The sequence below is a fragment of the Chenopodium album genome, chromosome 4 (genome assembly GCF_948465745.1).
Source record: "Chenopodium album chromosome 4, dcCheAlbu1.1, whole genome shotgun sequence".
NCBI lineage: Eukaryota > Viridiplantae > Streptophyta > Magnoliopsida > Caryophyllales > Amaranthaceae > Chenopodium > Chenopodium album.
In genome coordinates, this window is record NC_137837.1 from 61,380,976 (window position 1) to 61,525,154 (window position 144,179).

At 38.5% G+C, this 144,179-nt stretch overlaps 1 protein-coding gene across 1 annotated transcript; it reads left to right on the forward strand.

Moving 5' to 3' along the window:
- The first annotated feature begins 112,348 nt into the window (after nucleotides 1-112,348).
- On the forward strand, nucleotides 112,349-113,920 carry LOC145627982 (uncharacterized). The gene has a single exon (XM_081680320.1). It carries the CDS (start codon nucleotides 112,349-112,351, stop codon nucleotides 113,918-113,920), a length of 1,572 nt encoding a protein of 523 aa, XP_081536446.1.
- The last annotated feature ends 30,259 nt before the right edge of the window (nucleotides 113,921-144,179 follow it).

Genomic DNA, 144,179 nt, shown 5'->3' on the forward strand with positions numbered 1-144,179 from the left:
GTATGACCGCGTCCTCGATGGTACTTGCAATAGGAGTTTGGATTCCATCTCGAAGATCGATTTTCTGGTGTTGGATCCTTGGTAGGGCCAATAGGTTTGATTAATCCTCGATCGTAGAGACGTCGAAAGCAGCATCGTAGGTCATTCCAATGGGTGTGAACTCTCGCCTGGGTTTCCTTTTAGATCCTTGATTGTCCATGGCTAAGACATCATTATGGTCAAAGGTACTAACATTATTACTAGAGTGGGCATTTTCGGAAGAAGAAAGATTGTTGTTCTTCTTTCCTTTCCAGCCACCGTGGTTGCTATTGTTAGTAGCTTTTTGCTTTGCGAGGTCGTCTTCGATCTCGATACCTATGTCATAAACGGCTTTGAAAGTATTCAAGTTGTGTTGATATTTTAAATGCTTCGAATACTTTTCTTGGAGATTCTTGATAAACATCCTCAGAGACTCCTTTTCGGTGGGGACCTCAATCATCTTGGCGGAAGTTTCCCTCCATTTAATAAAGAAAGAAGTAAAGCCTTCATTATCTTTTTGTCTTAGCATCTCAAGTTGTCTATGGTCGGTTTCAACTTGGATATTGCACTTGTACCTATCAATGAAAGCGTTTACTATCGATTCCCAGGTAGAGGTTTTCTCCTTGTCAAGGGAGAAGTACCATTGTTGGCAAACGGTTTCAAGAGATAGTGAGAACAGAGAGGGAAAAACCTTCTTATCGATACCCTTAATACTCATTATGGTTTCAAAAGCTCTTATATGAAAGTAAGGATTATCTGTTGCCTTGAATTTTGGGATGTCAGTGGCGTTGAACTTATGTGAAAGAAGTTCCTTATCCAGCGAGACCCCTTGCGAACTCATGCCATGAAATTTATAGTCACTAGATATCTTGCTTAGACTCTCTTGCATGAGGTTCATTTGTTGTTGCTTCACGGGATCATCGATCTTGACTGCGAGAAGTTTCAGTGTTTCAGTCACGTTAGTCAATTGACTCCTAATTTCATTAACTTCCTCTTGAGTTGCCATTATCTTTTTAGCCTTCCTCTTTTGACGAATTGGTTTATAAAAAAGTGAGACTTGAATAAAGAGGTTGTCCTTGATTAATCGCCCTTCTCTCCTTGACCAAGTGCTGTGGAAAAGGAATTTGGGGATACTTATTGTTAATTATTTGACTCGAACTTTATTCAACATCCAATGGATGGAGGAAGTGAAGAAAGATTGGAATAGAATATGAAGAAAAGTGATATAGATGGAGGGATATGAAGAATTAGGAATAGAATGTACCCCCCAACTCAAATGACGGAAAGACTGACTCATGCATGGACCTAAAACATGGTCATGGTGAGGTATACTCAAAGTGTGTGCTATCACTAGTGAGTGTATGTGACATGTTAAGACTCGTGTCATGACCATGTGGCTAGACTACGTGACTAAGAATCGATTAATGACTCGACAAGGTGTTATTGACAGTGAAAATTAACCGAATTAATTAACAAACTTGTTAATTAGACCCTAGGTGATGACTCGACCAATAATCCGAACTGTCAGCCAAGCGACAGGACTGGCGTCACACTGTGGAGCTTGGCGTCAGACATCATAGCTGTCGTCAGGCGTTACACACCATAGTGTGGCACTACAACTCAGACCTTGGCGCCAATAGTGGAGCTTCGGTCTGGGACTGTTTTCGGTATTATTAGTCAACCGGGGTATGCCTAAAGTCGTACTAGGTCAATTCCGATTGAAAAAAATTAGACCTTATTGACTCAAATTAAATAATTAATTAATTAATTAATTAATTAGGCAAAGCTCTTTAAGTCATTAATTTATTTAATCTCAACACAAGTCAACAAACGGTTAAGAGAAACATAGAATATATATGCACAACAAATAATGCACAATTAGTCAAGTAGGCACGATATGATGCAATGCGTTCGCAACCTAACCATGGCTCTAGTTCTCTAAAGTTCGGGATATGGTTTAGTCAAAGAGGGTCCATGGTTAATTGTCCGGATGCACTGCGCGGAAGCCTAACCGTGAAGGGTTGGCGCGAGTGGATGGGACACCGCAAGCTTTAGAAAAAAAAACTCGCTTCCATGCTTTGGTGAATTCAACATCTCAGATGTACCCTTTGTAGCACGGAGCGTTCAATCGGGTAGATGGAGCATGAATTCCCAGAGGGTTATGTCCATATGTAGAACACATATGGGTTTCAGAAAAGTGAGAAAAAATTCAATCAGGAAGTAGGATCGAGCAAACAATACGAAAAACCAGTCGAAATTAGAACGCATATTTCTGGCTCGGTATTGGGAGAAATTGGCGCCAGCAAACAGAGACTGGCGCCATATTTTAACTGTAGCGCCTGGAACCAATGCTGGCGTCTGGCGCTACGGCTAAAAGTCTGGCGCCAAGCTCTGGCCCCTGACGCTACTTCCCACATGCCTCAGCAGCTTTCTGTGCTCAATAAAATCTTCCAGTTTTGCGCGGTGTTATTTCAGTCCTAGTTGTGAAAGACATTCCTCAAATTTCCTACGTGTAAAATCCTATGTTTTTGACTTATTACGGATGGTCTTTCCAATGAGATCCTTTTTATGCATATGACAATAATGTTGATCAAAATTACGCACATGAAATACTTAGAACTTTTCGAGTCTCATCCACTCATTCTAAATCATTGCTTAAACAAATTCAGGAACTAAAATAGAAATCCTCCCCTGTGGAGTCACCAAAAAACTATAGGGAATAATTTCAAGCCTTTAAATCCCACTAGCTTAAACCCCACTGTGATCATACACTAATGTACGGTGGCGTCCAAAAGGGAAGAAGATAGAGCAAAAGAGTCGCCAACAAGTTTTTAAGGAACTTGTAAACCGTTCACGAGGTGAAGGTTACACCCCTTAGCGATCCAAGAGATCGTCAACTCCATAAGGTCATGAACCAAATAAGGGTTTGGGGATGAAGGTACAAATCCAACCTAAAAGAGATTGAATCTGCCCTAATAATAGGCCTCTACTTTATTCTGATCGTATTCATGTGCGCTTTCTGATTAACATACCATCAATAGGATTAACCCTAAACCTGTTTAATCTATGTTGGTTGAATATTAATGCACAAATAAACTATTATTGGCGATCACTTGAATTATAATCACAATTAACCTAACAAGATTATTAATTATCTTATTAAGCGTGATTACAAGTACCAATTCCCTTTAAACATGCATAAAGGTGTGATCAAGCAATAAATATAAATAATCAAGCAACATAATAAATAATAAAATATAATAATTATAATAATCATAATAATAACTATATCATCATAAATAAAATAATCATCATCAAAATAATAATAATAATAATAATAATAATAATAATAATAATAATAATAATAATAATAATAATAATAATAATAATAATAATAATAATAATAATAATAATAATAATAATAATAATAATAATAATAATAATAATAATAATAATAATAATAATAATAATAATAATAATAATAATAATAATAATAATAATAATAATATTCATAATATTCATAATTTTCATAAATTATAACAATTATAATCATAATCATGTTCATGTTAATATTAATGTATAACAATAATAGCAAGATCCTAGGCATGACACTAACAAGATTAATAACAAACCCTAGCATGTCACTAAGCAATAAAAATCAAATCTTTAACCCTAACATGATACTAACAATCATAAATATTAGGAAGAACATAGGAAGCATCACAAAAATCATATTTAATATTATAAATAACCTTGACATGATACTAGGAATAATAATAACAATATAAACATGATTTCTACATCATAAATCAAGAAATCAATTAAAGCACTTACTTTGATGCCTCGTACCTCTTTCTAATAACAAAATACACACGTTAGTAACTTCAAGGAAAATAATAATCAAAACAATTAAATTAAATAATTGAAAGAGAGATTTGGGACCAAACCCTCAGAAATTAAACCTTTCACGACTAGGGCGAAGGGAACTTCGAATATGGCTAGGTGTTTCTAGATCTTGTGAATGCGGAATTTTGTATGAGAACACAAAGTTTAGAAGAAGAAAGAAAGAGATGAAAGATTAAAGAATTAACAAAACAGAGTCTGACGCTCAAGAAACAGAGCTGGCGCCAACCCTGGCTAGCTGGCGTCAGGCACCAGCACTAGCGCCAGGCGCCAATGGCTAGCGCCAGGCGCCAAGGCCTGGGGTTGGACACCAAGTTTGATTTCGACGCGTTTTCGAAAATCTGATAAATTTACCGTACTGGAGGATAAAATAATATAATTTCTTCGAAAATGCTATTTGATTTTAATTAAAACTCTGAAAAGTCAACAAAGTCAACTTATCAATGCTAATTGAATTAGGAACGAAAAGAACCTTCTAGAAGAATCTAGAAGACTAAAACCATTCCTAATTGCATTAGGAATGATAAATCATATTAGGCCCTCCCCTAGATCATTGGGCCGCGTATAAAGCTCATAATGGGCCCAGTTTGGTAAATTGGCCATAACTTCCTCAATATTCATCGGAATTGGGCTTATAATATATCATTGGAAAGGTATTTGCAAGCCCCATCCAACCACACCATTAATGGATCCATATCATGGACCGACCAAACTAGATTGGCTGTTTTCTTAAAATAAAGTTTTCAAAAACAGGGAGAAGAGAAAAGAAAATAAAAACTTTCCGCAACACTAGACTTTCCACACTTTCGCTTCATTCGATTATGATTCGACGCGAAAGGTACTCATCACTGGGTTTGGTTTTGGGGAGACACAAATGTTTGTCTACACTCACCTAAAGGAAAGAAGTAATTGATAAACAGCCATGAAGACAAAGCATGATTGAAGCTTGTCACCAAGATTTCATGTTTTCTTCTTCTTTTGTTTCAAACCCTTTCCCTTATATAGTCTAGCATAGGTTCTCCTTATCCATGTGTCTATGAGTCACATTTCTTACCTTCTTCATAAATTAGCATCTCTTTCTTACATTCAATCATGTGATTAGCCAAAAAAAAAAAAAAAAATCAATTGTCGAACCGAACACAAGGTATAACAATGATTTGAGGTACCTTGCAACCTTGTCATTCCCTATTAACCACTCAATCATATATCCATTTCTTTATCAACCAGTTTGAGCCTCATCTAACGATTGGCCTTATTTATTCAACCCACATTCACTTAAACCTGGGATAGGAAGGTGTGTAATTTGTATAACATTCAAAAGCAAGTAAAAAAAAGTAGCAAAGCAACAACAAAACTACGTCTAAGAGCAAGTGTTCCAATTTCTTTGATATGAACACGTCTCAAATTGCGTCTCTCATCGAGTGCTTGGTACCGTGCCTAAGAAACATGAATTCTAAGTGAGTGTTGGACCGCATGATCTGAGCCTTGTACCCTTTTCTTCTTGGGGATTCTCTTGGGTCTTGAGCCTTGTACCCTTTTATTCTTTAAACCATCAACTTAACCATATTGTGAACCTTGAAAGACCTCTTTGAGGTGTACATACACTTGTGCAAAGTTCGGCTAGAGCTACGTTGGCCTGATTCCTAACGGATCCATGCTTGATCGAGTTAAAAAAAGACGTAAGAGCTGGAACCCACATCAGTTAGCCTACCCAGCTTAAAGAGTCAACATCTTTGACTCTTCTCACATATATTATAATCACCACAACCCTTATAGCCAGCCTTAGTATCACATTCACACACTTCACTCACAGATCCATATCCATATCGTTCATCCTTCCCTTTAAGAACCCTTGATCGTCAAATCTTTTTTCAACACTGTGCATGTTTTATCATCTTTCAAGACAACATTCATTAGAAGAAACATTGTGTACTTGGTTAGCTTCTTGACATGAGCAATGTTCATTGTTTCATGCATCGGATAATGTGATGAGCAACTTTTATATATCAATGATTTTTAGTCATACAAAGCATATCGTTCTTAGCTCCTTGACCTAAGAAACGTTCATTATGCAATAATCACTTCATCTATATACGTGCTTAGCTTCCAGACCTAGGTGACGTTCAAGATCTCTTCTTTACACCATATATGATGCTTAGCTTCATGACCTAAGTTCATTCAACTATCGTGTAACATGATGTAAATGTCCTTAGCCTCCTTGCCTAAGAACATGCATCATGCATACAATATTTTTAAGACAAACAATTCAATCCATACTTCAATTTTCTCGTCTTTCTTTTTCGGGAGAAAGTCGGTACCTTCCACTCGTCTCATGACAATTATGACGGAAAATTTTTGGTTTTTCATTTTCTGTTGCTTGTGTTTGCACACATACACACAATATACACAAACAACCACAAGTTATACACATGTCATGTCATCTCAAGTCAAACTTAGTCAAGTTAGTTGGTAAAGTCAATCATAGTCTATACGAGTCCCTTGGCAAATTTTATTTTGCAGGTTTCAATTACAGCTCACGTCTTGGAACAAGCGGACCATCTAAAGCCCATGTCCGGGGACAAGCGGACCACTTACAGCCCACGTTCGGGGACAAGCGGATCATCTACATCCCAAGTTTGGGAAATCGAGCCATCTACAACCCACATTCGGGGACAAGCGAACCATTTATAGCCCACGTTAGGGGACAAGCAAACCATCATCATTTTTGTGATCATCTCCCAAGCGAAGACGATTCACGGCACAAGGTTCTCGATACACAGAGAATTGCGATCTAATTAGACAAGTTTTTCCTCAAGCATGGAAAATTGTCGGTCGTTGTCATCTCTCAAAGCGAAGAAGTTTGCGATTACATCATATGTCGATGTTCCTCAAGCATGGAAATTCTCTCAATCGGTGGGTTTCTTCAAGCACATAAATTTACCAAAATCATTTATCGACTTTCCTCAAGCATGGAAAATATTATCGGTGGGTTTCTTCAAGCATAGAAAACCGCAAAATTCATATGTTGACTTTCCTCAATCATGGAAAGTATAATTCGATAATTTCTTCAAGCATAGAAAGCTACCAAACTTATCTGTTGGCTTTCCTCAAGCAAGAAAGCATTTCAACAAACGTAATCCGGTGGATTCCTTCAAGCATAGAAAGATGCCAAATTCATTTGTCACCGTTACACTGGTGTCAGATAAGAATTCTATCCCTTTACTCTTTTATCTGTAGAACTAACATTTTTCTACAGGTATCGTCGTATACATAGTAATTTAGGATTGCGGAACATCTTAACCGGAGTTCTTGAAAGAGTTACGTGTCGTGCCACCTATATATGGATCTGTAGCCCTGTAGACACCCATTTGTGTCTCCCCTAAACCAAACCCTGTGATGAGTACCTTTCATTTCGAATCATAATCGAATGAAGTGAAAGTGTGGAAAGTCTAGTGTTGCGGATAGTTTTAATTTCTTTTCTTTTCTCTTTGTTTTTGAAAACCTATTTTAAGAAAACAGCCAATCCAGTTTGGTTGGTCCATAGTATGGGTCCAATATTAGTGTATATGGATAGGTCTTGAAAAGAGCTTTCCAACGATATATTATAATCCCAAATGCGATGAAAAATGAGGAAGTTATGGCCAAATTACTAAACTGGTCCCGGTTTGAGCCTTATATGCGGCCCAATGATCTAGAGGAGGGCCTAATATGGATTTATCATTCCTAATGCAATTAGGAATGGTTTTAGTCTTCTAGATTCTTCTAGAAGGTTCTTTTCATTCCTAATTCAATTAGCATTGATAAATTGACTTTTGTTGACTTTTTAGAGTTTTAATCAGAATAAAAGGATGTTTTTGAGGAAAATGCGATTTTATCCTCCTGTACGGTCAATTTCTATATGATTTAAGAAAACGCGTCAATAATTAAGTTAGCGCCAAACACCAGCATTAGCGCCTGACGCTAACCTTGTTTTTGCGCGTCAAAATTCTGTTTCGATTTTCTATCTTTTTGGTTAATTTTCTCTATAAATAGCCTTCTAAAAACTCCGTTTTCATTCACCAACTCTCTCTTTTCCCCAACTTTCATCAATAAATTCTTGATTATTCTCTCTCTCTTTTCTAAACTAGCCTTTTCTCCAATACAAAATTCTGTATTCACAAGACCTAGATACACCTAGCTAAGTTCGAAGTTGCCTTCGCCCTAGATGTGAAAGGTTTTTAATTTATGAGGGTTTGGTCCCAAATCTCTCTTTCAATTATTATTTAATTTAATTTTTGTTTATTAATTTCCTTGAAGTTACTAACGTGTGTACTTTGTTATTAGAATGAGGTACGAGGCATCTAAGTAAGTACTTTAATGGTTTTTATTGTTTTTATTATGTAGAAATCATGCTTAGGTTGTTATTATGCTTCCTAATGTTATGTTAGGGAGTTTTGATCTTCCTAGTATCATGTCTAGGGTAACTTTAATATCAAGTATGATTAAAAGTATGATGCCTTTTATATTCTTCCTAGTATTTATGATTGTTAGTATCATGTAAGGGTTAAAGCTTTGATCTTTATTGCTTAGTGACATGCTAGGGTTTGTTATTAATCTTGTTAGTATCATGCCTAGGATCTTGCTATTATAATGCTTTTAACATGAACATGTTTATTATTATGATTATTATAATTATTATTATTATGTTGCTTGATGATATTTATTGTTATTGCTTGATCACGCCTTTTATTGCATGTTTAAAGGGAATTTGTAATTGTAATCACGCTTAATAAGATAATTAATAATATTCTTGTTTAGAGTTAATTACGATTATAATTCAAGTGACCGCCAATAATAGTTTATTTGTGCATTAATATTCAACCAACATAGATAAACATGTTTAGGGTTAATCCTATTGATTGCATGTTAGTCAGAAAGCGCACATGAATACGATCATAATAAAGTAGATGCCTATTATTAGGGTAGGTTCAATCTCTTTTAGGTTCGATTTGTACCTTCATCCCCGAACTACCAGTCCTGGTTCAAGACCTATTGGAGTTGACGATCTCTTGGATCGTTAAGGGGTATAACCTTCACCTCGTGAACGGTTTACAAGTTCCTAAAACTTGTTGGCGACTCTTTTGCTCTATATTCTTTCCCTTTGGACGCCACCATAATTAAGTGTATGATCACAGTGGGGTTCAAGCTAGGGCTAGCTCTTGAAATATTCCCTACAGTTTTTGGTGACTCCACTGGGGAGGATTTCTATTTTAATTCCTGAAATTTATTTCAGCAATGATTTAGAATGAGTGGATGAGACTCGAAAAGTTCTACGTATTTCATGTGCGTAATTTTGATTAAGATTATTGTCATATGCATAAAAAAGATCTCATTGGAAAGACCATCCGTAATGAGTTAAAACGTAGGATTTTTACACGTAGGAAATTTGAGAAATATCTTTCACAACTAGGATCGAAATAACACTGCGCGAAACTGGAAATTTATATCGAGCACAGAAAGTTGTTGAGGCATGTAGGAACTAGCGTCAGCAAACAAAGATTAGCGCCATTATTTTGACCTTAGCGCCAGACGACAGCCTCTGTCGCCAGGCGCTAAAGCAAAAGGCTGGCGCCAGCCTCTTTTTGCTAGAGCCAAGTTCTTCCAATGCCGAGCCAGAAATATGCGTTCTAATTTCGACTAATTTTTAGCATTGTTTGCTCGATCCTACTTCCTGATTGAGTTTTTCTCACTTTTCTGAAACCCATATGTATTCTACATATGGACATAACCCTCTGGGAATTCATGCTCCATCTACCTGATTGAACGCTCTAAGCAACAAACGGTACATCTGAGCATGTTGAATTCACCAAACCATGGAAGCAAGTTTTTCTAAACTCGCGGTGTCCCATCCACTCGCGCCAACCTTTCACGGTTAGGCTTCCACGCGGTGCATCCGGAAAATTAACCATGGACCCTCTTTGACTAACCCATATCGCGAACTTTAGAGAACTAGAGCTATGGTTAGGTTGCAAACTCATTGCATCATACTGTGCCTACTTGACTAATTGTGCATTGTTTGTTGTGCATATGGTATGTGTTTTTCCTAACCGTTTGTTTGACTTGTGCTAAGATTAAATAAATTAATGACTAAAAGAACTTTACCTAATTAATTAATTAATTAATTAATTAATTTGAGTAAATAAAGTCTAATATTTTAACAAGAGTTGACTTAGTACGACTTTAGGCATACCCCTGTTGATCAATAATACCGATAACAGTTTCAGATTGACGCCCCAGTAATGGCGCCGAAGTTTAAATTGTAGCGCCACTCTGTGGAGTGTGGCTCCTAGCGACAGTTCTATCGTCTGGCGCTACACTGCAAAGAGAGGCGCCAGTCCTGTCGTTTTGACGACAGTTCGGTTTATTGCTCGAGTCATCACTTTGTGTCCAATTAACCAGTTTGCTAATCAATTCGGTTAAATTTTACTATTAATAATGCCTTGTTAAGTCATTAATTGAGTCTAGGCACCAAGTCCCATGGTCTTACACAAAAGTCCAAGCATGTTACTTACACTCACCACGTAACGCACACACTAATACACACTTTTGACCATGTCTAAGAAAGTCTTGTATGCACGTTTTTTCCGTCATTTTTTTTAGGGGGGTAATTCGGATATTAATCCTCTAATTTAAATACCATACTTGATTCCTAAAAATATATACCTTATTTTTGCCAAAAATATGCACCTATTTTTTTTTTATTTTTCCTCTTTAAAACCGTAAAGTCAAGGTCGATTTGAGTCAAATAATTAAAACGGTTTAAATTATAGTGCATGGTTAAGAAAGAAAGGGCGGTTAATCAAAGACAATCTTTTTGTACAAGTCCAACTTTTCGACAAACCCATCGCTCGTAAGAGGAAAGCTAGGACAGCAATGGCAACACAAGAAGAAGTCAATGAGCTTAGGAACCAACTGGTTACCGTGACTGAGGCACTAAAGATTCTAACCCTGAAGATCGATGACCCCGTGAAACAACAACAGATGGACCTCATGCAAGAGAGTTTGAGCAAGCTATCAAGCGACTACAAGTTTCAAGGGATTAGCTCACAAGGGGTCTCGGTGAACAAGGATCTTCTTCCGCAGAAGTTCAATGCCAACGACATCCCGAAATTCAAAGCAACTGATCACCCTTATTATCATTTAAGAGCCTTCAAAACAATAATGAGTATTAAGGGTATCGATAAGAAGGTGTTCCCCTATCTGTTCTCACTATCTCTCAAAACCGTTTGCCAGCAATGGTTCTTTTCTCTCGAGAAAGAAAAAACCTCCACCTGGGAGTCCATAGCAAACACTTTCGTTGATAGATACAAATGCAACATTCAAGTTGAGACTGACCATAGAGAACTTGAAATCCTCAAGCAGAAGGAGAATGAAGGCTTCACCTCCTTCTTTAAAAAATGGAGAGAAACCTCAGCTAAGATGATTGAGGTGCCCAATGAAAAAGAGTCTGTAAGGCTATTCATCAAAAACCTTCAAGAAAAATACTTCAAGTATCTCAAATATCATAATAATCTCCATACCTTCAAGGCCGTCTACGACATTGAAATTAATATTGAAGACGACCTGGCTAAGTTGAAAGCTGCCAACAATAACTCCAATAGTGGCTGGAAAGGCAAGAAGAACGACAATCCTTCTTCTTCCAAAACCACCCACTCAAACAATTTTAGCACTTTTAACCTAGGTGAAGTCCTTGCTATGAATAATCAAGGACAAAATAAACCATTTAGGGGAAACTTTACTCCTATTAACATGAATTATGACACCGCATTTGACTGATTAAATGCAAAAGGTCTTATAACTCCTATTGGACCATTTGGGGACCCACCAGTGGAAAAGAGAACGGCTAAATGGAACCCTAACGCACATTGCAAGTATCACCAAGGTAGGGGCCATATTACCGAGAACTGTTGGAAGCTTAAAGAAGCTATCCAAGACTTAATCGACAACAACAAGCTGCCATTGCCCGCTGCCAGTAAGAATCCAAGTATTGACAATGCGCCTCTCGCTCATTCCTTGGCCATCTCTGATGAGGAAAACAAAGTTGATCCTTCATCTCTCATCAAACCTGTTAAAGAAATCCATGCCATCGAAGAAGAGGAGGAGATCTTTTTCGACGCCATGGATAACATCCTTGAATTAGCAAGTAAAGAGGACTTACAATTGCTTACACTGACTATGATGGAAGGATCACACTTGCTACGTGAAGCCCTCAAGGTTGTAAAAGAACTTCAGAAGAAATATGACGAGGTTCCACTCCCGAAAAATGAACCTAAAAGAGAATTCACACCCATAGGAATGACCTTTGATGCTACTTTTGATTATCTCTATGATCAAGGACTAATCAAACCTATTGGTCCTACTGAGGATCCAACACCAGAAAAGCGATCTTCAAGGTGGGATCCCAAGTCCTACTGCAAGTACCATCGAGGGAACGGTCATACCACAAATGAATGCTATAGGTTTCAAAACCTCATTCAAGATCTTGTAGAAGCCAATAAGATCTCATTACCTCTAGCTAGCAAGGGAACGAGGAAACACTTTTCTTTGCAAGTCACTGATAAACCCAAGAAGAGTAATTGACTATACACTCCAATTGGGATCCCATACAAACAAATTTTCAAAATGCTCTCCGAGAGTGGCGAGATCAAACCTCTCGAACCAAGACCATTTTAATCATTAAAAAGGACAGATAGATATTATTGTCAATATCATCAATCAGGGGGTCATACTATCAAAAAACTGTTTTAAATTCAAGGATTTAATTTAGAAAATGATTGATGATAAGAAGCTAGTCCAAGTTCCACAAGAAGAGGATGCAAATAGTAATGGAGTTTGGAACAGCGACGAGAAGACGTCTATTTGAAAGACATGGTAGGACCTCCACCTTCGGTCTCATATGCCATGGATGGCTTTTGGGTTGAAGAAGATTCATCAACACAACCCATGCCAACCACACAGCAAGCTCCCATACCTAACATTGAAGATAATGACATCGTCAAACAGTACAAGAAAACCAAAGTCGAAATGAACGTATCGAAGCTTCTGGCAATGTCTCGAGAACATAGGTTGGCTGTTGTAGACACCCATTTGTGTCTCCCCAAAACCAAACCCAGTGATGAGTACCTTTCACGTCGAATCATAATCGAATGAAGCGAAAGTGTGGAAAGTCTAGTGTTGCGGAAAATTTTCTTTTCTTTTCTCTCTGATTTTGAAAACTTGTTTTAAGAAATAGCCAATCCAGTTTGGTTTGTCCATGATATGGGTCCAATAATAGTGTAGTTAGATGGGGCTTGACAAGAGCTTTCCAACGATATATTATAAGCCCAATTCCGATGAATATTGAGGAAGTTATGGCCAAATTACTAAACAAGGCCCGTTTTGAGCCTTATATGCAGCCCAATGATCTTGGGGAGGGCCTAATATGATTTATCATTCCTAATGCAATTAGGAATGGTTTTAGTCTTCTAGAATCTTCTAGAAGGTTCTTTTCATTCCTAATTCAATTAACATTGATAAATTGACTTTTTGACTTTTCAGAGTTTTAATTAAAATAAAATAGCATTTTTGAGGAAATTATATGATTTTATCCTCTAGTACGGAAAATTTATATGATTTTCGAAAACGCATTAAAGTCAGGCTTGGCACCTGACCCCAGGCCTTAGCGCTTGGAACCAGGCCTGCCGCCTGGCGCTAGCCATTAGCGCCTGGCGCTAGTGTTGGTGCCTGGCGCTGGCTAGCCAGGGGTGGCGCCTGCTCTGTTTTTTGTGCGTCAAACTCTGTTTTGTTTATTTTATCTTTTTGGCTGATTTTCTCTATAAATATCGTATTAAAAACTCCGTTTTGATTCACCTATTCTCACGATCATTCATCTCCAATCAGTTTTAATTAGCATTCTTTAATCTTTCAATTCTTTTTCTTTTTCCTCTAAACTTTGTTTTCATATACAAAATTCTGCATTCACAAGATCTAGAAACACCTAGTGTAGACACCCATTTGTGTATCCCCAAAACCAAACCCAGTGATGAGTGCCTTTCACGTCGAATCATAATCGAATAAACGAAAGTGTGGAAAGGTCTAGTTAGATGGGGCTTGCAAAGACCTTTCCAACGATATATTATAAGCCCAATTCCGATGAATATTGCGGAAGTTATGGCCAATTTACTAAACTGGGCCCGGTTTGAGCTTTATGTACGGCCCAATGGTCTAGGGGAGGGCCTAATATGATTTATCATTCCTAATGCAATTAGGAATGGTTTTGGTCTTCTAGAATATTCTAGAAGGTTCTTTTCATTCCTAATTCAATTAGCATTGATAAGTTGACTTAGTTGACTTTTCAGAGTTTTAATCAAGATCAAATAGCATTTTCGAAGAAATTATATTATTTTATCTTCCAGTACGGTAAATTTATCAGATTTTCGAAAACGCGTTGAAATCCAGTTTGGCGTCCAACCCCAGGCCTTGGCGCCTGGAACCAGGCTTGGCGCTAGAAGCTAGCCATTGGCGCCTGGCGCTAGCCACTGGTGCCTGGCGCTAGCTAGCCGGGGTTGGCGCCAGTCCTGTTTTGCGATCTTCAGACTCTCTTTTGTTAAATTATCTTTTTTGGCTGATTTTCTCTATAAATATCGTATCAAAAACTCCGTTTTGATTCACGAATTCTCATCAACAATTAGTTTTAATTAGCTTTCCTCTACAATTCATTTATCATCTACATCTTTCATTCATCAATTCTCAATAAAAATTAATTCTTTAGCATTCAATTCTTTCTTGCTTTTTCATACAAAATTCCGCATTCACAAGATCTAGAAACACCTAGCCATATTCGAAGTTGCCTTCGCCCTAGGCGTGAAAGGTTTTAATTTCTGAGGGTTTGGTCCCAAATCTCTCTTTCAATTATTTAATTTAATTGTTTTGTTTATTATTTTCTTTGAAGTTACTAACGTGTGTATTTTGTTATTAGAAAGAGGTACGAAGCATCCAAGTAATATAAGTACTTTAATTGATTAATTTGTATTATGATGTAGATATCATGTTTATATTGTTATTATGATATTCCTAGTATCATGTCTAGGGTATTTTTAATATTAAATATGATTGCTATAATGCCTTTTATTCTCTTCCTAATATTTATTCATGTTAGTATCATGTTAGGGTTAAAGACTTGATTTTTAATGCTTAGTGACATGCTAGGGTTTGTTATTAATCTGGTTAGTATCATGCCTAGGATCTTACTTTTATTATGCTTTTACATGAATATTGTTATTATTATGATTATTAATATTTATGATTTCTATGATTATGATATTCATTATTGTCATGATTTTTTTATAATTATTATTTTTATGGTGATTATTTATTATTATGTTGTTTGATACATATTATTTTTATTTTTATTGCTTGATCACCTTTTATTGCATGTTAAAGGGAATTGGTACTTGTAATCGCGCTTAATAAGATAATTAATAATCTTGTTAGGGTTAATTATGAATATAATTCAAGTGATCGCCAATAATAGATTTATTTGTGCATTAAATTCAACCAACATAGATTAAATAGGTTTAGGGTAATCCTATTGATTGTATGTTAGTCAGAAAGCGCACATGAATACGAGCAGAATAAAGTAGAGGCCTATTATTAGAGCAGGTTCAATCTCTTTTAGGTTGGATTTGTACCATCATCCCCGAACCCTTATTTGGTTCATGACCTTATGGAGTTGACGATCTCTTGGATCGTTAAGGGGTGTAACCTTCACCTCGTGAATGGTTTACAAGTTCCTAAAAAAACTTGTTGGCGACTCTTTTGCTCTATCTTCTTCCCTTTTGGACGCCACCGTACTTTAGTGTATGATCACAGTGGGGTTCAGGCTAGTGGGATTTTTAAAGGCTTGAAATTATTCCCTACAGTTTTTGGCGACACCACTGGGGAGGATTTCTATTTTAATTCCTGAATTTGTTTCGGCAATTATTTAGAATGAGTGGATGAGACTCGAAAAGTTCTAAGTATTTCATGTGCGTAATTTTGATTAACATTATTGTCATATGCATAAAAAGGTTCTCATTGGAAAGACCATCCGTAATGAGTAAAAAACATAGGATTTTACACGTAGGAAATTTAAGAAATGTCTTTCACAACTAGGACTGAAATAACACCGCGCGAAACTGGAAGATTTTATCGAGCACAGAAAGCTGCTGAGGCATGTGGGAAGTAGCGTCAGGGGCCAGAGCTTGGCGCCACACTTTTAGCCGTAGCGCAAGACGCCAGTATTGGCGCCCGGCGCTACAGTTAAAAGTTGGCGCCAGTCTCTGTTTGCTGGTGCCAATTTCCCCCAATACCGAGCCAGAAATATGCGTTCTAATTTCGACCGGTTTTTCGTATTGTTTTCTCGATCCTACTTCCTGATTAAATTTTTTCTCACTTTTCTAAAACCCATATGTGTTCTAAATATGGACATAACCCTCTGGGAATTCATGCTCCATCTACCCGATTGAACGCTCCTGGCAACAAAGGGTACATCCGAGATGTTGAATTCACCAAACCATGGAAGCGAGTTTTTTCTAAAACTCGCGGTGTCCCATCCACTCGCGCCAACCCTTCACGGTTAGGCTTCAGCGCGCTGCATCCGGACAATTAACCATGGACCCTATTTGACTAAACCATATCCCGAACTTTAGAGAACTAGAGCCATGGTTAGGTTGCAAACTCATTGCATCATATTGTGCCTACTTGACTAATTGTGAATTATTTGTTGTGCATATATATTCCATGTTTCTCTTAACCGTTTGTTGATTTGTGTTGAGACTAAAATTAATGACTTAAAGAACTTTGCCTAATTAATTAATTAATTAATTAATTTGAGTCAATAAAGTTTTCTTTTTTTCTTTTTATTTTTTTTATTTTTTTAATCGAAATTGACCTAGTACGACTTTAGGCATACCCCAGTTGACTAATAATACCGAAAACAGTCCCAGACCAAGCCTCCAATATTGGCGCCAAAGTCTGAGCTGTAGCGCAACATTGTAGTGTGTAGCGCCAGACATTTACTTAATTGTCTGGCGCCAATCACCATAATGCGACGCCAGTCCTCTCGCTTGGCCGACAGTTCGGATTATTTGTCGAGTCATCACCTAATGTCTAATTAATCAGTTTTCTGTTTAATTCGGTTAATTTTGCTGACAATTATGCTTAATTGAATCAATGTTCGAGTTTAGGCACTAAGTTCCATGGTCTTACACAAGAGTCCAAACATGTCACTTACACTCAATGCACACACCAATACACATGTTTTGACCATGATTAAGAGAGTCTCGTGTGCGCGTTTTTTTTTTTTCGTCATTTTTTTTAAGGGGGGTAAGTCGGATATTAATCCTCCAATAAATAATAATACTTAGTTCCCTAAAAAAATATATACATTTTTCAAAAAAAAATAAAAACCATAAAGTCAAGTTGATTCGAGTCAAGTAATTAAAACGCAAATTGGCTTAATTTACAGCGCGTGGTCAAGAAAGGAAGGACGATTAATCAAAGATAACCTCTTCGTACAAGTCCAACTTTTCGACAAACCTGTAGCCCGCAAGAGGAAAGCGAGAGTTATAATGGCAACTCAAGAAGAAGTCAATGACCTCAAGAACCAACTGGCTACTGTAACTGAGACACTGAAGCTTCTCGCACTTAAGATCGATGATCCCGTGAAACAACAACAAATAGACCTCATGCAAGAGAGCCTAAGCAAGTTTTCCAGCGACTACAAGTTTCAAGAACTCACATCCCAAGGGGTCTCGGTGGATAAAGATCTTCTTCCCCAAAAGTTCAGCGCCAACGACATCCCAAAATTCAGGGCAATTGACAACCCTTACTTCCATTTAAGAGCATTTGAAACAATAATGAGTATCAAGGGTATCGATAAGAAGGTCTTCCTTTCTCTGTTCTCACTATCTCTCGAGACCGTTTGCCAACAATGGTTATTTTCTCTCGAAAAATAAAAGACCTCTACTTGGGAATCCATAGCAAACGCTTTCGTTGATAGGTACAAATGCAACATTCAAGTCGAAACTGACCATAGAGAACTTGAAATCCTCAAACAGAAAGAGAATGAAGGCTTCACTGCTTTCTTTAACAAGTGGAGAGAAACCTCAGCTAAAATGATCGAGGTACCAAGTGAAAAATAGTCCGTGAGACTATTCATTAAAAATCTTCAAGAAAAATATTCCAAACATCTTAAATATCAAAATAACCTTCATACTTTTAAGGTCGTTTATGATATTGGGATAAATATTGAAGATGACTTGGTTAAATCTAAAGCTGCCAACAATAGTTCCAACAGTGGCTGGAAAGGAAAGAAGAACGACAATCCTTCTTCTTCCAAAACCGCCCACTCAAATAATGTTAGCACCTTTAATCTAGGAGAAGTCCTCGCCATGAACAATCAAGGACAAAAGAAACTATTTAGGAGGAATTTCACTCCTATTGGCATGAGTTATGACACCGCATTTGATCGATTAAATGCAAAAGGTCTTATAACTCCCATTGGACCATTCGGGGATCCGCCAGTTGAGAAGAGATCGCCTAACTAGAACCCCAATGCACATTGCAAATATCACCAAGGTAGGGGCCATTCTACTGAAAGTTGTTGGAAGCTCAAGGAAGCTATCTAAGACCTAATTGACAATAACAAGCTGTCGTTGCCCCCTGCCAGTAAGAAGCCAAGTATTGACAATGCACCTCTAGCTCATACTTTGGCTATCTCCGATGAAGAAAGCGAAGTTGACCCCTCATCTCTCATTAAGCCTGTCAAAGCGACCATGTCGAAGAAGGAAAAGAAGATATCTTTTTCGATGTCGGAGATAACCTTCCAGAACCAGCAAACAAGGAAGACATACAATTGCTCACACTGTTTATGAGGGAGACATCGCAACTATTACGCGAAACTCTCAAAATTGTAAACGAACTTCACAAATACGATGAACTTCCATGTCCAAAGGAAGAACCTAAAAGAGAATTCACACCAGTGAAAACGACTTATGAGGCAAAGTATTTTCCCTTACAAGTCACCGAAAAACCCAAGAAGAGCAATAGAGTCTACACTCCAATTCGGATCCCATATGCACAAATGTTCGAAATGCTCTCCGAGAGTGGCAAGGTCAAACCTCTCGAACCGAGACCATTTGAATCATTAAAAAGGATAGATAGATATTACTATCAGTACCATCAATCAGGGGGGCACACCATAGAAAACTGCTTCAAATTCAAGGATTTGGTGCAGAAAATGATTGATGAAAAGGAGTTAATCCAAGTTCAACAAGAAGAGGACATAACTGTTAATGGAGTATGGGACAGTGATGAAGAAGATGTCTACCTAAAGGACATAATGGGACCTTCACCTCCTGTATCATACACCACAGACGACATTTGGGTTGAAGAAGACTCATCAATAGGCGTCCTCACAAGATCCGAGAGAATGCAACCTCCCGTTTCAACACAACCTATGCCTACTGTACAACAAGTTCCCATACCTATCATCGAAGACAACGACATCGTTAAACAGTTTAAGAAGACAAAAGTTGAGATGAATGTATGGAAGCTCCTGGCAACATCTCGAGAACATAGGTTGGCTGTAATGAATGCCTTGGATAAAATCGGGATAGATTCTGACACCACTCCTGAGGGACTAGCTAACTTCCTCACAAGTGACCTCCCTAGTCCGATTAATCTAATCACCTTCTCTGATAAAGATTTACCCCCAGAAGGTGACAAACACTACAAGGCGTTAAACCTCACGGTAGTCTGCAAAAGGATGAATGTTCCCATGACTCTTGTAGACAATGGATCAGCTATGAATGTCTGTCCACTTAGGACTGCGAGGATGCTCGGCATAAGGGATGAGGATTTAAATCCGTCCATATAAGGAATAAGAGCTTACGATAATACTCGTCGTCAAGCTCTTGGCAAAATAACCCTAAATGTGATGGCAGGAGCAATAGAACATGCTTCTACTTTTCAAGTGGTAGACATCAAGGCCTCATTCAATCTGTTGTTAGGACGCCCTTGGCTCCATGATCTAAAGGCCGTCCCTTCATCTCTCCACCAACAAGTGAAAGCCATAGTTGGAGGAATTCCAATCACTATTGACGCTTCGCCGATGAGAATCAAATCAATAGAAAATCCAATCATCAATGTGGAGCACGACGAAGATGACGAAGACCTGTGGGGCTTTAACGAAGAAGTCTCCTTAATCCAAGAGGATGAAAGGACATCTCTTTGCCACGACCCCCATTCCAACATGATTATCAACACCATGCTGAAGAAACAAGGACACTTCCTTGGGATGACCTTAGGAAAGAAGAAGGGGATAGCAAAATCGGTGGAGTCACCTGGCCTCCCTAAATTAAATACTTTCAGACTTGGTTTCGAACCGACTCGGAAAGATCTCAAGCGAGCCCAAGACAAGTTGAAAGCACGTAGGGACGCTCGCATTAAAAAGAAGGCAATTCCAATGGATCAGTACCCTCTTACGCTTAATGGTCAGTTTATAAAAGAAGGAGAAGACTATCCATGCTATGAATTTCCCGAACCATTTGTTGTAAATGGCGTACGACAACCGGGATTTGAGATTTTCTTGGATTGCTACTTCACTGACGAAATCCCAACTCCCGTCCATAAGGAGAAAGCACCCCCATGCTTTGACTTTAACGTCATGGGATTACTATTTGGGCGAAAAAAGAATGAGCCAGCTTATGAGGAAGATAATTCCTCACTCATTCAAACGGTCCTACAAAGCGAAAACTTCGACCCCTCGAAGCTAATTACTCCAGCCGAAGAATCACTGCAAGGGTGGCGCAAGACTATCAAAGTGATTACTCCGAGTGGAAGGAAGATATCGATCACGACAGGGCAAGGGCCGATGTTCGAAGAGTCGTCAGCGTCAGTGTCCGAGTCAGAATCTTTCCCTTTAAAATCTTCTAGGTCTTTAGCAATAATGCCTCCCCTTCCTATTTCTTCTCCTAGGATAGTTAGTGATCTAGTCCCTGAGGACATATCACTCTTTGATGTAATGATTTCAGAGTATAATAATACTTCTCATTCTCCTTACTTCTCGTGTTCTTCTTTAACCCAAGATGACGAGCATTGCTTAACTAACAATGAAAATGACAAAGAAATTATTAAAACAATGGAAACACTCGAAAAGAAAACACCAGTAATTGAAGAGACTAAAACAGTTGATATCTCGAATGATTCAACTCATAAAAGAGAAGTTAAAATCGGATTAACATTGAATAAACAAGAAAGAACCGATTTAATTAACTTACTTAAAGAATTTATCGATGTATTTGCTTGGTCATATGAAGATATGCCAGGCATTAATAAAGAAATACCTCAACACACTATACCACTAATTCCAGGAATGAAACCTGTAAAACAAAAGTTGCGTCGAATGAAACCAGACGTAGCACTTAAAATAAAAGAAGAAATTCAAAAACAAATAACTGCAGGTTTCATCAAGGTATCTAAATACCCCGAATGGGTCGTGTTCGTCGTCCCAGTTCCAAAGAAAGACAGAAGGGTAAGGATGTGTGTCGACTATCGAGATCTAAATAAGGCAAGTCCAAAGACGACTTCCCTTTGCCACACATCGATATTCTGGTAGACAACACAGCAAATCACGCGCTTCTCTCATTCATGGACGGATATGCAGGGTACAATCAGATTCTCATGGCAGAAGAAGACATGGAGAAAACGACCTTTATCACACCATGGGGCACTTACTGTTACACGGTAATGTCATTTGGGTTGAAAAACGCAGGTGCTACTTACCAACGTGCAGCAACTGCCTTACTCCATGACATGATGCACAAAGAAGTTGAAGTATATGTCGACGACATGATTGTGAAATCAAAGGATCGTCCAGGTCATCAAGTAGCCTTAAGGAAATTTTTCGAAAGGCTAAGAAAATATAATATGAGGTTGAATCCATCAAAATGTGCTTTCGGAGTCACCTTAGGCAAACTCTTGGGATATGTCATAAGCTCTAGAGGGATAGAGATAGATCCAACCAAGATTAAAGCAATCATGTCGATGCCACAGCCCAAGACCGAGAAACAAATTCGAGGATTTATTGGCCGGTTGCAATACATAAGTAGGTTCATATCAAAACTGACAACGATATGCGAACCAATCTTCAAAAAGCTCAAGAAGAATGTACCAGTGATATGGGATGATGAGTGTTAAAAAGCCTTTGACAGGATCAAAGCCTACCTCACAAATCCTCCCGTATTAGCGCCAGCACTTCCCGGAATACCTCTTAGGTTATACTTGACGGTTACCAAAGAAACAATGGGAGCCATGCTAGCACAAGAAGTTGAAAACAAAGAGAATGCAATCTATTACCTAAGTAAGAAGATGCTCGAATACGAAACGCGCTATACACCACTCGAGAAACTGTGCCTCGCTTTGGTGTGGGCCACAACTAAGTTAAGATATTACATGTTGGTACATACCGTTTTCGTAGTATCCCGATTGGATCCACTCAAATATTTGTTCGAGAAATTAACACTCAATGGACGTATTTCAAGATGGATAGTTAACTTAGCCTAGTTTGACGTGCGGTTTATGACACAAAAAGATATTAAAGGATCTGTGGTGTCAGACTTTCTGGCAGACTTTCCAATAGAAGACTCGACACCAATACAGGACAACGAATTTCCAGATGAAGATTTGATGGTCACCGAAGATGATACTTGGACCTTGTATTTCGACGGAGCCTCAAACCAAAAGGGATGTGGCGTCGGAGTGCTACTAGTGTCACCTAAAGAAGAACACGTCCCAATCTCAATAAAGCTTGATTTCAACGTTACCAACAATGCTGCTGAATATGAAGCATGCGTGGTAGGCCTTAAAACAGCCCTGGCATTGGGAGTAAAGAAGTTAAGGATTTTCGGAGATTCCTCTTTGATTATCAATCAAATATCTAAAAGGTGGAAAGTAAGGAGCGAAAGCTTAGCCCCTTACCAAATCTATCTGGAAACTCTTACCGATCAGTTAGAGAAGGTAGAATACACATATCTACCTAGAGAAGAAAACCAATTTGCTGATGCCTTGGCAAGATTAGCCTCAATGGTTAGGATTCCCACGGAAATCGAGCAAATGCCTCTAACTATCGAAAAAAGGCATAAACCAGCGTATATACAGGCTATAGAAGATGACGACTCGGTCCAAGACGAAGAAGAAGAACAAGAGGAAGAACCATGGTACACAGACATACTCAACTATGTCACCAATGGAGAATATCCTCCTCATGCTGACAAAAGAGCAAAACGAGCATTGAGACTTTTGGCTTCTCAATATGTACTCATAGACAACGAGCTACATAAAAGGGTACCTAAAGGTCGAGCTCTCATATGCGTAGGAAAGGTGGATGCACAAAGAATAATGAGAATGGTTCACGAAGGAATTTGTGGAACCCATGTAAATGGAAAAATGTTAGTCCAGAAAACAATGCGAGATGGGTATTATTGGACTACCATGAATAAGGACTGCCATCAATACGTGAAAAGATGCCCTAAGTGTCAAATTTACGCCAATTTACAACATGTTCCTCCATCTTTGCTCTACACCTACACATTGTTGAGTCACTTAAGGTTTTGAGTGATGACAAACAGCTGACTAGCTGGTTCTTGTTGGTTTTATATTATATCAACTGACATTTTGAACAGGAACAGCTATCCCAAGTACTTGAGGCAATATGAAGTCCTTTTGAATCAAAGCATTCAAGAAATCTGTATCAGAATGTTCTATCAAGGAAGGCCGTCAAGACTTGAAGATTATGAAGTCTCTTAGATTAGGATAGTTGATCTTTGTAGTCTTTATAATGTTAAGTGTGCATGGATGTTTGTACATGAGCTATTTGTATCCCTTACTTAGAGTATTTAGTGTTGTAGAGATCAGGAAAAGTTGACCTGATCCCTAGGACATTAACAGGTCAGGAAACAGCTGCTTCGTAGCTTGTTTCATGAACCTGGACATTAGTTCAGTAAATATTTTCTGGAATATATATTTCCTATCCTTAGAGAATATTTACTAAACTAATTGATTCAGTTTATGCAAAGTTGGAGATGAATTATTTCGCATATAACTTAGAATATATTATTCTACCCATTTATGGAAAGTAGAATAATATCTTAGAATGTCTCTTATTTACAAAATAAAAGATATTCTATTTACCTAAGTTATGATCTGAAAAGATCACGAAAGATTTTATCTCCCAACCTTATAAAAGCATAAAACTCGATCAGAATTTCGAGTGAGCTTTTCTGGAAAAAATTCTCTATCTTTGAAAGCTCGAAATACACTCTAAGGGAAATAGTTAGTTCATCTCTTACAAACTATTTATGCACACAGTAAGAATTGTTTTGTAATTATCTCTTGTAAGCTTTGAGTGGAAGCATTTAGAGGGAAACAAAGGGTTTGTATTGAATCACTAAGAGGTTAGTGATTGGGTAGCATTTACGAGTGTGAGTGCAAGTGCTTGTGAGTTCAAGTGCGAAGTGACACCTAGAGTTAGGTGTGGGGATCACGAGTGTGATCATTTGTAATTGCTTTTGTTTTTCAGAGTTGATTAATAAAAGTAATTAGGGTAGTGGAGGACGTAGGCTCAGAGTTGAGCTGAACCTCGTTAAATCTTTGTGTTGATTATTTATTGTATTTTCTGTTTCCGCTGCAGGACCAGTTCATCATCTGGTCCCCCTACATAAATAGAAGAAAATCCAATAATTTCTAACATTGCCCTGTACTCAATTCAACCCCCCCCCTTCTTGAGTACCAGCTGCACTTTCAATTGGTATCAGAGCCTCGGCTTCTTGTAAGGGTAACACCTAGAGAAGTAGATCATGAGTACTCAGGAAATGAATGCTATGGGATATGACAACAAGACACCAAAGTTCAATGGGAAGAACTATGCATGGTGGAAGAACAGAATCAAGAACATCATCATTGGCATTGATTATGAATGCTGGTTGGTTGTTAAGAATGGTCCCTTGACCATTGAGAAGTCTGATCCAGAAGGGAAGCTAGTCCCAAAGACTGAAGATGAATACATCTCCACTGATTACAAAAAGCTGGAGAAAAATGCTAAGGCTATGTCAATAATGCAACAGGCTATTGCTGAGAATGAGACAAACAAGATCTCATCATGCACCACTGCCAAGGAGATCTGGGATACCCTTGAACTTGCCTTTGAGGGTACCAGTGAGGTAAAGAGGTCTAAAATTGATTTACTTATGTCAAAATATGAATCTTTTAATATGTTTAAGGATGAAGATATTAATACTTGTTTTGGTAGATTCATGACTATTGTAAATGATTTAAAATCTCTTGGTAAAAGCTTTACTGATGAAGATCTTGTTAGAAAGATTTTGAGAAGTTTGACAGGTGAATGGACTCCCAAGGTTACAACCATTTATGAAGAAAAGGATCTTTCAATTCTATCAGTTGAACAGTTGATAGGTTCCCTCATGACCCATGAAATGCTGGTTGGATCTAAGTCAGAGAAGGTACCAGCAAAAGGAATTGCACTAAAGGGAACAGTCGAAGATGAGGATGATGAGATAGGAATGATGGCTAGAAGGTTTGAAAGAAGTTTCAGAAACCAGAAGGGAAAATTCATCAAGGGTAAGTTTAATAATGCATCAAATAAAAAATCTAACAACTTCTCTGCAACAGGATGCTTTAAGTGTGGTGAGAAGGGACACCTTGTGAAGAATTGTCCTTAATGGAAGGACAACCAGTCCAAGGAAGCAGACAAGATGGCCTACAAAAAGGCCATGGTTGCTGCTGTCTGGGGAGATACAGACAGTGATGAAGAGGGAGATGATTCAAGTCAGTCAGATGTATGTATGACAGCAATACTGAATCAAAGTTCAGAAGAAGGTACCAGGAACAGCTGAGGAACCAGCTCAGATGTCCACTGCCTCATGGCAAAGAAGCACCCCTTGGATCAACATCAGGTAAACATTGATCAGATCAAAAAGGATATGCTTTTTTATGATAGAGAAAACTTGATGGAATGTGCTAGTAGTGCTTTAGATCAATGTTTAGAACTTGGAATTGCTTATCATGATTTTAAGAGAAAGTTTAAAGAAAAGTCTAAAGAATATGATATTGCTAATTCAAGTTGTGATCTGTTGGAAAGTGTCTGTGCTAACTTGAAGCAGGAAGTAGCTGAACTAGAGATTGCTTTAGATCAAAGCAAACATGAAATTTAGAGAATAAAATCTGATATGGGTTTGTGTGATGACAGTGATGATGAATGTGAGAAACAGTTCACAAGTTGTGTCATTAATGTGCTTGATTATAGTGGTGATGACTTGTATGACTTTGATAGTATAAAATCTAGGGCAAGTGCTCTAAATAGGTCTAAACTGTTAGAAGGATTCAACTTGTTAGTTGATGATGTAGAGGAACTATATAAAGCATATGTCCTAGTTAAGAACAACAAAAGTACTGGTTCTGAAACTGTTTCTAGTAATATGCATGATGAATGTGAAGCTAAAATTTGTAGCTTGCAGGTTGAGTTAGCCCAGCTTAGAAAGACTAATTCATGTGATTCTGTAGTTTTGCATGATTCAAATATTTCAAAATTGCAAGCTGAGCTTGAAAGAGCTAAGCTTGATTTTGAGATAGTTGTTGACCAGAATTTATCCCTGCATGAGAAAATGAACTTAAAGGACAGAGAGTTCATAGAATTTAAGAAGAGAATGGATAAAGTCCTCCAATCCCAGAACTCATTGAACCAGTTAACTTTAACTGCTAGAAACAATGGTAGAAGGGGACTTGGTTATACAGGTAAGGGGAACAGGAGGAACTGGTCTCCCAGAGATACTACATGATTACAGGAATATAAGAAAGGTAAGTATGTCTTAGCAAAAGACATGCATGTATGCTATCATTGTGGCAAGAATGGCCATAAGAAATATGAGTGTAAAGACAGGAAAAGTAGATTGGATAAAAATAAGAAAAATGTTAAGCAGATTTGGGTTAGAAAAGACTTGCTTGAATCTGTTGTTGGAAAGGGACCCAAAAAGATTTGGGTTCCTAAAGCTAATGTTTGAATTTCCTGTGCAGGCTGAAGTGAGAGACAATACCTACTGGTATTTGGACAGTGGCTGCTCAAGACACATGTCAGGGGATAGGAAACAGTTTCTCTCACTTACAGCTCATGAAGGGGGAAAGGTGACTTTTGGTGATAACAGCAAAGGTACCATTCTTGGAATTGGTAAGGTTGGTAAGTCACTTTCCCATGCTATTAGTGATGTATATTATGTTGATGGTTTACAACATAATCTCTTGAGTATTTCACAATTATGTGATAAAGGTAATAAAGTTGAGTTCAAAGACAACCTTTGTCACATAGTGAATTTGCAAACAAATGAACTTGTCTGCCAGGGATTCAGACATGAAAACGTTTACATTACTTATTTAAACCAAATCCCTGAGAACAAGTCCATCTGTTTGAGTGCTGTTTCTGATAGGGACCAGTGGCTTTGGCATAAAAGGATGGGACATGTCAGCTTTAGACTTCTTAACAAACTCAGGTCTCAAGAATTGGTGATAGGCCTGCCTAACATCAAGTTTGAAGCAGATAGAGTTTGTGAAGAATGTGCTAAAGGGAAACAGGTCAAATCCTTTTTTAAGCCAAAGAAAACTATCAGTACCAGCAGACCTCTAGAACTTATTCATATTGATTTATGTGGACCCATGAGAGTCCAAAGTAGAAATGGTTCTAGATATGTGTGTGTCATTGTTGATGATTATTCCAGATACACATAGGCTCTATTTCTGTCTTCTAAAGATGAAACTTTTGATGAGTTCATTGTGTTAGTAAAGCAGGTTCAGAACAAGATCAATCATCAACTGGCTGCCATAAGATCTGATCATGGATCAGAGTTTGATAACTCTAGCTTCATAGAGTTCTGCAGGGAACATGGAGTTTCTCACAATTTCTCTGCCCCAAGAACTCCTCAACAAAATGGAGTAGTTGAGAGAAAGAACAGGACTTTGGAAGAAATGGCAAGAACAATGCTCATTGAGAGTTGTCTCCCCAAGTCTTTTTGGGCAGAAGCTGTAAATACAGCTTGTCACATGTTAAATAGGTTGATGTTAAGGCCTCAAATGAAGAAGACTCCATATGAACTACTTAGAGGAAGGAAACCAAACATAGCATACTTCAGAACCTTTGGTTGTAAGTGTTATGTGCATAATAATGGTAAGAACAGCTTGGATAAATTTGATCCAAGAAGTGATGAAGCTGTTTTCCTTGGTTATTCTTCTCACAGTAAGGCATATAAAGTATTCAATAAGAAAACTTTGTGTGTTGAAGAAAGTGTTCATGTAGTCTTTGATGAATTTAATATGTGTTGTGAGAATGTGCAGGTTGATGACTTAGATGAGATAGGACTTTTGTATTTTACAGGAGAATCAACTGCTGTTTCCTTAGAAGAGCCAGGTTCACCTACTGGTTCACCAGATGCTGCTGGTGAAGGACTTGGTCACAATGAAGGAGATCCTCAACAAGTAGATACTCATGAGGATGGAGATGAAGGCCCCCAAGTAAATGGAGAAAGCAACACCTCAGGGGGAACAGAAAACTTTCAGGACAAGTTTTCCACCCAGGTAAGGGAGGTAGGGGGAACATCTCAGCATACTGGTCCATCTGTGCAAAACCAATTCGATGGCACAAATGAACCAGGGATGCATGATGGTTCTGATGGATTAAATGAGAATGCACCTAGGCCTAGCATTTTTAAATATAAATCTTCTCATCCTACTGAACAAATTCTGAGTGATATCAGTAGAGGTATTCAGACTAGGAGAGCTGTTTATGAAAACTTTTGTGCATTTTTCTCATTTTTATCTAATATAGAACCAACTGACTACAAGATGGCTTTAAAAGATCCTGATTGGGTTTTGGCTATGCAAGATGAATTAAATCAATTTGAAAGAAATAAAGTGTGGCATCTTGAGCCAAGACCTGAGAACAGGTCAGTCATAGGTACCAGGTGGGTCTTCAGAAACAAATTGGATGATCTGGGTACTATAGTCAGAAACAAAGCTAGACTGGTCGTGCAAGGTTATAATCAGCAAGAAGGCATTGATTATGATGAAACCTTTGCCCCAGTAGCTAGACTTGAGGCAATAAGGATCTTGATTGCCTTTGCTGCTCATAAGAACATTAAGCTCTTTCAAATGGATGTTAAGACAGCTTTCCTTAATGGTTATTTGAAAGAAGAAGTATATGTTGAGCAGCCCCCTGGCTTTGCTGATAGTCAATTCCCAAATTATGTATATAAGCTGGACAAGGCACTCTATGGTCTTAAACAAGCTCCTAGAGCTTGGTATGAAAGGCTGTCCAACTTTCTGATGGAACATGACTATAGAAGGGGAACGGTTGATAAGACCCTCTTTATCAAAACCAGGAATTTTGATTTGATTGTAGTACAGATATATGTAGATGATATAATATTTGGTGCTACTAATCAAATTTTGTGTAGTGAGTTTGCAGATCTGATGCAAAGTGAATTTGAGATGAGCATGATGGGAGAACTAGGATTCTTCCTAGGATTGCAGATCAAGCAAACAGTTGATGGGATCATGATACATCAACAGAAGTATCTAAAGGAACTAATCAAGAAGTATGGATTGCAAGACAGTAAATCATATGCAACTCCAATACCTACAAATGCAAAGCTAGACAGTGATGATAAAGGAGAGAGTGTGGAAGCTACACTGTTTAGAGGTATGATTGGTTCTCTTCTCTACTTGACAGCTAGTAGGCCAGATATAGTGTTTTCTGTGGGATTGTGTGCACGTTTTCAAAGCAATCCCAAAGAATCTCACCTAAAGGCTGTCAAGAGAATACTTAGATACTTAGTAGGAACAGATGATCTGTACTTGTGGTACCCCAAAGGTGGTTCAATTGAACTATTAGGATACACAGATGCTGATTATGCTGGATTCCTAGTAGACCGAAAGAGCACATCTGGTATGGCTCATTTCTTAGGTCCCTGTTTGATTTCATGGGGATCAAAGAAACAAAATTCTGTTGCTTTATCTACAGCAGAATCTGAATACATAGCTGCTGCAGCTTGCTGCTCCCAGCTGTTGTGGATAAGGAACCAGTTGAAAGATTTTGGTATTTTCTATGAAAATGTACCTATTTTATGTAATAATACAAGTGCTATTAACATTTCTAAGAATCCTGTGCAGCATTCCAGGACAAAGCATATTGAGATAAGACATCATTTCCTAAGAGATAATGTTGAGAAAGGTCTTGTAGAGCTGAGTTTTTGCAACAGTGAAGAACAAATTGCAGATATCTTCACTAAGCCATTGGGTAAAGAGTCTTTCTGCAAGTTTAGAGTCATGTTAGGTCTGACTAGGTCAAACTAAGAGACCTTTCTCAGCTGTTTTCCCCAATGATTGGCTAATTAAGTATTCTTTAAATGTGTGCGTGCATCATACCTTTGCAATCTGTCTATTATCTCAATGTTAATTGCTTATCTCTATGTGAGCAATATTGTAGCTAATCACTTTCAGGATTAAAGGTCATATTGAACAGATAAGCAACTGTTTCAGTAACCCTACCAGTAGAGGAAACAGCAGCAAATACGAACGGATTAATTTTGAAATTAATTTCAAATTAAACCGTGAGAAAATATTTTTTTTATATTCTTATTTGATTTTAAAATCTTTCAAATATGGCAGTTATTTTCCTCTGACGGCAATTTGTTCTGACAGTTGCAATTATGGCCAGTTGTTCATTTATGGAAGTTATTTCCAAATCAAAATAACTTCCAAATATCTTCTGATTCTCTGATTTTATTTATGTTTGTCTCTATAATTTCTCTTGCTATATATTTGCTTCCCTTTTCTTGCTCCGTGATTATTCATCATTCATCAAAAATTCGCAACTTCTCTCTCTACACAAGATCAATTCTTCGAAGCTTAGACTAGCAACAATGGTGAGAAAGGCTGGAACTGGAAGGAAAGGAGGAAGGAAGGGAGGTTCCAAAGGAAGTTTGGCTAGTTTCCCCTCCTCAAAATCTCAAGAAACACTCAAGGATGTTCTTATGAACGTCTCTGAGCAGACACCTTCACAAGCAACACCAGAAATCAACCCCTCTGAAACTGAACCCATCAAGGTCGTTCCCTTGAGACAAACTCCTTCAAAAGAGAATGTCTTGAAGGAAAAACCTGTTTCACCATCAAAGACTAAAACTTTAACCCCATCTCCACAAAAATCCAAATCCAAAAAGGCCCCTAAAGAAAAATCCATCGAAACCCTCACTCAAATAACTGAAACCGTTTCTTCAAACCCCAAATCACCATCTGAGGGGGAACCTGATAAAAAGATAGCCAAGAAACTTGAAAAACAGTTAGAGGAAGTGGCTGATGAAGGATTGGATGAGGAGAAGGAGGACAAGAAGATGGAGGAGGATCTAGATGTAGTGGTGACCAAGGTGGTTGCTGGTACCACTACTGGTTCTGTAAGGAAAAGGTAGACTAGGGCTGCTTCAAAGGTCATTAAGGGCTCAGATGAGAAGGAGACTACACCATCTGAGACTAAGAGAGGAGAGAAAAGGAAAGCAACATCATCTGTTTCCCGTATCTCCAAGGCTGCTAAAGGTAAACAACCTGTTACCCCCAGTACTGGTGCAACTTCTTTAAGTTCTAGGACTGTGTTATCTGGTTGTGGTGTTGAGAATGAATATCTTGATATTCCTGCTTTGAGTCAAGTTAAGGAACTTCTTGAGTTCCAAGGATGGATGTCTCTGTTTAATGATTTAAATGATGCTTTTGTTGGTCCTGTTCGTAAGTTCTTTGTTAATCTGAAGCAAAACATTGATATGTCTGTGGTATCAACTGTTTCTGGTAGTGTTGTACATGTTTCTGAGTCTGTTTTATCTGAGTTGCTGGGTATACCTAGAGATGGTTTTGGTAGATATAGCAGTGAGGAGTAACACCTGAGGTAGTTACTCAGTTTTTGTTTGGAAAGAAGGAAGAAGCTGGTTCCCCTAGTGACTTTAGGGAGGCAATTATGTTGGTTCTGCACTCCATGTGTTTGAAGGTCTTTCTGCCCAAGGGTCAAGGCAGAGGTACTGTTAGGATCATGGACATGGTCCTGATCTATCTGATCATGAAAAAGGTTAAGGTAAATCTGCCAGCTCTAATGATGGAGCACATGCTGTACTGCCATGCTTCATCCCACAACTCCCTGCCCTATGGTTCCTTTATCTGCAAAATCATCAAGGAGCAGAATCCCAAGTTTTCTTTTTCTGGTGAGGTGGTAAGTCTTCAGTTGTTCTCCAAGAAAATACTCACTCAGAAGAAGATTGACTACTCTGGAAAGAGGCTGACTTTTGTAGGTCAAGAAAGTAGCCCAAGGGATGAAGGGAACCAGGAGGAAATCACTCCTGAGGATGTGGCAATGCTTCTTGCCAAGTTGGAAAGGCAGGATGAGAGGATAATAAAGTTGGCTGCCAGTCTAGTGCAGGCTGAAGAAGAAAGGAAGCTTGATAAGCTTATGAACAACAGGAAATTCCTCACTATTTGCAGGGTGATTGATCACCTGTTGCCCCCAGAGTCTGGGATGAAGTTTGACCCCGCACACTGTAGGATCATTGAGACGGATGATGAGGAATCCTCCAGTGAGAAGGGTCCTGATGCTAAAGAAGGAGAAGGCTCTGAGGAAGAAGAAAATGAATCTGATGAGGAAGAAGAAGAAGAGAAAGAGGAAACAGAAGAAAAGGAGAAGAAGGAAGAAGAAAAGACAGATGAGGAAGGGTCTGACTTCGAGGAGGAGATCAACCCAGAGGGTGAAGAAGAGGATGAAGATGATGATGAATGATCACTTCAGTCTCCCCCTCCCCTTCCATTAACTGCCATAATATTTGCTGTTCCCCCACACTGCTAGACTGTTTTTAATGCAGTGTGGTTTCTATTATGTTTCTAACCTTCTTGTGTGTAATCCTGAACAGTTTTAAGCTTTTTCAATTTTATGTGATTGAATAACCTGTTTGTGCTAACCTGCAGCATTGAGATTGATCAGTGGTTGAAACTACTGATTTTTGGCTTACTTGCGATATTTTGGTGTGCAATTCTATTTTTTGAATGCTTTTTAATGATGCCAAAAGGGGGAAAAGCAGGTTGAAGTTTCTGAAAAGGCCTTGTTAGACAATTAGATTGAGTCTTTTATTTCCTTGAGTCAGACAATTAGATTGAGTATTTTATTTCCTTGAGTCAGATAATCACAAAAACAAGTTAAAATAGAGGGAACAGTTAGATTAACTAACTGTTTCAGTGTCTTTTTACAAAAATCCAAAAACAAGTTGTTTCTTTTAAATAAAGATGGCTATCCTGGTCAGTCATCAGTGTCATAAGTCTTTTACACAAGATATCCCTTGTGTAGAAAGTCTAATAGAAAGTCTTGTCTTCTTAAGTGTAGATTAGAACTTTCTTTACTTTGCTGTTTCCCACTAACGTGCAGGTGCAGGAAACTTCAAAGTGTTTGTCATCATCAAAAAGGGGGAATTTGTTGAGTCACTTAAGGTTTTGAGTGATTACAAACAGCTGACTAGCTGGTTCTTGTTGGTTTTATATTATATCAACTGACATTTTGAACAGGAACAGCTATCCCAAGTACTTGAGGCAATATGAAGTCCTTTTGAATCAAAGCATTCAAGAAATCTGTATCAGAATGTTCTATCAAGGAAGGCCGTCAAGACTTGAAGATTATGAAGTCTCTTAGATTAGGATAGTTGATCTTTGTAGTCTTTATAATGTTAAGTGTGCATGGATGTTTGTACATGAGCTATTTGTATCCCTTACTTAGAGTATTTAGTGTTGTAGAGATCAGGAAAAGTTGACCTGATCCCTAGGACATTAACAGGTCAGGAAACAGCTGCTTCGTAGCTTGTTTTATGAACCTGGACATTAGTTCAGTAAATATTTTCTGGAATATATATTTCCTATCCTTAGAGAATATTTACTAAACTAATTGATTCAGTTTATGCAAAGTTGGAGATGAATTATTTCGCATATAACTTAGAATATATTATTCTACCCATTTATGGAAAGTAGAATAATATCTTAGAATGTCTCTTATTTACAAAATAAAAGATATTCTATTTACCTAAGTTATGATCTGAAAAGATCACGAAAGATTTTATCTCCCAACCTTATAAAAGCATAAACTCGATCAGAATTTCGAGTGAGCTTTTCTGGAAAAAATTCTCTATCTTTGAAAGCTCGAAATACACTCTAAGGGAAATAGTTAGTTCATCTCTTACAAACTATTTATGCACACAGTAAGAATTGTTTTGTAATTATCTCTTGTAAGCTTTGAGTGGAAGCATTTAGAGGGAAACAAAGGGTTTGTATTGAATCACTAAGAGGTTAGTGATTGGGTAGCATTTACGAGTGTGAGTGCAAGTGCTTGTGAGTTCAAGTGCGAAGTGACACCTAGAGTTAGGTGTGGGGATCACGAGTGTGATCATTTGTAATTGCTTTTGTTTTTCAGAGTTGATTAATAAAAGTAATTAGGGTAGTGGAGGACGTAGGCTCAGAGTTGAGCTGAACCTCGTTAAATCTTTGTGTTGATTATTTATTGTATTTTCTGTTTCCGCTGCAGGACCAGTTCATCATCTGGTCCCCCTACATAAATAGAAGAAAATCCAATAATTTCTAACACTGCCCTGTACTCAATTCAACCCCCCCCCCCCCTTCTTGAGTACCAGCTGCACTTTCACACATCACCATGGCCATTCTCTACATGGGGAATTGACATAATTGGCAAAATCACTCCTCCAGGGACAGGAGGCCAAAGATTTATTCTAGTAGCAATTGATTACTTTACAAAGTGGGTTGAAGCGCAATCATAAGCTAAACTCACTGCAAAACATGTAGCACTCTTTATTGAGAGAAATATTATTTGTCGATATGGAGTCCCACATGAAATGATAAGTGACAATGGAACTCACTTTCAAGCCGAATGTGAAGAATTGCTACATAAATATGGTATCCAACATCATCATTCGTCCCCTTATAGACCTCAAGCAAACGGAGCAGTTGAAGCAGCCAATAAGAATTTAAAGACTATCATCGAGAAAATGACAGAAAATTATAAGGATTGGCCTGGCAAGCTCCACTTTGCACTGTGGGGTCCCTTTTCAATTCATCTAGACTAATCATAGTCTTTCCAACTATCAATGGCATTGGATTTCTCCCTGGTTCAATTTGTTCTAGTACAGTGGTTATAATTAATTGACCCTCGTTATTTTTACCACTACCAAGACAATATTGATTGAGCATGCAAAATAAGAACGCCCTTCTTCTATATATGTGAAAAGATTCAGAAAGAGGTTTATCAAAATAATAGCGTGCGAATTCTTTCAAATTCACTATGTTGCCATCTACTATTTTTGATAAATCCCTTTCCCTCAAATTAAAGAAGCGTTCGAAATCCTTATAGTAATATGCATCTACTCTAGGGATTACTGCCAGGTCTATTGCAGGGAAGCCTAAGATAGCACCAAATTCCTCTGGCAAAGGGCTAATTTCATCATACCCTATTCTAAAACAATGTGTATCGATATTCCAAAATTCTAAAGCGGTATGTATGAAGTCTATGTCTAAATCTACCCCTTTGATGCCATAAATTCCCCCCAAGTGAAATAAATCTAATTCTTTTCTTTCTCTAGCATTAAGAGATCGACACCATTCATGAGTGTATTGGGTGAAGGTTTTAGTGGCTAATGACTTGATTATTATTTTTTCTAATGAAGAGAATATTTTTTTCACTGGAATTATGAGAAGAATCGGCTAAGCAGGGAGCTATTTATGTACAAATTGCGAGGAACTTTAATCAGAATGAAATACGGAGTCAGCGTCAATTGGCGTCAAAGTCCCGACACTGGCGCCACCATCTAGTGCCTGGCGCCACACGCTAAGTGTAGCGCCTGGCGCCACGTGCCACAGTCTGGCGCCAGCTGGCGCCAAGTCAGCAGAGAAACCGCGCGTGCTCAGTTTGCGTTTGGATATTAAACTTGAGTCGGTTAATGACTTTATGGCCCCGTTTAATTTTTTAAATATCTTTTCTTAATTAATTAAATATAGCAATTATTTTTAATTTATTTTATTTCTTTTTTGGATTTTATATTAATTTTCAAAAAAACAGCATTTTTTCCGTTTTCTTTTCCTTTTTTTTTATTTTTTCTTTTTGGGGGAGAGAGTCGGATAATATCCTCCATCAATAATAAAAATGATGGAATTTTTGCGCAAAATTGTTATCACACTTCCCTTGCACACACTAACATGCACTAACATAATAATAAACGATCAAATAAATTTACAATAACATAGATAAATACAAAGTGTCTAAATAATGAGTCAAATTAAAGGCAAAAGTCCTATAAAAAAAGTCAAAATAAAATACATATACAGAAACAAACTACGGCGCCAGAGGACGTAGGCCCATCATGCCATAAAACTGCGCCGTACGAGGAGTCACCTCTCCACCAGCTCCAGCCTCAGCACCAGCTCCAGTCTCCGTAGGAGGAGGAAAACTCAAGACAGGACCGCTCCAGCCAAGATCAACCTGAGGCTGAGACTGCGGAGGCCGCTGCGATGACGAGCCAACCTCGTACATCCCACCACCTCTGAAAGCCGAGGTAGCCTCTCCTACCAGTGCAGCAGGAGCACTCTCAGAAGAAGATCCTGAGCCCTCAGCAACGTCGGCTCGAGCAGCCTCGGAACGACCACCTCTACCTCCTGACGAAGTACGACGACGTCTCGAGCTAGACCTCGCCGGATCACTCCGCCCCTCAGGCCTCGTACGGGTGTGAGAAGCGATAAGCTGACCCTGCAAAAAGGAATTAAATCAGAAATAAGGTAAAACTGAAGCCATAATACAGAAATAATAAGTGAAGGAAGGTTACCTCTCGGACAACGTCGTCCCGATGACAGGTAGCCGCGTTCCTCATCCGGACGAGCTGGCTCCGGAAGGCATCTATGCATCGTGCCATAGCCGAAACCACCTCGCGTGAGAACTGTCAGAAAAATAAGTCAGTGGAAATACATGATAGCTGAATACAAAATTCTGAATTAAAACTAGGCTTACCCTGGTCTGGTGGCGAGGAATCGACCGCTCCACGAAGCGCTCGCCCTCGTGAGCTGGAGAAATCATCTCCTCGATCGGCCCGTATACCCCCTGGTAGTGAAGAGACATACGTGGCGGCACAAACTCAGTGGGACCATCCTGATAAAATAGAAAGAAATTAGTAAGGTATTACTTGGGGGCTACTTAGCGAAAAGTAAAAAGCTAAGACTCTTACCCTCACATCCTCAACCGGTACAGGGGCTGGAGCTAATAAAGGTAGTAGCTCCTCAGTGTAACACCGCCCAAGGATCACATGGGACCGCCAGAGGGAACCAGATCCCTCGGCCATGCTCGACAGCTGTCTCTCGTCGAACATATGACGTGGCGAAGGAACAGGAACGACGAAAACATCAGAAAAGTGCTGTTTAGCAACTCTCTCTCCTAAGTACACAACTGCTCCGTAGGTCCCCAGAAAATAGCGACGCTCAGCAGAGTACTGCGCAGCTAATCCAGGGACTGTCCAACCGCCCCACGGCCGGTATACTACATCAGGTCCCTATAAAAGGTACCAATCAGGCAAGAATATGTCTAAAACACCACAAAAGAGCAAGATAAATACTAAAAGCCGTACCGAGATGATCCGGCTCCAGACACGTGCAGTAGACATGTCCACATGGTGGCCGCCCCAAGAGGGGCTCACCAGATATCCCCTCGGCGATGGTCTCGCCGGCGTAACGGAAGGAAAATACTCGTAGAACCAGATCTACAAAAAGTTAAAAGCATGAGTAAATGCTAACATATGTAGGGCTAAACTTTACAGGGAGTAATGTTTACCTCTACGACCTTCCAGAAAGCAGACAAAGCGATGTTCGTCCTAAAAGACCGGTGACGACACGAGTCCCTCAGCGCACGAACGAAATCAGCGTAGGCCAAGCTGGTCCAGTCATAAGTCCCGATCCGCTGGAGATCACGGACAACAGGGAGGTAGTAAAGCAATGCCCTACTACCCCTATCGGGGGAGAATGTCCCTGACAACAACATCAGCACAAAGATGCGCACCCGTTGCTCTCGGGTGGTCGCATCATCATCAAGAGTCGCTGCCAGCGTCGAGCGGCGAATCCCTCTAGCGCTGAACTGAGTCGTCTCGACCTCAGCTCGGGCTCGAATAGCGATCGGCCCCAACAACCCCTCGACCTCTGAAGAGAAGACGTCGATCCCACCGTCGAACGACAACGGTACTGAAGTAAACTCCAGTCCTGTGATGAGACTGAAGTCTGTAGGGGTGACCATCATCTCAACCCAGGGAAAATGAAAGGTGTTAGTGGTGTCCCAGAAAACTCCACCAAAGCGCGCACTACGTGGTGACCCCCGCTGGAGGCGACCATAGCCTCGAAGGTCTCGAACAGAGTAACTAGCCCGCAGGACTCCCATAGGAGTCTCGTCTCACGATCTCTGGCGATGTGCATCCTATACAAATCGCCTAGACCATCACAGCCAGAGCCGTGATGCCGTGTCCTCCCAGGCTCGGTTCCCCGTCTCACCCTCTCAGAAATGTGGTGGACGGGGGCAAAGAACAAAGTCTGCTCGTCCCACTTTGGGAGCCGACCAAGCGAAGTGGACGGTGTGGTGTCGTCCTCCACGGGCTCATGCTCCCGTCTAGTGTTTCAGGACCGTGAACCTGAGCCTCGTTGTCTAGACATGCTACATTGTGCAGAATCATCATAAATTAAGGTTCTATAGTATCTAAGGTTCTCCTAGGCGCATGATACTATGTTCGCAAAAAACAGAGTACGTAGTACTAAAACAGAGCACAAATTCAAAGTGAGCATGACAACATTTTTTCAAGCAATCAAACAATTTCTTGCAACCCTATAGTAATTATTGTGACAAATTGAACAAGAATTGCTAGCAAAAATGTCAAGAACAAACCACATTGTTCTTCACGACCTTGAGAGGTCTAACAATGGCAGATTGCTCATTTCTTCACCAAATTGAGTCAAACAAGTCTCAAATTACTCCCAAGGCAATATATAAGAATAAACAAACAATTTCATGGAATAAAACTTGATAAACGAAGCAAATTGAGCATTATAGAATTCAAATTTTCATGAAATTCGTGAATAAACATGCCAAGAATGCATAAAAACCGGTGTGGGTTTGAGGAAAACTTACATAGATCAGGAATATAGATGAAAAGAGCTTTGATTTGCAACAAATTTGAGCGAATTCGATTGAGAAATGAGTGAGCAATGATCAATTGAAGCTTTCGGTTTCTTCGAGCAGCGTTCGCGACAAACCAGAGCAAGAAATGAACTGAAAACGGGAATTTAAAGAGAATCCCGTGCTGGCGCCAGTCCCTAGGCATTGGCGTCACAAAATGGGCTTGGCGCCTGGCGCCAACGCCAGCGCCTGGCGCTAATGCCATTAGGCTGGCGCTGATGAATTTTCAGCGACGCCAAAACATCCAGCCACCTGATGAGGTTGTGCTAGCCTTCTGCAATATATTTTGGGTTCCTTGGTACGCCAGTTATCCTCTCCAAGCAATTTGACATGATTAAGTAATCGGCTTGATTACGTAAAGTGATCGACCTGATAAAAGATCGTCTCACTAAGCTTAAAGGCACCGACATATAGGTCCAAGAGCAAGAAGCAACGACATACAGGTTCGAAGCAAAAGAGCGCCGACGTACAGGCATAGCGGAGGCAAAGTTCAGGCGAACTTTTAAAGATCGACAAGCGTGGATCTTCGGTAATTTCCTTTGGAAAATTATCTTATCAATGCAACTGAAGATTATTTCGAGAGAAATAATTTTCGATAGTATTCCCTTGGACGTGGAATATTGTCAATGCGGATGAGAATTATTTTGAGAGAAATAATTTTCGATAGTATTCCCTTGGACGTGGAATATTATCAATGCGCATGGAGATTGTTTCAAGAGGAATAATCTTCGATGATGTTCCCTTGGACGTGGAATGTTATCATAGCGGAGAGGATAGTTTCAGGTGAAGCAATCTTCTAATTTGGAAGCAGTTACGGGCGTAGCGGTTTTCAAGCGGGATGGCATTCTCTAGCTTGTAGGAGGTCATCAGAACGACGGTAAAGCAGCAAATCGGTTACTTTCAGAGACGTGTGCTCGACGGTGCAAGATACGCGTTTCTTAAATCTTTTATCTGTTTAACTAATGCTAGTTTGCAGGTATCGGCGTTATAAGATTGATTTAGGATCGCAGAACATTCTGAATAATTCTCCGTCCCTATCGATACTTTGACTTTTGTTTTCGAAACTTGTGTTTCTCCAAACTCAGTCAAAGTGGGGGCTTCTGTAGACACCCATTTGTGTCTCCCCAAAACCAAACCCAGTGATGAGTGCCTTTCACGTCGAATCATAATCGAATGAAACGAAAGTGTGGAAAGGTCTAGTGTTGCGGAAAGTTTTATTTCTTTTCTTTTCTCCCTGTTTTGGAAAACTTTATTTTAAGAAAATAGCCAATCCAGTTTGGTTGGTCCATGATATGGGTCCAATAGTGGTTAAGTTGGATGGGGCTTGCAAAGACCTTTCCAACGATATATTATAAGCCCAATTCCGATGAATATTGCGGAAGTTGTGGCCAATTTACTAAACTGGCCCGGTTTGAGCTTTATGTACGGCCCAATGATCTAGGGGAGGGCCTAATATGATTTATCATTCCTAATGCAATTAGGAATGGTTTTGGTCTTCTAGAATATTCTAGAAGGTTCTTTTCATTCCTAATTCAATTAGGACTCTTTTCAGAGTTTTAATCAAGATCAAATAGCATTTTCGAAGAAATTATATTATTTTATCTTCCAGTACGGTAAATTTATCAGATTTTCGAAAACGCGTTGAAATCCAGTTTGGCGTCCAACCCCAGGCCTTAGCGCCAGACGGTAGCCATTGGCGCCTGGCGCTAGCCACTGGTGCCTGGCGCTAGCTAGCCAGGGTTGGCGCCAGTCCCGTTTTGCGATCTTCAGACTCTGTTTTGTTAAATTATCTTTTTTGGCTGATTTTCTCTATAAATATTGTATCAAAAACTCCGTTTTGATTCACGAATTCTCATCAACAATTAGTTTTAATTAGCTTTCCTACAATTCATTCATCATCTACATCTTTCATTCATCAATTCTCAATAAACATTAATTCTTTAGCATTCAATTCTTTCTTGTTTTTTCATACAAAATTCCGCATTCACAAGATCTAGAAACACCTAGCCATATTCGAAGTTGCCTTCGCCCTAGGCGTGAAAGGTTTTAATTTCTGAGGGTTTGGTCCCAAATCTCTCTTTCAATTATTTAATTTAATTGTTTTGTTTATTATTTTCCTTGAAGTTACTAACGTGTGTTTTTTGTTATTAGAAAGAGGTACGAAGCATCCAAGTAATATAAGTACTTTAATTGATTAATTGGTATTATGATGTAGATATCATGTTTATATTGTTATTATGATATTCCTAGTATCATGTCTAGGGTATTTTTAATATTAAATATGATTGCTATGATGCCTTTTATTCTCTTCCTAATATTTATTCATGTTAGTATCATGTTAGGGTTAAAGACTTGATTTTTAATGCTTAGTGACATGCTAGGGTTTGTTATTAATCTGGTTAGTATCATGCCTAGGATCTTACTTTTATTATGCTTTAACATGAATATTGTTATTATTATGATTATTAATATTTATGATTTCTATGATTATGATATTCATTATTGTCATGATTTTTTTATGATTATTATTTTTATGGTGATTATTTATTATTATGTTGTTTGATACATATTATATTTATTTTTATTGCTTGATCACCTTTTATTGCATGTTAAAGGGAATTGGTACTTGTAATCGCGCTTAATAAAATAATTAATAATCTTGTTAGGGTTAATTATGATTATAATTCAAGTGATCGCCAATAATAGACTTATTTGTGCATTAAATTCAACCAACATAGATTAAACAGGTTTAGGTTAATCCTATTGATTGTATGTTAGTCAGAAAGCGCACATAAATACGAGCAGAATAAAGTAGAGGCCTATTATTAGGGCAGGTTCAATCTCTTTTAGGTTGGATTTGTACCATCATCCCCGAACCCTTATTTGGTTCATGACCTTATGGAGTTGACGATCTCTTGGATCGTTAAGGGGTGTAACCTTCACCTCGTGAATGGTTTACAAGTTCCGAAAAAAACTTGTTGGCGACTCTTTTGCTCTATCTTCTTCCCTTTTGGACGCCACCGTACTTTAGTGTATGATCACAGTGGGGTTCAGGCTAGTGGGATTTTTAAAGGCTTGAAATTATTCCCTACACCTAGCCGTATTCGAAATTGCCTTCGCCCTAGACGTGAAAGGTTTAATTTCTGAGGGTTTGGTCCCAAATCTCTCTTTCAATTATTTGATTTAATTGTTTGATTATTATTTTCCTTGAAGTTACTAACGCGTGTATTTTGTTATTAGAAAGAGGTACGAGACATCAAAGTAAGTGCTTTAATGGTTTTATTGATATTATGATGTAGAAATCATGTTTATATTGTTATTATGATATTCCTAGTATCATGTTTAGGGAAAAGGTTATAATATCAAATATGCTTATTATGATTCATGTGATGTTTCCTACTCTCTTCCTAATATTTATGATTGTTAGTATCATGTTAGGGTTAAAGATTTGATTTTTATTGCTTAGTGACATGCTAGGGTTTGTTATTAATCTTGTTAGTATCATGCTTAGGATCTTGCTATTATTATTATGCTTTAATATTAACATGAATATGATTATGATTATAATTGTTACGATTTATGATGATTATGAATATTATTATTATTTTGATGATGATTATTTTATTCATGATGACTATTCTTAATTATATTTGTGATGATTATAATTATTATTTTTTATTATTTATTATGTTGCTTGATGATATTTATTGTTATTGCTTGATCACGCCTTTTATGCATGTTTAAAGGGAATTTGTACTTGTAATCACGCTTAATAAGATAATTAATAATCTTGTTAGGGTTAATTGTGATTATAAATTCAAGTGATCGCCAATAATAGTTTATTTGTGCATTATATTCAACCAACATAGATTTAACAGGTTTAGGGTTAATCCTATTGATTGCATGTTAATCAAAAAGCGCACATGAATACGATCAGAATAAAGTAGAGGCCTATTATTAGGGCAGGTTCAATCTCTTTTAGGTTGGATTTGTACCTTCATCCCCGAACCCTTATTTGGTTCTAGACCTTATGGAGTTGACGATCTCTTGGATCGTTAAGGGGTGTAACCTTCATCCTATGAACGGTTTACAAGTTCCTTAAAAACTTGTTGGCGACTCTTTTGCTCTATCCTCTTCCCTTTTGGACGCCACCGTACTTTAGTGTATGATCACAGTGGCGTTCAAGCTAGTGTGATTAAATCTTGAAATTATTCCCTACAGTTTTTTGGCGACTCCGCTGGGGAGGATTTCTATTTTAATTCCTGAATTTGTTTCGGCAATGATTTAGAATGAGTGGATGAGACTCAAAAAGTTCTAAGTATTTCATGTGCGTAATTTTGATTAACATTATTGTCATATGCATAAAAAAGATCTCATTGGAAAGACCATCCGTAATGAATTAAAAACATAGGATTTTACACGTAGTAAATTTGAGGAATATCTTTCACAACTAGGACTGAAATAACACCGCGCGAAACTGGAAAATTTTATCGAGCACAGAAAGCTGCTGAGGCATGTGGGAAGTAGCGTCAGGGGCCAGAGCATTGGCGCCAGCATTTTAACCGTAGCGCCAAACTCCATCATAGGCGCCAGGCGCTACATTTAAAAGCTGGCGCCAGTCTCTAATTGCTGGCGCCAATTTCCCCCAATACCGAGCCAGAAATATGCGTTCTAATTTTGACCGGTTTTTCGTATTGTTTGCTCGATCCTACTTCCTGATTGAATTTTTTTCTCACTTTTCTGAAACCCATATGTGTTCTACATATGGACATAACCCTCTGGGAATTCATGCTCCATCTACCCAATTGAACGCTCCGTGCAACAAAGGGTACATCCGAGATATTGAATTCACCAAACCATGGAAGCGAGTTTTTTTAAAACTCGCGGTGTCCCATCCACTCGCGCCAACCCTTCACGGTTAGGCTTCCGCGCGGTGCATTTGGACAATTAACCATGGACCCTCTATTGACTAAACCATATCCCGAACTTTAGAGAACTAGAACCATGGTTAGGTTGCAAACGCATTGCATCATATTGTGCCTACTTGACTAATTGTGCATTATTTGTTGTGCATATATATTCTATGTTTCTCTTAACCGTTTGTTGACTTGTGTTGAGACTACATAAATTAATGACTTAAAGAACTTTGCCTAATTAATTAATTAATTAATTTAAGTCAATAAAGTCTAATTTCTAAATCAGAATTGACCTAGTATGACTTTAGGCATACCCCAACTGACTAATAACACCGAAAACAGTCCCAGACCGAAGCTCCAATACTGACGCCAAGGTCTGAGCTGTAGCGCCACATTATGGAATGTAGCGCCTGACGAAACCTCTGTCGTCTGGCGCCAAGCTCCACAGTGCGACGCCAGTCCTGTTGCTTGACCGACAGTTCAGATTATTGGTCGAGTCATCACCTAGGGTCTAATTAATCAGTCTTCTGTTTAATTCGGTTAATTTTGCTGTCAATAGTATTTAATTGAGTCAATGATTGAGTTTAGGCACTAAGTCCCATGGTCTTACACAAGAGTCCAAGCATGTCACTTACACTCAACGCACACACCAATACACATACTTTAACCATGATTAAGAGAGTCTTGTATGCGCGTTTTTTCCGTCATTTTTTTTAGGGGGGTAAGTCAGATATTAATCCTCCAATAAAAAAAATAAAAACTATACTTAGTTCCCTAAAAATATGTACATTATTTTTGCAAAAAAATATGCACCCTTTTCTTTTTTCCTTAAAATAAACCGTAAAGTCAAGTTGATTCGAGTCGAGTAATTAAGATGCAAAATGATTTATTTACAGCGCGTGGTCAGGAAAGGAAGGACGATTAATCAAAGACAACCTCTTCGTACAAGTCCAACTTTTCAACAAACCCATAGCTCGTTAGAGGAAAGCTAAGGTTATAATGGCAACACAAGAAGAAGTCAATGATCTTAAGAACCAACTGGCTACCGTGACTGAGACACTGAAGCTTCTCGCACTTAAGATCGATGATCCCATGAAGCAACAACAAATGGACCTCATGCAAGAGAGTTTAAGCAAGTTGTCTAGCGACTACAAGTTTCAAGAGCTTACATCACAAGGGGTCTCGGTGGACAAAGATCTTCTTCTGCAGAATTCAACGCCAACGACATCCCAAAATTCAGAGCAACTGACAACCCATACTTTCATTTATGAGCATTCGAAACCATAATAAGTATTAAGGGTATCGATAAGAAAGTCTTCCCCTCTCTGTTCTCACTATCTCTCGAGACCGTTTGCCAACAATGGTTCTTTTCTCTCAAGAAAGAAAAGACCTCTACCTGGGAGTCAATAGCAAACGCTTTCATTGATAGGTACAAGTGCAACATTCAAGTCGAGATTGACCATAGGGAACTTGAAATTCTCAAACAGAAAGAGAATGAAGGCTTCACCTCTTTCTTTAACAAGTGGAGAGAAACCTCAGCTAAGATGATTGAGGTGCCAAGCGAAAAAGAATATGTGAGACTGTTCATCAAAAATCTCCAAGAAAAATATTCCAAGCATCTCAAATATCAAAATAATCTCCATACTTTCAAGGTCGTTTATGACATTGGGATCAATATTGAAGATGACTTGGCTAAATTAAAAGCTGCCAACAATAACTCCAACAGTGGCTGGAAAGGAAAGAAGAACGACAATCCTTCTTCTTCCAAAACCGCCCACTCAAACAATGTGAGCACCTTTAATTTAGGAGAAGTCCTTGCTATGAACAACCAAGGACAGAAGAAACCATTTAGGAGGAATTTCACTCCTATTAGCATGAGTTATGACACCGTATTTGATCGATTAAGTGCAAAAGGTCTTATAACTCCTATTGGACCATTTGGGGACCCACCAGTTGAGAAGAGGTCAGCTAATTGGAACCCCAATGCACACTACAAGTATCACCAAGGTAGGGGTCATCTTACTGATAACTGTTGGAAGCTTAAGGAAGCTATCCAAGACTTGATCAACAACAACAAACTGTCGTTGCCCCCTGCCAGTAAGAAGCCAAGCATTGACAATGCACCTTTAGCTCATACCCTGGCTATCTCCGATGAGGAAAACGAGGTTGACCACTCCTCTCTCATTAGACCTGTCAAAGAAATCAGTGCCATAGAAAAAGAAGAGGAGATCTTTTTCGATGTCAAGGATAACCTTCCAGAACCCGCGAATAAAGATGATATACAATTGCTCACACTGTCTATGAGGGAGGTATCGCAATTACTATGTGAAGCTCTCAAAGTTATGAACGAACTCCATAAGAAATATGATGAGCTTCCACTTCCGAAAGATAAAAGAGAATTCACACCCATATGAATGACCTACGATGCTATTTTCGATCGTCTTTATGATTAAGGACTAATCAAACCTATTGGTCCAACAGAGGATCCAATATAAGAAAAGCGATCTCCAAGGTGGGATCCCAAATCCTACTGCAAATACAATCGAGGAAACGGTCATACAACTGATGAATGCTACAGGTTTCAAAACCTCATTCAAGATCTTGTGGAAGCTAATAAGATCTCATTACCTCTAATTAGCAAGGGAACGACTTATGAGGCAAAGCATTTTCCCTTACAAGTCACTGAAAAACCCAAGAAGAGCAATAGAATCTACACTCCAATTGGGATCCCATATGTGGAAATGTTCGAAATGCTCTCCGAGAGTGGCGAGATCAAACCTCTCGAACCGAGACCATTCGAATCGTTGAAAAGGACAGAATATTACTGTCAGTATCATCAATCAGGGGGTCACACTATAGAAAACTGTTTCAAATTCAAGGATTTGGTACAGAAAATGATTGATGAAAAGAAACTAGTCCAAGTTCAACAAGAAGAAGATGCAACCATTAATGGAGTTTGGGACAGTGATGAAGAAGATGTCTATCTAAAGGACTTAGTAGAACTTCCGCCTTCTGTGTTATACACCACAGATGACATTTGGGCTGAAGAAGACTCATCAATAGATGTCCTCACAACATCTGGGAGAATGCAACCTCCCGCTTCAACACAACCTATACCAACCACACAACAAGTTCCCATACCTATCATTGAAGACAATGACATTGTTAAGCAGTTTAAGAAGACAAAAGTTGAGATGAATGTATGGAAACTTCTGGCAACATCTCGAGAACATTGGTTGGCTGTAATGAATGCCTTGGACAAAATAGGGATAGACTCTGACACTACTCCTGAGGGACTAGCCAACTTCCTCACAAGTGACCTTCCATGCCCGATTAATTTGATCACCTTCTCTGACAAAGATTTACCTCCAGAAGGTGACAAACACTACAAGGAATTAAACCTCACAGTAGTTTGCAAGAGGATGAATGTTCCTATGACTCTTGTAGACAATAGATCAGCCATCAACATTTGTCCACTTATAACCGCGTGGATGCTCGGCATAAGGGATGAAGATTTAACTCCGTCTACATAAGGAATAAGGGCCTACGACAACACTCGTCGTCAAGCTCTTGGCAAGATTACCCTAAATGTAACGGCAGGAGCAATAGAACATGCTACTACTTTCCAAGTAGTAGACATCAAAGCTTCATTCAACTTATTGTTGGGACGCCCTTGGCTTCATGATCTAAAGGTCGTCCCTTCATCTCTCCACCAACAAGTGAAAGCTATAGTTGGAGGAATTCCAATCACCATCGATGCTTCGCCTATGAGAATCAAATCTATAGAAAATCCAATTATTAATGTGGAACACAACGAGGATGATGAAGACCTATGGGGCTTTAACGAAGAAGTCTCCTTAATCCAGGAGGATGAAAGGACCCCTCTTTGCCATGACCCCCATTCAAATACGATTGTCAATGCCATGCTGAAGAAACAAGGACACTTTCCTGGGATGACCTTAGGAAAGAAGAAAGGAACGGCAAAACCGCTGGAGTTACCTGGCCTCCCTAAGTTAGACACTTTTGGACTTGGTTTTGAACCGACTCGGAAAGATCTCAAGCGAGCCCAGGAAAAGTCGAAAGCACGTAGGGACGCTTGCATTCAAAAGAAAGCAATTCCAATGGATCAGTACCCCCTTACGCTTAATGGTCAGTTCATAAAAGAAGGAGAGGACTATCCATGCCATGAATTTCCCGAGCCATTTGTTGTAAACAACATACGACAACCGGGATTCGAGATTTTCTTGGATTGCTACTTCACTGATGAAATCCCAACTCCCGTCCACAAGGAGAAAGCACCCCCATGCTTTGACTTTAACGTCATGGGATTACTGTTTGGGCGAGAAAAGAATGGGCCAACTTATAAAGAGGATAACTCCTCGCTCATTCAAACAGTCCTACAAAGTGAAAGCTTCGATCCCTTAAAGTTAATTACTCCTGCTGAAGGATCACTACAAGGGTGGCACAAGACTATCAAGGTGACTACTCCAAGCGGAAGGAAGATATCCATCACGACAGGGCAAGGACCTATGTTTGAAGAGTCGTTTGAGTCAGAGTCTGAGTCAGAGTCTTTCCCTTTAGAATTTTCTATGTCTTTAGTAGTAACACCTCCCCCTCCTATTTCCTCTCCTAAGATAGTTAGTGATCCAGTCCCTGAGGACATATCACTCTTTGATGTAATGATCTCAGAGTACAATAATATTTCTCATTCTCCTTACTTCTCGTGTTCTTCTCTAACCCAAGATGACGAGCATTGCTTAACTAACAATGAAAAAGACAAAGAAATTATTAAAACAATGGAAACACTCGAAAAGAAAACACCGGTAATTGAAGAGACTGAAACAGTTGATATCTCGAATGATTCAACTCATAAAAGAGAAGTTAAAATCGGATTAACATTGAATAAACAAGAAAGAACCGATTTAATTAACTTACTTAAAGAATTTATCGATGTATTTGCTTGGTCATATGAAGATATGCCAGACATTAATAAAGAAATACCTCAACACACTATACCACTAATTCCAGGAATGAAACCTGTAAAACAAAAGTTGCGTCGAATGAAACCAGACGTAGCCCTTAAAATAAAAGAAGAAGTTCAAAAACAGATAACTGCAGGTTTCATCAAGGTATCCAAATACCCCGAATGGGTCGCCAACGTCGTCCCAGTTCCGAAGAAAGACGGAAGGGTAAGGATGTGTGTCGACTATCGAGATCTAAATAAGGCAAGTCCAAAGGACGACTTCCCTTTGCCACACATCGATATTCTGGTAGATAACAAGGAAAATCACGCGCTTCTCTCGTTCATGGATGGGTACGCAGGTTACAACCAGATTCTCATGGCAGAAGAAGACATGGAGAAAACAACTTTTAAACTCCATGGGGCACTTACTGCTACACGGTAATGCCATTCGGATTGAAAACGCGGGTGCTACTTACCAACGTGCAGCAACTGCCTTACTCCATGACATGATGCATAAAGAAGTCAAAGTATATGTCGACGATATGATTGTAAAATCAAAAGATCGTCCAGGACATCAACTAGCCTTAAGGAAATTTTTCGAAAGGCTAAGAAAATATAATATGAGGTTGAATCCATCAAAGTGTGCTTTTGGAGTCACCTCAGGCAAGCTCTTGGGATACGTCATAAGCTCTAGAGGAATAGAGGTAGACCCAACCAAGATCAAAGCAATCATGTCAATGCCACCGCCCAAGACTGAGAAACAGATTCGAGGATTTATTGGCCGATTGCAATACATAAGTAGGTTCATATCAAAACTGACGACAATATGTGAACCAATCTTCAAGAAGCTCAAGAAGAATGTACCAGTAATATGGGATGACGAGTGTCAAAAAGCCTTTGAAAAGATCAAAGCCTATCTCGCAAATCCTCCCGTATTAGCACCAGCACTTCCCGGAATACCTCTTAAGTTATATTTGACGGTTACCAAAGAGACAATGGGAGCCATGCTAGCACAAGAGGTAGAAGGCAAAGAGAACGCAATCTATTACCTAAGTAAAAAGATGCTCGAATACGAAGCACGCTACACACCGCTCGAGAAGTTGTACCTCGCCTTGGTGTGGGCCACAACTAAGTTAAGACATTACATGTTGGTGCATACCGTTTTCGTAGTCTCCCAATTAGATCCACTCAAGTATCTATTCGAGAAATCTACACTCAATGGATGCATATCAAGATGGATAGTCAATCTAGCCCAGTTTGATGTAAGGTTTATGCCACAAAAAGCTATTAAAGGATCCGTGGTGTCAGACTTTCTAGCAGATTTTCCAATAGAAGACTCGACGCCAATACAGGACAATGAATTTCAAGATGAAGACCTAATGGTTACTAAAGATGATACTTGGACCTTGTATTTCGACGGAGCATCAAACCAAAAGGGATGTGGCGTTGGAGTACTACTAGTATCAACTAAAGAAGAGCACGTTCCAATCTCCATAAAGCTTGATTTCGACGTTACCAACAATGCTGTTGAATATGAAGCATGCGTGGTAGGCCTTGAAACAGCTTTGGCATTGGGAGTAAAGAAGTTAAGGATATTCGGAGACTCTTCTTTGATCATCAATCAGATATCTAAAAGGTGGAAGGTAAGGAGCGAAAGTCTAGCCCCTTATCAAACCTATCTGGAAACTCTTACCGATCAATTAGACAAGGTAGAATATACATATCTACCTAGAGAGGAAAACCAATCTGCCGATGCCTTGGCAAGATTAGCCTCAATGGTTAGGATTCCCACGAAAATCGAGCAAATGCCTCTAACTATCGAAAAAAGGCATAAACCAGCGTATATACAGGCTATAGAAGATGACGACTCGGTCAAAGACGAAGAAGAAGAACAAGAGGAAGAACCATGGTACACAGACATACTCAACTATGTCACCAATTGAGAATATCCTCCTCATGCTGACAAAAGAGCAAAACGAGCATTGAGACTTTTGGCTTCTCAATATGTACTCATAGACAACGAGCTACATAAAAGGGTACCTAAAGGTCGAGCTCTCTTATGTGTAGGAAAGATGGATGCACAAAGAGCAATGAGAATAGTCCACGAAGGAATCTGTGGCACCCATGTAAATGGCAAAATGTTAGTCCAGAAAATAATGCGAGAAGGATATTATTGGACTACAATGAATAGGGATTGCCATCAACATGTAAAAAGATGCCCTAAATGCCAAATTTACGCCAATTTACAACATGTCCCTCCATCTTTGCTCTATACTTACACATCGCCATAGCCATTCTCTACATGGGGAATTGACATCATTGGCAAAATCACTCCCCCAGGAACAGGAGGCCACGAATTTATTCTAGTAGCAATTGATTACTTCACAAAGTGGGTCGAAGCGCAATCATACGCTAAACTCACTACAAAACATGTAGCACTCTTTATCGAGAGAAATATTATTTGTCGATACGGAGTGCCACATGAAATGATAAGTGACAATGGAACTCACTTTCAAGCCGAATGTGAAGAATTGCTACAAAAATACGGCATTCAACATCATCATTCTTCCCCTTATAGACCTCAAGCAAATGGAGCAGTCGAGGCAGCTAATAAAAATTTAAAGACTATCATCGAGAAAATGACGGAAAATTATGAGGATTGGCCTGACAAACTTCACTTCGCATTGTGGGGTTACCGCACGTCAATCCGTACATCAACAGGAAATACGCCATTTTCTTTGGTATATGGAATGGATGTCGTACAACCTGTCGAACTAGAAATACCATCTCTACGCATCGCGTTAGAGAGTAAATTCGATGAAGTTGAATGGATTAGGGCAAGATACGAAGAATTGATTCTACTCGACGAAAAACGACTAGAAGCTCTACATCACACTCGGTGTTACCAGACTCGTATGGCTAGGCATTTTAATAAGAAGGTCAAGACAAGAAATATCAAAATAGGAGACTTGGTGTTAAAAGCACAAAGGAAAAATGTTTTAGACCCAAGGGGTAAATTTAGACCTAACTGGTCTGGACCCTACATTGTCAAAACAATCCTGTCAGGAGGTGCAGCAAAACTAACTGATATGGATGGAAATGAATTCTCAAACATGACAAATCTTGACCAACTTAAGAAATACTACCCATAAGTACTTGAATAGGATACTCAAGAGAGCTACGTTCGGCCGGATTCCTTAAGAAAGGATACGTAGGCAACCCTTTACGGGTGCGGCCACTTTATTTTTTGACATCTCCGCGTCCCAGAATTAAATAAAACTTCAACAGAAGATCGGCGAATTATCGGCGTCGCAGAAAAGAACCTGGTACCAGCCAGCAATCATCAGCGCCAGCCGATGAAATTGGCGCCTGGCGCCAGACTTAAATGACAGGCGCCAAATGCCAATAACTGGCGCCAATTCGAAAATAAACTCTGGGAGAATTTCGGTGTTTTTTGGAAAACTTTCGACTTCCGTACTCGAAGAATTTCTGAAAAATTAATTTTTTTTTCAGTTTTCATTGCTTTAATAAAATAAATTTAAAGTAAATAATTTAATTAAAAGCTGAAATTTCATTAATAAAATAAAATTACATTATTGATGGAATTTAAATAAAGCTGAAATAAATTAACTTTAAATAAAAAATAACAAACTAAGTATAATAAATTGAAGGACAAGCAATGCTCCTTATCTTTCTTTTCCTTTCTAGTCCTTTTCCAATTTTTGTCTGCTTCCTCCTCCTCATCCATAACCTTAGCTAGTAGGAACCCTTTAGAGGACCTACATTCAATTTTAGAGTAGATAGTCTCCCCTTCAGCTAACACTCCATGCTTCTTTTCCACCCAAGCCTTATTATCTGTGGTGTTAGCTTTCCTTTTCCCTTTATCTTTGGTAGCATTTTTCTTCCTAGGCATTGCAGGTGTTTTGAATTCAATTCTTGCACCTAAGCGTTCCTTGGCAGGAATCACCCTGTCACCCAGACGACTCTTAACATCAGTTTTACCCTAATTTTTATTCGAATCCTTCAAAGGTTTTTTCAGCAACCATTTCTTCACATCATTGGGCAAAGAAGGAGGAACCTTTTGGGTAATCACTTCCCATAAAGGTCTAGCACCCCAGTAAGCATCAAATCTGTCTACTTATTGGGAAATAGGGTACTCAAAGGGAGGACGAAGATCCCCGGAAGGAATATTCTGAAGCAAGCCGTATTGTCTTTTTACCCTGCAGGGGTAATAATAAGTCACACGAGACAAGCTTGGGAGACGACAGAAAGGTTGCTTGTTAACACCAACCATCCTTTCAATTTTCCACCATGGGACGACCCACTTGATAGCAAAATCACGTGATTCGAAGACTTTTCTCCACCCATGGCGCCCAATCTTAGGGAATCGTTTCTTCCTTCTCACAAAGCAATTGGGAGTATACTTCTCAATATCGTCCGGAGGGCTAATTAATCCTAGCATTTCCATTAGCCACATCTGTAAAACATTGCAATGCAAATAAATTATTATTACAATACAAAAATATTTTTTTTATTTCTGTAATTAAAAATATTATTTTTCTACCTGTAATAAAATTGGAGAGCCACGAAAAGGTGCTTTTGGGTCCCTTTTCAATTCATCTAGACTAATCATAGTCTCTCCAACTATTAATGGCATTGGATTTCTCCCTGATTCAATTTGTTCTAGTACAATGGTTATAATTGATTGACCTTCATTATTTTTACCACTACTAAGAAAAAATTGGTTAAGCATGCAAAATAAGAACGCCCTTCTTCTATAAATATGAAAAGATTCAGAAAGAGGTTTATCAAAATAATGGCGTGCAAATTCTTTCAAATTAACTATGTTACCATCTACTATTTTTGATAAATCCCATACTTTCAAATTAAAGAAGCGCTCAAAATCCTTATAATAGTATGCATCTACTCTAGGGATTACTACGAGGTCTATTGCAGGGAAGCCTAAAATAGCACCAAATTCCTCTGACAAAGGGCTAATCTCATCATACCCTATTCTAAAACAATGAGTATCAACATTCCAAAATTCTAAAGCGGTATGTATGAAATCTAAGTCAAGATCTACCCCTTTGATGCCATAAATTCCCCCAAAGTGAAATAAATATAATTCTTTTCTATCTCTAGCATTAAGAGATCGACACCATTCATGAGTGTATTGGGTGAAGGTTTTGGTGACTAAAGACATGATTATTATTTTTTTAAAAGCAGAGAATTATTTTATTCGCTGGAATTATGAGAAGAATCGGCTGGACAGGGGGCTATTTATACACAAATTGCGAGAAGTTTTAATCAGAATGAAATACGGTATCAGCGTCAATTGGCGTCAAAACCCCGTAATTGGCGCCAGCTGCCAGCACTTGGCGCCACGCGCCATATTGTGGCGCCAGCTGGCGCCAAGTTGCCATATCAGCCGCACATGCTTAACTTGCGTTTTTAATATTAAACTCGAGTCGGCTAATGACTTTATGGCTGCGTTTATTTTTCCTAAACATCTTTTTTATCCTTTTTCTTAATTAATTAAAAAAGCTACTATTTTTATTCTTTTTTTTTATTTTATTTTAAATTCCAAACACCCGACATTTTATTCGACTTTTTCCTTTTTATTGTTTTTTTTCTTTTTTTTGGGGGAGAGAGTCGGATACCCTCTATCAATAATAAAAATGACGGAATTTTTGCGCAAAATTGTTTGTCACACTTTTCTTGCACACACTAACATACACATAATAATAACAATCAAATAAACTCATAATAGCATAAATATACAAAATATGTCTAAGAATAGTGAGTCTAAGGCAAAGTTCTATGAAAAGTTCAAAATAAAATATACACAAGAACAAACTACGGCGCCGGAGGACGTATGCCTATCATATCATAAAAATGCGCCGTACGAGGAGTCACCTCTCCACCAGCTCCAGCTCCAGTTCCAGTCTCCGTAGGGGGAGGAAGACTCAATGTAGGACCACTCCAGCCAAGATCAACCTGAGGCTGAGGCTGCGGAGGCCGCTGTGATGACGAGCCTATCTCGTACATCCTACCACCTCTGAAAGCCGAGGTAGCCTCTCCTACCGGTGCAGCATGAGCACCCTCAGAAGAATATCCCGAGCCCTCTGCAACGTCAGCACGAGCAGCCTCAGAGCGACCACCTCTACCCCCTGACGAAGTACGACGACGTCTCGAGCTAGACCTCGCCGGATCTCTCCGCCCCTCAGGTCTCGTGCGGGTGTGAGAAGCAATAGGCTGGCCTGCAAAAAGAATTAAATCAGAAACAAGGCAAAATTAAAGCAGCAATGCAAAAAATAAGTAAAGAAAGGCTACCTTTCGGATGACGTCATCCCGACGACAAGTGGTCGTATTCCTCATCCGGACGAGCTGGCTCCGGAAGGCATCTATACATCGTGCCATCGCCGAAACCACCTCGCGTGAAAACTGTCAGAGAAATAAGTCAGTAAATATGCATGATATATGAACACAAAATTCTGAAAAACTAGACTTACTCGAGTCTGATGGCGAGGAATCGACCGCTCTACGAAGCGCTCGCCCTCGGGAGCCGGAGGAATCATCTCCTCGATCAGCCCGTACATCCCCTGGTAGTGGATGGATATACGGGGTGGCACGAACTCAGCAGCACCGTCCTGATAAAACAAGAAAAAGTCAGTAAAACATTACTTGGGGGCTACTTCATGGAAAGTAAAAGCTGAAAAAATCTTACCCTCACATCCTCAGCCGGTACGGGGGCTGGAGCTAACAAAGGTAGTAGCTCCTTAGCATAGCACCGCCCAAGGATCACATAGGATCGCCAAGGGGTACCAGCTCCCTCACACATGCTCGACAAGCGCGCCTCATCGAACATATGACGTGGTGGAGCAGTAGGAACGACGAAGACATTAGAGGAATGCTGTCTGACAACCCTCTCTCCTAAGTACGCGATCGCTCCATAAGTCCCCAAGAAATAGCGACGCTCAGCAGAATACTGTGCGGCTAACCCAGGGACTGTCCAACCGCCCCGCGGCCGGTATACCACCTCAGGCCCCTACAAAGAGCATCAATCGGGCAAGAATATACCTAAAGCACCGCGGAAAAGCAAAATATACAATAAAAAGTCGTACCGAGATAATCCAGTTCCGGACATGTGTAGTAGACATATCCACATGATGGCCGCCCCAAGAGGCGCTCACTGGAAATCCCCGCGGTGATGGTTTCGCTGGCGCAGCAAAAGGAAAGTACTCGTAGAACCAGATCTACAAGGAGTTAAAACTATGAGTAAGTGCTAGCTAAATGTGTAGAGCTAAACTTTATAGGGAATAATGTTTACCTCTACGACCTTCCAAAAGGCAGACAAAGCGACGTTCGTCCCAAAGGACCGGTGTTGACACGCGTCCCTCAGCGCACGAACAAAGTCAGCATAGGCCAAGCTGGCCGAGTCATAAGTCCCGATCCGGTGAAGATCACGGACAGCAGGAAGATAGTAAAGCAACGCCCTACTACCTTTGTCAGGGGAGAATGTCCCTGACAACAAAATCAGCGCAAAGATGCGCACCCGCTGCTCTCGGGTGGTCGCATCGTCATCATGAGCCGCTGCCAGTGTCGAGCGCCGAATTCGCCTAGCGCTAAACTGAGTCGTCTCGACCTCAGCTCAGGCCCGAATAGTGATCGGCCCCAACAGCTCCTCGACCTCCGAAGAAAAGACGTCGATTCCACTGTCAAACGGCAGTGGCACAGAAGTGATTTCCAGTCCTGTGATGAGACTGAAGTCCGTAGGGGTGACCATCATCTTGCCTTAGGGGAAATGGAAGGTGTTGGTGGTGTCCAAGAAGAACTCCACCAAAGCGCGCACTACATGGTGACCCCCGCTGGAGGCAACCATAGCCTCGGAGGTCTCCAACAGAGTAGCTAGTCCGCAAGACTCCCATAGGAGTCTCGTCTCAAGATCTCTGGCGATGTACATCTTGTACAAATCGCCAAAACCATCACAGCCGGAGCCGTGATTCCGAGTCCTCCCGGGCGTGATGCCCCGTCTCACCCTCTCATAAATGTGGTGGACGGGGGCGAAGAACAGGGTCCGCTCATCTCACTCCGGAAGTCGACCAAGCGAAGTGGACGGCTCGGTGTCGTCCTCCACGGGCTCATGCTCCCGTCTGGTGTTTCGGGACCGTGAACCCGAGCCTCGCTGTCTAGCCATGCTACATTGTGCAAAATCATCATAAATTAAGGTTCTATAGTATCTAAAGTTCGCCTAGCCGCATGATACTATGTTCGCAAAAACAGAGTACGTAGTACTAAAACAGAGCACAAATTCGAATTGAGCATAACGGCATTTTTCAAGCAATCAAACAATTTCTTGCAACTCTATAGTAATTATTGTGACAAATTGGATAAGAATTGCTAGCAAAAAACATCAAGAACAAGCCACATTGTTCTTCACGATCTTAAGAGGTCCAACAATGGCAAATTACTCATTTTTTCACCAAATTGAGTCAAACAAGTCTCAAATTACTCCCAAGGCAATATACAAACATAATCAAGTAATTTCATGGCATAAAACTTGACAAAAAAAAGCAAATTGAGCATTATAAATTTTGAATTTTCATGGAATTCGTGAATAAACGTGCCAAAATTTCATAAAAACCGATGTGAGTTTGAAGAAAACTTACATAGATCAGGAAAATAGATGAAAAGAGCTTTGATTTGAAACAAATTTGAGAAAATTCGGTTGAGAAACGAGCAAGAACCGAGCAATTGAAGTTTTCGGACTTTTTTCGAGCAAAATCGCGACGAGCAGCCAGCAAAATGAAGAGGAAAGGGGTATTTAAAGAAATCCCTGTGCTGGCGCCAAGCCCTATGCATTGGCGTCACAAATTAGGCTTGCCGCCTGGCGTCAATATCAGCGCCTGGCGCTAAATCTAATAAGGTGGCGCTGATGGTTTTTCAGTGGCGCTAGAGCACCCAGCCACCTGTTGAGGTTGTTCTACCCTTCTGCAACATATTTTTGGGTTCCTTGGTACGCCAGTTAGCCCCTCTAAGCAATTTGACATGATTTAGTAATCGTCTTGATTACATAAAGTGATCGACCTGATAAGAGATTGTCTCACTTAGCTTAAAGCGCCTAAGCATTGGCTCATTAACAAAAAGCACCGACATATAGGTTCAAAAGCAAAAGAGCACCGACGTACAGGTTCAAAGAAACAGAAGCGCCGACGTACAGGCATAGTGGGAGTAAAGTTCTGGCGAACTTTTAAAGATCAACAGGCGTGGATCTTCGGTAATTTCCTTTGGAAAATTATCACATCAAATGAGGATGACTTCAAGAGAGGATATCTTCGACAGCGTTCCCTAGCTTGCGGAGGGTTGTCACAAACAACTGGAGGTAATTTCGGGCGAAGTTGTCTTCGATCATATTCCCTTAGGCATGGGAGATGGTCGTAATGCGGATGGAGATTTGTTTCAAGAGAAGCAATCTTCGATAGTATTCCCTTGGACGTGGAGTATTATCAATACGGATGAGGATTTGTTTCAAGAGAAGCAATCTTCTATAGTATTCCCTTGGACGTGGAATATTATCAAAGCGGAAGAGGATCGTTTCAGGCGAAGCAGTCTTCTAATTTGGAAGAAGTTACGGGCGTAGCGGTTTTCAAGCGGGATGGCATTCTCTAGCTTGTAGGAGGTCATCAAAACGAGGATACAGCAGCAAATCGGTTACTTTCAGAGACGTGTGCTCGACGGTGCAAGAAACGCGTTTCTTAACTCTTCTATCATTTTAACTAACGCTAGTTTTGCAGGTATCGGCGTTACAAGAGTGATTTAGGATCGCAGAACGTTCTGAATCATTCTCCGTCCCTATCGCTACTTTGGCTTTCATTTTTTGAAACTTGCGTTTCTCCAAACTCAGACAAAGTGGGGACTTCTGTAGACACCCATTTGTGTCTCCCCAAAACCAAACCCAGTGATGAGTACCTTTCACGTCGAATCATAAACGAATAAAGCGAAAGTGTGGAAAGTCTAGTGTTGCGGAAAGTTTTCTTTTCTTTTCTCTCTGATTTTGAAAACTTGTTTTAAGAAAATAGCCAATCCAGTTTGTCTGGTCCATGATATGGGTCTAATAATAGCGTAGTTGGATGAGGCTTGACAAGAGCTTTCCAACGATATATTATAAGCCCAATTCCGATGAATATTGAGGAAGTTATGGCCAAATTACTAAACTGGGCCCGTTTTGAGCCTTATATGCGGCCCAATGATCTTGGGGAGGGCCTAATATTATTTATCATTCCTAATGCAATTAGGAATGGTTTTAGTCTTCTAGAATCTTCTAAAAGGTTCTTTTCATTCCTAATTCAATTAACATTGATAAATTGACTTTTTGACTTTTCAGTGTTTTAATTAAAATCAAATAGCATTTTTGAGGAAATGATATGATTTTATCCTCCAGTACGGCAAATTTATCTGATTTTCGAAAACGCGTTAAAATCAGGCTTGGCGCCTGGAACCAGGCCTGGCGCCTGGCGCTAGTGTTGGTGCCTGGCGCTGGCTAGCCACGGGTGGCGCCAGCTCTGTTTTTTGTGCGTCAGACCCTGTTTTGTTTATTTTATCTTTTTGGCTGATTTTCTCTATAAATATCGTATTAAAAACTCCGTTTTGATTCACCAATTTTCACGATCATTCATCTACAATAAGTTTTAATTAGCATTCTTTAATCTTTCATTTCTTTCGCTTTTTCCTCTAAACTTTGTTTCCATATACAAAATTCCGCATTCTCAAGATCTAGAAACACCTAGCCATATTCGAAGTTGCCTTCGCCCTAGACGTGAAAGGTTTAATTTCTGAGGGTTTGGTCCCAAATCTCTCTTTCAATTATTTGATTTAATTGTTTGATTAATATTTTCCTTGAAGTTACTAACGCGTGTATTTTGTTATTAGAAAGAGGTACGAGGCATCAAAGTAAGTGCTTTAATGGTTTTAATTGATATTATGACGTAGAAATCATGTTTATATTGTTATTATGATATTCCTAGTATCATGTTTAGGGAAAAGGTTATAATATCAAATATGCTTATTATGATTCCTGTGATGTTTCCTACTCTCTTCCTAATATTTATGATTGTTAGTATCATGTTAGGGTTAAAGATTTGATTTTTATTGCTTAGTGACATGCTAGGGTTTGTTATTAATCTTGTTAGTATCATGCCTAGGATCTTGCTATTATTATATGCTTTAATATTAACATGAATATGATTATGATTATAATTGTTATGATTTATGATGATTATGAATATTATTATTATTTTGATGATGATTATTTTATTCATGATGATTATTCTTAATTATATTTGTGATGATTATAATTATTATTTTTTATTATTTATTATGTTGCTTGATGATATTTATTGTTATTGCTTGATCACGCCTTTTATGCATGTTTAAACGGAATTTGTACTTGTAATCACGCTTAATAAGATAATTAATAATCTTGATTGTGATTATAAATTCAAGTGATCGCCAATAATAGTTTATTTGTGCATTATATTCAACCAACATAGATTAAACAGGTTTAGGGTTAATCCTATTGATTTCATGTTAATCAAAAAGCGCACATGAATACGATCAGAATAAAGTAGAGGCCTATTATTAGGGCAGGTTCAATCTCTTTTAGGTTGGATTTGTACCTTCATCCCCGAACCCTTATTTGGTTCTGGACCTTATGGAGTTGACGATCTCTTGGATCGTTAAGGGGTGTAACCTTCATCCTATGAACGGTTTACAAGTTCCTTAAAAACTTGTTGGCGACTCTTTTGCTCTATCTTCTTCCCTTTTGGACTCCACCGTACTTTAGTGTATGATCACAGTGGGGTTCAAGCTAGTGGGATTAAAGCTTTAAATTATTCCCTACAGCTGTAATGAATGCCTTGGACAAAATAGGGATGGATTTTGACACCACTCCTGAGGGATTAGCTAACTTCCTCACGAGTGATCTCCCTAGTCCCATCAACTTGATCACCTTTTCTGACAAGGATTTGCCCCCGGAAGGTGACAAACACTATAAGGCATTAAACCTCACAGTGGTTTGCAAGAGAATGAACGTCCCTATGACTCTTGTAGACAATGGATCAGCCATTAATGTCTGTCCACTTTGAACTGCGAGGATGCTAGGTGTAGACACCTAAAAATGTCTCCCCAAAACCAAACCCGATGATGAACAACCTTTCACCGCCACTATTGGTCGGTTTCAGTATTTAATCCCGAGAGTGCTTAAAAAATCGTATTTTATTAAATTCATATTTTTGAACAGTCCATGGATTAGTCTTAATGTTTGGTAAAAGCATAGTTTTAATTTCAGCCCAAACCTTTTTTATTTTATTGTTTTTATTTTTGGCCCAAACCTTTTATTTATTTTTATTTAATTATTTTCTTATTTTAGCCCAAATAGTAATAAGACAGAAAAAGCCCGAAATTATCAATCGGCACTTAAAATACTGAAAGAAATTAGGGTTAAAAATGTATTTAGACGGAAAAACGGGCTGGAATTTCCCGCGCCATGGCAGGTACCTACCGTGTCACGGGAATCCTTCCCGTCTGACGGTGGGATTTCCCGTGACACGGGAAGTCTGTCGTGACACGGGACATTCCGTGTCTTTTCCGCGTAAACCTTTGACGCGTTTTCTATCCCGTTTTCTAAAAATTTCCCGCGTCACGCCAAAAGTGTACCGTGTCACAGGAATGTGTACCGTCTGACGGTGGGCTTCCCGTGTCACGGTATAGTTTGACCGTGTCACGGGATACTTTTTTAGGGTTTTTATCATTTTAGGGTTCCGTGTGCTCCCTCAGCACATTTTCCCTATAAATACCCCCCTCATTTCTGATGAACGGGGCACCGAGTAATTTTATTATTTTATTTTCTCTCTTCTATGCTATTAGCCTAAACACTAGCCTACCCTTTTTACTTCAAAATTCCTTCTTCAAGCACTCAAAGGAGTCCATATTTTACTCGAGGTTCTGTCCTTAAACCAAGGCGTGAAAGGTAGAACTGTTTGAGGGTTTGGCCCCAAAATCAACTTTATTTAATTTTATTTAATTTAATTTAGTTATTGTTTTATTATTTCCTTGAAGTTACTAACTCGTTTATTATTTTGTAGTTGCAAACAAACATAATCAAAGTAAGGATCATGCTCCTTTTATTTTTATTTTTTTTCTAACGGTTTTATGTTGTTGGAAGTGTGATTAATTTGGTTTTAATATTAATGTTGTTTTATTATATTTATGATCACCATATTGCATGTTTAAAGGGAATATGTAATTGAAAATCACGCCTAATAAGATAATTTGGACAACCGGTTTAGGATCCTTTTAATCTTTTTATTTAATCAAGTGATCACTAATATTTTAGAATTATATGTTGCATTAATATTCAACCAATTTAGCTTAATAATAGTTTGGAGCAAATTGAATATTTTTTTTGTATGCCTTTGAGATCACAGGAATGCTTTTCAATATAAGAATCGAGTAGAGGCCAATACGGGCGAATGTGACTCCATGACTCACTTCGTACCATCATCCACGATCCTCCTTTCGTGGTTCCGAACCATATGGAGTTAGTAATCTCATGGATTATGAATGGGGTGTAACCTTCACGGGTCAATCGTTGTTGCCTATCGTTGTCCCTTTATCGTGGTTGCCTTTTATGATCCGTGAACGGTTTACAAGTTCCTTAAAAACTTGTTGGCGGCTCCCTACTTTTCTTTGTCCCTAATAGTTGTCCCTAATCGTAATGTCAATTCCCACTTCCTATGAGTGCCAAGCATATTCACCACATGCTTTAACGTAGGCGCAGTTCGAGCGACGCCTACACTAGGCATAAGGGATGAAGACTTAACCCCGTCAACGCAAGAAATAAGAGCTTACGACAACACTCGTCGTCAAGCTCTTGGTAAAATTACCATGAATGTAACGGCGGGAGCGATAGAACACGCTACTACTTTCCAAGTAGTAGATATTAAAGCTTCATTAAATTTATTGTTGGGACGCCCTTGGCTTCATGACCTAAAGGTCGTCCCCTCATCTCTCCACCAACAAGTAAAAGCTATAGTTGGAGAATTCCTATTACCATCGATGCTTCGCCTATGAGAATTAAGTTTATAGAGAATCCAATAATTAATGTGGAGCATGATGAAGATTGTTGGGGCTTTAATGAAGAGGTCTCCTTAATCCATGAGGAAGAAAGGACCCCTCTTTGCCGCGACCCTCATTCCAACATGATCGTGAATACTATTCTGAAGAAACAAGGACATTTTCCTGGGATGACCTTAGGAAAGAAGAAAGGAATAGCAAAACCGCTGGAATCACCTGGCCTCCCTAAATTAGATACTTTCGGATTTGGTTTCGAACCGACTCGGAAAGATCTTAAGCGAGCCCAGGAAAAGTCAAAGGGACGTAAGGACGCTCGCTTTCAAAAGAAAGAAATCCCAATGGATCTGTACCCTCTTACACTTAATGGTCAATTCATAAAAGAAGGAGAGGACTATCCATGCTACGAATTTCCTGAACAATTTGTCGTAAATGGCATAAGGCAACCGGGACTCGAAATTTTCTTATATTGCTATTTCACAGACGAAATCCCAACTCCTGTCCATAAGGAGAAAACACCCCCATGCTTTGACTTTAATGTCATGGGATTATTATTTGGGCGAGAAAAGGATGAGCCGACATACAAAGGGGATAACTCCTCGCTCATTTAGACAGTCCTACAAAGTGAAAACTTTGATCCTTCGAAGTTAATCACTCTAGCGGAAGGATCACTACAAGGGTGGCGCAAGACCGTCAAGGTGACTACTCCAAGTGGAAGGAAGATCTCCATCACGACAGGGCAAGGACTGATGCTCGAAGAGTCGTCTGAGTCAGAGTTAGAGTCTCTCCCTATAGAGTCATCTAGGTCTTTAGTTGTAGCACCTTCCCTTCTATCTCTTCTCCTTGAATAGTTAGGATCAAGTCCCTGAGGACATATCACTCTTTGATGTAATGATCTCAGAGTATAATAATATGACTTCTTCTCCTTACTCCTTGTGTTCTTCTTTAACCAAAGATGACGAGCATTGCTTAACTAACAATGAAAAAGACAAATAACTTATTACGGCAATGGAAAAACTTGAAAAGAAAACACCGATAATTGAAGAAACTGAGACAGTTGATATCTTAAATGATTCAACCAATAAAAGAGAAGTTAAAATCGGACTAACACTTAATGAACAAGAAAGAACCGATTTAATTAACTTGCTTAAAGAATTCATCGATGTATTTGCTTGGTCATACGAAGATATGCCAGGCATTAATAGAGAATTAGCTCAACACACTATACCACTAATTCCGGGAATGAAACTTGTAAAACAAAAGTTACGTCGAATGAAACCCAACGTAGCTCTTAAAATAAAAGAAGAAGTTCAAAAACAAATAACTGCAGGTTTCATCAAGGTATCCAAATACCCCGAATGGGTCGCCAACGTTGTCCCAGTTCCAAAAAAATAAGAAAGGGTAAGAATGTGTGTCTACTATTGTAGACACCTAAAAATGTCTCCCCAAAACCAAACTCGATGATGAAAAACCTTTCACCGCCATTATTGGTCGGGTTGAGTATGTAATCTTTGGAGTGCTTAAACCAATATTCAAATCCATATTTCCATTACATAAACCAACCAAATTTCTAGCCCATTTCCCCAAACCATAACTTATTTTCCTCTTTTCGTGCCTTTAAACCCAAAATAATTCATTTCGTGTCCTTTAAATCATTCATTTCGTGTCCTTTTTATAAAAATATTTAATGCAGTTTATTTTGGTCTATTATCTGGGTCCAAGGATTAAATATTTGGATGGGGATTTAAAAGAGCTTTCCAACGATATATTATAAGCCCAAATCCGAGTTATAACGAATAAGTTATGGCCAAAATATTAAGCCAAGCCCAAACCGAACCTAAGCCCACCTTACCTACGACCCAATGATCATATGGAGGGTTCAAATTATTTAATCCCATTCCAAACCAATTAGGATTAACTAGAAGCTTCTATAAGTTTCTAAAAGATCCTAATTATCCTTTTTTAAAAGATAAGATTAAATAGTTTGAAATTGAATAAAACTCCTTTTTTTGAAAGTCCTAATTCTATTCGAATCGAAAGACATTCAAAGATAGACAGATATTATTTTCGTGCTTCATAATTTTTATCCAAATTTTATATGGTTGGATAGCCCTTGAAATTATCTTTCCAATGATATATTATAATATCAATTCCGAGCTGTAACGGAAAAGATATGAATAAAATGTCAAACTTTATCTAAAACTGATACCGTCTCACTATTTTGGTCATATCGTTTATTCTAAAAAATTATTTAATCTGATTCTAATTGGGTTAGAAATTAGACTTCAAGATCTTTCCAACGATATCTTATTCATCTTTTTCTGATTGCTGGATCAAAAGATATGATAAAAACAAAAACCGCAAAAACTGCAGTCTATCGAGTTTTATTCCGATTTAATTCGGATCTTATCTTAATTCTTCGGCCCCTCTTTTTTCTCTATAAATAGAGGTCATATCACCCCTTTTCCAATCATCAACAAGTTTGATCATAAAATAATTCTCTTCTCCATTTTTAGCCTAAAACACTAGCCTCCCTATTCTTTCATTCCTTCCTTAAGCACTCCAAGGAATCCATACTTTACCCAAAGTACTATACTTAAACCAAGGCGTGAAAGGTAGAATTAACTGAGGGTTTGGACCAAATCAACTCTACTTTAATTTAATTTCCATTTGATTTATATTTTTATTGAAGTTACTAACTGTTTATTCATAATGTCGCAATTTAAAGGAATGCGCAGAATGTGAGTAATTAATTAATTTAATTACTCTTATTTTATTTTAATATTGCTAGTATCATGATTAGGGTTATTTTATATTTAATTTGACTAACGCTATTATTTTTGAATTTCTTCCAATATTAATGTTTATTCTATTATTATTTTTATGATCACTATATTGCATGTTTAAAGAGAATATGTAATTGAAAATCACGCCTAATAAGATAATTTGGACAACCGGCTTAGGTTCCTTTTTAATCTTGTTATTAAATCAAGTGATCAAAAATATTTTAGAATTATGTGTTGCACTAATATTCAACCAATTTAGCCTAATAATAGTTTGGAGCGAATTAAATATTTTTTTTGTATGCCTTTGAGATCGCAGGAATCACTTTTCACTATAAGAATCGAGTAGAGGCCAATACGGGCGGATGTGACTTCATGACTCACTTCGTACCATCATCCCCGATCCTCCTTTCGTGGTTCCGAACCATATGGAGTTAGTAATCTCATGGATTATGAATGGGGTGTAACCTTCACGGGTCAATCGTTGTTGCCTTCGTTGTCCCTTTATTCGTGGTTGCCTTTTATGATCCGTGCTACGGTTTACAAGTTCCTTAAAAACTTGTTGGCGGCTCCCTACTTTATTTGTCCCTAATCGTATTATGTCAATTCCCACTTCCTATGAGTGCCAAGCATATCACCACATGCTCTAACGTAGGCGCACTTCGAGCGACGCCTACAATTTGGCGACTCCACTGGGGAGGATTCTTGGTTATTTATCGATTTGAGTGATCGGTATTTAATTAAGATGAGTGGATGAGACTTGAAAGATTCTTGAATTGTATTCCTGCGATTTAATTGGCATTTTCAAATATGCATATGCAATTTTGGCTTACCTATTTCCCACAATAGTACGTGTTCTACGTATGTCGCTAGCCCGGGGGGTTTATACTCTATCAACCTGAAAACGCTCATGGCAATAAGGGTTTATCCGAGTTTTTTTAAATCCACCCAAACCATGGAGTCGAGTTCGATTTCATCACGAACTCGCGGAGCCGCCCGTTTGCATACACCCTCAAGGGAGGCTGCCTTGCTAACGCGTCCAAACTCTTAACCATGGTACCCTTTGACACCCAAAAGCTTGACCATAGTCGAACATAGAACTTGACTTTAGGTTGCGAACTTCATTGCATCATGCGTGACAATATGCTTATATGTGCATTTTTTTATTGACTTTTTTTTATTTATTTTTCTCTTATCAAACCCTTTTTTTTATTATTATTATTAGAGTCGAGCTATAGATTTTTTTTTTTTTTGAGTCACCCGGATTTTTATTCCCGTATACTGCACAAGAGTCATTTTGTTTTAGTCATAGCCGGAGTTCTAGAAAGAGTTACGTGCTGTACTACCTAGGATCTGTAGCCCCGAGTTTTATCTTTCATTTGGAATTGGTTTCGTCCCAATCAGAGTCACAGATCAAAAGTTATAACCGATATACTACAGCCTGTCCAGTTTAGGTGTCTTTTTAACGTTACCTTTTTTATTTTATTTTGAAAAAAAAAATTAAAAAATCGTGTCAAGCTAGTCTTAGCCAAGTCCTTTATAACATAGGATTATAGATTTTTTTTTATACCCATGAGTATTAACTCTTCTAGAATTCTAGTCCTCTTCCTAGTTTCTTGTGATCGATTTTTGTGCTAACCTTAACATGTGTTCTTTGTCTTTGATTGTGGTAGATCTTATTTATGACTAATGATTGCCAATGGACCGTTTTCACCTAGTAAATAGCATAAACATTAAAATTTGACAAATTTAATCAAGTTAGTTTGTCTTTTAGTCTTCCATGCTATTTGGTCATTGGGTCCTTTGTTTGTCACAACGTCCTTATGTCTAGCCATGCGATCATACCATGAGTCTTAATAAACTCACCTAATCACACATGTTGAGTCATTGCACACACTTTGTCTTCGAGTAATGCACTATATTGTTTATGATTGTATATTAGGACCATGCATGCGTCGTTTTCCGTCGTAATAGGAATGAGAGGAGTTTTTCCCATCAGTTTTCAAAATTCTTTCATACACTGTTCCTTTCCAATCCGAGTATCAGGCGGCAAGAAGTAATTCATAAGAAACCATGAAGACGAAGCACAAGACAAGTTCCCATATAAGATTTCATGCCTTTTTTTTCTTCTTTAGTTTCAACCCTTTTCCCCTAATAAGTCTAGCATAGGTTCTCCTTATCCTTATGTCTATATGCCAAGTTCCATCAATGAGTATTTATTTTCCTTTGCATTCGATCATGTCATTCGCCAAAAAAAAAAAAGAAAAAAAAATCAATTACCGAACTAAACTCAAGGTACACCAATGACTTGAGGCACCTTTGCAACCCTGTCATTCCTTGTTAACCGTTCAATCACATATCCATTTCTTCATCAACCACTTTGAGTCTCGTCTAACGGTTGACCTTTTTTATTCAACCCACATTCACTTAACCCTAGGATGGGAAGGTGTGTAATTGTATAACATTCAAAAAGCAAGTAAAAAAAAGGTAGGAAAGCAACAATTAAACAATGTCTAAGGGCAAGTGTTCCAATGTCTTTAATATGAACACGTCTCAAATTGCATCTCTCATCGAGTGCTTGGTACCGTGCCTGAGAATTATGAATGCTAAGTGAGTGATGGACCGCATGATCTGAGATTTTCCACATTGATTCAAAAGAATGGAAAAAAAAAAAAATGACTTGCAAAGTCTAATATACAATTGCATATCTTAGGGGCTTCTCTCGGGTCTTGAGCCTTTTACCCCTTTCTTCCTTAAACCTTCAGCTTAACCACATTACAACCCTTGAAAGACCTCTTTGAGGTATACACACACTTGTGCAAAGTTCGGTTAGAGCTACGTTGGCCTGATTCCTAACGGATACGTAGGAACCCTCACATCGAGGTGCGACCACTACACATTCATATTCATATCCATGCAAAATCGAGTAAAAGAATATCCAATGCTTACCCTTACCCATTTAGAGCTAGACTTGGGGGCTTGATCCCACATCATTTAGCCTACCTAGCCTAAAGATTCATCATCTTTGACTCTTCTCACATCTCTTTCCATCGCCATAACCCTTGTAGCCAGCCTTAGTATCACATTCACACACTTCACTCACACATCCATATCCATATCCATATCAATCATCCTTCCCTTTAAGAGCCCTTTATCATGAAATCTTGTTTCCCTACCGCGCATACTTCATCATCTTTCAAGATAACATTCATTAGAAGAAACGTTGTATACTTGCTTAGCTTCTTGACCTGAGCAATGTTCATTTTTTCATGCATCGCATAATGTGCTGAGTAACATTTCTATATCAATGATTTGTAATAATACAATGCATATCGTTCTTAGCTCCTTGACCTAAGCAACGTTCATAATCACTTCATCTATATACGTGCTTAGCTTCTAGACCTAAGTGACGTTCAAGATCGCTTCTTTACACCATATATGATGCTTAGCTCCATGACCTAAGTTCATTCATCTATCGTGTCACATGATGTAATTATCCTTAGCCTCCTAGCCTAAGAACATGCATTATGCATACATTACTTTCAAGAAAAGCAATTCAATCCACGCGATTCATTTTGTCTTGCTCAACGAGGAAGTTTAAAACTCCTTTCCTTTTTTTTTGCGTCTTTTCTTTTGGGGAAGTTTAAAAAAAACATTTTTAAATTTTCTCATCGAGGGAAGTTCGAAAATAAAAGTTCAGTTTTCACATCTTTCTTTTCGGGATAAAGTCGGTACCCTACACTCATGACAAAAATTGACGGAAAATTTTTGTTTTTGCATCTTCGTTTGCTTGTGTCTGCACACATACATATACACACACACACACACTCACAAGTCATACACATGTCATGTCACATCAAGTTAAACTTGGTCAAGTCAGTGGTTAAGTCAATCACAATATATACAAGTCCATTGGCAAATTTATTTTTGCAGGTCTTATCTACAGCCCACGTTCGGGGACAAGCGAACCAACTACAACCCACGTCCGGGGACAAGCGGACCATCTACAGCCCACGTTCGGGGACAAGCGAACCAACTACAACCCACGTCCGGGGACAAGCGGACCATCTACAGCCCACGTCCGGGGACAAGCGGACCATCTACAACCCACGTCCGGGGACAAGCGAACCATCTACAGCCCACGTCTGGGGACAAGCGGACCATCTACAGCCCACGTCCGGGGACAAGCGAACCATCTAACGCCCACGTTCGGGGACAAGCGAACCATTTACAGCCCTTGTTCGGGGACAAGCGAACCATTTACAGCCCAAGTTCGGGGACAAGCGAACCAACAACAGCCCACGTCCGGGGACAAGCGGACCATCTACAACCCACGTTCGGGGACAATCGAACCACCATCATTTCATGACGCAAGGTTCTCGATACACAGAGACTTGCAATCTCATCATCTGTCGACTTTCCTCAAGCATGGAAAGTATTATCGAGTGGATTTCTTCAAGCATAGAAAACCGCCAAATTCCTTTGTCGGCTTTCCTCAAGCATGGAAAGCATTATCGGTGGATTTCTTCAAACATAGAAAAACGCCAAATACATATGTCGACTTTCCTCAAGCATGGAAAGTATCATCCGGTAGGTTTCTTCAGGCTTAGAAAAATACCAAACTCCTTAGTCAGCTTTCCTCGGGCATGGAAAGCGTTTCAACGAACGTTATCCGGTGGATTCCTTCAAGCAAAAGAAGCTGCCAAACTCATTTGTCACCGATACACTAGTGCCAAATATGTATTCTATCCTTTTACTCTTTTATCTGTGGGATTAACATTTATTTAAAGGTATCGGCGTGTACAGAATGATTTAGGATCGTAAAACGTCTTAAATCATTCTCCGTCCCTATCGACTACTTTGACTATCGTTTTCGAAACTGGCGTTTCTACAAACTCAGTCCAAGTGGGGGCTTCTATAGTGTAGATGTCGTTCGAAGTGGGCCTACGTTAAAGCATGTGGTGAATATGCTTGGCACTCATAGGAAGTAGGAATTGACATAATACGATTAGGGACAAGGAAAGTACGGAGCCGCCAACAAGTTTTTAAGGAACTTTAAACCGTTCACGGATCATAAAAAGGCAACCACGATAAGGGACAACGATAGGCAACAACGATTGACCAGTGAAGGTTACACCCCGTTCATAATCCATGAGATTACTAACTCCATATGGTTCGGAACCACGAAAGGAGGATCGGGGATGATGGTACAAAGTGAGTCATGGAGTCACATTCGCCCGTATTGGCCTCTACTCGATTCTTATATTGAAAAGCATTCCTGTGATCTCAAAGGCATACAAACAATAATTCTAAATTAAATTTGGTTCAAGATTAATGCACACATAATTCTAAAAATTTGGTTCAAGATTGATGCACACATAATTCTAAAAATTTGGTGATCACTTCAATTAATAATAAGATTAAAAGGATCCTAAACCGGTTGTCCAAATTATCTTATTAGGCGTGATTTTCATTTACATATTCCCTTTAACATGCAATATGGTGATCAAAATAAATATAATAGAACAAACATTAATATTAAAACCAATTTAATCACAATTCCAACAACATAAAATCATTAGAAAAATAATAATAATAAAAGGAGCATGATCCTTACTTTGAATCTGTTTGTTTGCAACTACAAAATAATAAACGAGTTAGTAACTTCAAGGAAATAATAAAACAATAACTAAATTAAATTAAATGAAATAAAGTTGATTTTAGGGCCAAACCCTCAAACAGTTCTACCTTTCACGCCTTGGCTTAAGGACAGAACCGCGAGTAAAATATGGACTCCTTTGAGTGCTTGAAGAAGGAATTTTGAAGTGAAAAGGGTAGGCTAGTGTTTAGGTTAATAGCATAGAAGAGAGAAAATATTAATAATAAAATTCTCGGTGCCCCGTACATCAGAAATGAGGGGGTATTTATAGGGAAAATGTGCCGAGGGAGCACACGGAACCCTAAAATGATAAAAACCCTAAAAAAGTATCCCGTGACACGGTCAGACTGTACCGTGACACGGGAAGCTCCACCGTCAGACGGTACACTTTCCCGTGACACGGTACAGATTTAGAGTGACGCGGGAAATTTTCAGAAAACGGGATGAAAAACGCGTTAAGGGTTTACGCGGAAAGGACACGGAATGTCCCGTGTCACGGCAGACCTACCGTGTCACGGGAAGTCCCACCGTCAGACGGGAAGGATTCCCGTGACACGGTGGCAGTCTGCCGTGGCGCGGGAACTTCCAGTCCGTTTTTCCGTCTAAATTCATTTTTAACCCTAATTTCTTTCGGCTTTTTAAGTGTCGATTGATAATTTCGGGCTTTTTAGGACTTTTATTATTCGGGCTGAAATAAGAAAATAATTAAATAAAAATAAATAAAGAGTTTGGGCCAAAAACAATAAAAGAAAAAGGTTTGGACTTAAAATAAGTTGGGCTGAAATTAAAACTATGCTTTTACCAAACATCAAGACTAATCCATGGACCGTTCAAAAGTATGAATTTAACAAAATACGATTTTTTAAGCACTCTCGGGATTAAATACTAAACCCGACCAATAGTGGCGGTGAAAGGTAATTTATCATCGGGTTTGGTTTTGGGGAGACATTTTTAGGTGTCTACAGAAGCCCCCACTTTGACTGAGTTTGTAGAAACGTCAGTTTCGAAAACGATAGTCAAAGTAGCCGATAGGGACGGAGAATGATTTAAGACGTTCTGCAATCCTAAATCACTCTGCATGCGCCGATACCTGCAGAAAAATGTTAATTCCACAGATAAAAGAGTAATGGGATAGAATACATATCTGGCACCAGTGTATCGGTGACAAACGAATTTGGCAGCTTCCTAAGCTTGAAGGAATCCACCGAGTGACATTTTTTGAAACGCTTTCCATGCTTGAGGAAAGCCGACTGAAGAGTTTGGTAGTTTTCTAAGCCTGAAGAAAGCTACCGAATAATACTTTCCATGCCTGAGGAAAGTCGATGTATGAATTTGGTGTCATTCTATGCTTGAAGAATTCCACCGATAATGCCTTCCATGCTTGAGGAAAGCCGACAAAGGAATTTTGTGGTTTTCTATACTTGAAGAAAAAATCCACTGATAATGCTTTCCATGCTTGAAGAAAGCCGACTTGGCGGTTTTCTATACTTGAAGAAAAATCCACCGATAACGCTTTCCATGCCTGAGGAAAGCCGACTTGGCGGTTTTCTATACTTGAAGAAAAATCCACCGATAACGCTTTCAATGCCTGAGGAAAGCCGACTTGGCGGTTTTCTATACTTGAAGAAAAATCCACCGATAACGCTTTCCAAGCCTGAGGAAAGCCGACGATTACTGAAATTGGCAAGTGCATGATGGTTCGTGGGCCGCAGATGATTCAAAATTTTTAAGCCGATTATCCGACCATATTAAGTACTTAAAATGCCGAAAAATAGACTTTGACGCTTGCCAGGGGTAAAATGGTAATTTTAGTCCCCTTGAAGTATCAGTTAGAATTTTCCGCGTGATTCCAGCGAAAAATAATCGCCCAATAACCTCGAAAAATTGTTCAAACTGGTCAAAAGCGTCAGGAATATTCGCTGACAATGCTCAGAATTGCCGCGCCACGTCACGGGCTTCCCGTGACACGGGAATAACTCCCGTCAGACGGGACAGAATCTCGTGTCATGGGAAATTTTTCCCCCCTTTTTCTTATTTTGCTGTTTGAATTGGTCAACGTGAATCAGCGTGCCACGTCAAATTGTACCGTTACACAATAACGGTAACCGTGGCACGGGGAACGGGGTCCGTTGCACGTTTACTTTTTTGCTTTAAATTCACATTTTTGCTTCACATTTTCGCCATTTCTCATCTCCTCTCTCACTCCAAAAAGTTCAAAAACTCCTTGGGTTGCCGTGTCTCGTCGAGCTCTCATCGGTGCCCAGTTTTGCTTCCCGTCGGCCGGTTTCCACCACCGTGTCACAGTTTTCCTGCCTTTTCTCTCTTTTTTTTTTTTTTACTGCGGGCTGCTGCTACTGTTGTTTCGTGCTTCCTACTGCTGTTGCTGTTGTTCGAAGTCGCTGACAGAGTCACCGGAGCTGCCGTCTGAGTCGCCGAAGCTCCGTCGCCTGTGAAGCTCACCGTGACACGGGATAGCCTCGCCGTGTCACGGATTTTGTTGACCGTGTCGCGGCGGTCCTGCTGGTGGCCGGAAGTTTTTTCGCGCTTTTGGAGTTCGAGTTTTCACCAATTTGCTGTAATTGCTTGCTATTTTCCTTATTTTCGACCCTCTAAAAGCATCCATGTAAGTTTCCCTTGATTTTTGTCTTGAATTTGCTTCACGTAAATAATCTCATGACAAACCCTTAAAAATCAATTTGGAGGTCTTTGATTTTGAAGTTTTATGTTGAAATTCTTGCCATGATTTTACTTGTATATGTATGTATGTATGTTTGTGAGAAGTTTGAGACAAAAATTGCATGATTTGATGGAGAATTGAGCAAATCACCATCTTTGGGTGCTACTTTGTGAAATAATGTTCATGTTACTCTTTGCTCTTGAAATGGTGAAAAAAATGGTGGTGAATCTTGTGAAATGATGTGTTGATTCATATTTTGCATATGTACTATATTGTCATGGAGAACATAGTATCATGCGGCTAGGAGAACTGTAGTATTAGTTTGTCATGGAGAAACTAAATACCATAATTTTGCCAATTTTTAGCCTGGAGGTAAAAATTTAACATATAATTCGAAAAAATTAAATAACTTAGGAAATTATGCTAAGTATTTAGATTTTTATTTTTATAAATATGCAACTTGAATTAAATGTTTAGGAAATGATGCTAAACATTTAGATTTTGACAATAGCATGCCTAGACGACGAGATTGCGATCTTTCTACCCACGGCCGGCGTCGGGCTTTTCGGGAGGACACTCCCACTGTCCCTGAGGGCATGGACGACGATGTCTTAGAGTCCGAGCCTCGGACTTCTACGAGCAGGGGTAGGTGGGTTCCACCTCCGTGGACTCCAGACCAGTTGGTTTTCTGCCGTGAAAACCACGTCTCTCATCGCGCACTATCCGGCATAGTCGATGGCACGCTTCGCCAACATGGTTCCGGAGCCGGCGATTTGATCCCTCGACTTCACCAGGTCATTACGAGGGATCCTGCTACGAGCGCCTTATGGGAATCGGCTGGCTTGGTAGATTTCTACGCGGCGGTTGTAGGGTTTCGCAGCCCCCGGGGTTGCGGCGCGACGGTCGTTCGCGCATTGTTGGAGTATTTCTGGGATACTACCAACACCTTTCATTTCGCTTGGGGGAGATGACGGTGACCCCTCTAAACTTCAGCATGATCAGCGGGCTGCGCTTCACTGACCGGGCTGTAGGTCAGATGTCCGATCTATCTTGGGGATCGGCTGAGGCAGGTGATTTGTTTAGCCCGATTGTTCAGCACATCAGGACCCAACCAGTGTCTCGAGGTCGTCCTAGGAGTGGACGATCGGAGCTGGCTTCAGTTCTAGCTCGCGGCTTCGAGATGGAGGATACGACGGCTGAGCAGCGGGTGCGGATTTTCATCCTGATCCTGATCTCTATGACCCTCTCTCCCAACAGGAGTTCGCGCATGCTCCTTTGCTACCTCCCCTCTTTGGCCAGGATCCACGAGATAGGATCCTATAGCTGGGCCAGTCTTGGGTATGCGGATCTTCTTTTGTCTCTACGTCATGGCTGCCGGCAGCTGAATGACGAGTCCCCTATCACCGTTTATGGCCTGTGGAGAGTCGTAGAGGTGATAATCTTTTCCTTTTTTGTTTCACTTTAGCTTGTTCGACTCATGTGCTAAAGATTACTTTTATCGCAGCTATGGTTCTACGAGTACTTCCCAGGCTTGGCTCCTCGCCGGCGTCGCGGAGCGGTCCATGATTTCCCTGTCAGGGCCAGCTGGCGTGACCGAGGAGAGTCGCGGGTGGAGTCCGTTCCGGCACTTCGTGGGCTACTACGCCGGAGCAGTCGAACCTGCCGTGTCACGGGAATCTGCTTGATTTTTTTTTTTTTTTTGCTGCCGTGACACGGGGACTTCTCCCGTCAGACGGAATGAAATTCCGTGTCACGGGAATATTTTACGCGTTTTTTTTTTTTTTTTTTTTTTTTTTTTTTTTTTTTTTTTGCAGATTTGGTTGATGGAGCGTTTGGAACTATTCGAAGCCCCCGACGATGTTGAAAAATATGGCCCTAACGACCTAGTTCGCATGAAAAAGAATTACTCTGCGAACATGTCGTATGAAGATTGGAAAAATTTCTTTGCAAGGAGAGAATTTTCCATTCGTTGGGTGGTGCGTTGGTGGAGGCTTACTAGGATGGTTGGCACGAATGATACTCCATATTGCCGTGTTCCTAGTATCTCAAAACTGACCTTTTATTGCCCTTCTCGACTGATGCGGCAGTATGGACTTGAACAAGTAATTCCACGCTATAACGATAGTCCTCGTGAAGTATCGTTGCATGAAAGTAACGTTCACAAGTACGAGGCTTATTGGATTGGAAGACCTTTGTGGACCGTTTCTGCAAGTGACCAAGCTCCTCCTCCTTTATCTAGTGCATACAAGGCATGGTTGAACCCTTTAAGTAGGAGGGAACGATTCGGATCACGCAAGTATGATGTGAAGAGTCGTCTTGGTAATAAGAAAGCTCCTCCTAAAGATCGTCTAGGTCCGAGAACACAAGGAATTGAGTTTAAGACTCCTATGATGCCAAGAAAGAAGAACTATGTGAAAGGAAAGGGTAAAGAAAAAATGGTGTATAGGGAGAAACAACCGAAAAAGTTCAAGAAGGGTGAAAGGGGTGAAATCTCGACTAGGGGTGTGATGGTTCGGGCTACAAAAGACACATTAATGGTGAAGGCCGACCTAATTGAGCAAGAGAAGGATGTTCCTAAAGAGAAGAAAGATTAGATCAATAGTGCTTTGCTTTTTATGATTTATAATTTTTATTTAAAATAAGGCATATGATGCCAATACTTGTAGTCGCATTTATTTTAATAATAGCACATTTATTTCAGCCTTAAAAATAAAAATTACAATGACTTTTATTTATTATTTATTTATCCGAGTCAAGGAGTCGGACGCAATGGAAGAACGAAAATAAAAACTCGAACAATGAATTCGCAACGAATGCGCCAATATTCCAAAAATAAGACGAAAAAACTGGAATTCCACCGTGTCACGGTGAAAGGGTCCCGTGACACGGTGCAAATTCCCGCGCCACGGCAATATTTTTTTTTTTTTTTTAGACAGAGGGTGACGTGGCACGGGAACTTCTCCCGTCAGACGGGATAAATTCCCGTGTCACGGGAATTCCCCTTTCCTTTTTTTTGTCGTTCAGGGCCACCGTGTCACGGTGAACAGTACCGTGACACGGTGGGATGTCCCGTGTCGCGGCAATTTCTTTTTTTTTTTTTTTTTTTTGTGACGCAATGCTGAACCAACGCGCATATTTGATCAACAGAGGGCGGATTTTTTGTTTTAAAAGTGGCCGGGCCCCCTTGAGGGGTTGCCTACGTATCCTAAAAAGGAATCAGGCCAAACGTAGCTCTATTGGGTCATGAACCCATGCGACTAGGCATAGAATTTCTTGAGTTGATCCAAGTTGGTTAAATTATGGAAGCCGTTACCGTCCATGTCTACCAATTGTGCCGCTCTGCCAGACAGGATGGCTTTAACAATGTACGGGCCTGACCAGTTCGGTCTGAATTTTCCTCTTGGATCTAACACATTTTTACGAAGTGCCTTAAGCACTAGGTCACCCTCTTTGATAATTCTGGTCTTGAATTTTTTATTAAAATGTCGTGCCATACGCTGTTGGTAGGTTTGGACATGATGCAAAGCTGCCAAGCGTTTTTCATCAAGCAAGACCAGTTCGTCGTATCTTGCTCTAATCCAGTCGACTTCATCTAGTTGGGTTTCCAATGTGATTCGAAGAGAAGGTATTTCGAGCTTGATTGGTTGTACAGCTTCAACTCCATAGACCAAAGAGAAAGGGGTGGCCCCTGTCGATGTACGAACAGAGGTTCGATAACCCCAAAGGGAGAAATGTAGCTTACTTGGCCAATCCTTATAATTTTCTGTCATCTTTTCGATGATAGTTTTCACATTTTTGTTGGCCAATTCGACTGCTCCGTTTGTTTGTGGTCTGTAAGGTGATGATCGGTGATGTTTAATATGATATTTCTGTAATAATTCCGCGCATTCGGCTTGGAAATGTGTTCCATTATCACTGATCATCTCATGTGGTACCCCATAGCGGCATATGATATTTTTCTCAATGAATTGAGCTACGTTTTTTGCCGTCAGCTTGGCATACGAGGCAGCCTCGACCCATTTGGTGAAGTAGTCGATTGCTAAGAGAATGAATTCATGCCCCCCTTGTCCTGGTGGTGTTATTTTTCCAATGATGTCAATGCCCCAAGTGGAGAAAGGCCATGGAGAAGTATACGTGTAGAGAAGCGAAGGTGGAACATGTTGTAAGTTTGCGTAGATTTGACACTTCATACATTTCTTGACGTATTCGTGACAATCTCTCTCCATAGTAGTCCAATAGTAACCTTGTCGTTGAATCTTTTGGACTAACATCTTTGCATTCATGTGAGTTCCACATATACCAGCATGAAGGTTTTCCATGGTTTTATGTGCTTCTTTCTTGGCTATACATAAGAGATTTCTTCCCATTGCATTTCTCTTGTGGAGTTCTCCCCTGATGAGCACATACTGTGAGGCCAGGAGCCTCAAAGCACGGCGTGCCCTTTTATCAGTATTAGGAGGGTATTCTCCTCTTGTCACTTAATTAAGGATGTCCGTATACCATGGCTCTTCATCTTTTTGTTGTGGTTCCTGTTCATCGTCAAGTGCATGAACATAAGCTGGCTCATATCTTCTCTCTATGGTCAGTGGCATTCTGATTGTGTCAGCTGGAATTCGCACCATTGATGCTAATTTAGCTAGTGCGTCGGGGAACTGGTTTTCTTCTCTTGGCAAATACGTATATTCCACTTCATCTAGTTGCTCCGTGAGAGTTTCTAAATGAGCTTGATACGTAGCGAGACTTTCACTTCTCACTTTCCATCTCTTGGAGATTTGGTTAATGATTAGTGAAGAATCACCATAGATTCTGAGTTTCTTAATTCCCAAGGCGACAGCTGTTTCTAACCCTAAAATGCATGCTTCATATTCTGCGGCATTATTGGTGACATCAAAGTCGAGCTTCATGGAAATTGGGATGTGTTCTTCACTGGGTGATACGAGCAAGACTCCTACACCACATCCCTTTTGGTTTGAAGCTCCATCGAAATAGAGCGTCCAACTATCATCTTCGGTCATGAGTAAATCTTCGTCAGGGAAATCGTACTCATCTTCTTCCTTTTCAGCTTCTTTTAGCAGAAAGTCTGCTAAGAAGTCAGAAACTGCAGAACCTTTGATGGCTTTTTGTGGCACAAATCTCAAGTCAAATTGAGCCAGATTGACTATCCACCTTGATAATCTGCCGTTGAGTGTTGCTTTCTCGAACAAGTATTTGAGAGGGTCCATCTTGGACACGACATGCACTATATGAGTGAGCATGTAATGTCTTAGTTTCTGTGCGGCCCATACAAGTGCTAGACACAACTTCTCAAGTGGTGTGTATCGCATCTCATATCCTTGAAGTTTCTTGCTCAACTAATAGATTGCATTCTCCTTGCTTTCGATCTCTTGTGCTAGCATTGCCCCCATCGTTTCTCTTGTGACCGTAAGGTAGAGTCGAAGAGGAAAGTCAGGTATTGCTGGCGCTAGCACGGGTGGGTTTGCCAAATACTCTTTGATTTTGTCGAAAGCCTTTTGGCAATCATCATCCCATGTGACTGGGACATTCTTCTTAAGCTTCTTGAATATAGGTTCACATGTTGCTCTGAGCTTTGATATGAACCTACTTATATACTGCAACCTTCTAATGAAGCCTCGAATCTCCTTCTCATTTTTGGGTGGTAGCATGGCCATGACTGCTTTTACTTTTGAAGGATCTATTTCAATCCCTCGAGAACTGATCACATATCCAAGTAATTTGCCTGACGTGACTCCGAATGCACATTTTGCTGGATTTAATCTCATGTTGTACTTACGGAGTCTTTCAAAAAACTTGCGAAGTGCAACAATATGGCCTGGGCGATCTTTAGACTTGACAATCATATCATCGACATAGACCTCCACCTCTTTGTGCATCATGTCATGTAACAATGTTGTAGCTGCTCTTTGGTAGGTGGCACGCGCATTTTTCAACCCGAATGGCATTACCGTATAGCAATATGTACCACATTGCGTGATGAATGTGGTTTTCTCCATGTCTTCTTCGGCCATCAATACCTGATTATATCCGGCGTAACCATCCATGAATGACAGGAGTGCATGGTTTGCTGTATTATCGACCAGAATGTCAATGTGAGGTAGAGGGAACCCATCTTTTGGGCTTGCTTTATTGAGATCCCTGTAATCAACACACATTCTAACCCTTCCATCCTTCTTTGGGACTGGAACCACATTTGCTATCCATTCCGGATATTTGGATACTCTGATGAAACCTGCGGCCAATTGCTTCCTGATTTCTTCCTTGATTTTGAGAGCCACATCTGGTTTCATTCGGCGCAGCTTTTGTTTGACAGGCTTCATACCTGGAATGAGTGGTATCGTATGCTGAGCTATATCCCTGTCAATTCCTGGCATATCTTGGTATGACCAAGCAAATACATCAACAAATTCACTAAGCAAGTTAATTAGCTCTTTGCGTTCATCTTGACTTAGTGTTAATCCAATTTTTACTTCTTTAACAGTCGTATCATTGGAAATGTTAACTGTTTCTGTATCTTCAATAACTGCTGTTTTATTTTCGTGTTCTTCCATTGCTTTTATTATTTCTTTGTCATTTTTATCACTAACAAAGCAATATTGATCAGGGCTAGGGGAATGGCACGCATCGTAAGCAAAGGTACTCATTTTATTGAATTCATTGGCTAATACATCAAGAGAGGCAAGGTCGGCTGCGACCTCACCAGAATTATTAGGACTAGAAAGAGAGGACTCAACAAGAGACTCAGGGTTGAACTCTATAGTAGAAAGAGGGTCAGCCTCAGACTCTAAGGACTCGTCTACAAACTTAGACTCGGACTCGGACTCGGACCCAGACGACTCAGACTCATCAAACATAGGACCCTCGCCAGCGGTTATTTCCAACTTCTCTCCACTCGGCGTAGTGATCCTCAATGTCTTGCGCCATCCCCCTGAAATGTTGTCAGCTTGGATTATTAACTCGGAGGGGTCAAAATCCTTGTTTGCTATGACAGCTTGAACGAGCTCGGAGTTATCATTGCAGACCGGCTTGGATTCATTTTTTTTCCATTCCAAAAAGAAGGTTGATTCCCAGATCATCAGAGTTCAGGCTAGCTGGCTTCTCGGCTATGGAGAGCTCTTCGTCTTCGTCACAATCGAGGAACACCTCGAATCCCGGTTCACGGATCCCATTATGGACAAATGGTTCAGGGAATTCATAGCATGGGAAGTCTTCCCCTTCTTTGATGTACTGGCCATTGAGGGTGAACGGATATGGATCCATGGCCATTTCCGTCTTCGTGATTCGAGCGTTGTTGCGAGCCTTCATTTTCAATGCAGCTCGTTTCAGATCTTCTTTTGTTGGCTTGAATCCCAAGCCGAAAGTATCCTTCTTGAGCGCACCAGGATGACCCCAAGATTTAGCCATTTTCTTCTTGAGCCCAAGGGTCATTCCAGGGAAGTGACCTTGCTTCTTCAGAATGGCATTGATACTGGTGTTTGAATAGGGATCGAAGTCGAGATGGCACTTTTCCTCCTCTTCGATCACGAGAACATCATCTAGTGAAAACCCCCAAATCTCTTCATCTTCTTCGTCATGTTCAACATGGACGATAGGAGTATCAATAACTTGAATGCGCATAGGAGAAGCATCGATAGTAATCGGAACCCCTCCAACTATGGCTTTCACTTTCTGGTGAAGCGATGACGGAATCGCCTTTAGCTCATGAAGCCAAGGGCGTCCGAACAACAGATTGAAAGAGGCCTTAATGTCCACCACCTGAAATTTGGTGCGACGTTCAATGGCCCCAATAGTTATATTCAGTATGATAGTACCCACGGCTTGACGGCGAGTATTATCGTAAGCTCGAATCCCTTGAGTGGAGGGAGTCAATTCTTCATTCTTTATACCCAACTTCTTTGCAGTACGGAGTGGGCACACATTGATTGCAGAGCCATTATCAACCAGGGTCATGGGAACATTCATCTGCCTACACACTACAGTGAGGTGCAAGGCCTTATTATGTTAGTCCCCTTCCGGGGGTAGATCCTTATCAGAAAAGGAAATCAGATTGCTAGTACTCGGCAGCTCAGTAGTGAGAAAGTTGACCAATCCTTGAGGAGTTATGTCATCATCAACTCCTATTTTCACCAGAGCATTCATCACAGCCTTTCGATGCTCGTGGGAAGTGGCCAAAAGCTTCCATACATTCATCTCCACCTTGGTCTTTTGCAGTTGTTTGACCACATCGCTATTCACAGGGTCGATGGGATCAACTATCAGACGTGATTGTGGTGGAGGTGGAGGTGGGTTAGGTTGTTGCAACCGTCCACTTCTGGTGAGAACCTTGACCTCAAAGTCCCCCCAAACATCTTCACTGGTGCCGAGAGATGAACAGGCTATGTCTTTGAGATAGACGTCTTCATCATCACTATCCCAGATCCCATTCACTTCTTCAGTACTTGAGATAAATACAACTTCCGGCAGAGATTCATTCACAGGTTGAATGAGTACTGATGGATCAAAGGAGACTTCATCTCCCATGATAGCCAAAGCATCAGAAAGAGGACCTGTTTGAATGTTAGGCTTCTTGCCCCCTGGAGGGACAGGAAGTTGGTTAGCATCAATCAGGTCTTGGATTGCATCTTTTAGCCTCCAACACTTCTCAGTGTTATGACCCTTGCCTTGATGAAACTTTCAATAAGCATTGGGGTCATAGCTAGCGGTCCTATTCTCAGGTCGAGGTTCTGGAAATGGTCCGATTGGCATAATCAGTCCCTGACCATGCAAACGGTCATAAGCAGCATCATAAGTCATTCCCAAAGGCGTATAAACCCTCCTTTACCTTTGGAATCTTTGAGGAGGAGAATTAAGGGCCAGCACATCATTGACGTTGATATTGTTGGTAGCATTATTGGGCTTAGAAGACGAAGAAGGAGTGTCGTTCTTCTTCTTTTTCCAAGTGTTGTTGTTATTGTTGCTACCAACAGACTTCATCAGTTCATCTTCGATATTGATTCCAATATCGTATACAGCTTCAAAGGTACTTAGAGGCAGAAATTTCAAGTGTTGCTTGTATTTATGAGTCAGATTGGCAATGAACAAGCGAACCATTTCCTTCTCCTTGGGAGGATCCACCAAGAGCGCAACTATTTCTCTCCACCTGCTTAAGTAAGTGGTGAAGCCTTCATTCTCTTTCTGTTTGAGAATGGAGAGTTCACGTTCAGAATTCTTGGCCTGGATGTTACACTTGTACCGATTCATAAAGCTTTCAGCAACATCCTCCCAGGTCGCGACATGCTTGGATTCCAAAGAATAGAACCACTGTTGACAGGCATGCTCTAAGGAAAGAGGAAACACCGTAGGGAAGAGTGTCACATCTACTCCCTTAAGAGCCATAGTTGCAGAAAAATCCTTCAAATGGAAAAGCGTATTATCAGTAGGCTTGAATTTGGGAATGTCAGCAGTGGAAAACTTCTCAGGGAGCTTCTCTCTTATGGACGAAGAGGTGACAGGCTGTTCCACATAAGTGAACTCTTCAGAAATCTTGCTCATCTGTTCCTTGATCTTGTCCATTGCAACAGTAGTGACATTGTTTTGATTGTCTTGCTCTACAGTGCTGACTCTAGTGGTGAGTGTCTGCATCATGTCAGACAATCTTTCGATTGTCCTGTTGAGGTTCTCAATGTCTTCCTTAATGGCCATTGGTTGAAAGTAGACCGGAGACGGATCTTGTGGAGATGATTGAGGTGGTTTCCTTGTACGCCTCTTTGGTATAAGAGGTTGTTGAGGTATGGACTTGAATCGTAACAATCTACCCCTGCTTCTTGTCCAAGTGCTGTGACACCGAAACAAACACACCTTTAATGACCAACCTTAACCTTAACCTATCCGGATTAAAAAAAAAGAAATTTTTTTATTATTAAAAATCTATAATTTTGAAACTCTACTTATTATTTTATTTTTTTAAAAAAAAAACATGGGAGGATACCATCCGACTTACTCCGAAAAAAAAAACGACACAAAAACGAGACTTCCCTAAAATACGGTCAAAAAGTGGTGCACGACTAAAAAAAGTGTGTGAACACGATATGTGAGTGATTAAGTGAGGTTATAGACGCGTGTTTTGACCGTATAGCTAGACACGACACAAAACTGGACACAGCATTCACACAAAAATCGAGAAAAAGACTGTCAGGACACTTTCCTGGGCACCGTGTCACGGTACAGATTGTCGTGACACGCTGCAGTCTACCGTCAGACGGCAGGCAGCCCCGTGTCACGGCACTGTTCACCGTGGCACGACAGAAAATGCTGTGAAACGGTGCGCAGTTCCAGGTCAGTTTTGTGATTTTTCCAGATTTTAACCGATTTTAGGTCCGTACTAATTACTATGTGAGAAGAAAAACCCTCGGTCATGGGTTAAACAAAAGAGCAAACACATAAAGGTTAGCATCAAACAACCACATAGCATTTAGGCACGATGATGTAAAAAAAAAAAAAGTTTGCAACCTAGAGTCGAGATCTATATTCAACTATTGGTCAAGCTTTAGGTGTCAAAAGGGTACCATGGTTAAGAGTTTGGACGCGTTAGCAAGGCAGCCTCCCTTGAGGGTGTATGCCAACGGGCGGCTCCGCGAGTTCGTGATGAAATCGAACTCGACTCCATGGTTTGGGTGGATTTAATAACTCGGATGAACCCTTATTGCCATGAGCGTTTTTGGGTCGATAGAGCTTAAATCCCCTGGGGCTAAGACGCATGTAGAACACATACGTTTTTTCAGAAAAATCGAAGGAAGTCGACTATGAGAAAAGAAAATAAGCCACCGGACTGATTTTAGGACTGCCGTGACACGTCAGAAATTCCCGTGTCACGGTACTGTGCACCGTCAGACGGTGCACTGTACCGTGACACGCCAGATTCTGCCGTGGCACGGCAGTCAGAAAATCTGACTGGTGCCCTGTTTTCTTTTGCGCGCAATCAAGTTATCCAATTTTTCCTACGGGACAGACCTGAACGCGACGTTAAAACGTCTATGCAGATGCAAAAAATGCCAAATTAATCACAGGAATATTTTTTCAAGAATCTTTCAAGTCTCATCCACTCATCTTAATTAAATACCGATCACTCAAATCGATAAATAATTAAGAATCCTCCCCAGTGGAGTCGCCAAATTGTAGACGTCGTTCGAAGTGCGCCTACATTAAAGCATGTGGTGAATATGCTTGGCACTCATAGGAAGTAGGAATTGACATAATACGATTAGGGACAAGGAAAGTAGGGAGCCGCCAACAAGTTTTTAAGGAACTTGTAAACCGTTCACGGATCATAAAAAGGCAACCACAATAAGGGACAACGATAGGCAACAACGATTGACTAGTGAAGGTTACACCCCATTCATAATCCATGAGATTACTAACTCCATATGGTTCGGAACCACGAAAGGAGGATCGGGGATGATGGTACGAAGTGAGTCATGGAGTCACATTCGCCCGTATTGGCCTCTACTCGATTCTTATATTGAAAAGCATTCCTGTGATCTCAAAGGCATACAAACAATAATTCAATTCGCTCCAAACTATTATTTAACTAAATTGGTTAAAGATTAATGCACACAAAATTCTAAAAATTTGGTGATCACTTCAATTAATAATAAGATTAAAAGGATCCTAAACCGGTTGTCCAAATTATCTTATTAGGCGTGATTTTCAATTACATATTCCCTTTAACATGAAATATGGTGATCAAAATAAATATAATAGAACAAACATTAATATTAAAACCAATTTAATCACAATTCCAACAACATAAAATCATTAGAAAAATAATAATAATAAAAGGAGCATGATCCTTACTTTGAATCTGTTTGTTTGCAACTACAAAATAATAAACGAGTTAGTAACTTCAAGGAAATAATAAAACAATAACTAAATTAAATTAAATGAAATAAAGTTGATTTTAGGGCCAAACCCTCAAACAGTTCTACCTTTCACGCCTTGGCTTAAGGACAGAACCTCGAGTAAAATATGGACTCCTTTGAGTGCTTGAAGAAGGAATTTTGAAGTGAAAAGGGTAGGCTAGTGTTTAGGTTAATAGCATAGAAGAGAGAAAATAATAATAATAAAATTCTCGGTGCCCCGTACATCAGAAATGAGGGGGTATTTATAGGGAAAATGTGCCGAGGGAGCACACGGAACCCTAAAATGATAAAAACCCTAAAAAAGTATCCCGTGACACGGTCAGACTGTACCGTGACACGGGAAGCTCCACCGTCAGACGGTACACTTTCCCGTGACACGGTACAGATTTAGAGTGACGCGGGAAATTTTCTGAAAACGGGATGAAAAACGCGTTAAGGGTTTACGCGGAAAGGACACGGAATGTCCCGTGTCACGGCAGACCTCCCATGTCACGGGAAGTCCCACCGTCAGACGGGAAGGATTCCCGTGACACGGTGGCAGTCTGCCGTGGCACGGGAAGGATTCCCGTGACACGGTGGCAGTCTGCCGTGGCGCGGGAACTTCCAGTCCGTTTTTCCGTCTAAATTCATTTTTAACCCTAATTTCTTTCGGCTTTTTAAGTGCCGATTGATAATTTCCCGCGAAACCAAACTCGATGATGAAAAACCTTTCACCGCCATTATTGGTCGGGTTGAGTATGTAATCTTTGGAGTGCTCAAATCCATATTCAAATCCATATTTCCATTTAATAAACCAACCCAAATTCTAGCCCATTTCCCCAAACAATAACTTGTTTTACTCTTTTTCGTGCCTTTAAACCCAAAATAATTCATTTCGTGTCCTTTAAAATCATTCATTTCATGTCCTTTTTATAAAAATGTTTAATCCAAATTATTTTGGTCCAATATCTGGGTCCAATGATTAAATATTTGGATGGGGCTTTAAAAGAGCTTTCCAACGATATATTATAAGCCCAAATCCGAGTTATAACGAATAAGTTATGGCCAAAATATTAAGCCGAGCCCAAACCGAACCTAAGCCCACCTTACCTACGACCCAATGATCATATGGAGGGTCCAAATTATTTAATCCCATTCCTAAACCAATTAGGATTAATTAGAAGATTCTATAAGTTTCTAAAAGATCCTAATTATCCTTTTAGAAAAGATAAGATTAAATAGTTTGAAATTGAATAAAACTCCTTTTTTTTAAAGTCCTAATTCTATTCGAATCGAAAGACGTTCAAAGATAGACAGATATTATTTTCTTGATTCATAATTTTTATCAAAATTTTATATGGATGGATAGCCCTTGAAATTATCTTTCCAATGATATATTATAATATCAATTCCGAGCTATAACGGAAAAGATATGAATAAAACGTCAAACTCTATCCAAAACTGACACCGTCTAACTATTTCGGTCATATCTTTTATTCTACAAAATATTTTAATCTGATTCTAATTGGGTTAGAAAGTAGAATTCAATAGATTTCTAAATATATCTTATTCATATTATTCTAATTTCTGGATCAAAATATATGATAAAAACAAAAACCGCAAAAACTGCAGTCTATCGAGTTTTATTCTGATTTAATTCGGATCTTATCTTAATTCTTCGGCCCCTTTTTTTTCTCTATAAATAGAGGTCATATCACCCCTTTTCCAATCATCAACAAGTTTGATCATAAAATAATTCTCTTCTCCATTTTTAGCCTAAAACACTAGCCTCCCTATTCTTTCATTCCTTCCTTAAGCACTCCAAGGAGTCCATACTTTACCCAAAGTACTATACTTAAACCAAGGCGTGAAAGGTAGAATTAACTGAGGGTTTGGACCAAATCAACTCTACTTTAATTTAATTTCCATTTGATTTATATTTTTATTGAAGTTACTAACAGTTTATTCATGATGTAGCAATTTAAAGGAACGCGCAGAATGTGAGTAATTAATTAATTTAATTACTCTTATTTTATTGTAATATTGCTAGTATCATGATTAGGGTTATTTTATATTTAATTTGACTAACGCTATTATTGTTGAATTTCTTCCAATATTAATGTTTATTCTATTATTATTTTTATGATCACTATATTGCATGTTTAAAGGGAATATTTAATCAAAAATCACGCCTAATAAGATAATTTGGACAACCGGCTTTGGTTCCTTTTTAATCTTGTTATTAAATCAAGTGATCACAAATATTTTAGAATTATGTGTTGCATTAATATTCAACCAATTTAGCCTAATAATAATTTGGAGCGAATTGAATATTTTGTTTGTATGCTTTTGAGATCGCAAGAATCACTTTTCACTATAAGAATCGAGTAAAGGCCGATACGGGCGGATGTGACTCCATGACTCACTTCGTACCATCATCCCCGATCCTCCTTTCGTGGTTCCGAAGCATATGGAGTTAGTAATCTCATGGATTATGAATGGGGTGTAACCTTCACGGGTCAATCATTGTTGCCTTCGTTGTCCCTTTATTCGTGGTTGCCTTTTATGATCAGTGAACAGTTTACAAGTTCCTTAAAAACTTGTTGGCGACTCCCTACTTTATTTGTCCCTAATCGTATTATGTCAATTACCACTTCCTATGAGTGCCAAGCAAATTCACCACATGCTCTAACGTAGGCGCACTTCGAGCGACGCCTACAACTATCGAGATCTAAATAAGGCAAGTCCAAAGGACGACTTTCCTTTACCACACATCGATATTCTGGTGTATAACACAGCAAATCACGCACTTCTCTCGTTCATGGATGGATACATAGGCTACAACCAGATTCTCATGGCAGAATAAGACATGGAGAAAACAACCTCTATAACACCATGGGGCACTTACTGCTACACGGTAATGCCATTCGGGTTGAAAAACGGGGGTGCTACTTACCAACATGCAGCGACTGCCTTACTCCATGACATGATGCATAAAGAAGTCAAAGTATATGTGGACAACATGATTGTAAAGTCAAAAGACCGCCCATGCCATCAAGTAGCCTTAAGAAAATTTTTCGAAAGGCTAAGAAAATACAATAAGAGGCTGAACCCATCTAAGTGTGCTTTTGGAGTCACCTCAGGCAAGCTTTTGGGTTATGTCATAAGCTCTAGAGGAATAGAGATAGACCCAACCAAGATCAAAGCAATCATGTCCATGCCACCGCCCAAAATCGAGAAGCAGATTCGAGGATTTATTGACCGGTTGCAATACATAAGTAGGTTCATATCAAAATTAACGACAATATGTGAACCAATCTTTTAAAAGCTTAAGAAGAATGTACCAGTAATATGGGATGACGAGTGTCAAAAAGCCTTTGAAAAGATCAAAGCCTATCTTGTAAATCCTCCCGTATTAGCACCGGCACTTCCCGAAATACCTTTTAGGCTATATTTAACAGTTACCAAAGAGACAATGGGAACTATGCTAGCACAGGAAATAGAAGGCAAAGAAAATGCGATCTACTATCTAAGCAAGAAAATGCTCGAATATGAAGCACGTCATACACCACTTGAGAAATTGTGCCTCGCCTTGGTGTGGGCCACAACCAAATTAAGACATTACATGCTAGTGCATACAGTCTTCGTAGTCTCCCGATCAGATCCACTCAAGTATCTATTTGAGAAATCTACACTCAATGGGCGCATATCGAGATGGATAGTCAATTTAGCCCAGTTTGATGTAAGGTTCATGCCACAAAAAGCTATCAAAGGATCTGTGGTGTCAGATTTTCTAGCAGATTTTCCAATAGAAGACTCAACGCCAATATAAGACAATGAGTTTCCAAATGAAGACTTAATGGTCACTGAAGATGATACTTGGACCTTGTACTTCGACGAAGCCTCAAACTAAAAGGGAGGTGGCGTTGGAGTATTGCTAGTATCACCTAAAGAAGAGCATGTTCCAATCTCCATAAAGCTTGATTTCGACGTTACTAACAACGCTGCCGAATACAAAGCATGCGTGGTAGGCCTTGAAACAGCTTTGGCATTGGGAGTAAAAAAGTTACGGATATTCGGAGACTCTTCATTAATCATCAATCAAATCTCCAAAAGATGGAAAGTAAGGAGCGAAAATCTGGCCCCTTACCAAACCTATCTGGAAACCCTTACTAATCAGTTAAAGAAGGTAGAATACACATATCTACCTAGAGAAGAAAATCAATTTGTTGATGCCTTGGCAAGACTAGCCTCAATGGTTAGGATTCCTACGGAAATCGAGCAAATGCCTCTAACTATAGAAAAAAGGTACAAACCAGCATATATTCATTGAAGATGATGAAGTAATCCAAGACAAATAACAAGAACAAGAAGAAGAAGAAGAAGAACCGTGGTATACAGATATACTCAATTATGTCACCAAAGGAGAATACCCTCCCCATGCTGACAAAAGAGCAAAACGAGCATTAAGACTCTTGGCTTCCCAATACGTACTCATAGACAACGAACTACATAAAAGGGTACCTAAGGGTCGAGCTCTCTTATGTGTAGGAAAAAAGGATGCCCAAAGAGCAATGAGGATAGTCCACGAAGGAATTTGTGGAACTCGCGTAAATGGCAAAATGTTAGTCCAAAAGATAATGCGAGAAGGATACTATTGGAATACAATGAATAGGGATTGCCATCAATACGTAAAAAGATGTCCTAAGTGCCAAATCTATGCTAATTTACAACATGTTCCTCTATTCTTGCTCTACACCTACACGTCGCCATGGTCGTTCTCTACATGGGGAATTGACATCATCGGCAAAATCACTCCCCCAGGAACAGGAGGTCACGAATATATCCTAGTGGCAATTCATTACTTCACAAAGTGGGTCGAAGCACAATCATACGCTAAACTCACTACAAAACATGTAGCACTCTTTATCGAGAGAAATATTATTTGTCGATACGGAGTCCCACATGAAATGATAAGTAACAATAGAACTCACTTTCAAGCCGAATGTGAAGAATTGCTACAAAATATGGCATTCAACATCATCATTCTTCCCCTTATATACCTCAGGCAAATGGAGCAATCGAAGCAGCTAATAAGAATCTAAAGACTATCATCGAGAAAATGATGGAAAATTACAAGGATTGGCCTGACAAACTTCAATTTGCATTGTAGGGTTATCGCACGTCAATTCGCACATCAACGAGAAATACGCCATTTTCCTAGGTTTATGGAATGGATGCCGTACAACCTGTCGAACTAGAAATTCCATCTCTACGTATCGCATTAGAGAGCAAACTCGATGAAGTTGAATGGACTAGGGCAAGATATGAAGAGCTAATTCTACTCGATGAAAAACGACTAGAAGCTCTGCATTACACTCAATGTTACCAAACTCGTATGGCTAGGCATTTTAATAATAAGGTCAAGACACGAAACATCAAAGTAGGAGACTTGGTGTTAAAAGCATTAAGGAAAAATGTTTTAGATCCAAGGGGAAAATTCAGAACTAATTAGTCTGGACCCTACATTGTCAAAACAATCCTGTCAGGAGGTGCAGCAGAATTAACTGACATGGATGGCAATGAGTTCTCGAATATGACAAATCTTGACCAACTTGAAAAATACTACCCATAATTACTTGAGTAGGATACTCAAGAGAGCTACGTTTGGCCTGATTCCTTAAAAAAGGATACGTAGGCAACCCTTTTCGGGTGCGGCCACTTTATTTTCTTCAAATCTCGCATCCCAGACTTAATAAAAAATTCAACAGAAAATCGACGAAACATCAGCGCCGCAGAAAAAACTCCGGCGCCAGCCGATTAACATCAGCGCCAGACGACAGCTTCCATCCCCTAACGCCAGACTGCCGCATCTTGCGCCAGTCGCAGAATCGTGGCGCCAATTTACAGTAAAATTTCTGGGAATATTTCGGTGTTTTTCGGAAAATTTTCGACTTCCAAACTCGAAAAAATTTTTTGGAAAATTAATTCTTCGATTTTCATTGCTTTAATAAAATAAATTTAAAGTAAATAAATTAAAAAGCTGGAATTTCATTAATAAAATAAATTACATTATTGATGGAATTTAAATAAAGCTAAAATAAATTAACTTTAAATTTAAAAACTAAGTCTAATAATTGGAAATTTAGCAATGCTCTTAATCTTTTTTTCTCTTTCTTAGCCCTTTTTCCAATTCTAGTCTGCATCTTCTTCCTCATCCATAACCTTAGCTAGTAGGCATCCTCTAGAGGACCTACATTCAATCTTGGAGTAAATAGTTTCCCCCTTAGCTAGGACCCCATGCTTCTTTTCTACCCAAGCTTTCTTTTCTATGGTGTCAGCTTTCCTTTTTCCTTTATCTTTCGCAGTACTCTTCTTCTTAGGCATTATAGGTGTTTTGAACTCAATTCTTTCGCCCAAGCGTTCCTTAACAGGAATCACCTTGTCACCTTGACGACTCTTCACATCAGTTTTACTCTGATTTTTCTTCGAGTCCTTTGAGGGTTTCTTCAGAAGCCACTTTTTCACATCATTGGGCAAAGAAGGAGGAACCTTTTGGGTAATTACTCCCCATAAAGGTCTAGCGCTCCAATAAGCATCAAATTTGTCTACTTCCTGGGAGACAGGGAACTCATAGGGACGACGAAGATCACTGAAAGGAATAGTCTGAAGTAGGTCGTACTGTCTTCTTACCTTGCAGGGAAGGCTGCTTGTTTACACCAACCATCTTTTCTATTTTCCACCAAGGGATGACCCACTTGATGGAAAAATTACAAGACTCGAAGACCTTCTTCCATTCATGGCGCCCCATCTTAGAGAAGCATTTCTTCCTTCTCACGAAGCAATTTGGAGTATACTTCTCAATATTGTCCGGAGGGCTAATTAATTCCAGTCTTTCCATTAGCCACATCTGTAAAAATTGCAATGCAAATAAATTATTATTACTATACAAAAATAAATTTTTATTTCTGTAATTAAAAATATTATTTTTCTATCTGTAATAAAATTGGAGAGCCCCGAAAAGGTGCTTTTGGATTTTTTTTTAATTCATCAAGGCTAAGCATGGTCTCTCCAACTATTAAGGGCATTGGATTTCTCCCAGATTCAATTTGTTCTAAAATAGTGGATATAATTGATTGACCCTCATTATTTTTACCACTAGTAAGAAAAAATTGATTAAGCATGCAAAAGAGGAAAGCCCTTCTTCTATAAACATGGAAAGATTAATGGCGAGCAAATTCTTTCAAATTAACTATGCTACCATCTACTATTTTTGATAGATCTATGTCTTTTAAATTGAAGAAGCGTTCAAAATCCTTATAATAATACTCGTTTATTCTAGGGATTACTACAAGATCTAGTGCAGGGAAGCCTAAAATAGCACCGAATTCTTCCGGCAAAGGGCTAATTTCATCATACCCTATTCTAAAGCAATGAGTATCTACATCCCAACATTCTAGAGCGGTATGAATAAAATCATAATCAAGATCTACCCCTTTGACACCATAAATACCCCCCAAGTGAAACACATCTAACTCTTTTCTCTCCTTGGCATTAAGAGACCGACACCATTCATGAGTGTAGTTGGTAAAACTTTTGGAGACTAGAGACATGATGTTATTTTTCTAAAAGCTAAGAAAATTTTATTTGCTGAAATTATGAATAAAATCGGCTGGGCAGGGGGCTATTTATACACAAAATTGGAGCAGTTTTAATCCATGAAGGATTCGGAGTCAGCGCTAATCAGCGCCAGATGCCAAATATTGGTGCCTGACGCCAGAGCCTGGCGCCAAACGCTAAGTGTAGCGCCTGGCGCTACACCAAAACGCGTGGCGCCAGCTGGCGCTAATATGTCTCATCGTACGAGCTTTCTAAAAAACCGCGTTTTTGACCTGATTCGAGTCTGCCACTAACTTTACATTTTCCTTATCTTTTTCTAAAAATTCATTTATTCTTTCCTCTTAATTAATATAACTATTATATTTATATATTATTTTTCGGATTTTATTTAGACTAACTTCCAAGTGTTTATAAACCCAATATTTTTTATGTGACTCTTATTTTTCATTTTTTTCCTTTTTTGGGGGAGAAAGTCAGATACCCTCCATCAATAATAAAAATGACGGAATTTTTGCGCAAAATTATTTTTCACAATTCTTTGCACACACAAACATGCACATAACAATAATAAAAAATGAAAAAAAACGATAAATAATGAATAAACTCATAATAGTATGTATATACAAACATGTCTAAATAATGAGTCTAATTAAAGGCAAAGTTCTATACAAAGTCAAAATGAAATAATAAAAAGCACAGGAACAAACTACGGCGCCGGGCGACGTACACCCATCATCTCATAAAACTGCGATGTACGAGGAGTAACCTCTCCACCAGCTCCAGCTCTAGCTCCGGTCTCCTCGAGAGGGGGAAAACTCAACACATGACCCGTCCACCCAAGATCAACCTAAGGCTGAGGCTGCAGAGGCTGCTGCGATGACGAGCCGACCTCGTACAACCCACCACCTCTTAGAGCCGAGGTAGCCTCTCCCTGGCCTACTGACGCAACATGTGCACCCTCAGATGAAGAGCCCGAGCCCTCCACCGCCTCGGTACGGGCAGCCTCAGAACGACCGCCCCGACCACCCGAACTAGTGCGGCGACGTCTCGAGCTAGACCTCGTCGGATCCCTCCGCACCTCAGGTCTCGTGCGAGTACGAGAAGGAATGGGCTGACTCTGCAAAAGAATCTAAGATCATAAACATGCAAAGTAGAAGCGGTAATGCAAAAACATAAGAAGGGAAGCTACCTCCTGAACGGCGTCGTCTCGACGGCATGTGGCCACGTTCCTCATCCGAACGAGCTGGCTACGGAAGGCATCTATGCATCGTTCCATCGCCGAAACCACCTCGTGCAAAAACTGTCAAAGAAATAAGTCAGTAAACATGCATAATATATATGGACAAAAAGTTGCAATAAATAAGCTTACCCGAGTCTGGTGACGAGGAATCGACCGCTCCACAAAGCACTCGCCCTCAGGAGCCGGAGGAATCATCTCCTTAATCAGCCCATATGTCCCCTAATAGTGGATGGACATACGGTGTGGCACGAACTCAGCAGGATCATCTTGACAAAGCAAAACAAAATCAGTGAAGGATTACTTGGGGGCTACTTAAGGAAAGGTAAAAGCTGAAAATCATACCGCCACATCCTCAGCAGGTACAAGAACTAGAGCTAACAACGGTAGTAGCTCCTCCTCATAACATCGCCCAGGGATCGTGTAAGATCGCCAAGGGGTACCGGCTCCCTCTGACATGCTCACCAACCTCGTGGCATTATACATGTTACGCGGTGGAGTAGCAGGAACGACAAAGGTATTTGATGAATGATGTATAGCAACCCTCTTCCCAAGATATGCGACCGCTCCATAGGTCCCTAAGAAATAGCAACGCTCAGCAGAATACTGCGCGGCTAGCCTAGGGACTTCCAAGTCAACCCACGGTCGGTACAGCACCTCAGGCTCCTGCAAAGAGCGTTTGTCAGATAAGAATCTATCAAAGGCATCACAAAATGTTCAAATAAGTAATGAACCATACCGAGATGATCCAATCTCGGACATAGGCAGTGGACATCCCCATACGGCGGCTGCCCCAGGAAGCACTAACTGGAAGCTTGCGCGGTGACGGTCTCGTTGGCGTAGCTGAGGGGAAGTACTCGTAGAACCAAATCTACAAGAAGCAAAAGTTATCAACATGTGCTAACTAAAATGTAGAGCTAAACTTTATAGGGAATAAAGTATACCTCTATGACCCTCCAAAAGCCGGATAGAGCAACATTTCCCGCAAAGGACCGATGTCGACACGAGTCCCGCAACGCTCGGATGAAATCAGCATAGGCCAAGTTGGCTCAGTCGTAAGTCCCGATCCGGTGTAGATCACGGACAGTAAGAAGGTAGTAAAGCAGCGCCCTACTACCCTTGTCAGGGGAGAACGTCCCTGACAGCAAAATAAGTGCAAAGATGCACACCCGCTGCTCTCGGGTAGTCGCACCATCATCAAAAGTCGCTGCTAGAGTCGAGCGGCGAATCCCCCTAGCACTGAACTGAGTCGTCTCTACCTCAGCTCGAGCCCGAACAACAATCGGACCCAACAGCTCCTCGACCTCAGGAGAAAAGACAGTAATATCGCTGTCAAACGGCAGCGCCACATAGCTAAACTCCAGTCCCGTAATGAGACTAAAGTCGGTCGGGGTGACCATCATCTCGCCCCAAGGGAAGTGGAAAGTGTTGGTGGTGTCCCAAAAGAACTCCACTAGAGCACGGACTACATGGTGACCCCCGCTAGAGGCAATCATGGCCCCTGAGGTCTCAAACAGTGTCGTCAGTCCGCAAGACTCCCATAGAAGTCTCGTTTGATCGTCTTTGGCGATGTACATCTTGTACAGGTCGCCAAAACCGTCGCAACCAAAGCCGTGACAACGTGTCCTCCCAAATGTGACGCCCAGTCTCACCGTCTAAGATATATGGTGTACGGGAGAGAAATACAAGATCCGCTCATCACACTAAGGGAGTCGGCTGAGCGAAGTGGACGGTTTAGCGTCGTCCTCTACAGGCTCATGCTCCCGTCGAACGCCTCGGGATCGTGAACCAGAGCCTCGCTGTCTAGCCATGCTACATTGTGCAGAATCATTATAAATTAAGGTACTATGGTATCTAAGGTTCTCCTAGCCGCATGATACTATGTTCACAAAAAACAGAGTGCGTAGTACTAAAACAGAACACAAATTCAAATTGAGCAAACACGGCATTTTTCAAGAAATCAAACAATTTCTTGAAATACTATAGTAATTATTGTGACAAATTGGACAAGAATTGCTAGCAAAAATAGCAAGAACAAGCCACATTGTATTCCCGACCTTAAGAGGTTCAACGATGGTGATTTATTCATTTTTTCACCAAATTGAGTCAAACAAGTCTCAAATTAATCCCAAGGAAATATATAAACATAATCAAGCAATTTCATGGTATAAAATTTGATAAACAAAGAGAATTAAGAAATTCAAATTTTGAATTTTTAAGAAATTTGTGGATAAATGCATGCGAAATTCATTTAAAATCGGCATGAGTTTGGAGGAAACTTACATAGATTGGGAAAATGGATGGAATAAGCTTTGATTTGAAACAAATTTGAGCAAATTTGGTTGAGAAATGAGCAAGAACAAGTGAATTGAAGTTCTGAGAATTCTCGAGCAAGAAACGCGAACAACAGCAGCAGAAATGAAGAAGAGAAGGGTATTTAAGGAAAACCCGACTCTAGCGCCAAGCGTCAGACCTTGGCGTCAGTCGATAAGGATTAGCACCTAACGCTAGTTCCAGCGTCTGGCGCTACAGCAAGATAATCGGCGCCAACGTTGTTTCAGCGGCGTCAGAACTTTCAGCCACTCAGTACGGTTGTTCCAATCTTATGCAATATATTTTGGGTTCCTTGGTATGCCAGTTAGCCCCTCTAAGCAATTTGACATGATTTTTAGTAATCGACTTGATTACATAAAGTGATCGACCTGATGAAAGATCGTCTCACTTAGTTTAAAGTGCCTAAGCATTGGCTCATCGAAAAAGGCACCGACATACTGGTTCATTTAAAAAGGCACCGACATATAGGTTCACAAGTAGCAGAAGCGCCGACATACAGGCATAGCGGAAACAAAGTTCAAGCGAGCTTTTAAAGATCGACAAGTGTAGGTCTTCGGTAATTTCCTTTGGAATATTATCGCAATAAATGAAGGTAGCTTCAAGTGAGGATATCTTCGGCAGCGTTCCCTAGCTTGCGGAGAGTTGTCACAAACAAATGAAGGTGATTTCAAGCGAAGTTGTCTTCGACCGTGTTCCCTAAGATGTGAAAGATGGTCACAAAGCGGAAGAGGGTCGTTTCAAGCGAAGCAATCTCTGATAGTGTTCTCTAGCTTGCAGAAGATTATCAAGGCGGAAGTTGAAGTCAGTTACAAGTGTAGCAGTCTTCAAGCAGAATGGCATTCTCTAGCTTGCAAGAGGTCGTCAAAAATACGGAAACAAATCGGTTACCTCTAGAGACGTGTACTCGATGGTGCAAGATACGCGTTTCTTAACTCTTTAATCTGTTTAACTAACGCTAGTTTTGCAGGTATCGGCGTTACAAGAGTGATTTAGGAAAGCAGAACGTTCTGAATCATTCTCCGTCCCAATCGATACTTTGACTTTTGTTTTCGAAACTTGCGTTTCTCCAAACTCAGTCAAAGTAGGGGCTTCTGTAGACACCCATTTGTGTCTCCCCAAAACCAAACCCAGTGATGAGTACCTTTCATGTCGAATCATAATCGAATGAAGTGAAAGTGTGGAAAGTCCAGTGTTGTGGATAGTTTTAATTTCTTTTCTTTTCTCTCTGTTTTTGAAAACCTATTTTAAGAAAACAGTCAATCCAGTTTGGTTGGTCCATGATATGGGTCCAATAGTAGTGTAGCTGGATAGGGCTTGAAAAGAGCTTTCCAACGATATATTATAAGCCCAATTCTGATGAATAATGAGGAAGTTATGGCCAAATTACTAAATTGGGCCCGGTTTGAGCCTTATATGCGGCCCAATGATCTAGAGGAGGGCCTAATATGGATTTATCATTCCTAATGCAATTAGGAGTGGTTTTAGTCTTCTAGATTCTTTTAGAAGGTTCTTTTCATTCCTAATTCAATTAGCATTGATAAATTGACTTTTTAGAGTTTTAATCAGAATAAAAGGATGTTTTTGAGGAAAATACGATTTTATCCTCCTGTACCGTCAATTTCTATCTGATTTAAGAAAACGCGTCAATAATTAAGTTAGCGCCAAACACCACCATTAGCGCCTGACGCTAAGCTTGGCGTCTGGCGCTAGCGTTAGCGCCTGGCGCTAATGTCAGCGTCTGGCGCTAACCTCGTTTTTGCGCGTTAGAATTTTGTTTTGATTTTCTATCTTTTTGGTTGATTTTATCTATAAATAGCCTTCTAAAAACTCCGTTCTAATTCACCAATTCTCTCTTTTCCCCAACTCTCATCAAGAAATTCTTGATTATTCTCTCTCTCTTTTCTAAACTAGCCTTTTCTCCAATACAAAATTCCGTATTCACAAGACCTAGATACACCTAGCCAAGTTCGAAGTTGCCTTCACCCTAGACGTGAAAGGTTTTTAATTTCTAAGGGTTTGGTCCCAAATCTCTCTTTCAATTATTATTTAATTTAATTGTTGTTTATTATTTTCCTTGAAGTTACTAACGTGTGCACTTTGTTATTAGAAAGAGGTACGAGGCATCCAAGTAAGTACTTTAATGGTTTTTATTATTTTTATTATGTAGAAATCATGCTTAGGTTGTTTTTATGCTTCCTAATGTTATGTTAGGGCGTTTTGATCTTCCTAGTATCATGTCTAGGGTAACTTTAATATCAAGTATGATTAAAAGTATGATGCCTTTTATATTCTTTCTAGTATTTATGATTGTTAGTATCATGTTAGGGTTAAAGCTTTGATCTTTATTGCTTAGTGACATGCTAGGGTTTGTTATTAATCTTGTTAGTATCATGCCTAGGATCTTGCTATTATAATGCTTTAACATGAACATGTTTATTATTTTAATTATTATTATTATGTTGCTTGATGATATTTAATATTGTTGCTTGATCACGCCTTTTATTGCATGTTTAAAGGGAATTTGTACTTGTAATCACGATTAATAAGATAATTAATAATCTTGTTTAGAGTTAATTATGATTATAATTCAAGTGATCGCCAATAATAGTTTATTTGTGCATTAATATTCAACCAACATAGATAAACAGGTTTAGGGTTAATCCTATTGATTGCATGTTAGTCAGAAAGCGCACATGAATATGATAAGAATAAAGTAGAGGCCTATTATTAGAGCAGGTTCAATCTCTTTTAGGTTGGATTTGTACCTTCATCCCCGAACTACCAGTCCTGGTTCAAGACCTATTGGAGTTGACGATCTCTTGGATTTTTAAGGGGTGTAACCTTCACCTCGTGAACAGTTGATAAGTTCCTAAAACTTGTTGGCGACTCTTTTGCTCTATCTTCTTTCCCTTTGGACGCCAAAATACTTAAGTTTATGATCACAGTGGGGTTCAAGCTAGGGGTAGCGCTTGAAATATTCCCTACAAGCCCCATGTTTAATCTTTAATTTGGAGTTATTCCAATCAGAGTAACATATCAAGAGTTACAACCGATATACTACAACCTGTCCAGTTTAGGTTTCTTTTTAGCGTCTATTTTCTTTCTTTCTTTTTTAATTTTTTTATATCTTTTCTTTTCAAGCTAGTCTTATCCAAGTTCTTTAATCTATGTCAACTCGAATAATATAGGATTATAGAATTTTATTTATTTATTTATATCCATGGGTCCTAACTATTCTAGAATTCTCGTCCTCTTCCTAGTTTCTTGTGATTTTTTGTGCTAACCTTAACATGTGCTCTTTGTCTTTGATTCTTGTTGATCTTATTTATGAATTATGATTCCTAATGGACCGTTTTCACCTAGTAAATAGAATAAACATTATAATTGGACAAAATTAATCAAGTTAGTTTGTCTTTTTGTCTTCCGTGCTATTTGGTCATTGGGTCCTTTGTTTTTCACAACGTCCTCATGTCTAGCCATGCGATCATATCACGAGTCTTAGTAAACAAACATAATCACACATGTTGAGTCATTGCACACACTTTTTCTTCGAGTAATGCACTACATTGTTTATGATCGTATAATAGGACCATGCATGCATCATTTTCCGTCGTAATAGGAATGAATTGAGTATTTACCATCAGATTTAAAAATTGTTTCATACACTCTTCCTTTCGAATCCGAGTATTGAGTGAATGCATTAAGTGAGTTCATCCTTACACAGTACTTGAGTCTAAAATCACTAGGCAACAATTGGAAGAATAAGGGGAACATCACTCCTTCCTTCTTTCCTTCCAATCAAAGCATCAACAACAACAAACATTTTTCCTCACCTGGCGGCAAGAAGTAACTGATAAGCAACCATGAAGACAAAGCATGATGCAAGCTTCTCCCGAAGATTTCATGTTTTCTTCTTCTTTTGTTTCAAACCCTTCCTCTTATAAAGTCTAGCATAGGTTCTCCTTATCCATGTGTCCATGAGTCACATTTCTTACCTTCTTCATAAATGAGCATCTCTTTCTTACATTCAATCATGTGATTAGCTAAAAAAAAAAAAAATTGTCAAACCGAACACAAGGTATACCAATGATTTATGGTACCTTTGCAACCCTGTCATTCCCCATTAACCACTCTATTACATATCCATTTCTTTATCAACCAATTAGAGCCTTATCTAACGATTGGCCTTAATTATTCAACCCACATTCACTTAAACCTAGGATAAGAAGGTGTGTAATTTGTATAACATTCAAAAGCAAGTAAAAAAAAAAGTAGCAAAGCAACAATAAAATTACATCTAAGGGAAAGTGTTCCAATGTCTTTGATATGAACACGTCTCAAATTGCGTCTCTCATCTAGTGCTTGGTACCGTGCCTGAGAAACATGAATTCTAAGTGAGTGCTGGACCGCATGATCTAAGATGCCCACGTTGATTCAAAAGAATGAAAAAAAAAACTTGCAAAATTCAAAATTTTCAAATTCACAATTACACATCTTGGGGATTCTCTTGGGTCTTGAGCCTTGTGCTCCTTTTGTTCTTTAAACCATCAAATTAACCATATTAAAACCCTTGAAAGACCTCTTTGAGGTGTAAATACACTTGTGCAAAGTTCGGTTAGAGCGACGTTGGCCAGATTCCTAACGGATACATAGGCAACCTCACATCGAGGTGCAGCCACATTCATATTTAACTTTATATTCATATCCATGCTTAATCCAGTCAAAGAAGACTTGGGGGCTTGAACCCACATCATTTAGCCTACCCAGCCTAAAGAGTCATTATCTTTCACTCTTTTCATATATATTTCCATCACCACAACCCTTATAGCCAGCCTTAGTATCACATTCACACACTTCAGTGACATATCCTATCCATATCGATCATCCTTCCCTTTAAGAACCCTTTATCATGAAATCTTGTTTCAACACTGTGCATGTTTTATCATATTTCAAGAAAACATTCATTAAAAGAAACATAGTATAGTTGCTTAGCCTTTTGACCTAAGCAATGTTCATTGTTTCACGCATGCATCGCATAATGTGATGAGCAACATTTATATATCAATGATTTTTAGTCATACAAAGCATATCGTTCTTAGCTCCTAACCTAAGCAACGTTCATTATGCAATAATCACTTCATCTATATACGTGCTTATCTTCCAGACCTAGGTGACGTTCAAGATCGCTTTTTTACACCATATATGATGCTTAGCTCCATGACCTAAGTTCATTCATCTATGACGGAAAATTTTTGCTTTTGCAATTTGATCCACATTTTTTGGGAGAAAGTTGGTACCTTCCACTCGTCTCATGACAAATATGACGGAAAATTTTTGCTTTTGCATTTTCTGTTGCTTGTGTTTGCACACACACACACCATATACACACACAACCACAAGTTATACACATATCATGCATGTCAAGTCAAACTTGGTCAAGTTAGTTGGACACGTCAATCATAGTCTATACGAGTCCCTTAGAAAATTTTATTTTGCAGGTCTCAATTATAGCCCACGTCTAGGGACAAGCGGACCATATATAGCCCACATCCGGGGACAAGCGGACCATTTACAACCCACATCCGGCGACAAGCGGACCATTTATAGCCCACGTCCAGGGACAAGTGGATCAACTACATCCCGCGTTCGGGGACTAGCGAACCATCTATAATACACGTTCGGGGACAAGCGAACAATCTACAACCCACGATTCACGGCGCATGGTTCTTAATACACAGAGACTTGCAATCTAATTAGACAAGTTTTTCCTCAAGCATTGAAAATTGTCGGTCGTTGTCATCTCTCAAAGCGAAGAAGTCGGCGATTACATCATATGTCGACTTTCCTCAAGCATGGAAAGTATCTCAATCGGTGGGTCTCTTCAAGCATAGAAAACTGCCAAAATCATCTGTCGACTTTCCTCAAGCATGGAAAGTATTATCGGTGGGTTTCTTCAAGCATAGAAAACCGCAAAATTCATATGTTGACTTTCCTCAAGCATGGAAAGTATAATCCTGTAGATTTCTTCAAGCATAGAAAGCTACAAAAGTCATCTATCGGCTTTCCTTAATGGTGAAAGAATTTCAACGAACGTCTTCCGGTGGATTCCTTCAAAAATAAAAAGCTGTCAAATTCATTTGTCACCGATACACTGGTGTCAGATAAGCATTCTATCCCTTTACTCTTTTATCTGTAGAACTAACATTTTTTTAAAGGTATCGTCGTCTTAAATCATTCTCCGTCCCTATCGACTACTTTGACTATCGTTTTAAAAACTGACGTTTCTACAAACTCATTCAAAGTGGGGGCTTCTGTAGACACCTAAAAATGTCTCCCCAAAACCAAACCCGATGATGGACAACCTTTCACCGCCATTATTGGTCGGGTTGAGTATTTAATCTTGGAATGCTTAAATCCATATTTCCATTTGATAAACCCATCCAATTCCTAGCCCATTTCCCCAAACCATAACTTATTTTCCTCCTTTTGTGCCTTTAAAACAAAAATAATTCATTTCATGTCCTTTAAAATCATTCATTTCGTGTCTTTTTTAATAAAAACGTTTATACCAGTTTATTTTGGTCCATAATATGGGTCCAATGATTGAATATTTGGATGAAGATTAAAAATATCTTTGCAACGATATATTATAAGCCCAAATCCGAGTTATAACGAATAAGTTATGGCCAAAATACTAAAGTGAGTCTAAACCGAACATAAGCCCACCTTAGCTACGACCCAATAATCATGTGGAGGGTCCAAATGATTTAATCCCATTCCTAAACCAAATAGGATTAATTGGAATCTTCTATAAGTTTCTTAAAGATCTTAGTTATTCTTTTTGAAAAGATATGATTAAAGATTTTGAAATTGAATAAAACTTTTCTTATTAAAAGTCCTATTTCTATCCGAATTGAAAGACGTTCAAAGATAGTCAGATATGATTTTTGTGCCTCATAAATTTATCCAAATTTTATATGATTGGATATCCCTTGAAATTATCTTTCCAATGATATATTATAATATCAATTCCAAGCTATAACGGAAAAGATATGAATGAAATATCAAACTCTATCCAAAACTGACACCATCCCACTATTTCGGCTATTTCTTTTATTCTACAAAGGATTTTAATCTGATGTTAATTGGTAAAAATTAGAATTCAACAGCTTTCCAAAGACATATTATTTATCTTATTCCAATTTCTAGATCTAAAGATATGATAAAACAAAAACCTGCAAAATCTGCTGTCTATCGCAAAAGTATTATTCCAATTCGGATTCTTATCTTTTCTTAATCCTTCGACCCTTATTTTTCCTTATAAATAGAGGTCATATCTCCCCTTTTTCAATGACCAACAAGATTGATCATCAAATAATTCTCTTCTCCCTCTTTAGCCTAAATACTAGCCATCCTATTCTCTCAAAATACTTCCCTTAAGCACTCCAAGGAGTTCATACTTAACCCGAGATTCCGTCCTTAAACCAAGGCGTAAAAGGTATAATTAACTGAGAGTTTGGACCAAATCAGAGTAACATATCAAGAGTTATAACCGATATACTATAGCCTGTCCAGTTTAGGTTTCTTTTTAGCGTCAATTTTCTTTCTTTTTTTTATTTTTTTTATATCTTTTCTTGTCAAGCTAGTCTTAGCCAAGTTATTTAATCTGTGTCAGCTCGAATAACATAGGATTATAGATTTTTATTTATTTTTTTATGTCCATGAGTCCTAACTCTTCTAGAATTCTAGTCCTCTTCCTAGTTTCTTGTGATTTTTTGTGCTAACCTTAACATTTTCTCTTTGTCTTTAATTGTGGTTGAACTTATTTATGACTAATGATTCCTAATGGACTGTTTTCACCTAGTAAATAGCATAAACATTATAATTGGACAAAATTAATCAAGTTACTTTGTCATTTAGTCTTCCATGCTATTTTGTCATTGGGTCCTTTGTTTTTCACAACGTCCTCATGTCTATCCATGTGATCATATCACGAGTCTTAATAAACTAACCTAATCACACATGTTGAGTCATTGCACACACTTTTTCTTCGAGTAATGCACTATATTGATTATGATCGTATACTAGGACCATGCATGCATCATTTTCCGTCGTAATAGGAAGGAGTGGAGTATTTCCCATCAGATTTAAAAATTGTTTCATACGCTCTTCCTTTCGAATCCGAGTATTGAGTGAATGCATTAAGTGAGTTCATCCTTACACAGTACTTGAGTCTAAAATCACTAGGCAACAATTGGAAGAATAAGGGGAACATCACTCCTTCCTTCTTTCCTTCCAATCAAAGCATCAACAACAACAAACTTTTTTCCTCACCTGGCGGCAAGAGGTAACTGATAAACAACCATGAAGACAAAGCATGATACAAGCTTCTCCCGAAGATTTCATGTTTTCTTCTTCTTTTGTTTCAAACCCTTCCTCTTATAAAGTCTAGCATAGGTTCTCCTTATCCATGTGTCCATGAGTCACATTTCTTACCTTCTTCATAAATGAGCATATCTTTCTTACATTCAATCATGTGACTAGCCAAAAAAAAAATCAATTGTCGAACCGAACACAAGGTATACCAATGATTTATGGTACCTTTGCAACCCTTTCATTCCCCATTAACCACTCTATCACATATCCATTTCTTTATCAACCAATTTGAGCCTTATCTAACGATTGGCCTTAATTATTCAACCCATATTCACTTAAACCTGGGATGGGAAGGTGTGTAATTTGTATAACATTCAAAAGCAAGTAAAAAAAAAAAAAAAGTAGCAAAGCAACAATAAAACTACATCTAAGGGAAAGTGTTCCAATGTCTTTTATATGAACACGTCTCAAATTGCTTCTCTCATTGAGTGCTTGGTACCGTGCCTGAGAAACATGAATTCTAAGTGAGTGTTGGACCGCATGATCTGAGATGCCCACATTGATTCAAAAGAATGAAAAAAATAAAAAATAAAAAATAAACTTGCAAAATTCAAAATTTTCAAATTCACAATTACACATCTTGGGGATTCTCTTGGGTCTTGAGCCTTGTACCCATTTTATTCTTTAAACCATCAAATTTACCATATTACAACCCTTCAAAGACCTCTTTGAGGTGTACATACACTTGTGCAAAGTTCGGTTAGAGCTACGTTGGCCAGATTCCTAACGGATATATAGGCAACCTCACATCAAGGTGCAGCCACATTCATATTTAAATTTATATTAATATCCATGCTTGATCCAATCAAAGAAGACTTGGGGGCTTGAACCCACATCATTTAGCCTACCCAGCCTAAAGAGTCATCATCTTTGACTCTTCTCATATATATTTCCATCACCACAACCCTTATAGCCAGCCTTAGTATCACATTCACACACTTCACTGACACATCCATATCCATATCGATCATCCTTCCCTTTAAGAACCCTTTATCATGAACTCTTGTTTCAACACTGTGCATGTTTTATCATATTTCAAGACAACATTCATTAGAAGAATCATTGTATACTTGCTTAGCTTTTTTACCTGAGCAATGTTCATTGTTTCACGCATGCATCACATAATGTGATGAGCAACATTTATATATCAATGATTTTTAGTCATACAAAGCATATCGTTCTTAGCTCCTTGACCTAAGCAACGTTCATTATGCAATAATCATTTCATCTATATACATGCTTTGCTTCCAGACCTAGGTGACATTCAAGATCGCTTCTTTACACCATATATGATGCTTAGCTCCATGACCTAACTTTATTCATCTATCGTGTCACATGATGTAATTGTCCTTAGCCACCTAGCCTAAGAACATGCATCATGCATATATTATTTTTAAAATAAACAATTCGATCCATATTTCAATTTTCACGTCTTTTTTTTCGGGAGAAAGTTGGTACCTTCCACTCGTCTCATGACAAATATGATGGAAAATTTTTGCTTTTGCATTTTATGTTGCTTGTGTTTGCAAACACACACACTATATACACACACAACCACAAGTTATACACATGTCATGCATGTCAAGTCAAACTTGGTCAAGTTAGTTGGTCACGTCAATCATAGACTATATGAGTCCCTTGTCAAATTTTATTTTGCAGGTGTCAATTATAGCCCACGTCTAGGGACAAGCGAACCATCTATAGCCCACGTCCGGGGACAAGCGGACCATTTACAGCCCACGTCCGGCGATAAGCGAACCATTTACAGCCCACGTCCGGGGACAAGCGGATCATCTACATCCAGCGTTCGGGGACAAGCAAACCATTTACAACCCACGTTCGGGGACAAGCGAACCCTCTATAGCCCGCATTCGGGGACAAGCGAACCATCATCATTTTTTGTGATTGTCTCCCAAGCGAAGAATATTCACGGCGCAAGGTTCTTGATGCACAGAGACTTGCAATCTAATTAGACAAATTTTTCCTCAAGCATTAAAAATTGTTGGTCGTTGTCATCTCTCAAAGCCAGCGATTACATCATATGTCGACTTTCCTCAAGCATGGAAAGTATCTCAACCGGTGGGTTTCTTCAAGTATAGAAAACTGCCAAAATCATCTGTCGAATTTCCTCAAGCATGGAAAGTATTATTGGTGGGATTCTTCAAGCATAGAAAACCGCAAAATTCATATGTTGACTTTCCTCAAGCATGAAAAGTATAATCCTGTAGATTTCTTCAAGCATAGAAAGCTACCAAAGTCATCTATCGGCTTTCCTCAAGGAGGAAAGCATTTCAACAAGCGTCATCCGGTGGATTCCTTCAAAAATAGGAAGCTGCCAAATTCATTTGTCACTGATACACTGGTGTCAGATTAGCATTCTATCCCTTTACTCTTTTATCTGTAGAACTAACATTTTTTTACAGGTATTGTCATCTTAAATCATTCTCCGTCCCTATCGACTACTTTGACTATCGTTTTAAAAACTGACGTTTCTACAAACTCAGTCAAAGCGGGGGCTTCTGTAGACACTTCAAAATGTCTCCCCAAAACCAAACCCGATGATGAACTACCTTTCACCGCCATTATTGGTCGGGTTGAGTATTTAATCTAGTAATGCCTAAATCCATATTTCCTTTTCATAAACCAATCAAATTCCTAGCCCATTTCCACAAACCATAACTTATTTTCCTCTTTTCGTGCCTTTAAACCCAAAATAATTCATTTCGTGTCCTTTAAAATCATTCATTTCGTGTCTTTTGTTATAAAAACGTTTATACCCGTTTATTTTGATCCATAATATGAGTCCAATGATTGAATAGTTGGATGGGGATTGAAAAGAGCATTCCAACGATATATTATAAGCTCAAATTCAAGTTATAACGAATAAGTTATATGGCCAAAATACTAAAGTGAGTCTAAACCGAACATAAGCCCACCTTAGCTACGACTCAATGATCATGTGGAGGGTCCAAATGATTTAATCACATTTATAAACCAATTAGGATTAATTGGAAGCTTCTATATGTTTCTAAAAGATCTTAGTTATTCTTTTTAAAAGATAAGATTAAAGATTTTGAAATTGAATAAAACTTTTCTTTTTGAAAAACCTATTTCTATCCGAATTTAAAGACGTTCAAAGATAGTCAGATATGATTTTTGTTCCTCATTAATTTTATCCAAATTTTAAATGGTTGTATAGCCCTTGAAATTATCTTTCCAATGATACATTATAATATCAATTCCAAGCTATAACGGAAAAGATATATATGAATGAAATATCAAACTCTATCCAAAACTGACACCGTCCCACTATTTCGGCCATATCTTTTATTCTACAAAGTATTTTAATCTTATTTTAATTGGGTTAGAAATTAGACTTCAACATCTTTCCAAAGACATATTATTTATCTTATTTCAATTTTTGGATCAAAAGATATGATAAAAAAAAAAACCCACAAAAGCTGGTGTCTATCACAAGAGTATTATTCCAATTCGAATTCTTATCTTTTCTTAATCCTTCGACCCTTATTTTTCCTTATAAATAGAGGTCATATATCCCCCCCTTTTTAATGATCAACAAGATTGATCATCAAATAATTCTCTTCTCCCTTTTTAGCCCAAATACTAGCCATCCTATTCTCTCAAAATATTTCCCTTAAGCACTCCAAGGAGTTCATACTTAACCAGAGGTTCCGTCCTTAAACCAAGGCTTGAAAGGTATAATTAACTGAGGGTTTGGACCAAATCAAATCTACTTTTAATTTAATTTTTTAATTTGATTTATATTGTTATTGAAGTTACTAACAATTTATTCATGATGTAGCAATTCAAGGAAACGCGGAACACTAGTATAAAAAAACGTAAAGGCAACCCCCAAAAGCCACTTGTTCAGTCCAAACCGGTGGCAAAAACCGGCTAAAAATTAGAGGGAATTTTAGACCAGGCACATTGGCACCGATTCAGTGCAAACCGGTGGAAAAAATTTAAAGGTGCCACTGAACCGGTGCCTTATTCAAAAAAAAAAAAAACCACGTTTCCCTCTTTCTTCTTCCTTCTCTTTCTCTTTCATTCATTTCGGCTGATTGCTTCCTTCTCTCTTCAATGTTGCATTCCCAAAACCCCTCACCTTCAAAACTCCTCACCTCACCTGCACCGCCGTCTCCCCTGCCCTTCTCTTTCTCCCCTGTCGTTCTCTTTCTCCCCTCAACCCCTTCCACCTCATCTCTTCATTTCCCTCTTCATTCTAGGGTTGTAAACGCCGCGCCACTACCCTGAAGTTCGCCACCGAGCCACCGACCACGACTGCTACTTCATCTCTCCTTCCCTTCAAGCTACATTAAACCACAATTTGAGTGTTTTAGGTATAATTTTTTTTTCTTTATTCACGATTATTTTCCAATTATGTACTTATATTAATTTGTTTTTCATGTTGAAGAATTGTTAGGCAAATTAATATTTAGGTTTGAATATAATTTTACTTAAATTTTATCAATTTTTGGTTTTTTTATTGGGAAATTGTGAAAATATTAGAAATTAGTAACCTTGTTACTCATTTAGTTGGATTTTAGTATGTTTTAATGGTTAATTTAATTTTTTTTGATGAGTAATTTTGAATAAAGTAGAAAATATTAATCTTGTTACTTAATTAATTGAAATTTGGTATGTTACAATGGTTAGTTTTAAGTTGTTTTGATGGGTAATTTTTAATAAATTAGATATTAGAAACCTAGGTATTAAATTAGTTGAATTTTGGAATGTTTAAGTGGTTAATTTTAAGTTGCTTTGATGGGTATTTTTGATTAAATTACAAATTAGTAACCTTGTTACTAAATTAGTTTAATTTTGGAATGTTTTAATGGTTAATTTTAAGTTGTTTTGAATGGGTAATTTTGAATAAATTAGAGATAAGTAACCTTGTTAGTTTAGCAATTTTGAATAAATTAGCTGAATTTTGAACAAAGTAGTGAATACATAGTTTAGCAATTGTTCGTTCGATGAATGATGTGTTTTAGCTTAGAAATAAATTAGTGAATTGACATGTTATGAGAAATAAATAGTACATACATAATATTTAACCTAATTTTTGTTTTTTTTTAATAGAATCATATGTGAATTGAAGCATGAGTTTAGGTTCAGGACTACATATTGAGCTCAAGTGGGTAGTTGCTATATTGGTATGACTAATAAACTTTACTAAGCTATATTACTTTCTATTTATCCATTTAATAAAAGTTTATTCATGATATTGCAACTTGTGTATTGTTTAATTGCAAATAAATACAACAATATATAGAATACTTGCATCAACATATGCCTAAATGCCCGTTCAAGGCTTTTTCATTAGGAGAAAGTCTTGAATAGTCATCGGTTGAGACTGTTCTTGAATGTGTATTCTCACTTAGGTGGTGAATGTATGTTTTCTTTTCGATTTTAAGGAATATCTTGGCTTACCATTTCCTCATTATGTTCTCTGAGTAGATATGTGGGTAATTAATTATCTACTACGTGTACTTGGAGAACTAGGGAAAATGCTACCGGATTTTCCTTAAAATTGGAAAGTTGACATACATTCACTAGTGAGAGTAGACATTCAAGGATGGGTTAGGTTGGAGTGATAAGCACCCTTTGGAAACATGCATTTCTTTCACTATATGAATGGTATATTCACGTTTTGTACTTGAATTTGATTTACATAAAATATGTAGTAATTCCACATTATTCATTATATGTTGCTATATATGGTTAGAGACAATTTACTAAATGGAGAAGGATAATGGTTGGATGTATGGTAGACGTGATACATTGGAATTTTGAAATGGGGTTCAAGAGTTTTGTGAGAGGGCTTTAGCTTATCAACGCAAACTGGGTGACAAAGGCCTTTATTGTCCTTGTGTTGATTGTAATAATGTAAATGTGGTCGATAGTGTTGAAATCATTAGAGATACTCCCTCCGTCCTAAAAAGTTCGACCCATTTGGGAGGTTTACGCGGGTATTAAGAAACTTATTTGGAAGTACAAATGCATTGGAAAACATAAGTAGGCAATAATTTGCAATAAATACATAAGAGAGAGAAAATCCTACTCCCAATAAACCTTTGGGTTTTAATCGTTGTCCTATACATGCAGTAATAATGTAGCTAAGCTATGTAATGCTTTATTAACCAATAATATTAAAGTATTGTTTTACAACACCCACTAAAATTATTGTACACAAGATTGCCAAGGTGACACTTTTAAAAGGAAGGGAATACAAATCAGATTTCCCTCCTTTTACTGTATAAAAGAAAATTTTTGTTTCATCTAAAAATATTTTCACACTCACTAAACACTCTAAAAAAAATCTGCTTTTAAATTACTCCACTTTCATCATTGCCTGCTTCATTATGGCTTCAGATTTTGATTTGAATGTTGCTATTGAAAATGTTGATGATGAACATGTAAGTCATGGAGGGGACTATTTTGCGTATGGAATAGATCTCAACCAAATTCCAACAACCGGAGGAATGCACACATCTGACCAAGAACCAACATTTCATAATGGCCAAGCTTACATGGACAGTCAAGCAACACATAATCAACAGCAACAGCAAACTAATGGTCATCACAAGAGCGGGCTCAGAAGTGAGGACAAGCATACTATACTTGTATGGCTTCTAAACAGAGCAACTAATGGCAAATTAGAAAGGGGAGCAATCACAGATGCCGCACATCATTTCAACATAACCAGGAAATACATAGGCCTCATATGGAACAAGAGAAATAGGCAAGAGGGAGGTGATCAAGTGTACAATGTGACCACAAAATTACATCATTGTGGGAGGAAAAGAATCCAGATATCACCTGAACAAATTCAGAGCATTCCAATGGGAAATAGTTCTTGTCAAAGGGATTTGGCAACTCTACTCAATGTATCAAAAAGCACTGTGCAAAGGCTTGTGAGGAGGGGAGACATACGGCCCCATACAAATGCTCTGAAACCAAGTCTCAAACCAGCAAACAAAAAGGAAAGATTAAGGTGGATTTTAAGTCACCTCATTGGTAACACACCAGGCACTAAAAAAGAGTATCTACCACAGTACAACACAGTCATGATTGATGAGAAATGGTTTGAAATGACAAAGAAATCTAAAAGGGCCTACTTGGAAAGAGGAGAGAAGGGGGATTATAGGAATGCTCATTCAAACAAACACATCCCAAAGGTTATGTTCAGTGCAGCAGTTGCAAAGCCATGGTACAATGCCCAAAAAGAATGCATTTTTGATGGTAAACTGGGAATATTCCCATTCACATATGAAGCACCTGCTTTAAGAAGTTCAAAGTACATAAATAAGGGAGAAATGGTGACAAAGGTGGTGGAGAGAATCACAAGAGATGTTTCAAGGAAGATGCTCATTGAGAATATTGTACCAGCAATTATGGAAAAATGGCCAAATATAGGACAACACAATACAATTTACATCCAACAAGACAATGCAAAACCCCATGTGCTTCATGATGACCCAGAGTGGCAACTACATTGTGAGCAGCCAGGATTTAGTTTTATTCTCATTCAACAACCACCAAACAGTCCAGACTTAAACATTTTGGACTTGGGTTTTTTCAGGAGCATTCAGTCACTACAACACAAGAAATTTGCAAGAAACCCAGAGCAACTTATTAAGGTTGTCAAAGAAGCATTCTATGAGCTGCATGCAAAGACATTGTTCAAGTGTTGGGTCACTCTTAATCATGTTATGAATCAGATTTTAAAGGCTAAAGGTTCAAACAAATATGAACCTCCACATGTAAACAAAGCCAAGTTAGACAGAGAAGGGAGACTACAGGATCCAATTGAAGCACCTCTTTGGGCTGTCATAGATGCATGGGAAAGGGTTCATGGGGACAGAGACTTCTCGGATGATGAACAGGAACAAGAAAATATTCAAACCACACAAAACAATGCGTCACAACCATAGGCGGATCTATGAAGGGGCCTGGGTGGCATCGGCCCCCCAAATTTTTTATTTTTTTTTTTATTTAAGTAAATATATAAATGTATAGGTTAAATACAATTTTTATGCAATAAATAACATCAAATTAGCTTTGTCATAGTGGTAATGCATTGAGTTTGGACTAAAAGTCTTAGGTTCAAGCCCTTATACAAGCATTTTATTTAATTTTTTTTATTTAGTGCCCCTCCACACTAAATATTCTACATCCGCCACTGATCACAACAACCATTTGTCATGGAAAATGACCATGAGGCTTCCACATCTAATTCCAATGCTATGAATAGCCAACAACAATGATTTAGAGTACATAAAACTTTGGATTTATTTTGATTTTTAAGTTTTTTTTAATTTCAAATATGCAATGGGTTAGGGGGGGACTGTAGTCAGTTGGTATCTTCTGTTTGTTAGTGAATGGTGAAGGTTCAAAATCTATGTATGACTTCCAAATATCAAATATGAAATGAAAAAGAAAGTCATTTTGTTTTTGAAAAAATGAACTCAGATGTCCCCAAGCTTCATAGAACAGCCTAGAAAACTTCAAGAATAATTTCCAAAGTCAGTAAGTCAAGCAAAATTAACTTACTGACTAGGGACAACAGAAATCTTGAGAATTTCATATTGGCTACATATCTCAGCTTTAATGGACTCATCACAGTTGAAAAAAAAAACAACTAACAAGGCAATAACCACTCCACAAAAGCAGCAACAATATCCATGGCATAGAGTTAAGTCATAGTAATGCATTCAATTCCAAAAGCCAAACACAACCACATATACTTTACTGAATCCAAATTCAAAATGCCATAATTAAAATCCAAAGTCAGCATACTACTAGTCACATGCAAATCATTGTTCCAAAGTCAAACCATAAATAACCAATTCTTACAAACAAGGCAACGTATAACTTAGCTCTGAGATTCTTTGTCAGAATCTTTATTAGGGAACTTGATTTTTTTGGTTTTAGAGCAACCACCACCAGCATCACCATTGGACTTCACTTTGTTAGGTGCAAGGCTGCCACCAACAGCATCATTAGAGTCAGAGTCAGAGGGACAGTAGTGAACAGATCCTTTTGGCCAATACCATTCATCTAAGGGAGGTTGGCCATCTGGAACAATCCCAAACCTGTACAATTTTGTCTCATTGCTGTAGTTGTGCTCACCTTCACAGCCACTACCTAATTCACAATCCCTGTCAGTGCACTGGTATGTCTCAGATGTGTAATGAGACCTTGAGTCAGCAAATAATCTATCACATAATGAATCAGTTTGCATCTCCAAAGGAATAGGAACTCTGGCAGGAGATTTTGGTGGTTGATCAACCTCCTCCCCACTAAATTTGGCTGATTTGTCAACCTTAGCATCAAAAATTTCTTTCTGTTTTTTGTACATTTCATAGTTGTGAGTTTTATGAGAGTGTGATTCAGATGTGTCTTGGGACAAAGTCATGATGACCACAAGACCTGAAAGACATAGGTTTACACAAACAATTGTAAACATTGATGATCACACATTGTAAATTGGTTTTTTGGGGCATGAACAAGGGATAGAGGGATAGTAAGGGGTATAACAATTTGACAGGACATACTATCATGCACTTGTATATTTCAGTGTATATAAGAGATTCAAACAGTTCAAGGAATGTTATGCTTCAACCCTTCATTTTTGTTTTTACCATGAAACATTCAAACAAGAGGCTTCAAGACACAAACATTACTAAAACTAGGCAATCAAACCATGTGAATAATTAATCAAACATCAACATGAATTAAGCAAACTTACTCAAATAATTACATGATAAAATCACCCAAATGAATCAAAACCCATATAATTAAGCATCCATAATAATCAGATTAAAACAGGAATAATAAAACCCATATTAATCACCCAAATACAGAAATTAATCACCAATATTTATCTCTATACATATGACAGGAAGCAATCACCCAAAGTAATCATAACATAACAGGAATTAATTACCCTAATTCATCAGACCGTAAAAAGAATTACCCCGACATAATCAAACCCTAACATAAGTTAATCACCCAAAGTAATCAAACCCTAACATGAGTTAATCACCCAAATTAACATGTCAATCCCTAACATGAGTTAATCACCTCAAAATATAATTCATATTACTCGTTGTAGGGAGTAAATTTCGAGCTTTAATCCCACTAGCTTGAACCCCACTGTGATCATACACAAAAGTACGGTGGCGTCCAAAAGGGAAGAAGATAGAGCAAAAGAGTCGCCAACAAGTTTTTTTAGGAACTTGTAAACCGTTCATAGGATGAAGGTTACACCCCTTAACGATCCAAGAGATCGTCAACTCCATAAGGTCTAGAACCGAATAAGGGTTCGGGGATGAAGGTACAAATCCAACCTAAAAGAGATTGAACCTGCCCTAATAATAGGCCTCTACTTTATTCTGATCGTATTCATGTGCGCTTTCTGACTAACATGCAATCATTAGAATTAACCCTAAACATGTTTATCTATGTTGGTTGAATTTAATGCACAAACAAACTATTATTGGCGATCACTTGAATTATAATCACATTAACCCTAACAAGATTATTAATTATCTTATTAAGCGTGATGACAAGTACAAATTCCCTTTAAACATGCATAAAAGGCGTGATCAAGCAATAATAATAAATATCAAGCAACAATAATAATCATAATAAAAATAATAATAATAATAATAATAATAATAATAATAATAATAATAATAATAATAATAATAATAATAATAATAATAATAATAATAATAATAATAATAATAATAATAATAATAATAATAATAATAATAATAATAATAATAATAATAATAATAATAATAACAAATATCATAATCATAGCAATCATAATTAATAATAACTATAATAATCATAATTATAATAATATTCATGTTAAAGCATAATAAAAGTAAGATCCTAGGCATGATACTAACAAGATTAATAACAAACCCTAGCATGTCACTAAGCAATAAAAATCAAATCTTTGACCCTAACATGATACTAACAATCATAAATATTAGGAAGAACATAGGAAGCATCGTAACAATCATATTTAATATTAAAATTACCCTAGACATGATACTAGGAATATCATAATAACAATGTAAACATGATTTCGAAATCATAATATCAATAAATCAATTAAAGTACTTACTTTGATGCCTCGTACCTCTTTCTAATAACAAAATACACACGTTAGTAACTTCAAGGAAAATAATAAACAAAAATCAAATTAAATTAAATAATTGAAATAGAGATTTGGGACCAAACCCTCAGAAATTAAAACCTTTCACGTCTAGGGCGAAGGCAACTTCGAACTTGGCTAGGTGTGTCTAAATCTAATGAATGCGAAATTTTGTATGTGAAAAACCAAATTTAGAAAAAGATGAATGATTTAGAGAATGCTAAGAAAAACTTGTGAATTGGTGAATGATAAATGTAGATGATGAATGAAAACGGAGTTTTTAATACGATATTTATAGAGAAAATCAACCAAAAAGATAAAATAAACAAAATAGAGTCTGACGCACAAAAAACAGGGCTGGCGCCACCCTTGGCTAACTGGCGCCAGGCACCAGGCCAGCGCCAGGCGCCAATGGCTAGCGCCAGTCGCCAGGCCTAGTTCCAGGCACCAAGGCCTGGGGTTAGGCGCCAAGCCTGATTTTAACGCGTTTTCGAAAATCATATAAATTTACCGTACTGGAGGATAAAATCATATAATTTCCTCGAAAATGCTATTTGATTTTAATTAAAACTCTGAAAAGTCAAAAGTCAATTTATCAATGCTAATTGAATTAGGAATGAAAAGAACCTTCTAGAAGACTAAAACCATTCCTAATTGCATTAGGAATGATAAATCATATTAGGCCCTCCCCTAGATCATTGGGCCGCATATAAAGTTCAAACCGGGCCCAGCTTAATAAATTGGCCATAATTTCCTCAATATTCATCGGAATTGGGCTTATAATATATCGTTGGAAAGCTCTTGTCAAGCCCCATCCAACTACACTATTATCGGACCCATATCATGGACCAACCAAACTGGATTGGCTGTTTTCTTAAAATAAGTTTTCAAAAACAGAGTGAAGAGAAAAGAATTAAAACTATCCGCAACGCTAAACTTTCCACACTTTCACTTCATTCGATTATGATTCGACGCGAAAGGTACTCATCACCAGGTTCGGTTTTGGGGAGACACAAATGGGTGTCTACACTCGTATACAACTCAAAGTATATAGCATAACATCAAACAAAATAAAGTGCATTAACATCAAATAAAAAAAAAAAAAAAAAAAAAAAAAAAAAAAAAAAAAACCTCCTATATAAAAAAACAGGGGAAATGATACGCATACCAAGTGCAGCAATCCGTGACTGCTGAAACGAGAGTAATTTGAAGGGCTTTGATTCGCAAACACACGTACACCGCCAATCTCTTTTTTTGCTTCGAAATTGTCTACGAAAGAGGATGAATTAAGGAGAGAGAAGAAGATAAACAAGGGTTTTTCATGGGAAAATACCCAAACCCCAGAAAAAATGAAGAGAGAGAAAGAGGAATCAAAAATATTAATTGTGGGAGGAGAGAGGAAAAAAGTGTAGAAATTTAGAAATGAGATGGCACAAATATCTGAAAAAATAGAAAGGTAGAATTGGAAGAAGGAGCTAGATGACAAAAATATTTGAGGCTATATTGGTAATTTTGTGAATTTAATAGATGTTGGAAAAAACAAATGGGTCATTCTTTTTGGGACAAATTTTTGGCCAAATGGGTCGAACTTTTTGGGACGGAGGGAGTATGTATTATGTCGTGGGTTTAGGCATAAATACCATGTGTGGATTTGGCACGGAGAAAGTGGAGAGTACAGTGGGGATTTTGATCGGAATGAGGTGCGTTTTAGAAGCAATGAGATTCATGTGGACAAGGAATACAAGAATGATGACAATATTGTTGATAATGGTGAGGATGGAGCCGATGATGATCAGGCGGATGAGGTCGAGGATGAACAAGTGGATGAGATGTTGCATGGGGTTGAAGGTGGAGTGTTTGAGTTATTATCGGAGGCTTCCAAAAAGCCTTTTTATCCTGGGTGCAAAAAATACTCCAAACTATCGGTCGTGCTAACACTTTTCAACATTAAGTCGAAGCATGGGTGGACGGACATTAGTTTTACTTCTTTGTTGACCGCATTAATTGATATGTTGCCTGATGGGAATGAAATTCCTAAGTCTTACTATTACGCAAAGAAGCTCATGTGTCCCTTTTGTTTGGAGTATAAGAAGATATATGCATGTCTTAATGACTGTATTATGTATCGAAATGAGTATGAACAATTGCAGGAGTGTCCACGATGCAAGCGGTCGCGCTACAAGCTAAGGTGTTGTGGTATCTTCCCATTATTCGAAGGTTTAAGCGTCTATTATCAATACCAAAAGACGCTAAAAACTTGAGGTGGCATGTAGAGGGAAGAAAGAAAAACAGAATGCTAAAGCATCCAGCTGACTCTCCACAGTGGAAGAACATTGATTTGAAGTTTGAGAAATTTGGTGATGAAGTCAGAAAATTAAGGCTTGGGTTGTGCACGGACGGGATGAATCCATTTGGCACTCTTAGTACCCAACACAGCACATGGCCGGTACTTTTAGTGATTTATAATTTGCCTCCTTGGCTGTGTATGAAACGTAAGTATGTAATGTTTTCATTTCTAATAACGGGGCCTAGGCAACCTAGAAACGACATAAATGTTTACCTTGCGCCGCTTATTGATGACTTGAGAAAGATGTGGGACGAAGGGGTTTTTGTTTTCGATGCTCATCAGAACGAGATGTTCACATTGCGTGCAGCCTTTATGTGGACCATGAATGACTTCCCTGCATATGGCAACTTGTGTGGGTACAAGGTCAAAGGGAAAAAAGCATGCCCCATATGTATTGATGACACATCAAGTGTGTACCTTACTCATTCTCGCAAAGATGTCTACTTGCGGACTCGAATGTTCCTTAGGCGTGATCACTCGTACCGTAGGCAGAAAAAGGCTTTCGATGGAACAGTGGAAGAGGATAATGCGCCTAGACCATTGAGTGGTGCTAAGATTTGTGCTCGGGTGAAAGGGATACGAACGTGTTTGGAAAATCAGAAAAAACTGTGGTCTCAGCTGCTCTGTTTAAGAAAGAATCAATCTTTTGGAAGCTTCCGTACTGGAGAGAACATGACGTTAGGCGCTGTCTTGATATGATGCATATAATGAAGAATGTGTGTGGTGCTCTTTTGGGAACGCTTATGAATATCCAAGGCAAACCAAAGGACGAAAAGGGTGCACGGTTAGATTTGAAAGAGATAGGGATTCGTCCAGAATTGTGGCCTTAGGAAAAGGTTAGAAAGGGGAAGGAACCGAGAAAAGAAGATGAAAATGTTTCAAAAAAAATGGAAGGAGAAGAGCAAGGGAAAGGGAAAGGCTAAGGCCACAGATGCGTCAAAGAAGAAAGTTGAGGGTAAAGGGAAGGATGAAAAAACTGATTTACCCCCGGCTTGCTATACATTGTCAAGGGTAGAGAAACGTATGTTTTGTGCATGTGTGTATGGCATTAAGGTTCCATCAGGGTACTCATCTAACATAAAAAGATTTGTAACCTTGAATGGAGAATTGAAGTTGACAAGTATGAAATCCCATGATTGTCACATTATGATGCAAGTATTCCTACTGATTGCAATATGTGGTATTCTACCGAAGCACGTGAGGGAAGAGATTACAAGCCTTTGTTCGTTTTTCAATACAATTTGTAGCAAAGTGATTGACCCTTGTACACTAGATGCTTTCCAAGCAGATGTGGTTGTGACTTTGTGCAAATTTGAGATGTATTTCCCACCCTCATTTTTTGACATAATGGTTCATCTGGTTCTTCATTTGGTGCGTGAGATTAAGTTGTGCGGCCCAGTGTTCATTGGTGGTTGATCAACCTCCTCCCCACTAAATTTGGCTGATTTGTCAACCTTAGCATCAAAAATTTCTTTCTGTTTTTTGTACATTTCATAGTTGTGAGTTTTATGAGAGTGTGATTCAGATGTGTCTTGGGACAAAGTCATGATGACCACAAGACCTGAAAGACATAGGTTTACACAAACAATTGTAAACATTGATGATCACACATTGTAAATTGGTTTTTTGGGGCATGAACAAGGGATAGAGGGATAGTAAGGGGTATAACAATTTGACAGGACATACTATCATGCACTTGTATATTTCAGTGTATATAAGAGATTCAAACAGTTCAAGGAATGTTATGCTTCAACCCTTCATTTTTGTTTTTACCATGAAACATTCAAACAAGAGGCTTCAAGACACAAACATTACTAAAACTAGGCAATCAAACCATGTGAATAATTAATCAAACATCAACATGAATTAAGCAAACTTACTCAAATAATTACATGATAAAATCACCCAAATGAATCAAAACCCATATAATTAAGCATCCATAATAATCAGATTAAAACAGGAATAATAAAACCCATATTAATCACCCAAATACAGAAATTAATCACCAATATTTATCTCTATACATATGACAGGAAGCAATCACCCAAAGTAATCATAACATAACAGGAATTAATTACCCTAATTCATCAGACCGTAAAAAGAATTACCCCGACATAATCAAACCCTAACATAAGTTAATCACCCAAAGTAATCAAACCCTAACATGAGTTAATCACCCAAATTAACATGTCAATCCCTAACATGAGTTAATCACCTCAAAATATAATTCATATTACTCGTTGTAGGGAGTAAATTTCGAGCTTTAATCCCACTAGCTTGAACCCCACTGTGATCATACACAAAAGTACGGTGGCGTCCAAAAGGGAAGAAGATAGAGCAAAAGAGTCGCCAACAAGTTTTTTTAGGAACTTGTAAACCGTTCATAGGATGAAGGTTACACCCCTTAACGATCCAAGAGATCGTCAACTCCATAAGGTCTAGAACCAAATAAGGGTTCGGGGATGAAGGTACAAATCCAACCTAAAAGAGATTGAACCTGCCCTAATAATAGGCCTCTACTTTATTCTGATCGTATTCATGTGCGCTTTCTGACTAACATGCAATCATTAGAATTAACCCTAAACATGTTTATCTATGTTGGTTGAATTTAATGCACAAACAAACTATTATTGGCGATCACTTGAATTATAATCACATTAACCCTAACAAGATTATTAATTATCTTATTAAGCGTGATGACAAGTACAAATTCCCTTTAAACATGCATAAAAGGCGTGATCAAGCAATAATAATAAATATCAAGCAACAATAATAATCATAATAAAAATAATAATAATAATAATAATAATAATAATAATAATAATAATAATAATAATAATAATAATAATAATAATAATAATAATAATAATAATAATAATAATAATAATAATAATAATAATAATAATAATAATAATAATAATAATAATAATAATAACAAATATCATAATCATAGCAATCATAATTAATAATAACTATAATAATCATAATTATAATAATATTCATGTTAAAGCATAATAAAAGTAAGATCCTAGGCATGATACTAACAAGATTAATAACAAACCCTAGCATGTCACTAAGCAATAAAAATCAAATCTTTGACCCTAACATGATACTAACAATCATAAATATTAGGAAGAACATAGGAAGCATCGTAACAATCATATTTAATATTAAAATTACCCTAGACATGATACTAGGAATATCATAATAACAATGTAAACATGATTTCGAAATCATAATATCAATAAATCAATTAAAGTACTTACTTTGATGCCTCGTACCTCTTTCTAATAACAAAATACACACGTTAGTAACTTCAAGGAAAATAATAAACAAAAATCAAATTAAATTAAATAATTGAAATAGAGATTTGGGACCAAACCCTCAGAAATTAAAACCTTTCACGTCTAGGGCGAAGGCAACTTCGAACTTGGCTAGGTGTGTCTAAATCTAATGAATGCGAAATTTTGTATGTGAAAAACCAAATTTAGAAAAAGATGAATGATTTAGAGAATGCTAAGAAAAACTTGTGAATTGGTGAATGATAAATGTAGATGATGAATGAAAACGGAGTTTTTAATACGATATTTATAGAGAAAATCAACCAAAAAGATAAAATAAACAAAATAGAGTCTGACGCACAAAAAACAGGGCTGGCGCCACCCTTGGCTAACTGGCGCCAGGCACCAGGCCAGCGCCAGGCGCCAATGGCTAGCGCCAGTCGCCAGGCCTAGTTCCAGGCACCAAGGCCTGGGGTTAGGCGCCAAGCCTGATTTTAACGCGTTTTCGAAAATCATATAAATTTACCGTACTGGAGGATAAAATCATATAATTTCCTTGAAAATGCTATTTGATTTTAATTAAAACTCTGAAAAGTCAAAAGTCAATTTATCAATGCTAATTGAATTAGGAATGAAAAGAACCTTCTAGAAGATTCTAGAAGACTAAAACCATTCCTAATTGCATTAGGAATGATAAATCATATTAGGCCCTCCCCTAGATCATTGGGCCGCATATAAAGTTCAAACCGGGCCCAGCTTAATAAATTGGCCATAATTTCCTCAATATTCATCGGAATTGGGCTTATAATATATCGTTGGAAAGCTCTTGTCAAGCCCCATCCAACTACACTATTATCGGACCCATATCATGGACCAACCAAACTGGATTGGCTGTTTTCTTAAAATAAGTTTTCAAAAACAGAGTGAAGAGAAAAGAATTAAAACTATCCGCAACGCTAAACTTTCCACACTTTCACTTCATTCGATTATGATTCGACGCGAAAGGTACTCATCACCAGGTTCGGTTTTGGGGAGACACAAATGGGTGTCTACACTCGTATACAACTCAAAGTATATAGCATAACATCAAACAAAATAAAGTGCATTAACATCAAATAAAAAAAAAAAAAAAAAAAAAAAAAAAAAAAAAAAACCTCCTATATAAAAAAACAGGGGAAATGATACGCATACCAAGTGCAGCAATCCGTGACTGCTGAAACGAGAGTAATTTGAAGGGCTTTGATTCGCAAACACACGTACACCGCCAATCTCTTTTTTTGCTTCGAAATTGTCTACGAAAGAGGATGAATTAAGGAGAGAGAAGAAGATAAACAAGGGTTTTTCATGGGAAAATACCCAAACCCCAGAAAAAATGAAGAGAGAGAAAGAGGAATCAAAAATATTAATTGTGGGAGGAGAGAGGAAAAAAGTGTAGAAATTTAGAAATGAGATGGCACAAATATCTGAAAAAATAGAAAGGTAGAATTGGAAGAAGGAGCTAGATGACAAAAATATTTGAGGCTATATTGGTAATTTTGTGAATTTAATAGATGTTGGAAAAAACAAATGGGTCATTCTTTTTGGGACAAATTTTTGGCCAAATGGGTCGAACTTTTTGGGACGGAGGGAGTATGTATTATGTCGTGGGTTTAGGCATAAATACCATGTGTGGATTTGGCACGGAGAAAGTGGAGAGTACAGTGGGGATTTTGATCGGAATGAGGTGCGTTTTAGAAGCAATGAGATTCATGTGGACAAGGAATACAAGAATGATGACAATATTGTTGATAATGGTGAGGATGGAGCCGATGATGATCAGGCGGATGAGGTCGAGGATGAACAAGTGGATGAGATGTTGCATGGGGTTGAAGGTGGAGTGTTTGAGTTATTATCGGAGGCTTCCAAAAAGCCTTTTTATCCTGGGTGCAAAAAATACTCCAAACTATCGGTCGTGCTAACACTTTTCAACATTAAGTCGAAGCATGGGTGGACGGACATTAGTTTTACTTCTTTGTTGACCGCATTAATTGATATGTTGCCTGATGGGAATGAAATTCCTAAGTCTTACTATTACGCAAAGAAGCTCATGTGTCCCTTTTGTTTGGAGTATAAGAAGATATATGCATGTCTTAATGACTGTATTATGTATCGAAATGAGTATGAACAATTGCAGGAGTGTCCACGATGCAAGCGGTCGCGCTACAAGCTAAGGTGTTGTGGTATCTTCCCATTATTCGAAGGTTTAAGCGTCTATTATCAATACCAAAAGACGCTAAAAACTTGAGGTGGCATGTAGAGGGAAGAAAGAAAAACAGAATGCTAAAGCATCCAGCTGACTCTCCACAGTGGAAGAACATTGATTTGAAGTTTGAGAAATTTGGTGATGAAGTCAGAAAATTAAGGCTTGGGTTGTGCACGGACGGGATGAATCCATTTGGCACTCTTAGTACCCAACACAGCACATGGCCGGTACTTTTAGTGATTTATAATTTGCCTCCTTGGCTGTGTATGAAACGTAAGTATGTAATGTTTTCATTTCTAATAACGGGGCCTAGGCAACCTAGAAACGACATAAATGTTTACCTTGCGCCGCTTATTGATGACTTGAGAAAGATGTGGGACGAAGGGGTTTTTGTTTTCGATGCTCATCAGAACGAGATGTTCACATTGCGTGCAGCCTTTATGTGGACCATGAATGACTTCCCTGCATATGGCAACTTGTGTGGGTACAAGGTCAAAGGGAAAAAAGCATGCCCCATATGTATTGATGACACATCAAGTGTGTACCTTACTCATTCTCGCAAAGATGTCTACTTGCGGACTCGAATGTTCCTTAGGCGTGATCACTCGTACCGTAGGCAGAAAAAGGCTTTCGATGGAACAGTGGAAGAGGATAATGCGCCTAGACCATTGAGTGGTGCTAAGATTTGTGCTCGGGTGAAAGGGATACGAACGTGTTTGGAAAATCAGAAAAAACTGTGGTCTCAGCTGCTCTGTTTAAGAAAGAATCAATCTTTTGGAAGCTTCCGTACTGGAGAGAACATGACGTTAGGCGCTGTCTTGATATGATGCATATAATGAAGAATGTGTGTGGTGCTCTTTTGGGAACGCTTATGAATATCCAAGGCAAACCAAAGGACGAAAAGGGTGCACGGTTAGATTTGAAAGAGATAGGGATTCGTCCAGAATTGTGGCCTTAGGAAAAGGTTAGAAAGGGGAAGGAACCGAGAAAAGAAGATGAAAATGTTTCAAAAAAAATGGAAGGAGAAGAGCAAGGGAAAGGGAAAGGCTAAGGCCACAGATGCGTCAAAGAAGAAAGTTGAGGGTAAAGGGAAGGATGAAAAAACTTATTTACCCCCGGCTTGCTATACATTGTCAAGGGTAGAGAAACGTATGTTTTGTGCATGTGTGTATGGCATTAAGGTTCTATCAGGGTACTCATCTAACATAAAAAGATTTGTAACCTTGAATGGAGAATTGAAGTTGACAAGTATGAAATCCCATGATTGTCACATTATGATGCAAGTATTCCTACTGATTGCAATATGTGGTATTCTACCGAAGCACGTGAGGGAAGAGATTACAAGCCTTTGTTCGTTTTTCAATACAATTTGTAGCAAAGTGATTGACCCTTGTACACTAGATGCTTTCCAAGCAGATGTGGTTGTGACTTTGTGCAAATTTGAGATGTATTTCCCACCCTCATTTTTTGACATAATGGTTCATCTGGTTCTTCATTTGGTGCGTGAGATTAAGTTGTGCGGCCCAGTGTTCATGAGGTGGTGCTACCCTTTTGAAAGACACATGGGTACATTACAAGATTAAGTACGGAATCGGGCTCACCCTGAAGGAAGTATGATGCAAGGGACCGTGGGTGAGGAGATAGGTAACTTTGTGGCGGACTACATAGCCCGATACTAACAAGATTAATAACAAACCTTAGCATGTCACTAAGCACTAAAGATCAATTAGCTCTAACAGGATACTAACATGATATTAAGAAAGAAATAGGAAGCATCATAATAATTATATTTGATATTAGAAATTACCCTGAACATGATACTAGGAACCAATAAAACATCCTAACATGATACTAGGAATCAATAAAATAATCTAAAGCATGATTTCTATATCAAAAGATCAATAAAACAATTAAATTACTTACTTCGGTTCCTCGTATCTCTTTCTAATAACAAAATACACACTTTAGTAACTTCAAGGAAAATATTAAAACAAACAATTAAATTAAATAATTAAAATAGAGATTTGGGACCAAACCCTCAGAAATATCAAACCTTTCACGTCTAGCAACTTCGAACTTGGCTAGGTGTTTCTAGAACTAATGAGTGAGGATTTTGAGAGAGGGAAGGTTTAGAAAAACAATAGAGAGAGAAGGAAAGCTTCTAGCTTTTAAAGAGAGAAAAAGAGAGATGATTGTTGTTAATGATTGAAAACGGGGAGATACGAACCCTATTTATAGAAAAAATAGCACGGAAATCGAAAGAAAAGAGTTTGAGTCGTATTCGGAATAAAAGACCTCCTGTCGCCAACGACAAGAATTAGCGCCAGACGACAGGAGCTACGCCAGGTGACAGACTTGTAGTTTGGCGCTGAGACAGCTTTTTTGCGGATTTTGTTTTTATCATATCTTTTGATCCAGAAGTCTAAATAAGTTATATAATATGTCGTTGGAAAGCTCTTGAAGTCTACTTTCCAACCTAATTAGAATTAGATTAAAAGATTTTGTAGATAAAAGATATGGCTGAAATAGTGGAAGGGTGTCAGTTTTGGATAGAGTTTCGTATTCCATTCATATCTTTTTCGTTATAGCTCGGAATTAATATTATAATATATCATTGGAAAGATAATTTCAAGATCTGTCCAACCATATAAGATTTGGGTAAAGATTATAAGGAAAAAAAATAATATCTGATTTTCTTTGAACATCTTTAAATTCGAATAGAATTAGGATTTAAAAAAAAAGTTTTATTCAATTTCAAACTCTTTCATTTTATCTTTTCAAAAAGGATAATTAAGATCTTTTAGAAACTCATAGAAGCTTCTAATAAATCCTAATTAGTTTAGGAATAGGATTAAACCTTTGGACCCTCCACACGAACATGGGCCCGTAGGTAAAATCCGGTTTGAGCCCAGTTTATTATTTTGGCCATAACTTCCTCATTATTCATTGGAATTGGGTTTATAATATATCGTTTAAGAGGTCTTTTCAAACCCCATCCAAATACACTATTATTGGACCGTTATCATGGACCAAACCAAATTGGACTGGCTGTTTTTCATAAATAGAGTAAGAAAAGAAATATTTTTGAAAACAGAAAGAGAAATATTTTAATAAAACATCCTCATCATTAGACTTTCCACACTTTTACTTTGTTCAATAATCAATTGACGTGAAAGGTATTCATCACTGGGTTTGGTTTTGGGGAGACACATTTGGGTGTCTACAATAACAATGATAATTAATATTCAATAATAATAATTAAAAGTGTATTGATGATAATAATTTATTATTTTAAATAATTGTAATAATAATTAATATTAAAAATAATTATAATAATTATTAATATTAATAATAATTTATATTTACTAATCATAATAATAATTATTAATAATAATTATCATTAATAATCTAATATATATATATATATATATATATATATATATATATATATATATATATATATATATATATATATATATATAAAGGTGAGTTTTTTCCTGAGTTTTTAGAGAACCATATAGGATTTAATTTTCATAACATGCCACATAGGATTATAATTTAAATTGTAGCCAATAAAATAAAAGATTATTAACTTCTTTTAAAATAAAATAATTGAAAGGCCATGTAAGAAAAATTGTCGAATGAGATTTTTAAGTTTAAATTAATTAAATATTAAATATTATCTTTTTATATTATAAATTTTATCTAAATATATACAAATTTTGAGCACATACATAATGAAATATATTCTTAAAAATTCAAACAAAATGTGCATCGCACGGGCTTCATCTAGTATTTAATTATTCAAACTGTCAAGAATTAATATTTAATAATATTATTCATTAATAATTTCTAATAATTATAACAATTCTTTCAAATAAATAAATAATAATAATAACAATTTCTTTTTATAAACATTTGATATTAGAATCACAATGTATAGAAATATTTAATATGGGTGATTGTTAGTTCATTGAGTTGAACTATTTTTCAAATCTTTCCATACAATTTCTGAATTTAAAAAAAAAAAGGGGGGGGTTGTTTTCAAGTCGTGCCTTGTATGTTTTTATTTTGAGGGTTAAAAATATATGATCAAGACATATTTATAAGTAAAATCATTATTACTCATTAAATCATTTTATTTTAAGATTTTTGTGAAATGAATATAAGTAAATTGTTGTCTTTTATCTTTCTACTATTAGCATATGTTAAACATGGTATACATTTATTTATGTTTTCACTCACCTAAATCAACAATAACAACAATGATAATAATGATATAATAATAATAATAATAATAATAATAATAATAATAATAATGATATAATAATAATGATAATAATAAGAACAACAACAACAACAACAACAACAACAACTACAATAATAATAACAACAATGATAATAATGATATAATAATAATAATAATAATAATAATAATAATGATATAATAATAATAATAATAATAATAATAATAATAATAATAATAATAATAATAATAATAATAATAATAATAATTTCTGGTTATTTCTGCTCATGTTTTAGGCTGTGTTTTACGGCGGTTTCTAGTGCAATTATGACTGCTTTTGGGTGCAGTTTCAGGTCTGTTTCTGGTGTTTTGTGGCGTGTTTTTGGGTGCGATTTTGGTGCGAATTTCATGTGACTATTGGGTCAGTTTTCGTTCTGTTCTCCTATCAGATTCTGGTGTTGTTTTGGGTCAGTTGGTGCAATTTTCAAGCGGTCTGTTTGGTGCAGTCGTGGTGTTGTTATTGGTGCTTTTTTGGTGTGCATTTGTTGTTGTTTTTGGTATAGTTTTGGAATTTTTTTGCTGCTGTTTTTGGTGCAGCTTGAGTGTGATTTTGGTGTTGTTTTGGTGTGGATTCAAGGCTGCTTTTGTTGCAGTGTTGGTGTGATATGGGTGTGCAGTTTTGGCGATCTTCTCGTGGGTGTTATGCCTGCTATTGTTCCGTTCCATTGCTCATTTATGGGTCTTAATGGGTGTTGTGATGGCCGGGGTAATGGGCTCACAAAGGCCTCTTTGCTTACTCATCTCCGTGATCGTCATTGGTTTGCAGCTGCAAGAGATTTGACCAGGCATTCTCTTTCTTATAATTTGGCTATTTTCTAGGAGGCGGAGTCAAACTTTCGTCGTATAGGCATTTGGCTTTGTGGGGAGTGTTTCAAGACACATACTCTTCGTACGAAGTGTCGGCATGGCCCTGATGATTTTGTGGCCCCTCCTGATTCTGGGGATGGTGTTGTGAGTTTTGTTCTTTATGGTTTTCTAAGATCGCAAGGTCCTTCTTCGGTGGCATCTGATCTTGTTCCTGGTGTGCATCGTGAGCCTCATTTTGCTTTTAAAGTAGCTCTTCTTGATAGTTTGCTATCTAAACGGTTTCGTTCAGTGATTTCTATTCCTCCTAAGTGTCGATTAGGTTTTTCTCGGGTTCTCAAAGGGGCCCTTGATAAGGTGATTTGCCAGCCTGATGACATCTCTTGTTGGGTTCGATTGCTTGTGTTGCCTCTCTGTGTCCTTAAAACCCTTTCTCCGAGGAGTAGTCGAGAGTGTTCTTCGGGTGTCAAGCGTTAGTGACAGGAAGAGAGTATCACTTCCGCTATTCGTTCTTGGTGTGAGCCTGGTGGTTATGTGCAACTTGTGAGCGACACATTAGTTGATGTGTCTCCGCCTTTATTGGATGCTAATGAGAACTTTGATTTGTCTGAGCGTAATATTAAGCAGTGTAAGAGAAAAATTTCTGACGGACATTACACTACTGCGGTTAGGGTTCTTTTGTCTTCTGGTCTTGCCCCTTACAATGATGCTACTCTTGCATGCAAATTTGCAAGATAAGCACCCTTCCTTTCCGGCTCCTATCTTACCGGATATTCTCGTTGATCAGCACCTTATTGCTACTCCTGCTGTTGTTTTTTATCAGATTAGGGGTTTTTCGTGAGGTACGTCATGCGGTAGAGATGGCTTGCGTGCTCAACACCTTATGGATTGTTTGTGTGGTGCTGTAGTTGCTATTTCAGATGAGTTGGTGGCCTCTATTATGCAGGTGGTTAATCTTTTTCTCACTGGGAAATGTCCTACTGAATTGGGAGAATATATTGCTAGTCCTCCTCTTACGCCTCTTGTTAAGCCTGGTGGTGGTATTCGGCTTATTGCGGTGGGTATCGTTTGGAGGCGTCTGGTTTCAAAGGTTGGGGCTGCTTTAATTGGTCCGCGTCTGGGAAGCTATTAGGAGGTCTTTAGTTTGGTGTCGGGGTGCCGACGGGTGGTGAGGCTATTCTTCATGCTGTTAATTGTTTGGTTAAGGCGTGTGGTAGTGACGTTGGCCTTTCTATGTTGCCGGTTGATTTCCAGAATGCTTTTAATTTGGTAGACTGTTCGACTTTGTTGTGTGAGGTTCGTCTTCGTTGTCCAGCTCTCTTGCGATGGGTTAAATTCTGTTACTCTACTCTAGCCAGGCTATTTTCCGGGGAGCATACCTTATGGTCATGTCAGGGGGTGCAGCAGGGTGATCCTCTAGGTAGGCACTTTGCTTTTTCCTTTGGTTCTTCATCCGTTGGTGTGCCAAATCAAAGATTCTTTTTATTTATCTTTGCAGACTTGATATTTAGATGACGGCACTATTATTGGTGACACCTTAGCGGTAAGAAATGTTTTGGAGTTGATTTTGGCGGAGGGTCCTCGTCTCGGACTCCATGTCAACACTGAGATAACGGAAATTTTCTGGCCCACGGAGGACCCTCATAGCCGTCTCGTGGGTGTCTTTCCTCTAGATATTGGTCGTCCTGTCCTTGGCGTTAAGTTGCAGGGTGGTCCTGTCAGTAATGATTCCTCTTTATGTGGTGAGCTTGTTACGCAGAGAGTGTTGAAGACCATTGCGCTAATGGATGCTGTTGCTAAGCTCGATGATCCCCATTGCGAGTTGTTGCTTGTTCGTGCATGTACTGGGGTTTCGAAACTGTACTTTGCTATGCGCACTTGTCCTCCTCGTCTTTTTGAAACGGCACATATTTCTTTTAATGTGGCAGTTTGGGCTTTTTTGGAGCGCATTGTAACTGCTTTGGGGCCTGGTTCTGGTGATTGTCAATGGCGACTTGTCACCTTACCTTTTGCTTATGGTGGTTTGGGTGTTTATTCGACGGGTGATGTTCGGCACTATGATTTCCTTGCGTCGCGTCTGCAGACTTCTGGTCTTCAGGCTACGCTTCTTAGCATTTCTGGTATTGTTAGTTCGGAACCTGCCTTCAATGGTGCTTTTAGTCTTTTTAACAGGACTGTGGAGACTAACCTTAAGAGTAACCCTAGTGAGATCGCTGCCCCCAGACTCATGAAAAATTTGGCAGATATATATTTCACGAAGGTCACTGGATCTGCGGATTCCACTTTCTCCTTATCTGTGCGTCAGGTTGCCTTATGGAAGTCCCAACAGGGGGATCACTCTTCGTCCTGGTTGCGAACGGTCCCGATATCGGGTTTGGGTCAGACTATGAATGGTAAGACTTACCGTAGTGTTCTTTGCTACAGGTTGGGTGTTCCTTTGTTCTCCATTTCAACACCGTGTTCTGCTTGCTCAAGTGTTTTTGTTGGGGATATTTATGGGGATCATGTAGTGTCTTGTGCAGGGATGGTCGGTATTAAACATCGGCACAACGTTGTTCGTGACACCCTTGTTGATAATTTTTTTCGTTCTGGGATTTCTGCTCAAAAGGAGGTTAACAAGGGTTGACTGGAGGGAACGACGGGGCTCTTCGTCCAATAGATGTGTTGCTTTATTCCTGAGATAGAGGCCTTGATGTATGTGTTGACTTGACGGGGTCTTCACCTTTGACACAATCAGGGTTGTCTGACTTCATTCCTGGTCATGTTGTGTCTGCGACGGCTCAGCGAAAACGGGACAAGTATGGGGCGCGTTGCAGGGCTAGTGGCTATGGTTTTCTTCCTTTCTCCTTTTCTTTGTTGGGGAAATTAGAAAAGGAGGTTGTTGCGTTGCTAAATAGGATTCAGGAGTTCGTTAAGACTCAGGATATTGGTGCTCGTGCAGCTGCTCATATATTCAGCAGGATCGGATTCGCAATAGCTAGAGGGGTGGGGGCTCAGATTGTATCTCAGCTCCCCACCAATTTCTTGTAAATTGATTGACTTTGTAGGTTTTTTTTTAATAACAATAACAATAATAATAATAACAACAACAATAATAACAACAACAATAATAACAACACTAATAATAATAACATTAATAATAGTATTAATAATAATCTTGAAATATGTCTGCTCTGCTTGGCTCTGCTAAATTTAATCTACTCTGCTCTGCTAACCCCTGCTCTATTCTACTCTGCCCTGCCCAGAAGCTCAAAAGAACAGAGCCTTACACTATTATACATTACAAATCAATTCAATTAAAAAAAAAAATAGTTTGATTGCAGTTGTTTTCTATTTTGGTTTGCTCGAGTCAAGTCTTTGGCTTCAATTGATTCATTTCTGGTATAAGGTAATTTTAGTTCGGCTCACTTTGAGTTTCGGATCTATTTAGGTCATTTATTCAAGTTTAATTAAGGTCGAGCCACTTTGGGTATCGGGTCAACTTCGGGTCGGGCCACTTCGAGTGTCGGATCAACTTCGGGATCATTTCAGTTCGGATTGGTTTGGGTTATGGGTCAAGGTCAGGTTAATTCCACTTCGAGTCGGGTATGGGTCAAGTTGGGTTGACTTCGACTTTTGGGTAAATTTCACATTAATATTTTGTGGTCGATTTTGGGCAATGGGTCAAGTGATTTGGGTAAGGTCATTGAGCCTAGGTCAAAATTGCTAGGTCTAATCGAAAGACAAACAGGCATTACTGCATCAGAAAGACAAATCTACTCCCTTCATCCCGATCTACTCCCTTCATCCTGACAAATCTACTCCCTTCATCCCATAATAGAGTTCATCTTATTTCTGGATAGTGTATAAAGATATTATGCCCACTTTTTGAACTTTATTTATTGTATTTTCTAAATTACCTTATAATTTTGCACATATCATGTACTTTCTCCGTTTCTTATTGATAATCCCTTATGCCCTAATTTAAGTACCACATTTATTTATATTTCTTAATTCTCGAGACTACCAATGAGCAACAATAGTACTCCCTCCGTCCCTAAATTACATTCCCCTTTGGAAATTTACACGGGAATTAAAGAGGGAAGAAAAAGACAAATAACAATAATTAGATAATGCAATGGGAAGTACAAAGATAGATTAATTATTACTCATGACATGTCATCAATTCTTTGCAAAAAAAAAAAAAGGACCAATCACATGATCCTAATTGAAAATTTTTTACTAATCATATTCATTGTAATTTGGCACAAGGATTATGAGTGATATTAGGTAAGGATGAATGAGAAAGCATTAAATATAAAACAGAAAAAAAGAGTTGATTTACTAAAAAACACTTACCAAAAACAGAAAGGAGAAATGTAATTTTAGAATACCAAAAATAGAAAGGAAGAATGTAATTAGGGAGGGAGAGAGTAGTACTTTTTCATTTATTTTATGTGAAAAAGTGAGTAATGGAGTGTATACCATAGCAGTAGTACAGATTTCAAAACAAATGTTTTGTACTTGGATTTAATTATTGGTAAACGTAATTGGGCGGACCACAATAAATCTTCATACCAATTTGATAGTATCTACTGTAACAAACAATAAACGCTAATGTATATCCAAATTTTTCAAAAAAAAAAAACGATAAACAAAATTAATACTTAATATTTAAAATGATTTACCTTAAAAACTGCATCAGTAATTCGATAATAAATGGCAGAATTAGAATAACAGGAAAATCACCATCACCAAGAACAAACAAATTAAGGAAAAACAAAGTACAAAAATCAAGATCTGACGCAAAAACACAGCGAAGATTTTGGGCAAAAAAAGCGTGATTTTTTTTTTAAAAAAATATATCATAAAATTCTACAAATCAGCCCAACCATTATAGGGCGGGTGAAATAGAGCCCTCGATTGATAAACAAAAAAGAAGTCATTGGATCAGCCATTAAAGAAGATTTAGAACGAATTTGATTATGTATCAAAACACCTTAACATAAATCTATAGAAGTAGAGATAAATGAATAAGGAAGTTTAGAAGATTGATGTCTGCCTGCAACGGAACTCAAGCGCAATAGAGAGTGCGGTGAGTTCTTTAAACGGCAATGTTGAAAACCCTAATTTGAGGCGCTGGGGTTTTTTATAGATGTGGGAGAGTTTGATGACTAGATGTTTAAACTTGACCCGCCCAAACTATCGACTTCTTCATCGATTTTTTTTTTTTTTTTTTTTTTTTTTACAAAATTGAAATGTAAAAATCATTAAAATAGTTTTCTGTTATTATAATATCTAAATATGGATCCCATGTACAATATAGAATATTCTAGAGTTAAAAATTTGGTCTAATCCGTTGATAGAACCTTAAATAATGTACATGTATATATATCCCGTAATAGATGGAATATGAAATACAACGTAACAAGCTTCCCTCATCTCTCTATATTTTTCTCTTCCATATTTAACACGTTATCAACACCATTGCTTTAATTATCGGAAATCTGAGAAAATATTAATCATATAATATACATAGAACTTCGTACACACTAGTTTTTTTTTTTTTCCTCCCGTTGAGGTAAACTTCACCCTTTTTACATGTATATGTTAGCTATAATCATGATTTTGTTTTGCCACAAGTATACTGCATTGTTATATTATTTTGCTAACATTGCTATGCCGTATTGTTATGCATGACTTTGCTATAATCATGAATTATGCCGCATTGCTGCGTACACACTACTATTTTATTATGGTTGCTATTTATTCAATATATTACCACATACACTTTATAATGATCCGTGCAATGCTCTTGATTAGTATTTCCCTAGTTTTCTTGTTTGGTTAAGTATATATGATTATTATACATATAAATATAGGATCTATTTTTTTTTTTTTGACCCGACATATAAATATAGGATCTTAATGTTAACAATTCTTTATATTATGCATTATTTGGTTATTGCTTATTTTATTTGTTTTTTTTTTTTTTTGGGTGTTCCACCCGGTTCACCCTTTGGGCTAATCCGGATTCGGGGATCAGTTCTGGGTGGTTAGGTTCCAGTCCCCTCCCGATTGTTGTTGCGGGGGATCGAACACGAGTCCTCCCTACCAAGTGTAGTCCCAATCACCACTACACCAACAACCAATTGGTAACTTAATTTTATTTGCTTATCTTGCTATTACACTTTTATTATCAACAATTATGTTTTTATATGTATATGTTTGATATTTTTTATATCTAATTTTGAACAATATTTTGTATAGTGAAAAATGTCGAACCTTGCCAAGCTTGAATTTGTGGCCCTTGATATTACCGGAAAGAATTATTTATCATGGGTGTTAGATGTTGAAATACATCTAGATGCTAAAAGGCTTGGTGAAACAATCAAAGAGGCTAATGAGGCAACACCTCAAGATAAGGCTAAAGCCATGATATTCCTTCGCTATGACCTCCATGAAGGACTTAAAAATGAATATTTAACTGTGAAAGACCCACAAATCCTTTGGAGTAACCTAAAGGAAGGGTATGACCACCAAAAAACAGTGATACTCCCTAGAGCTCGTTATGAATGGTTGAATTTAAAATTGCAAGATTTTAAATCTGTTAGTGAATATAACTCAGCTATGTTTAAAATAACTTCTCAATTGAAATTATGTGGATAAAATATTACTGATGCAGAAATGCTTAAAAAGACATACTCCACTTTCCATGCTAATAATATTGTCCTGCAGACACAATATAGAGAAAAAAGTTTTAAAAAATATTCTGAATTAATATCTTGTCTTCTTGTGGCTGAGCAAAATAACGAGTTGTTAATGAAAAATCATGAATCACGTCCTACCGGCTCTACTCCATTCCCTGAAGCGAATATGACAACCCATAACGGGAAAGAAACTAAAAACAAAGACCATTCAGCAGTAGTGGTTGTTAATTAGTCTTAAACCTGTGCAATGCACAGCTATTTAATGTGTTATAATAATTGTTTTTGTATTTACTCCCTCTGTCTCATTATTTGCAATATTTTGACTGGACACGCTTGCCGATGTACATGTTTGACCGTTGATATATATTATTATATATTTATATAAGTTATAAAAAGTGTATATTAAGAAACTATACATTAAAATAGACCCAACAACATCTTACATGATTACATTGACTTTCATATAATAGTTAAAAAAGATGATCAAATGGAGATGTGTGAATATTACAAAAAGTCAAACCGTTGCAAGTAATTTGGGACGGAGGGAGTATATTTTTGCTTAGTGTTTCAATTTCATAAGAGAATTGTCCTTCGTAGAAAATATTTTAATAGTAGTGTCAAATAATTACTCCGTACTTTCAAAAAACTATTCCTTCCGTTCCTATTTGATAGTCACTTATTCCATTTTTGGTGCCCCAATATGTTAGTCACATTTGCTTTTTTTAAGTATCATTAATATTATTTTTGTTTACCAAAATTCTCTCCAATTTGCAAAAATATTTATGCAAATTTAACTTTCCCATGTAAATTTTGCTTTCTCATACTTTAATTACTTTCTCTCTTTACTTTTTTACATATCCAATGTAAATTTACTTTTTCAATGTACTTTTGTTATTTCTTATTCATGTTTATTAATTTCGTGGAAATTGCCCAAAAGTTACTATCAAATAGGGACGGACGGAGTAATATATATAAAAATTTAAAAGTAAAACATAGTATGAGTCCATCAAAATTTTTAAAAAAAAAACATATGTTATGTTGTGAAAAACCTTTTTCTTACACTTTTTTTAAATAACGGTTAAACTTAAATTTACAATTAATTTGCAAAATATTTAGGTTTTCTTTTTTTTTTTTTTTTTTTTTTTGGTAATGGAATGATCAATTTTCATGTACTCCCTCCGTTTTTAAATACTTGCTCCAGTTTTCTTTTTCGGCCGTTTTTAAATACTTGCTCCATTTCCTTATTTGGAAAGCTTTTACAATATTTAACTTATTTCTCTCACCTAGTGGACCCAACAAATATCATATTTTATTAATTTCATATTCTCTCTCCTCTAATTTCTCCATTACTTTTGCTTTTTATAATTTTATATTCTTCCACCAACCCCACTACCTCCATATTTTATTACTTTCTCCAAATTCTCCTAAAACTCCGCGCATGGAGAAATGGAGCAAGTATTTAAAAACGGAGAGAGTATAAAGTTATTTTATAAATTAAAGTATTGCATGAGATTTTATTTTATTTTTTTAATCAGAAAAAAGGAAGAGGACACACGTGTCCTTCTTTTAAAATAATAGTATAGATTTTTAATATTAACAATTAGGTTTGATTAATTTTTTGTTAGTTTTACTACAAAAAAAACTGGTTAGTTGTATGACATACATCATACTTCTTCTGTTCTTCAAGACCACGATTATACAAAGTTTCATAGGTGGCTGGCCACACCGTACTGCTAGCCTCTGATTTTTTTTTAATCTTTTTCTCTCTCTTCTTTCATTTCTCTCTCCTCTTTTCTTCTTCTCACCCACACTAAATCCTCTCCTCTCATTTTCTCAGAGAACACAAATTCTGCAACCATCATCGATAGTCGTGGTTCGTTCGCCGGTGGTGCTTGTTTTTGGTGGTTTTGTGATTCAGCCATGGTCGAATTTGACCTTTTAGCCATATTTGAAGTGAAATTCTAAGCCATTGTTAATTTTTATGGTTTTTGTTCGATTTAATTTTTCTTTATAGGGTTTGGTTGGATCTGGGTTTATTTGTGGCGTGGGGCAGTGGGTACGGGAGTTGGTGGTGGTGTGATGGAGTTTAAGGCTTTGAGGGTGGCTGCTGAATAAGGTTGGTGTTGCTGGTGGTTAGGATGGGTTTTGGATGTTGGTTCGAGTTCGGTTAAGGTCATGTGGTGGGTAAATCTGGGTTAAGGGCAGGTGGCATGGCGTTTGGGGCTGGGGATAGTGGCGTGTGTTAGGGGCTGGTGGCGTGGGTTGGTGGTGTGGGGTAGTGGTTTGTGTGACGAGTGAGGTGCGGCAGTTGGTGGTGTGGTGGAGTTTAAGGCTTGGAGGCGGTGTGGGATTAGGGATTACTAGGTTGGTCGGGGTTTACTAGGTCAAAGGGTTACTAGGTCCGGGGTTACAAGGTTGGTCAGGGGTTACTTGGTCGGTTAAGGGTTACTCGATCAAGGGTTAGTAGGTGGGAGGGATTAATCATCGGTCATGGGTTACTAGGTCGGTCAGAGGTTACTCGATCAAGGGTTATAAATTCAGTTAGGGATTACTTTGTCTGGGGGTTACTTGTTATTTGCTGACGTAGCACCCTGCCAAACCGTGCGGCTGGCTGCACTAGAAACTTGTTGCCACAAATACTGCAATAATTACTATTTTATGAAATTTCACAATTATTGCAACATTACCATGTATACACATGTTCTCTCTATATCTCTACTCTAAAACTATAAATATAATAAAGGGTTACTGACATGGTGTCAGGAGCAGGTTGAATTTTTTTTTTTTTTTTTTTTTAATTTTCTAAAAATCCTCAAATATGGCAGGAGATGATGTTCCTCCACCACCCCCAGCGACTGAAATTAAACCTAATTCCCCCTTTTACCTTGCTTCTCAAGATCGACCCGGGGATTTCATAACCCCAACTCGATTAAAATCTGTTAATTACAATGATTGGGCAGCTGATATGCAAACAACTTTGGAGGCTCGATGCAAATTCGATTTCTTGAATGGTAATATCACCGCCCATGTTTCGCCATGTACTCAATCTAATTGGACAGCTATCAATGCCATGTTGATATCCTGGACTACAAATACAATCGACCCTAAGGTACGATCTTCCCTTTCTAAATTTCGTGAGGCTCGGTTTCTATGGGAGCATCTCAAGAAATGTTATGCTCAGACTAATGGTCCTAGAATACAACAATTAAAATCATCAATCGCTAAATGTGAACAATCTCGTGATATGTTTGTTTCGGTGTATTATGGTAAATTACATTCTTTGTGGCAAGAATTGGATCACCATGAGCCTTTAATATCTTGTTCTTGCTGTTCGAATTGTGTTGCGGGTTAATTGCATGAAACTAGGTGTGAACAATCCAAATTACATGATTCTTTTTTTATAGCTCGTTGCGTACTAATATTTTGTCCCAAGAACCTCTACCTAGCTTAGATCGTGCATACCAATTAGTAGTGCAGTAGGAAAGGGTACGCATAGCGAAGCATGTGTAAGAACAAAGGCCTGCTGAAGCCCTTAGCTTTGTTGTCCGTATAGCAGGGCAGGAGGTTCATTATAGTGGTCGAGAAGGTTATGCCTCGGTGTGTGCTAAGTGCAAGAAGGTGGGTGACGAAACAGCAAATAGTTGGTCCGATAAAATTTGCAACTATTGTAAAAAGAGGGGTAATGTGGAAGCCAAGTGTTTTGATTTCCATGGACGACCTCCCCTGAGTAATGGCTGCTTGATATTCAGAGTTTTGAATGTCCCGTTGGTCTTCCCAATAGTGATACTATTGCAGCTTCTTTTGTTGGTTTTGTTCGTTTATCGAACAAAGCCGTAACCTGCTTTCTGTGTTTGAACTTACCAATGAGTTTCATTATATTGTCCAATTTAACTCTTATATGTGTGTTATACAGAACCAGACGAAGGAGCTGATTGGAACGGGATCTAGGATAGACGGATTAGATTATTTTAGCAATTTGGATTTTGTGCATCATGTTGGCGTTGGTGAAGCGACCTCAAATTTGGAGTAGTGGCATTATCGAATGGGGCATCCTTCCGACAAAGTAGTTAAGTTGCTTCATCATGTTAGTAGTAATAAAGATTGTCTAGATAAGGGGTGTGAAGTATGTATGCGTGCTAAACATCCTAGAGACAAAATTCCTCTTAATGAAAGTAGGGCTTCTAGAATTTTTGAGATAATACATTGTGATTTGTGGGGTCCATATCGACATGTTTCGTCGTGTGGCGCTCGTTACTTTTTGACAATAGTTGATGATTATTCTAGAGCTGTTTGGATTTATTTGTTGGTTGATAAAACAGAGGTTTTAAGAATGTTTTTGGCTTTTGTTGCAATTGTTGATAGACAATTTTCATAAACCCTTAAGATTGTGCAAAGTGATAATGGTACTAAGTTTAATTGCTAGCATGATTATTTTGTTGCTTCGCGAATTCTTTTCCAAACCTCTTGTGTCGGAACTCCACAACAAAATGGGAGGGTTGAGAGAAACACAAACATGTTCTTAATGTTGGGAGAGCTTTGAGATTTCAAGCCAATTTACCAATTTATTTTTGGGGTGAGTGTGTTCTTGCTGCTACACATCTTATTAACCGTACACCCACACCCTTTCTCCAAAATAAAACTCCCTTTGAAATACTTTTCAATAAACCTCCGTCTTTTGATGCAATTCATACTTTTGGGTGTTTGTGTTTTGCTCATAATCAGAAACTAATGGTGATAAATTTGCAAGTCGGGGTAGAAAATGTGTTTTTGTGGGATATCCCTTTGGGAAGAAAGGATGGAAAGTGTATGACCTTGAGTCGAAGGTTTTTTTTTCGTTTATCGTGATGTGAAATTTGTTGAGGGAGTGTTCCCGTTTGATGCCCCTAATGCTGTTAATACAGAGTCTACTTCGTATGATAATGGAGAAATACATGAGGATCTTTCGGAAAGTGTGGTCTTTGATGATGATGTGGTGAATTATAATGATGGTGAAGCAGCCTTTGATGATGCTTTTGTGGTAGTTACAGAATCCGTGGCTGCCGACCCTAACCCTGCTGAACTCGTGGCTGCCCGGCCAAGGCAGACCGCACAAGAGCAGTCCGCACCTAGCCAGGTAGACGGCTCCACAGCTATCCCACGGCAGCCTGCTACAGACCGCAGGGGGGCTGCGGAGGGGCCTGTTTTGCCGCCACAAGCAGCCAGCTCCAATGCCACCCCGCGGTAGCCTGCCACAGATCGTAGGGGGGGCGCGGAGGGGCCTGCCTCGCAACGCCAGCAGCTTGAAGAGCAGCCCAACACCGAGAATGAGGCTGGGTAAGGGCCAACATGAGAAATTTCCCTCGGTTAAGCTCCGTGATTATGTGACTTAGCTTACTCCGTTTTTGCTAATAATCCGTCTCCGTCATCTCCGTCATCCAACACTCCTTCAGGTACGCCTTATCCTTTAGCACACTATATAAATTGTGACATATTTTCTATAAACTATCAAATATTTCTTGCAGCCGTAGTTCAGGAAAAGGATCTAAAATCCTATAAAGAGGCCATGAAATCTGAAGGTTGGCGTTGTTCTATGAAAGAGGAAATACGGGCATTGGAAGACAATGGGACTTGGACATTAGAGCATCTTCCTCCCGGAAAGAAGGCTTTAGGTATTCAATGGATGTACAAAACAGAGTTTTTGTCTACTGGTGATATTGAAAGTCTCAAGTCTCGGTTGGTTGTCTTTGGTAATCATCAGCAAGAGGTTATAGATTATGGTGAGACTTTTGCTTTGGTTGCAAAAATACTATTGTGCGTGCTTTCCTTGCTATAGCTACTTCTAAAAATTAGGAACTTCAGCAGATGGATGTTTATAATGCCTTTCTACATGGTGATCTGGATGAGGAGGTGTACATGAAATTACCTCCGGTTTTGAGAGCTCGGATCTGAGCTTGGTTTATCGTTTGAGAAATTCTTAGTATGGGTTGAAATAAGCTCTGTGGTGTTGGTTTGCAAAATTGACTGCGGCTTTGAAAGGGTATGGTTTTCAACAATCTTACTCTTATTACTCTCTTTTTACATACATTAAAGGCAATGTTCATATTAATGTCTTAGTCTAAGTTGATGATGTTATTATTTCTGGAAATGATTCCGCTGCATTAACTGTTTTCAAGGCTTATCATACTGATTGTTTCAAGATAAAGGATCTTAGTCCTTTTAAGTATTTTTTGGGCATTGAGGTGGCTCACAGTAAATCTGGTTTGTTTTTATGTCAACGAAAATATACCTTGGATACTATTTCTGAAGCAGGGTTATTAGGAGAAAAGCCAAGTGGCCATCCAAACGAGCAAAATCACAAGCTTAGCCTTGCTAGTGGTGAGTTTCTTGCGCATCCTAAGCCTTATCGCAAACTGGTAGGGCGGCTCATTTATCTCTCGGTTACAAGGACAAATTTGGCATACTCTGTTCACGCTCTTTCTCAATTCATGCACGAACCTCGGATTGAGCATTGGGAAGCAGTTGTGGTTCATTATTTAAAGGGTACCCCAAGCCAGAGTATTTTGTTGAGTGCAGATAATGACCTGACTTTGCAGGGTTGGTGTGATTCAGATTGGGCTCCGTGTCCCCTTGATCGTCGTTCGTTGACAAGTTGGCTTGTGTTTCTTGGTAAATCTTCTATTTCTTGGAAGACTAAGAAACAACCGACGGTTTCTACATCTTCTTTTGAGGCTGAGTATCGATCCATGGCTTCAATCACACATTACTTGAAATAGTTGAAGGCCTTGCTTTTGAGTTTGGGTGTCCAACACCCTAAGGCGATCAAGTTGTTTTGTGACAGTCAATCTGCATTACATATAGCTAGAATTCCAGTTTTTCATAAACGTACGAAACACATTGAGATTGACTGTCAATCCGTCATATTGTTCGTGATGCTATTACAGAGGGCTTAATTGCTCCATCTTATGTTTCCACTAAGGAGCAATTGGCAGCTATTTTTACTAAGGCGCTTGGAAAGACACAGTTTGATACTCTTCTTTCCAAGTTGGGCATTTTTTATCCCTATGCTCCTTAGGATATATTTAGGCAATATTAGGACATATTTTGAGGATATATATTTAAGAAATATATTTAGGAAATATTAGGATATATTTTGTGACCATATTTTTGGCTAAAATATCTTTTGGGATATATTTGATTAGTATACTAATTCTATTTTATGTGGGTAATCTTATATTATATATTGACCCATCAATGAGAACCAAGCCTTGATGTCAGCCTTGATGTTCATACGATTTAGTAGTTACTCTATCAGTGTTAAAGAGGTTACACCGTTTTTTATAAGCGCTTATATGGTGTGGCAAGCCACACTGAA

Bases quoted from the DNA above. Each gene is read 5' to 3' on its own strand.
- LOC145627982 (XM_081680320.1), top strand. From the start codon at position 112,349: ATGGCTTCAGATTTTGATTTGAATGTTGCTATTGAAAATGTTGATGAT.